The sequence below is a fragment of the Muntiacus reevesi genome, chromosome 2, assembly GCF_963930625.1.
Source record: "Muntiacus reevesi chromosome 2, mMunRee1.1, whole genome shotgun sequence".
Taxonomy (NCBI): domain Eukaryota; kingdom Metazoa; phylum Chordata; class Mammalia; order Artiodactyla; family Cervidae; genus Muntiacus; species Muntiacus reevesi.
Genome location: NC_089250.1, coordinates 135,478,617 through 135,622,795, shown reverse-complemented (window position 1 = coordinate 135,622,795; position 144,179 = coordinate 135,478,617). Strand labels below are relative to the sequence as shown.

General features: G+C 41.4%; 1 protein-coding gene across 5 annotated transcripts; it reads right to left on the bottom strand.

Annotated features, from left to right (window-relative positions):
* Positions 1–23,337: 23,337 nt before the first annotated feature.
* Positions 23,338–141,695, bottom strand: PCGF5 (polycomb group ring finger 5). 5 transcript variants are annotated; one of them, XM_065922900.1, is made up of 13 exons: positions 141,567–141,642; positions 91,896–92,043; positions 91,558–91,604; positions 91,375–91,408; positions 75,716–76,010; positions 56,108–56,204; positions 51,892–51,947; positions 51,719–51,778; positions 48,781–48,929; positions 43,840–43,938; positions 41,110–41,199; positions 34,018–34,077; positions 23,338–29,010 (listed from the first exon to the last, which is right to left on the bottom strand). In XM_065922900.1, exons 5-13 carry the CDS (start codon positions 75,825–75,827, stop codon positions 28,963–28,965), a joined length of 771 nt encoding a protein of 256 aa, XP_065778972.1. In that variant the 5' UTR covers positions 75,828–76,010; positions 91,375–91,408; positions 91,558–91,604; positions 91,896–92,043; positions 141,567–141,642; the 3' UTR covers positions 23,338–28,962. The 5 variants fall into 5 exon arrangements, with proteins under 5 accessions (XP_065778972.1, XP_065778971.1, XP_065778973.1 ...); XM_065922899.1 differs by lacking the exons at positions 91,375–91,408; positions 91,558–91,604; positions 91,896–92,043 and having other exon boundaries at positions 141,567–141,695; XM_065922901.1 differs by lacking the exons at positions 91,375–91,408; positions 91,558–91,604; positions 91,896–92,043; positions 141,567–141,642 and adding an exon at positions 78,308–78,451 and having other exon boundaries at positions 51,719–51,775.
* Between the last annotated feature and the right edge of the window lie 2,484 nt (positions 141,696–144,179).

Below are 144,179 nucleotides of genomic sequence, written 5' to 3'. Positions count from 1 at the left end.
TTTGTGAACAGTGCCAACCGACGGGCTTGACACAAGGAGCCTATGCCGGTCCTTTCTCACAGGTGTCCCCAGGTTCCCAGAGCATGCTTGGCACCCCGCTTCTGCTTTGCGAGCACACTCTCACATTGAAGCTGATCCCCTGGCAGTTTTGGAATCGTTGGCCTCATGTTCACCATGCTCACACGGAGCTCTTCTTCAGAGTAACTGTTCTTTTCTCAGAACGTTTCAAATGGAATAAACACACATCAGTCAGCGTGGAGCAGCGATCAGCAATCAGCTCCCTATTCATTCCAGCTGGTGACCCAGGGGCGCCTTGTGCCCTGAGAAAGCAGCCGTGGGACAGGGACACTGAGTGGGAGGGCTGGATGCATGATTACCTGCGGTAAACAGCCAGGATTAGAACTGTCAGAGTTCTTCCTTCTGAGGATGCAGATCCCGGAGAGATCGCTGGGATGAGGGTTCTCCTTTCCAAAGCGGAAGGCTGGCAGAGTTAAAGCAGGAAGGAGAGAGCCTCAGTGGTAGAAGGTGGAGGTGCTTCCTTATCTTGGGTGCGGTTAATGAGAAGGATTTTGGAATGCTCCTGTAAGCTGTAAACACCTCATTCTTGCACGCCCCACTGCTAAAGGTGGGGAGTTGCGTCTTCACTCTCAAGGTCCATTTACTTCCTCCCAACCTGCCCCCCATCCCCTAAAGGCAACAGAACTATTGCGGGATGATGGCACCCCCTGGAGGCCAGTATGGGGAACTGTGGTCTTGACAACCACCTGTGACCCTCATCTTCCGGGGATTAGTGCCCAGGTCAGATCCCTTGCCTGGTCTGTGTTTTCCTGAATATATCACGCTTACACGTACACACACTCATTTATATATGGGTGCACATCAGTCACTAAGCACCCAGAGGTATGCATACCTCTTCTTAATCCATTAAATCATCTAAACTCTCAACCAGTTATCTCAGGAGAAAATATAATTTCTTTTCCCTCTATCCATTCCATTTGTGTTGCCCAAATTTAAGTCTAATCACATCTGACAAGACTCTCAGCGATGTTAGTGAAATAGCTCTACTAAGAAAAAGAAATGCCACTGGCTTTGAAGTGAAACTGAATGTAAACGAGAAGATCCTACAGGGCTTGATCTGGGTGCTAGACTCCCAGGCAGACTGGATAACCATCTCAGTAGAGAGGATTGAGGATTTCCTTGGCCATGGGACCTTAAGGGGTGGAATGGAGATAGTATGGGGAAAACTAGGATAATTGATTTCCCTACTCTTGGCACTGGGGGTGGTCCAGGGCGGTTGTTCTCCTGGGGGCTTTCTCTTTCGTGTAATCAGGAGGATTAGAAGAGCTCTGAGAGACGAAAGGGCAGATAAGTAGCTCTTACTAGTTACTGGCATTTGGGAGGCGCTGCTCTCGCAGACATTTAGGAAGGAGAAGGATTGATGTTGAAGCTGAAACTCCAATACTTTGGCCACCTGATGCGAAGAGCTGACTCATTTGAAAAGACCCTGATGCTGGGAAAGATTGAGGGCAGGAGAAGGGGATGACAGAGGATAAGATGGTTGGATGGCATCACCGACTCAATGGACATGGGTTTGGGTGGACTCTCGGAGTTGGTGATGGACAGGGAGGCCTGGTATGCTGTGGTTCATGGTGTTGCAAAGAATCGGACACGATTTAGTGACTGAACTGAACTGAGACTGTTGTTTAGTAGCTCAGTCATGTCTGACTCTTTGTGACCGCATGGACTGCAGCACGTCAGACATTCCTGTCCTTCATCATCTCCCAGAGCTTGCTCAAACTCATGTCCATTGAGTCGGTGATGTCATCCAACCATCTCAGCCTCTGTCGTCCCCTTTTCCTCCTGACTAATTTTCCCAGCATCAGGGTCTTTTCTAAGGAGTCGGCTCTTTCACATCAGGTGGTCAAAGTATTGGAGCTTCAGTATCAGTCCTTCCAATGACTATTCAGGACTGATCTCCTTTAGGATGGACTGGTTGGATCTCCTTGCAGTCCAAGGGACTCTCAAGAGTCTTCTCCAGTACCACAGTTTGAAAGAATCAATTCTTCAGCACTCAGCTTTCTTTATAGTCCAATTCTCACATCCATACATGACTACTGGAAAAACCATAGCTTTGACTAGACAGACCTTTGTTGGCAAAGTGATGTCTCTGCTTTTTAATATGCTGTCTAGGTTTGTCATAGCTTTTCTTTCAAGGAGCAAGCATCTTTTAATTTCTGCAGTCACCATCTGGAGGGATTTTGGAGCCCAAGAAAATAAAGTCTGTCACTCTTTCCATTGCCATGAAGTGATGGGACCAGATGGCAGCCTTTTCGTTCTCCTCTTTCACCCTCATCAAGAGGTTCTTTAGTTCCTTTTCCCTTTCTGCCATAAGGGTGTTGTCATCTGCATATCTGATATTTCTCCCGGCAATCTTGATTCCAGCTTGTGCTTTTCCAGCCTGGCATTTCACCTGATGTACTCTGCATATATGTTAAATAAGCAGGGTGACAATATACAGCCTTGAAGTACTTTTCCAATTTGGACCAGTCCATTTTTTCATATCTGGTTCTGACTGTTGCCTCTTGACCTGCTTACAGGCTTCTCAGGAGACAGATAAAGTGGTCTGGCATTCCTGTCTCTTTAAGAATTGTCCTCAGTTAGTTGAGATCCACACAGTTAAAGGCTTTAGCATAGTCAATGAAGCAGTAGCAGATGTTTTTCTGGAATTCTCTTGCTTTTTCTATGATCCAATGGATGTTGGCAATTTGATCTCTGGTTCCTCTGCCTTTTCTAAATCCAGCTTGTACATCTGGAAGTTCTCAGTTCACATACTGTTGAAGCCTAGCTTGAAGGATTTTGAGAATTACCTTGCTAGCATGTGAAATGAATACAATTGTCTGGTAGTTTGAACTTGTTTGGCACTGCCCTACTTGGGGTTGGAATGAAAACTGACTTTTGTGGCCACAGCTGCGTTTTCCAAATTTGCTGGCATATTGAGCGCAGCACTTTCACAGCATCATCTTTTAGGAATTTGAAATAGCTCAGCTGGAATTCTATTACCTCCACTAACTTTGCTCATAGTAATGCTTCCTAAGGCCCAGTTGACTTCACACTCCAGGATGTCTGGCTCTAGTTGAGTTACCACACCATTTGGGCTATTAAGACCTTTTTTGTATAGTTCTGTGTATTTTTTGCCACCTCTTCTTAATGTCTTCTGCTTCTGTTAGGTCCTTGCCATTTCTGTCCTTTATTGAGCTCATCTTTGCATAAAATGTTCCCTTGGTATCTCTAATTTTCTTGAGATCTCTGATCTTTCCCATTCTATTATTTTCCTCTGTTTATTTGCATTGTTCATTTCACTTCTTATTTCTCCTTGCTATTCTTTGGAGCTCTGCATTCAGATGGGGATATTTTTTCCTTCCTCCTTTACCTTTCACTTTTCTTCTCTTCTCAGTTATTTGTGAGGCCTCCTCAGGCAACCATTTTGCCCTGTTGCATTTCTTTTTCTTGGTGATGGTTTTGGTCACTTCCAATGTACTGAGTTAGATTTCATGCTTGTCTAGTACTGATTCCACTTTTTAAAATTCCTTAAATAGCATAACAGCAATCTAGAATTTTTGCCAAAGAAACATCAGTTTTCATTTATATATGTTTCATGTAATTTCTTATTACCTGAAACAGCTGTGTTTCTCATAAGAGCTAAAAAGCAATGAAAAGTAATGGCTATCTTTTTTTAAAAGAGTGAGATATAGTTGACATAGAATATAATAGTTTCAAGTGTACAAGATAATGATTCCATATCTGTATGTATTCTGAAATGATCACTATAATAAATCTGATTAACATGCATCACCATACATTGTTATAAATTTTTTTCATAACAAAAAATTGTTATGAAATTTGATGGGATGAGAAAAGTAATGAGAACTTTTAAGATCTACACTCTTAGCAATTTTCAAATTGCTAAGATTTGAAATTTTCAAATACAACACAGTATTACTTACTAGTCATCGTGAATTTTAAATTTTATAAATGGAAGTTTGTACCTTTTGACCACTTTCACACAGTTTTCCCATTCCCAACTCCCCGCGTCTGGCAACAACCAATCTCTTCTCTGCATCTTGGAGTTCCAGGTTTTATTGGTTTTGTTTGTTTTTATAGTTTCCACATATAAGTTAAAGCATACAGTATTTGTTTTCTCTGTCTGGTGTATTTCATTAGCATAATGTCCTCAAGGTCAATGTATATTGCTGCAAATAGCAAGCTTTCCTTCATTTTATAAATAAATAACATTTCATTGTATGGGCTTCCAAGGTGGCATTAGTGGTTAAGAGTCCACCTGTCAGTGTAGGAGATGTAAGAGGCGGGGGTTTGATCAATGGGTTGGGAAGATCCCCTGGAGTAATGGCACCCCACTCTGGTCTTCTTGCCAGGAAAATTCAAGTTTTTTTGTGGTTCCATATAAATTTTAGGATTATTTGTTATAGTTCTGTGAAAAAAAGGGGGTATTTTTTATAGGAATTGTATGAAATCTATAGATTGTTTTGGGTACTATGGACATTTTAAAAGTAATGATTCTTCCATTCCAAGAACACAGAATATCTTCCCATTTCTTTGTATCATTTACAGATTCCTTCATCAGTGTTTTATAGATTTTGGAGAATAAGTCTTTCACCTCCTTGATTAAGTTTATTCCTAGGTATTTTATTCTTTTTGATGCAATTGTAAATGGGGTTGTTTCCACAATTTCTCTTTCTGATAGTTCATTGTCAGTGTATAGAAAGCCAACAGATTTCTGTATATTAATCTTTTATCCTGCAAATTTATAGGATTAACTTATTCAAATAGGTTTTTTTTTTTTGATGGAGTCTTTAGGATTTTCTATATATAGTATCATGTTATCTGCAAATAGTGACAATTTTACTTTTTCCCTTTCAACTTGGATGTCTTTTACTTCTTGTCTGATTGGCTTGGACTTCCAATACTCTTTTAAAGAGAAGTGGCAAGAGTGGGCATTTTTGTCTTGTTCCTGATCTTACAGGAAAAGCCTTCAACATTTCCCTTTATGTTAGCTCTGGGTTTGTCATAAATGGCCTTTGTTTTGTTGAGATATATTCCCTCTATACCCACTTTGATGAGAGTTTTTATTATGAATGAATGTTGAATTTTGTCTAATGCTTTTCCCATATCTATTAAGAGAATCTTTTGATTTTTTTTTTAATGGCTTCCTTGGTGGCTCTGATGGTTGAGAGTCTGCCTGCAATGCTAGAGACCCGGGTTTGATCCCAGGGTTGGAAATATCCCCTGGAGAAGGAAATGGCAACCCACTCCAGTATTCTTGTCTGGAGAATCTCATGGATGGAAGAGCCTGGTGGGGTCGCAAAGATTCAGACACAACTGAATGACTAATACTTTGGTTTTTATCCTTCCTCTTGTTAATGTGGTGTATCACATTGATTTGCAAAATCAAACCATCCTTGTGTCCCTGGAATAAATCCCACTTGATCATTGTGTATAATCCTTTTTATATATTATTGAATTTAGTTTGCTAATATTTTTTTGAGAATTGTTACACCTATAGCCATCAGAGATATTGGCTTATAATTTTCTCTTTTTTGTAGTGTCTTTGTCTGGTTTTGGTATTAAGGTAATTAAGGTGGCCTTGTAGAATGAATTTAGGAGTGTTTCAACCTCTTCAATTTTGGAATAGTTTGAGAAGGATAAGTATTGGCTCTTCTTTACATGTTTGGTAGAATTTCTCTGTAAAACTGTCTGGTTTTGGATATTTGTTTTTGCTGAAAACTTATTTTAAACTACAAATTCAATTTCACTACAAGCGTTCAATAGTTTCAGATTGTCTGTTTGCTCCTGATTCTGTTTTGGAAGGTTGTATATTTTGAATCATGTGGTAGTTCTATTTTTAATCTTTTTAGAATCCTCCATATTATTTTCCATAGTGGCTGCACCAATTTGTATTCTCACCAACATTGTACAAGGGTTCCCTTTTTTCCACATCCTAGTCAACAGTTGATATTTCCTGTCATTTTGATAATAGCCATTCTCATAGGTGTGAGGTGACATCTCACTGTGGTTTTGATTTGCATTTTCCTAATGATCAATGATGCTAAGTACTTTTCATATACCCATTTCCTATTTGCCATCTATGTGTCTTCTTTGGAAAACAGCTATTAAGATCCTCTGCCTGTTTTTTTTTTTTAAGTTTTTAAATTGGATTATTATTATTATTGCTTTTTTTCTGCTCTTGAGTTACACGAATTATTTGTATATTTTAGATATTATCAGGTACTGATTTGCAAGTATTTTCTCCCATTTAGTGGGCTGCCTTTGCATTCTAGTAATGATTTTCTTTGCTATGCAGAAGTTTTCTGTTTACTGTAGTCACATTGTTTATCTGTTGTTGCCTTTGTTCTTGCTGTCAAATCCAAACAATCATCACCAAGATTGATGTCAAGTTGTCTACTGTCTCTGTTGTCTTCTATGACTTTTATGGCTTCAGGTCTTACATACAAGTCTTTTATCCATTTCAAAATTTTCATCCATTTTGAGCTAATTTTTGTATATGGTGTAAGATAGTGGTCCATTTTCATTCTTCTGCATGAAGCTGTCTAATTTTCCCACCACCATTTATTGAAGAAACTGTCTCTTCACCATCCTTGGCTTATAATTGTCTCTTCTTGAATACACAATCCACATTGTGTACTCATTGTATATTCTTTATCTTAAATTAATTGACATGCAAGCTTGAGTTTATTTCTGTGCTTTCTATTCTGTTCAATTGATCTGTTTTGATGACTATATCTTTGTAATATAGTTTGAAGTCAGAAAGTGTGGTGCCTCCGACTTGTTCTTAAAATTTTTTGACTATTTGGGAACTTTTGTTTTTCCATGAACATTTCAGGATTGTCTGTTCTATTTCTGTAAAAGAAAAAAAATGTCACTGGAATTTTGATAGAAATCGCATCGAATATGTAGATTGGGTTAATTACTACCTTTTACTGAGCACTTTTATGTACTCCTCTGAGTAACACTTCTTTTTGTTTTATCCACCTGATTTTACAAAAAAAAAAAAAAAAGAGAGAGAGAAAGGAAAGTGAGCCTTAGAGAGGCAGATGCATTGCCCAATGGCATGTGGCAGAGAAAGATTTGTACCCAGGTCTCTGTGACCACAAAGCCTGTGTTCTTAACCACAAATACTGGGTTTGTTTTGCATATTATCTCCTAGCTTATCAAAATACATCACTCAACATTTTTATAAACATCTCCCTCCATTTCAATAATTTTCCAGTCTATAATTTATCCCTCTCCAGTTTCTTTCCTGTGACTTTGAATTTTTTTCTCTGATAAAGTTCAAATGTTCCCTTTAAATTTCCCAGTCTGCTGGGAGAGATCAGATTCAATCTGCCATCGTATCTTGAGCTGATTTTCATGGAGAACCATTGGAGAGGAGCCACAAATGCCCACCAGCCCTCATGGGGAGAGAAATGACTTCCTAAGAAAGATCTCAAGAGACCTGTGGGACAATGTTAGCCACAACACTTGGAGAAAACTATAGATTACATCTCTTCTGAATTCACTTTTTGGCCCTTTTTGTATTTCCTGATTCTTGAAAGAAACTCAAACAATACAGAACAGAATGAAGAAAAAAGTGAAAATTTCTCTCTCTGCACCTAAAATGATAGGCCTTATTTTATTAACCTGTAAATATTCCCCTTAAATTTAATCATATCTTTTTGTACTTCTAAGGTGTATTCTTATAAACTTATTTTTTCTAAAGAATATTTATCTTTCACCTACATTGGATGAGATCACATCCAGTGTGATCTCAAGCTACTGCCACAGAAAAAGACACTGGAAAGACAGCAGATTTCTACTTCCTGAGTAAAGATCACAGGTGTCAAATAATCAGATATTAAGTAGGAAGTTCCTTAGGCAATTAGCAATTTATTTGCATTAGCTTCCAGTAATCAAATTAGCAAATTATTCCCTCCCCCTACCTCTCAGTAGGGATCAAGTGTGTCTACATTCTTCAATTAAGAATTCATTCATTGAATATCTTTCTGGTTGACCATGGCCAGACTATGTACCTCTTCAATAGCTTATTTTATTTTTTTAAATTTTATTTACTGATTTCTTATTTTTGGCTGTGCTGGGTCCTTGTTGCTGCACATAGGCTTTGTCTAGTTGCGGTGCTTGGGCATCTCATTGTGGTGGCTTCTCTTGTTGCAGAGCATGGACTCCAGAGCATGCAGGCTTCAGAAACTGTGGTACATGGGCTTAGTTGCCCTGCAGTATGTGGAATCTTTCTGGACCAAAGATCAAACCTATGCTTCCTGCACTGACAGATTCTTAATTGCTAGAGGAGTCCTAACCTGTTGATATAAGAAGGAAAAAAATCAAAACCCAAAACTTGTAGATTATGTAAGGGCAATGTGCAAGAAATAAGCATTCCCAGAACTATTAAGTTTAGGTGATAAGGACAAACATACTCCCTTCTTCCCTTCCTCCATTGCTCAAAGGCAGAAAGCCCTAAGTTTGGGGTTCTTTGGCTTTGACTTGACTCTGCACCATGACTTCTCAATTTTAGGAGCATCGACATGAAAAGGAGAGACAGCTCATGTTTCCTTGGGATCATGGATCTCTTTTTCACTGGTGTGTGTTGATTCTGCAGTAAAGCAAGAGGGAAGTTTAAAAGAAACAGGGACCATAAAATATATTTAAGTATGTATTTTTGCAAATCTTTTCCTAAGCTATAATCTACTTTACTTTTGTGGTTTTAATTTTCTTAACCAGTTTAAACTATTTGGTGGTTAAACAGCTGTGACCTTTCTACTACTCAACATGTGATGTGACAGCACATTCTTCCGTTATTCATTGTGTTCCTTTTTAGCTCTGATTTTTTTGAATGAATGAACTTTATTTCATTTTCAAGGTTTCTCTGAAAATCACCAAGTTTTTGTCATTTGAAGCTTTATCACTTGAACACAGGGCTTCCTAGGTGGTGCTAGTGGTAAAGAACCCGCCTGCCAGTGCATGAGACCTAAGAAACTCTGGTTCATTTCCTGAGTTGGGAAGATCTCCTGGAGAAGGGCATGGCAACCAACTCCAGTATTCATGCCTGGACAATCCGCATAGACAGAGGAGCCTGGCAGGCTACGGTCCATAGGGTCGCAAAGAGTCTGACATGACTGAAGTGACTTAGCATAGCACCGCACTTGAACGCTGAGCCTGCCAGGCTCTTCTGCCCTCATGAGTAGGGGATTTTGTGGGTTTTCAACTTATTTGCCATGAGAACCAATGATGTGGTGTGTGTGTGCTCAGTCGCTAAGTCGTGTCTGACTCTTTGCAACCCCATGAACTGTGTAGCCTGCCAGGCTCCTCTGTCCATGGAATTTTCAGGCAAGAACACTGGAGTGGGTTGCCATTTCCTCCTCCAGGGGATCTTCCCAACACAGGGATCAAACCTGTGTCTCCGGCACTGGCAGGTGTGTTCTTTAGCACTGCGCCTCCCGGGAAGCCCCATGTGGAGAAGAGGCCGACTTTAATCCAGGGCCTGTGTGCTCGGTTGCTTCGGTCGTGTCCAACTCTCTGTGGCCCTGTGGACTGTGGCTCGCCTGGCTCGTCTGTCCATGGGATTCTCCAGGCAAGACTGACGTGATACAGAAAATTTCAGATTCCTCGGTACCCGACCTATTTCCAAGATAAGGACACACAGCAGCAGGAGATGTGGAATACTTCTTTTGTTAATTTTGTTAAAAATGTCACTTTCTTTTACAAATAGATTCATTAAAATATTAAATATTTTTATTATTAAAATATTAAAAATATGCGTTGAGTACTTACTGTATCAGGCACTGTTCTAGGCACAGGGGATCTGTCAACAAGAAAATATGGACTAAGTTCCTTACCATGTAAAATTCACGTCCTAGTGAGGGGGACAGATAGTAATCAAACAAGTAAATATGTTACCTATGTCATTAGAATTTTAAAGTTAGAAATATAGCAAGCTTTTTTCATAAGTTTAGATAATGTAGAGGAGTATAAAGCAAGAAAAGAGATTGCCTTCTCAAGGTCCCTCCAACTCTTTGCTCACGAGTTACCATTATTACAATTTAACGTGTGTTCTTTTCAGGTTTTTTTTTTTTTTTAACCATGGTTATACAAACATATGGGCTTCCCAGGTGGTGCTAGTGTGAAAGAACTCACCTGCCAATGCAGGAGACATAAGAGACTCAGGTTTGATCCCTGACTTGGGACGATCCCCTAGAGGAGGGCATGGCAACCCACTCCAGTATTCTTGCCTGGAGAATCCCGTGGACAGAGGAGCCTGGCAGGCTACAGTTCATAGGGTTGCAAAGAGGTGGACACGACTGAAGCGACTTAGCATGCATACACGTGTACAAACATATACTCATATATTTGTTGTAGAAAAAGGATCATACTGTACCTACTGTGCTTCAACTTTTCCCCTTTTAAATTAAGATATGCAAATCTTCTCATCAGAAAACGTAGCTCTACTATGTTCTTTTCAGTGTCATGCTTATGGGTTTATTAATCCATTTCTCTATTTGTAATCATTTATATTGCTTCTGTTTTCTCACCATTATAAAAGTGCTGCAGCAAATATTCTTTTGTATTATATCACTTGCAGTGATAATATTTCTGTGTGTCAGAATTCCTTCAGCTGGGCTGTCTGGAGCAAAGCACTTACATATTATTAGATTGATTTTTCTGACAGAAGTCACATAGGAGTGAAAAAAGGATTGGTGAAGAGTCATAAAAACAAAATAGCAGAAAAGTAACTCTTGGTGAAGAGTGCAAACAGAACAAGATGAGAGTATAATTGACCACAGAATGTAACTAACTCTCCAATCTCTTTGTCAGCCCTCTCATGAATTCCCTGTAAATTCCACAGTTGGCCAGCTTATCTGATCTGAGCACCATGAAGTGATTATCAGATGGTTCTCATTTGGTGCTTTAAACCTGTCAAACTATGTTTTATGGACACCCAATAGGCACTGTCAAATTCAAACCACCAAACATGTATTGAGTTCTTCCATACATTACATGGGATTTGTTGAATTCAGTCATTCAATAAATGTTCCTGGAGTGCCTGCAATGTGTCAAGCACTGTGCTGGGCCTCTTATGGGAGGGCTAACCCAGTCATAGAGGTCAGGAAAGATTTTCCTCAAGTCAGGGTTATTCCGTTAGGTAACGATGACTAAGTTGAGTGAAGGGTTTCTTGGAGTTACTTACCAGGAGGCATAAACAAAGGCTCAGTAATGGGGAGAAACCAGCAAGGAAAAGGGGCAGAAGAAAGCCAAGTGGGTCTGGATGGAATTTGCATATCATGACTGTGATATAGTGATTTATAATAAGAAACATGTATTTGGCCTTTATCTCCACAAAGCTCCTAAAACCCTTGGAATTTCCTAAGCGATAAATATGATAAAGGTGTTTTGTTGTTTATAACAACCCCTTTTCAGTCACACTTGAGTCTGTGTTAATGAGGTGACTTGGAAAGCATCTAAGGATGGGAATGGGTTGCCAGGGGAACCAACCATGGGATGAGGGGGTTGGAACTTTCAGTTCTCTCTGACCTCCAGGGAGAAGAGAAGGGCCAGAGGTTGAATTGATCACCAGTGGGCAACAGTTTAATCAATAATGCCTCTATGATGAAACCTCCATAAAACTGTAAGGTATGAGGTGCAGAGAGCTTCATGTTGGTGCCCTTCTCCTATACTTTGCCCTATACATCTCTTCTATCTGGTTGTTCCTGAGTTTTATCTTTTTGTAATAAACTGGCAGTCTAGTAAGTAAAATATTTCTCTGAGTCTTGTGTGTTACTCTGGCAAGTTAATCAAACTCAGAAAGGTGGACTGTGGAACCTCCAGTCTATAGCCAGTCAGTCAGAAGCACAGGTGATGAGTATCCCCAAATAGATAGTATCAGAGTTTAGTTGAATGATGGACACCCAGCTGGTGCCACAGACACCACCACCCACATTGCAATTGGGTGCATAATTATTAATGACCAAGCATCAGGCAAGGTGAGGCTGGAGAGCCCACAGAACCCAGAACATGAAACTCCTCATAGATCATGTTAAGGATTTTGATTTGTCGTAAGAACAATAGGAAGCCTTTAAAAGGCTCTGAGCAAGGGAGGGAAGCTGTGGAAGGCAAGAGGATGTGATGGCATAAGATTTGCAGTTTGAAAGTACTGTTCTGAAAACAGCATGGAGTATAGACACGGAGGTGGGAGTATGGTGAAAGCCTTTGCTGGGGACAAGATAAAAAGGTTTTGTAGGCTTCCTGTTAAGAGAACACAGTAGATTAGACTAGGGTGGTGGTAGATTAAATGTAAGGTTCATGAAAAGATATTGGGAGGGAGGGAGACAAGGATTAGGAAGAGGATTGTGTCCAGAATGAACCCTAGTTTTTAGATATGAACAACCGCGTAGATGGTGAACCACTCATTGAGGCTGGGAACACTGGGAAAGACTGGGGAGGGAGTGTCTTAAATTCTGCTTTGAGAATGTTTAGTTTGAGATGTCTTTGAAGCAGCCAAGAAGGGCTTCCAAGTGTGCAAGTGGCTATTTGACTCAGGAGCTCAGAGTGGTGTGGTTTGGAGAGATCAATCTGAACAGATGTGGTCTTTGAAGCCCATGTGAGATCTTCCAGGGAAGAGAGCATGGAGTGGGGAGAGGAGAGACCCCAGGGCCAAATCTGGAGGGCCGTCCACAGTAAGAGATGCAGCAGAAGAGGGAGGCATTTGCATGACCTTGACAGTAAATGCCTCCTTAAATTTGCACCCTAAACATTTCACTTGCCTCCACTTAGTCCCTTCCCTACTGGCCAGAGAGGAATAATGTGAATCTGGAGTCAAATCATGAAAGTCAGGGAATTTTTTTTTTTTTTTTTTTTTAAAGAAGTGATGGTCATCGTTGTTGAATTCTGCTAAGGTGGCAGACAAGTTGTGCATGACATAAGCTGTTTGGATTGATCTGTGTCCTGCGGGAGATAGAGTGATGGATATGCTGAAGTTCACCTCCTCTTGGTCTGTCACTGTTTTATGGACCCAGGCCTCATGCTCTGTTCTCTTTCCACTCTTCCAGACGGAGCAATCCCGATGGCCTACACCCCTCGTCCTAGAGCAGTCTCCAACCAGTCTCTCGCCTTGGTATTCTGTATTTCCTTTTGTGAGAAGGGTTCTTCACTTAATTTGTCACAAAACACCCCTACTGCTGTTGAAATTGCTCAATATTTCTTAATAGCTGAGAAGTCTGCACTGTGTGGAGTGCTCTCCTTTCCAGAATAACAAATACCGGGAAGATCCCTTTGCATGCATGACCCAGAACAATGCTAAGCACAGAAGGTGCACAATTGCTGCTTATTAGAAGTCATGGTGGTTAAAGGCATAGGTTCTGGAATCTAGCAGAACTGGGTTCAAATCCCAGCTCTGATAGTCACTAGCTATGTGACTTCAAGCAAATGACTTAACCTCTCTGAGCCCCATCTTTGAAATGAGGACCGTAGCCAGACCTCATAAGTTTATTATAAGGGAGATAATACATTATGAGGATTAATGAAATAAATGAGGTTCAGGACCCCAGATCATCTGAACTCACTTGGAACACACCTGAGCCCAGAATGGAGACTGACTTGTCAGGATCCTTAGGGAGATAGGGCCTCCCCAGATCACTGCACCTGAGCAGAGGCAAGGGGAGGGGTACAGCTGTCTGTTTGCCTGGACGCTCACTTGGGGATGATCTCGGGTGTGTGACTTTAACCAGGTAGCCCCCCCTTGTCTAGTTGTCCAGGACAGAGACCATGACCCTCCATGTGGCCTCTCCCTCCAGCATCCTGTGGCCTGAGAGCCCCAATTAGATGGTGTGTTCCTCTTTCCTAATTCCTGTTCACTCAACTGGGTATTGAATTTTTCAGAAAAAGTTTCTTAGAAAACCAGAAAAAGGGCAGGGGAGGGGAAGTCTTGTGTTTTGGAGGGTGTATGCAAACAGTCTTGTGTGTGCAGGGTCTCTTAAGTCAGGTCTAGGGCAGGGGCCCCTCTTGCATAAGTCTAGGGGTAGCAGTGGTCCTGCAGACATTTCCCCACTAAGGTCTGAACCCGAGGGTTCATAGGACAGAAGGTCACTGCCCATATCATTCACTGAGGTTTCTCTTTTCTCCTTGAGCACTGCCATGGGCCAGACCACACGGAGCTGAGCCACTCAGACAGCTTGTGTGCTCAGGGAGCTGGCCGCCTGGCTGGGAAGACAGATACTACGCACGTAGTCACAGTGGGGATGAGGGGCACAAGGAGGAGGAGGTCCAGGGTGAAGTAGCCAAGGCCAGAGAGAGAAAGCAACTTGCCCAAGGTCACACAGCTGGGGAGTAGCTGAGCTGGGAGTGAGGCGCTCCATGGTCGGACCTCTGGATGTCTGCTCTTTCCCCCATCATTCCCCACGCAACTGGGAGGGAGTTCCGGGGCTGTCTCAGATGGAAACCTCCAGTGGCAGCTCCAAGATGCTCTTCCATAGCACATGTCTAACAACCAGACACACTGTCCTTGGGCCGGTTCCCTCTCCCTTGTTGATCAGCCCCATTGGGAAAACTTCCCAGAATACTCCGCCCCCACCTGCCTCCCCGCTCCAGCAGCTGGTCGCCCAACTGCTTCCTGGTGGGGAATATGAGACACCAAGGCAATAGGATGCTGGGAGGGTGAACTGACCAGCCCAGAACAGCTGGGCACCAAGTGCATAGGTGGGCAGCGGAGCCCCGTGCATTGTAGGAGCTACAGTGTCTGATGCTCATTTCACTTACTCCTTTCCCGGCCCTGGCTGAGTCACCCTGTCCTTAGAGAATCAGTGGCTAAATTGGACTCTGGTGGTTCCGACAGGACTTCACTGGCCCTCCCTTCAGCCCAGTTCCCAGGGGCAGCTGTCTTGGAAACCTGGCCTGGGCTGGTGCCAGGGCCTCAGTCCCTCCACCTGGGTTGGATGCTGCAAGGCAGGGTGCAGGCAGGTCTCCATTACCTGGAATTGTCAGGAGCTGTGTTGTGGCTGAAGGCTGAGTGCCATCTTGCCTCTGGTGACCAGGGAGAGAGCCAAGGGGAGGGAAGGCACAGAGAGGAGTTCACACAGACTCAGTGATGAGAAACTTCCCAGGCTTCTGGTCACCTGGGGGGCTCTCCTTTCACATTTTCCAAGAAATGCTACAGGATTTAAGGAGGGAGCATTTATGGCTTGAGCTGAGCTATGCGCACCCTTCCTCAAGGCAGACAGGTGCAGGGTATTGACCCTTCCACCCAAGTCTAGTGGGAATGGGGCCCCAACAGCCTTCAGCAGGAAGGCTTGATATGAGAGCCTGTGGCTGTGAGCACACTTAACTGTAGTCGACACAACCAGAAGAATCTAGAGGGCCGAGGTTATGCCTCTCAGCCTGGAGACATCAGGCAGAGGGAGGAGAGAGGAACTTGGGCTGACAAGAATCACAGATGGGTCTTTGACTGTGGATCACTGTTGCATGACCTGCAGGGACCCTGTGAAGGATCTGCAGTAGGAAAAGCAGCTGGGAACGGAAGAGAAATCTCCTGTAGTAAGAGGCTGTGGGCTGTAGCACTGGCATAGAAGGTCAGGGGTACCAGGAATAGTCCACTGAAACAGGCATGGCTCCTGGTGAGGTGAGTGATGGTTGAAGGATTCAGAGGGGACCCTCTGAAGAACCCAGAAAGAGTTCTGGGAAAGGGGGATTTAAACATCAATCAGGTCCAGATTGCTTGGAGCCAGTGTGCAAGCTGCTCTTCTGTTCTCTGATTTCTCCTTCCCCACCAGGTACCCAAACCATCGAGAACCCATCAGGGCAGGAGGATGATTATCCTCCATTTTTGGAAAGTATGTAACTACCTACTGGGCCCTAGTTAGGAGCAGGGAAGAAATATAACCTTGCAATAAGTAGTTATTGATCAATATACTGAACTGGACTTTCTGAGTTTTGAATTGAGGCCATGATTTGTGATTTAGAGCGTGCTGAGAAAGTCCTGGGGTTGCTGATGTTCTCATCCAGGTGTGTTAATTACATCTCGTGAGTTCTGTTGGTTTAATGTCACATTCGCTGCTTCCCTGGTAGCTCAGTTGGTAAAGAATCCACCTGCAATGCAGGAGACCCCAGTTTGATTCCTGGGTTGGGAAGATCCACTGGAGAAGGGATAGGCTACCCACTACAGTATTCTTGGACTTCCCTTGTGGCTCAGCTGGTAAAGAATGTGCCTGCAATGTGGGAGGCCTGGGTTCGATCCCTGGGTTGGGAAGATTCCCTGGAGAAGGGAAAGGCTACCCACTCCAGTATTCTGACCTGGAGAATTCCATGGACTGTAGTCCATAGGGCTGCAAAGACTCAGACAGAACTGAGCGATGTTCAGTTTCTGGCTTCCCAAGTGGCGCTGTGGTACAGAGTCCATCTGCCACTGCAGGAGGCGCAAAAGACGTTGGTTTGATCCCTGGGTTGGGAAGATCCCCTGGGGTAGGAAATGGCCACCTGTTCCGGCATTCTTTTCTGGATAATCCCATGGACAGAGGAGCCTGGCTGACTACCGTCTATGGGGCTGCAAACTCACACTTTCAGTCTATCAGTGGGAGAGCCCTCCCTGGAGTCCAAGGCGGCATGGCTGCGCCGGTGCCAGGACAGGGCTGTGTGAAGGGTCATGGGGAAGAAGCAAGCAAGGACCACTCTGGGCGGGGGAGAAGGGCGTTTCCAGAGGATGATATCCCACGTCCTGAGCGGGTGCTGGGGCTGGGCCTCTGGTGGGGCACGCCGGCCTGGCCGGGCAAGGAGGGTGCTCGGCAGAGCAGCAGCTGGCTCCGTGCGAGCCCTGCTTACAGGTTCTCAGGATCCTTTCTCCCACCCAAACGTCCCCTCCCTGCTCCCACTCTCCTCCTGTTTTCGTTTTGGGTTTTCTAAGGCAGTGCTGGGAGTTTAGGTGTGGCTGCTGTCCTCAGTTTTGTGGCGTCTTCCTACCCTCTTGGTCTGAGTTCCCCACCCCCATCTAGAAGTTCACCCATCCTAAGAACATAGGTTTCATTAAAGGCAGGCTCACTGCAGCCAGGGTCGGGGTGATGCATGCGAAGAAACCCACTTCCTCCATCTTGAGGCCTGTCTCTCTGGTCTGGGACCCTGCCGCCTTTTTTCACCTGGACTGCTGTGCTAGGATTTTAGCCTGTTCCCTTGTCTATTCTAGCCCGCACCTCTTCTCTAGCTATTCTCCACAGAGCTTCCAGGGCGGTCATTTAAATGTGTAAACAAGATGATGTCACGCGCCTGTGTAAAACCCTCCCATCATGCTCAGAATTAAAATAGAAGCTTTTAAATACGACTTAAAAGCATCTTTGTGACCCAGCCCCTTACTGCCTTCTCCAGAACTCTCCCACCACTTGCCACCTCTTCAGGTGGCCGGGCCGCACGGGCTCTCCCTGGTTAGTGTTCTCAGGAATACTCTTTCCTGGCCACCCAGCTCCTGTCTCATCTCCACTTAATGCCATTTTCTTAGAAAGGTCTGGACCTTCTGTTCTCTGTCACAGAAGTTATTTTCTGCAGCCCACTTACCAGTCTGATTATCACGTATTTCTTGTCTTTGTTTAATGTGGGTCTCTTTCCCATACTGGCAGTTCAGTTAGCTGTTTGGCTCACCACTTGGATCCCCAGAGGCTTAGGCAGCACCTGGTATACAGTGGGTCCTCAAAATGATGTGTTGACCACAGTCATCTCAGGTACATACTGGCTGCCGAGTATTTATCCTCTATGTGATCCATCCTGGAGCAGCCAGGAGGGCCTGAGGGTAAGCTGCTCTATAGCTCTCAGCTCTCAGATGCAAAGAGTCAGGGGCCCTGAGAATAGACCCACCTTTGGAAATAGGTTCATGGTGAAGACCCAAATACATCTCTGGTGACTGTGAGTGATTTAGATCTTTCACATCATTAAAATTGGACTAATAATGCCTGTCTCACAGGTCTGTTCTTCTTCTTCTTTTTTTTAATTGACTTACAGTTGATTGGAAAATTCCATGGACAGAGAAGCCTGGCGGGCAGCTACAAGTCCATGGGTTCGCAAAGAGCTGGACATGACTGAGTGACTTTCACTTTTTTGATTTACAATGTTGTGTTCATTTCTGCATAGAGCAAAGTTATGCATATAAATACATATACGAACTGAGTTATATGTATATATTCATTTAAAAAATTATTTGTATTGAGGTATTAGTCAATATTGTTGTTGTTGTTTAGTTGCAAAGTTATGTCCAACTCTTTGTGACTCCCATGGACTATAGCCCATGAGGCTCCTCTGTTCATGGGATTTTCCCAGGCAAGAACCTACTGGAGTATGTTGCCATTTCCTTCTCCAGGGGATCTTCTCAACCCAAAGATCAAACCCATGTCTCCTGCTGGGCAGGCGGATTCTTTACCACTGAGCCACCTGGGAAGTCCCATATATTCATTTTTATATTCTTTTCCATGACGGTTTATCACAGGATATTAAATATAGTTCCCTGTGCTATACACCAGTGTTACAGAAAGGGGGATCGCTTCCAGGGCCCAAGAGTGGGCTCTTGTCTAACACTTGGAAATGAACTGTCTGAGGCAACACACGTGCTGACAAAGCAAGAGCCTTTATTGGGACGGGGTCCCCGGAAGAATAGCAGGGTAAGGAACCTACTCTGCCATATGGCTTGAAGTCTCGGGTTTTACAGTGATGGGATTTCTGGGTCGTTTCTGGCTAATCATTATGACTCTGGGTCCTTCCTGGTGGCACGTACATTGCTCAGTCAAGATAGATTCCAGTGAGAAGGATTCTGGGAGGTTGGTAGGACATATGGACTAGGGCCTCCTCTCCCCTTTTGACCTTTCCCAAATTCTTCAGTTGGTGGTAGATTGTTGGTTCCAAGTTCCTTGCTAGGCCGTCCATTGGAAGATAACTCATGCAAGGAGCTACTATCTTGCCTGGCCAGGATGGGCAGTTTTGGTCAGTTGTTCCCCTAATAGTAGGACCTTGTTGTTTATCCATCCCATATATATTAATAGTAGTTTGCATCTGCTAATCTCAAACTCCCAATCCTTCCCTCCCACACCGTCTTCCCCCTTGACAAACACAAGTCTGTTCTCTGAGTCTGTTTCTATTTTCGTTCATTTGTCTCATATTTTATTGGGGCTTCCGAGGTGGCACTAGTTGTAAAGAATCTGTCTGCCAATGCAAGAGATGATTAGAGATGCTGGTTTAATCCGTGGATTGGGAAGGTCTCCTGGAGGAGGAAAAGCCACCTACCCCAGTGTTCTTGCTTGGAGAATCCCATGGACTGAGGAGCCTGGCAGTTACAGCCCATGGAATTGCAAAGATTTGTGTCATATTACTAGATTCCACATATAAGTATTTTAACTTGGTATGATGATCTCTAGGTAGATCCATGTTGCTGTAAATGCCTTATTTCATTCTTTTTTATGACTGAGTAATATTTTGAGTGTGTGTGTCACATCTTCTTTATCCATTCATCTTTTGATGGACATTTAGGTTGTTACCATGTCTTGGTAAATATTGCTGCTATGAAAATAAGAGTGTATATATCTCTTTGAATTCTAGTTTTGTCTGGGTATATGATCAGGAGTGGTATTGCTGGATCATATGGCAACTCTATTTTTAGTTTTCTGAGGAGACTCCATACTGTTTTTCATAGTGGCTGTACTAACTCACATTCCTACAAAAAGTATAAGAGAGTTCCATTTTCTCCACACCCTCTCCAGGATTTAGTATTTGTAGATTTTAATGATGGCCATTCTGACTGGTGAAGTGATGTCTCACTGTCATTTTGATTTACATTTTGCTAATAATTAGCAACATTGAGCATCTTTGCATGTGCCTACTGGCCATCTGTGTATCTTCTTTGGAGAAATGTCTATTTAGGTCTTCTGCCCACTTTTCAACTGGGTTGGTATTTTGTTGTTGTTGTTATTGTATGAGCTGTTTCTATATTTTGGAAATTAAGACCTCATTGGTGGCATCATTTGCAAATATTTTCTACCCACCTGTAGGGTGTCTTTTCATTTTGTTTCTGGTTTCCTTTGCGGTGAAGAAGCTTGTACGTTTGATGAGGTCCCATGTGTTTGTTTTCCCTTTTATCTCACAGATTGTTCTGATGGTTAACTGGGTGAGAGTCAGAGAGGGGAGACCTTTGTAAAGCACCTACCACGTGGCAGACCCTCTGCTGCATCCTTTATGTACTAGTACATTCATTGGGAGTAAGTTTTATGAATGACCATGTGATTGGAATAGCTCTAGCTAAGCCAGTATTGAGTTACTTGTTGGCAATTTAGCTCCCGGCAAGTCAGAACACTTGGTAAACTGGGTCGCGATCCATGGATGATCAGAGGGAGATGGCAAATGGCTATGCTTTCTTGTTTCTTTGTTATTTCCATTTGCTTTGCTTTGTCACTTCCTGTGGTCTCTTGTTCCTCCACAAATCTGTGGGGTAGGGACCTTAGAACGTGGTGCCTTCAAAGAGGTGATTAAAGTTGATGAGGTCATAAGAGTGGTGTCCTAGTCCAATATGACTGTTACCTTTATAAGAAGAGAAATGATACCAGGAGACCTTTGGGGAGTGGCTGGAGGCTTGTCAGCTTTGCTTCTGCCTTCTGAAAGCTAAACTGTTTTACTTCATTGGTTTTATGAGTGGCAGTTACTATGCAAATGTGTTGTGAGGGTGAGGATATACCACAATGACTGTCAACATCCTTCTTGACACTCATAGTGTTAAGGGGGGGAGGACAATAAAACATAATTTCTGTGGTTGCAATCAAAGTGCTAAGTGGTACAGAAGTAGGAGAAAGTTCAGCTCTGCCTGCTGGAATTGAGATCTGAGTTGGGTTTGGTAAGAGCAGGGCTTTGGCAGTGGAAGGTGTGGGGTGATCATTCGCTATTTCTTCTTTAGGAGCATGCGTCTCCATTTGATGGTAATCCTGGCACCCAAATTGCACAGCAGGGACTTGAGTGTCAAGCAGAATTATTCATGGCTTCCAGCAAAATACTGTCTGCAAATCCCTCAGTTTCCAGGCAAACAGGTCTGGCTCCCTACCTTCTCAGGCCCAGCTGGGGTGCAGACTCCTCCATACCTTTTTAAACTGGTGAAAAGATCAGAGCTGAGCCTGTGTTGACAAAGCACTAGAAACCGGGTAAAGTGACCCTTTTCTCGAGTGGAGGCATGGCAGACTGGTTGGCAGGTCACAAAATAGTTTCCTCTTTGGGCACGTCTTGTCTTTTGGCCTTCCCTTCCCTGAGGCCTTCCCCTGTTCCGGCCCCTGACCTGGGATAAAAGTATCAGCGGCTACATTTTGAGCACTTCCTAGGCACAGTCGTCACAAATTCTTTCCTATTCTGCACCAGCTCCGAGGAGTGCGATGCTAAACATAGTGAAAGGAGTTTTGCTCAGAAGATGCTGCTTTCCTACCCCACTGAATGCCTGGGGTCTCCTGCCACCTCCATGGTATCACTAATCTAAGACAAAGCTTCAGGCACTTTTGTCTTAGGGCAGACATATGGGGCAGAGATATGTATCACTGCAACCTTCTGACTAACGTCTTACTTTAGCTCATCTAGAATTCCCCAGGCAAGGTATTTTAATAATAAAACAAGGCTTTATCTAATGAGCTGAAGAGAGCAGTCTGTTTTCCAAATCACTTGGACTTTTCTTTGATACTCAATTACTTTTTATCTGGAATTTTTTGAAAAATATAAACTCCCAGGTACTGTTTTATTTTCTCCAAAGCTCCAGATGTGTCTAGTGAGCAGCCTTGTTTAAAGACAACTGAACTGTGTAATGATCTTTTATCTGGTTTGTTTCACTTTTTTTCTATTTCATATTTAGAGCTCTCATTTCATTTGTTTTCCAATTTCTCCATCTTTTTTTTGTTGTACTTTCTCAGGCCTTTATCAAGTGCAGTAGAAAAGCTTTTGTATACATAAATACAAATAGGTGGCTCAGATGGTTAAGAATCTGCCTGCAGTGAGGGAGACCTGGGTTTGATCCCTGGGTCAGGAAATCCCCTGGAGAAGGAAATGGCCACCCACTCCAGGTTTCTTGTTTGGATAATTCCACGGACAGAGGAGCTTCCTGGGCTACAAAACGTGGGACACGACTGAGTGACTAACATTTTTTAATATAAGTAGTATGTATATTACATGTTTTAGAAAATGTATGATTTTTTTGCCTAACTAAAAAATTTAGACATTTTGATTACACTTGACTATGAATAGAATGCTAGATTTCTAATTTATCTTCACTCAAAACTTTAACATAGTTCCATTTATTTTAGTATTATTGCTAAACAGTAGTAATCTAATCTAGTATTACTAGTAATCTAGTATTACTGCTAAAAGTCTAGAAAGCTTATTATCTTTGTGATTAAAAAAATATTGAATGAGGCTTGAAACTTCTAATCCAATTCAGAGTATATAAAGAAACACTATGTTGTAAAACCAAACCAAACCAAACAAGACAGGAAATTAACATGTGATATGTTATTATAATAACAACAATATGTTCAAATTTCACAAAACTTGTATGCTAGCATCCATTATTTGTTTTCATACTTTATTCAAAATTCCACATTGTATTTAGTTGCATTGGGCAGCTTTAACTGCAACAAATTCTGATAAATTCTCTTTTCATTTTTATTGTTTACAAATATTTTCTAATTTACCTTGTACGGCTCCTGTAGTACTCTTAATTTCCAAATACACAGGCTTTTTTTAAGTATCTTTGATATTAACTTCTCATTTAAATGTTTTCTTCTCTGTAGTCACCCTCTGTTTTTTTCAGTCTTTTAACTTTACTGAGGCTTTCAATGGCTAAGTCAAAGATCTCTTGGTAAATGTCACACTGCACTTGAAAATATGTGGGTTGTTTTCAGATATCTTTTGGTACTGATTTCTAACATAATTCCACAGTGATAAGAGAACAGACTCTGTATGATTTCAATACCTTTAGACCATGAAAGTTTTGCACCTTGTTTTATGTTGCTGGGTATGTTCCAGTGTCTCCTGGTCTGTAGTTTATGGGAACTTGAATAGAATTTGCATACTACTGTTGTGTGAAAATTGTAGTATTATTTGAGGGCCAGTCTGCCATCTCTAAAGTAAACAGTTAATAAATATTTCCTAAAGATTTTTTATCTCAAATATTCAACAAATGTTCATAAAATTTGCTACAATAATACTTAATGGAAACTCTTAAATGAAGGTTATGATCTGCAAATACTGATATGAAGGATGACAGACAACAAATTATGCAATCAAGTTTTTAATAACAAAGATACTATTTTTAACATGGTCAAATATACTTGGCTAAGTCCAGATTTTAAAAAACAAAAGTATCTAGCCCAACAGTACAACCATACAGCTTTGTACAGAACATTCCATAGATCAACAGAAAATACATTTGAGCACAAAAATAAAAAATATTTAAAGAGAATCTCTAAGCAGCATTTTATTTCTGCAAAACAGACATATAGTACTGATTAAATATCTACAAGTGCTTTCCCTTTACAAAAATACATATATTCTTAATAGACTAAGTCATTAACAATGACCTGGTAATGTTTCACTTCAATTTGAATGATTTATAAGCTAAATCTTACAACCACAAAAAGGTTTTTATTTGTATTAAGATGTTACCACTTTTGACAAAAAGAAAGCTTAAAATATTTCATATTTCAAAGGAATATTAGCAACAGAACTGTACAATATAGTCTATGATGGTTTAATTTAACGTGAGGGCTACTCTGTTAAGAACTGGTGCTTGCTGTTGTGCTGCCAGAAGCAGGAAACGCAGCAGAACACTGGTGCTCCCCCCACAAGCTCTTGTCGCCGACCACAGCTTCATAAGGACACTTGGGCCCCATCCCCATCCAAAACAATATAGCAAAAGAAAACCGCCCGCAAACAATGTTAGGCTGATCCCATTCCATTTCTAATGTGCAGAACGCCTGCTATGCTGGACTAATGTGAAGTCCACATACACATAATCTGTTCACTATCTCTGCACTGCCCAGAAATATTTAATCTTCAGTTTGCACTAGATTGGTTTCTTATTCCATGAAGCTCTGAAAAATGGAAGAAAACTGGACCCAGTATTTAATGTTTCACTTGATTCTAAAGACAATTAAAATGCATTTCTGAATAATGTCTCAAGGTCTGAATCCTAGAAAAAGGGGCATAGCAAGTATACAGACACATTTTAAATTCTTTTTGTTTAATTCCATAACTTTCTAAAAAGGAAGTGCTCAAGCATTTTAATTGTATTTGAAAATATAGTCAGGATAGTAAATAAACACACTACTTGTGAAAACTATATTACATTAGGAAGGAAATCACTTTTAAATTATTGGGAAAATGCTACTGCTTTGAGAAAAAACTTATGAAAACCCTGTGATGTAATATTTAAGTATTCTTAATGAACTTTCAATCTGAACTTTTTTCAACAAAATACTACTGAACTAAGTGTATCAAGTAAATCCAGAATTAGTTGGTTATGCTGTGCTTTCAGAGGGTTTGAGTTTTAGCATGTTTTCCAATTTTTATAAACCAGATCTGTCAGACAGGTTATATTCCTTATTGTAGGGACAGGGGTATATCTTAAAATGATAGCATTTCATATTTTTATGTTTCCAACCCATAAAATGAAAGCTATGGCAAACTCTTTTTTGTAATGTAATGCCCACACCAGCATCTACATCTCGCTGGTATAAAGTAAAGCCTGCTGGAAAATCCCTGTGGTCCACCAGAGTATGTAATGAGCACATCCTTCTTTACCCTACCCCAGGAGGTTTACCTAGGGGCCTGTCAGGAAGACTTCATTAGTGTGAGCTTTACTTGAAGTGGCCCACAGCACGGGCTCCCCAAAATATCAGTGTGAGGACAGGGTTTAACCTGATGTACACGCTCTTCATCTGGGGCCCGTCTTGCCGAATTTGGCTGTACGGTTAAATTCTAAAAGCAAAGTAACTGCTGAGAAACAAGACAAAGAGTTACTTAAAAAAAAAAAAAAACAAAAAAAACCCCACAGGCCTTTAGGGAAATTTTTGCTTTTGGATACAGAAAAAGCATTTACTTATGTGAGTCCAAGAGAATGTACTGTTTTTACACAAGTAAGCATGTCAGCACTTCTACCAAAGTCTGTCTTTAATAAAATTTCTCATATTACTAAGAACCCAGGAACTAAATAAGTCTAATTTTAGTCCGTATCACCTCCATGGGATAAAAAGCTTCTCAAATTAGAATTTAAAATATCAATTTCAATTTTCTCTCCAAACTATGTATTTCTCCCATTTTTCATCCAGAGGGAGGCTACTGGTTGTGTTAATCTCTTTTTCACCTTTGAGAATCTCCTAAGATCTGTCAGATGGTGCTGGAAAAACAAGAAACATAGCTGAAAGGAAGTATGTTCTGATTATTGCAAGAAAAACCTGCATTTGATTGATCTTACCATGAAAATTAAGTTTAAAGTCTTTCTTTGGTGATATTTTAGCAACTACTCAAGGTTATTGCCTAATTATATAAAAGTAAATTGCAGTCTAAAAATTTCCAACCTCCAAACAGTTAAAACTGTCTCTCTAACATGGTTATTAACGCTAAAATGTCTTTGGTGATATCTATTTTCTTATGAAAATCTTTCAAAAAGAGATTACTCTAACTTACAAGAGCCTATTTAGATATAAAACCATTGATAAGAGACAGGGACAGAAAACTCAAAACTTATGCAGTAAATCTAAAACAGAAATGCACTTTGCAATGAGGCACTTTCTCTTAAATAGTTCAATAAAGCTAAACAGTTCACAATATTATATAACATACTTTTTTCCCCCTTAAAGAATCATTTTAATTTAGGTTACATATAGTTGAGCAAACTCATTACATTTATAAAATGTAGCATATTAATATGGGACAGACTTTTAATGAATAAAGAAATAATATACTTTTCTAAAAGCATCACCCAAGGTACCTGGACCCCAGACTGAATGACCTAATATCACCTCATCAGTGAACCTTTTTTTTTTTTTTAGAAATACTTAAAAGCATTTTGTTAACCTGGAGAAAGGACCATATTTGGATTTTTCTATTAACTAATGTGATTACTTCAGTTAAACTGATGTCTTATAACTCACAGGCCTTCTTTAGATCTATGGTCCCTTGACCCTTGGACATCTATGGTATCTAAAGCAGAGATAACCAATTACAAAATCTTTTATGGAAGTAAATTCTCTCAGTTTGTTGCTTAGGAAACAGGAGATTAAAGAAAAACTTTGTTTTATTCTCCAATTTTGCAGATTCTGATGATTATTCATATAGGCTATTTGTATAAAGAGTTAATTTTATTAGCACCCCAAGTGTGTAAAACTGACCACCTATCTATTTTTGCCTGTGTGTTTTTTCTATATCTGGTTTCTTACAAATTTCACAATCTGACTCGGGATAATTAGGGATTAGTGTATTACTAGACATGAAAGTAGTCCCATACTTAAAAACCATAGTTGAAAATATGAAGAAGTCTGTGGTTCAAACAGTAACACCACATTATTCAGGACCATCATAAAATGTGTACCTTTCCCCATATAACAGATGCCCTTCTTTATGCAAGGGTTTTCACATGTTTTGGCACATATTCCACCGCATTTCAATAAAAATGTTAATACAGTAACATTAAATAAAGTAATTCTATACAAAACTATTCTCAATTCCATAATTACTTCCTATATATTTCCTTGGAAAATAGAGACATTACATAAGATGAGGCAACAGGCCAAATTTAAAGAGATCACGTATATAAAACTCATTTAAGGCTGTAAGTTTCGGCTGGGGACCCAAAAACATCCAGGTCTCAGTTGTGGATTTTAAAATGCACTCTCAATTCATTTTGAGTTAATTAAAAATCAACTTCCATAAGTAATCACTGACCTAGATGTGACAAATTTATAAGAAATCTGAAAATGCCTTAGAGATGTCAGGGAACTGGATTTCACAGCACAGCAAAATAATTTCTGTAGCTGGAGAGTAAATTCAATTTTTGGTTTAGTGTAATGGTCTGTTCCAACCATTTTTAAAGAATTTTTAAAAATCTGCCTTTTAAATTCTGTTTGTGAGCCCTTCCAAGCACAAACATAATTTAACAAAATTAAATTTTTAAAAATATTGCCATGACCTTTTCCACAAAAGTCAGGCCAAAAACAACAGAAAACTTTAGACTTTTTGACTTGAAACCAAGATATATGGAAAAGATAACGACAACGTTTCAGCCTTTTATATTGTGAAATGCATCAAGATTTAGCTGTATTTTGTGTTTCTTAGAGTCACACTTTTATTTCTAAGAAGCATTTTGAGATTTAGAAGGCATTAGCTTATGATACATTTTACTGGAAAATACAGTATAAAAGCTATGTGTGTAACACACAGATTGTGCTCATATCAGATTTCTAAAACAAATATTTTTCCTAACTTTTAAGATTATTTCCTAAGTTTCAGAGATTAACTTTGTTTCAAAGCAATTAGTCAAACTTAATTTCCAAAAGTTTATGAGAAACAGTGTAGATTGTAAGAGGTTTAAAATGAAGTTCTTCATATAATTTAAGGTAACAAGACTTTCGTTGACTTGCAGACTCATCTCAAAAGGAATGGAAGACTTAACAAAACTGCAAAACCAAGGACAATATCATAGATCTGACCTTAAGAACTTATTTATAAAATAAGAATCCCAGTTACCACTAATTACTACAGGATCTAAAATGAAATATCCTCAAACCATTAATTCTGGTTAGCATATTTATCTATGACACAGTATTTGTTCTATTTTATGCATATGGTTTGGAAATGTGACAGGTTACTAACAGTTTTAATCTACAATTGCTTTGAGACTTTTGAAATCCATAGAATAGCTAATGTTACCTGCTCTAAAAACCCTAGTACTTAAAATCATCATAACTTTCTGCATGCCACACTGACACACACCTAAGGCCAACTGAAAGAAGGAAACAAAGTACTTGTTGGATCAAGAACCACAATATCATGATGCACACAGTAATGCGGGCTACACAATGGGCAATGATGTCTCATGAAGCAGCACCCGCTCATCATAAGGCATTATGAAAGATTAATGGGTTTAGTTAGAAGTGAATGTGATCAGCTGCCAACATTTCAAATGGTTATGAGTCTCACTTCACTCTCCAGGGAGTCATGTACATTTTCTGGAAGGCGAACAGGCCCTCCTTGTGTGACTGGTAGACTACACAGACAGATGACCCCAAATGCCTACAGTTAGAATGTGCTCTCATGTACAGAACAATCGGAATTCTTCCCAAAAGGACTTGCACACTCAAGAGTGAACTATTTTGCACACAAAAAGCTTACCGCAAACAGGACAGTGGCTCAAAGGCCATTTCTCTAAATATATTTCCCATACAAAATAATTTCAAGATATAATAATTATTAGTTCCTTGTACAGTACTCTATTTAAACAAGAATTAATCAAATAGTAAGTATGTGAAAACTGCAACACCACAAAGATTGAGCCATATTACTAGTGTAATCAAACATTAGAACAATCTTGGAACAGGCAAGCAAAATATTCAGAAGGCTAGGTCATGGCCGCACACCTACTGATTTCAACCATGACTTGTATTGTACACTGGGAGACGGCACAGATACCTTATGCAGATGGTTCAGTAGCAGAATGGCACTTGGTTTGCTCTTAATAGAAACAACATAAATGCAACTGACAATTTAGAAACAGACAATGGCCTTATTCGCATGCTGAAACTCTGGCTGTGTCCCTCGAGTCCACACGCCTTTCACTGTGCAATCTGTCGATGAGTAAACACATATTGTAGGATTCACTCAGTGGGATCGAGGCCCCCTGGTCTAACCGAAATCAATTCTTGGTCGATACTGCAATACCATGGGGTATGACTATAAAATAAAAACAGATGATGAGTAAGACTGTGTGGATATAAAAACAAAACAGATTATACATAAAAGACTTTAAAAAATGTGCAGTTATGGTTTACAATAGTTCTTGGGAATAGTGATTATGACAATTAAGACTAATTATCATTATATTTTTAAACTATTATGTTCTAGAGACAGTCAACTTTTCCATAATGTGCAACAAAGGTCAAGTTCGAAAGATTGTGGGTGTCATAGTGGTTGCATATGTGAATAGTGCTACTGTCAGTACCCAGGGCAAGGCAGGGTTTGTGAGGACAGAACGCTCTCGCTGCTGGGGGGCATTCACTCATTCACCTGTGGCACGGTACAAGGCCAGCCCACAGGCCGGGCTCCATCAGAGCTGTTCTCTGTGCGAGTCCACTGAATCACCAATTAACAGACCTTCTGCTAGGACGGTAAAGAATCTGCCAGCAATGCGGGAGATCTGGGAAGATCCCCTGGAGAAGGGAATGGCTACCCGCTCCAGTATTCTTGCCTGGAGAATCCCATGGACAGAGGAGCCTGGTGGGTGATAGTCCATGGGGTTGCAAAGAGTCGGACGTGACTGAGCGACTGACACACACACGTGCTATGAATCTAGGAAACTGGGGCACTGTTTACAAATCACACATTTTAAGTAAGTTTGACACTTTTTTATTTGTAGCATTTAAAATTTAATGGTCCTTTAAAAATGCTGAAAAACCAGTCACTAATTGTTAGAGGAAACATTTAGGTTACCGCCTCCTTTCAACAATTGATCCTACTAAATATTTGGACTTGACTATCATGAAATTGAGTGGTTCAGACTATCCTTCAGCTAGCCCCACAAAGGGAAGGTAACCACATGTAGCCCCGGAGAGGACACAGCTTTCTACAGGAAAAGCCACACCACCACTTTTGCGTCTTTTGCCCTCTGTTTTGCCATATCATGTAGAATTCAAACATCACAGTCAGAAAGGGTCTGAAGAACCAATGGTTTTGCCTATTCTGAAAGTCATGGACTCCCCTTTTTAAAATGAAATTTCCAGGAGATACTTTTATGGAACCAAGAAAGGCTGAGATGGCCACTGGCTTGTTTCCCCCTCGTCTCCTAGTAGGTAAATGCAAAAATCCTGTGAGAAAACTGTTTCCATTCCTATAGATGAAAGGGGTGGACTGAGATTCTATGGTCTAAATCTATTTTGGTTAAATTCTGCTTACTTGTTTTTATTTTACACTTTATTCTGTTCCCTCTGAATCAGAATATCTGTGAGTGGACACCGAAATCTATTTTAGAAAACTCCCTGGATGTTCTGAAGTTCAGCCAGATGTAAAGACTGCTACCTAGAATCTTACTACCCTAACCTGACTTCTTCCCATCCTACCCAACTCATCCCACAGCTTGTCTCTCATTACAATAACCTCTCTAGCTTTGCTTTCCATTCCTGACTCTGTTAAATCTGTACACTTTCTGCAAATAAGTCAGTCACTCATTCAAAAATCATGCGTAGAAGAATTCATCACCAGTTCTACTAAAATGGCGTGGTCTTCACTGGTTGGATTTTTTTCGGTTTTTATTTGTATATAATCAAATATTCCTTATTTATGGTATTTTTGCATGTACTTTTTAAAATGTGTGGGACATCTGCCATGTATTTTTCAGTATTAGTAATCAACTTGGTTTGTCTGGTTTTTTTTTTCCTTTTGCATGTAAACACATTGAGAAAGTTCATCTTTACTCTAAGATTAGTTATTTAGCTATGTTTTCTTCTTGATCTTTGATGATCTCATTTTTAATGTGCACCATTTTAGCCATGAGAAACACATATAATGTGAGGTATGGACTGAATTCCCCGCTACCCCCCCATCACTAATAGTCTCAGAACAGTTAACTGAAAGGAAACTCTACAAGATCACATCCCACCCCAACATCTACACTCCAGGTGTCCTAATTCCCTGGTCAACTGCTGTCTCTGTTCCAGGCCCCCTGGTCACCTTGCAGCCCTCAAACCACCAGACATGACCTTGCTGCCTCTAGATCTCTGTCCATCCTCAGCCTGGAAAGCTCTACCCTAGAGAGACGCACAGCTATTACTCCCACTTCTTTTTGGTCAAAAATCGCCACCTCAAAGTGGTCTTCTCTTAGCTATCTCATCTAAAATATTCTATTTATCTACTTCAATTTTTCTTCTAACACAATAAAATTTATTCATTTGATTTTCATCTGTTACCATCATTAGAATATAGGCTCCATGAGGGAAACAAATTTTTTTCATTTTTACTTCTGTGTTCCCAGGGCCTACAAGATTGCCCAGTGCATAATTAAGTGCTCAGTAAATATTTGTTAATGAAGCTTGGTACCTGCCATTAATTTGAAATACTCTTTATAGATTCATACATACTAGAGTGAGTTCCTGAGCTCTGCTTTTTATCCATGTGCCTGTTTAAGTTAGTACCCAATTTTAATTATTTCAGCTTTAAAAGACATTTTAGTATGTGGCCGTGCATATGCCCTGGGATTACTCACTTAAAAATGTGACTGACCAAAAGTGCCAAATTATATTTCCTGATGAACTTGAGAATGACTGACTTTGTCAAGTTAAACAAGAATCTTGTAAAAAAAATGTGTTTGAAATTATATTAAACTTCATAATCATAGGAAGAACTGACAGCTATAATATTTAAATTTGTTCTGTATGATGTACTGTGATTATATATGAGAATGTCTTTAATCTTAGGGAACATATGGTGAAGTACTTTGTGGTCAACTGTCATGATATGTACAATTTAATTTCAAATGGCTCCATAAAGAAACAAGAGATATATTTATTAAAAGATTAATAAGGAGAGGAAAAGAGGAAGAAAGGGAAAGAGGGGGCAAAAAATGTAGCAAAATGTTAACTGATAAATCTAAAAGTTAAGGATATTTCTTTGTGTTATGTCAACTTCTCTGTCTTGAAAAATTTTCAAAATAAGCTTGTAGGAAAAATGTGAATCTTACCAAGTGCCCTTTTAGTATCTATTGACGTTTATTTTACTTAATATATACAATTGCTCCCCCCAGCTTTAAGCTATTCTTTAATGTCTGATAAAAATACTATTTGGTCTTGGTTTATTCTTCTTCTGGTATATTATTTTAGTACACTTAGTATATTATTTATCATCTTTGTTATGTTCAAAATGAGACTTGATACCTGTGTGTTCTAATTGGAGGTTTTCTATCAGTTTTTGCCTTCATGATTATGTTACATCTGTAAAATGAATTCGGTAAAATTCCATCTTTTTCAATTACTTAAAATTAACAATTTAGGATGGGGATGATCTATTCCCTGAAAATCTGAGAGAATGTGACCAAAGTAGTTTCATATTTAGGCAGCCTTTGAAGAAGTAACTCTTTAATATTGTTCTATGTCTTTCATAACTTAGTGATTTACATTTTCTTTCTTCTTGGGTGAATGTTTGTTCACTAGAATTTTTCCTACAAAACGATTTCACCAAATTTTCACAAAATTAAAAGATTTAATCATATAAAGCTATACATATAATATTTTCTTATAATAAAACAGTGATAAGTTTTTCCTTGAAATTTTCTAGTTGATTTTTGGCTAAAGATGCATCCTATTAATTACAAGTTCAACTTTCTGACTGGACTATACTCCATAATGAAGTGCTGCAGAAAAAAAAGGAAACGTGTGTGGATTTTTGAAACCTTGGTCTTTAGTTTCCTAAAACTTTAGATCAGAGTTTAAGAATACCTTTATTTCTCAGGAAACAAACAGACATCAGTGCTGAGAATAAAAACAAAAAGCCACATTTGTACAAGTTATAACTAAAGGCCAGGAACACCACAATTCATCCCCAAATCAGCTGTGTAGTTAAAATCAGCTACAGTATCTACACACATTTCACCAGTTCAGTTAAATAATTCACTCGCCCCCCACCCTCATTACATAAGGATAAGGATGATTGCTTTTTTTTCTCTAAATGATTTTCTCTTGGCCTTTATAGTCGCTAAATTTGCTTACTCTATTACTAAACACACATACACCCAGGACTTAACCGGTGTGTATTAAGAAACACACATTTTAATGTGTGGGGATTTGCAATATCACATAATTGACAATGAGACTGAAGGAAATTCTAGATAAATTGCTAATTTAACACTTTTGATTTGAAATGGTTCTTTCAATACTTAACATATATTTATTTGTCCTAACCCTAAAATAGAAACATTAGAGGTAAACTTGCTAGTTAAGGTTGTATATAATTACAATTCTCCCTTCTTGGCTCCAAAAAAATAATGATGAAGACTAATTAAAAATCTATATTTTTAATAAATACTATGACTAAAACATGGATTAAGGGTGATCCTATATCATCTCTGTACTCAACAGTAATCTTTACTATATTACACACTTTGTCTCTTCTGTTTTTTCAAATTTTTAAGATGCAGTTTTATTAGATAAACTTTCCTCAGAGGCATGTTCTCAGTGCATTACTAAATCCACTCACTATCATTCTATGCTAAGAAGTAACTCAGTACAGTCCTTAGGGCAGGTCCAGTAAGCAAGCTCACAACTACATTTAGCTATTGCTGTTATTTAGCCTTTCCTAATCTGGCATTTTTTTCTTTCACTTGTGGGGGAATAAACAATGAAAAAAAAAACAAAAAACCACACACATAAGTGTTAAGTACAGAGCAGAGATTCAATATGGAGCAGAGATTTCTTGCAGGCTGAAGCTGGTAGTTATTAAAACTGAAGGATGCATAAATAATGGCTTTAACATTTATAACTTAATTTTTAGTTTGGTAAAATTAGATAATTCAAGAGAACTACAATAAGTGGAAACTTTGGGGACCTAGGTTGAAAAGATGAAGCTCTGTAGCTCAAACAGGTCTGAGTTCCGCCAAGTGACGTGTCCCGGGACCTTGCGTTTGGGGTGGAGCAGGCCCCTTTGCGGCGGGCGGGCGTCATTGGGGTCATATGTACAGTCGTGAGTGCCTCTTACCTGATACAAAGGGCCATCCTGAGGGCAGACGTGCGAAGCTGAGCAGTTCAGACACCGAAACTGCGGAGGAGATGAACTCATCAGATAAGAGGCATCCACAACTGGATACATATTTAAAATATTTTCATGTCAAACATGAGGCAACATGATTAATTTTAAGTAAACACTTTCCAAAATATGGCAGCTGTTTTTGGAAAAAGACTAATAACTTAAGTGACTGGTAAATTTTAACGTGAAATAATTTTAGTCTCTAAATATGAATTTTGTCAACATTCTGCAAATATTTACCAAAATGGTGACCTATCTTATCCATCTCTTCTTCAAATACTAAATTCATGAGAAAACCCTTGCGTTCTCAATCCAGGAGAGGCGCCTTCTCTCTTCCATCTTTTCCTGTGATTAATCTCTCCTAGATCTCTTCTTCAACCACTGTTTGAGAGTCTCAGAGCTCTGCAAGGGGGCAGGGAGCTTGTCTCAGCCTGTAGGGGATCCATTTTCTGCTTAAGATGAGGTCCTTTATGTTCCTCACATTAGACTCTTGGTCTCCGTAACTATTTTAATAGCATTTGACTGTGAGAGCCCTGAATCTGATCTTATTCATATTTGCAATCTTAACAGCTAAGGGGCAGAACTGGCACACAGCAGCCACTCAGAAAAAGGTTCATGAGTGAACCAATGTATGAACATGTTTTTAAACTAGTGAATAGATTCAATTCCAAATCCACTGTCTTTTAACAGTTTGTGTGTGTGTTAGTCGCTCAGTTGCGTCCGACTCTTTGTGACCCCATGGACTGTAGCTCAGCAGGCTCCTCTGTCCATGGGATTTTCCAGGCAAGGATACTGGAGAGTGGGTTGCCATTTCCTTCTCCAGGGGATCTTCCTGACCCAGGGATTGAACCTGGGTCTCCTGCAATGCAGGCAGATGCTTTAACCATCTGAGCAACTAGTCATTTATATTTAAAAAGTCATTGCCAAATCTTGATTTTTCAATATTATGTTGAACACTTATTAGGCATTAATATTTGAACTATAATGGAACTATGAAATATAAAAACATACACTTTAAAATTTTACATATATGAATTCAACATTCCATGACTCTTCAAAATGAAAATATAGATAGCAATATTTCCTCTAGAAGTTAGTCTCTGAATTTCTGGACAGGGTTCATCAACACTGTTAAGAGACACCTACACTGCTCTCCTTGACAACCTTCCTCCCCTACTCTGGCCTATCGGGCTTTGCCTAACTATGCAAACAAGTCCCAGACAGCATTTAACAAGGAAGGAGTTGGGTGGAAAGGGGTAAGATTCACTAAGTGGTATTTTTTTCTTATTAATCTATTTGATATCAGTTAAGCTAGATATTTGTTTTTCCTAAAATTGCTTGGTAATGCAAAGAAAGCACAGCAAGACAAACATGGTGGAATAACTTTAGGTAGGGACTGGCAGGGGTTGCTGGAAGCCATAAAAGCAACCAGGATTATCTGGGAATGGGGGAGTCCTGAGAGTAGGTACTCAACCTACCCAAGGAAAGGGAAGCAGGAAGAACATGAGTTCACGGGAAAAGCTGAGGCTGAAGAGACAGTACGAGTAAGCTCGCAGGCATGAGACCAAGTGTAGGAGTATAGAATTATAATAATAATGAAAGCAAACATATGTAAGTTATTAATAACACAATATTTATTATGTCAGGCACCCTGCTAAGTACCTTATTAAATAATATTTCATTAGTTCTTACTAAAATTTTTTTAAGATCGGTATTATTACTGCAAGTTTAAGGATCAAAAAACCGAGGCAAACTATGCAGCACAATAAAACTGGGAGGAAATAATTGCGACAAACATAACGAAGATGAATATCCAGACACAGAAGGAACTCCCAGAAGTCAGTAAGAAAGACACAAACTTCATAAGGGGAAAAAAAGCGGCAATGGATTTGGAGAGAAACTTCACACAAGAAACACAAAAGTGAAAATATGCAGTGCTGGTGAGGGTGTCAGAAAATGGGCACTCACACATTATTGGTATTATTATAAACTGTGAAAACCTTTTTAGAGGACAATTTATCAGTATCTATCAAAATTTAAAACATGCACATTCTGCTGTAAATCCACACCTGGAATTTAGCCAATGAATATGCTTCCACATGTGCAAAAAGATGTATGTACTGGAAAAGAGCATGTCTGTAATGTTAATTTGAAAAATGTCCACCAAATGAGTACTAATCAAATTATGCTATAGCTGCACAAATAGAATACTAACAATTTGTTACAAAGAATTAGTTTAAAATTTACTGATTCTCCACAAGGCATATCAACACATGAGAAAAATAAGTTGCAAAACAATACATCTGATCCCATTTATGTTTTAAAAAATGTGATGAAAACACTGCATGGACATTTTAAGCAGAATACATGTATTAGTACAGACGTGGAAACCACAGAGTAAACCAATGGTCATACATCATGCCTCCTAAAATCTTATTACTCAAGTGTTAGCTGCTCTCAGTTGTGTCTGACTCTATGCGACCCCATGGACTGTAGCCCACCAGGCTCCTCTGTCCATGGAATTTGCCAGGCAAGAATACTGGAGTGGGTAGCCAGTCCCTTCTTCAGGGGATCTTCCCAACCTAGGGTTCGAACCCAGATCTCCCACATCACAGGTAGATTTTTTACTGTCTGAGCCACCAGGAAGTCTAAAAGATGTGTCAGAAGTGGGACACGCTTCTGAAAGGATAGTCCAAAGATGAGATGTACAGGCATCCCCTGGGAGCTTTTAGAAATGCAGAATTTTTGTCTTCACTCTAGAACTACTGAATCAGAATCTATATTTTACCAAGATCCCCAGGTGTTTTGTGATTTGCATACAAGTTTGAGAAGCAACAGTTTTTAAAAAAGGTCCATTTTCTCCCACTAATAAGCAAAAGAGGAACACTGATCTTGAGGCACAAATATTGTTATGAACTGAAAAATTTCTAGGACTTAGCTAAGTCTGACCAGATAGGCAATTCCTAAAGATAAAAGTCTTTCAAAAACGCAACATGATGAAGACAGGGATCCAGAAAGAGCAGAGAGGACAGTAAACAGGCTGAGCCTGAAGTGGACCAGCCCCAGGATAAAGGTGGGGAGTGGCCCAGATGCTGTGTGGTACAGACAGAGATGTCATGCTCTTGAGGAGTGGAGGCAAATCGACTGCCAGAGATTCTCCCAGGAGTCTAGCAAGAGGACATGAGGAAGATGTGATGTGACTATGGGGTCACCTTGCCAAAGGCCAGGAGGTCAGAGGCGGTGTCCAACGTGAAACGGGAAGAAAACCACAGACTTTGCTCAGACAGGAGGGGAGTGTAGAGCTTTAGAGAGCACCCCACAGCACCAAACTGAACAAGACCGCAAACGCCAGCCCAGCCAGCCTGGAAGTTTAATGCTCTGCCAGTCAATCCCGTTCTCAAGCTCACCTAGATACATGGGGAAGACGAGCCAATACAACTAAGAAAATAATGATAAAGAGCTTTGACCTAACAAATACTGATAGACATCATACAGTAACATAGAAGGCCCAACTAGTTTCCTTATAAGTTAATTGGAACTTTATTTAAATATATCCCAAAGAAAATGGACAGCTGAGGAGTTTTAGGTAGAGATGTCATGTGGTCAGATTTTTATAAAAGCTATAATATGAAATGCTGGTGTAGGATAAGTCCTGCTCAGAAGGACAAAACAATGTCAAGAAACAAAAATGGATATCACATCTGCATGTGTACACATATGTCTAGATACATATGCAAAGACAATGGTGACATCTCGAAACAATGAGGCGCAAATTGTGAATCATTCAATAAATTGTATTTCTGCCAAAAAAATTTCTTAGAATAAATTGAGAGTCTTAGCCTCACTGTAGGTTTGTGTGTAAATGGACAAATCCTGGGTAGATTAAAATGTTTAATAGAAAGAAGTAGAAGAAGCGAAAGGACCATAAATTGGTCATTAGTTTAGAAAATAACACCAATCCCAGCCCAAGACAGAGCCAGTTAGCAATGCCAGAAGGTAGAGTAATGTGAGCTTTTCAGACAATCTGGTGTCTTGCTGGCAGTTAAGGGCAGAGATGGGAAGCGACATGACTGCAATAAACATGCTGGAAGGGGCTTAATCAAGAAAAAATTGTTTTATTGCTAATTTGTACCTTCACCCCAACTGTCAGAATTTATCAATTATAATACCTTGTAATTAACTGGAACATGAGCAAAATTTAAAAATGAACAGAAAACGAATGGGAAACAGAACAAAATGACCTTTAGGCTGTCTCGGCATAACTATTACCTTATAAAAGGCTTTCATTCAGTTTACTCTTCAAACAAACACCGAGTACCTGTACGAGGCACCGGTCTAGGTGCTGGAGACTCAGGGTGAACAAATCATCACCCTGCCCTCAGGCTACAGCTGACGTGGGGACAAACAAGAAACACACTAAGAGGCATGCTGTGGAAAACGGGAGGCAAAGAAGGGATTAAGTGTCAGACTGGGACCGCTGAAAAGGCGGCGCAGAAGCACAGTTCTCTGAGTGAAGGGGACAAGGGAACAAGGGAGGCAGACACATGGGGACCCAAGGGCAAGCCTGGCACACTAGAGGAAACAGAACACCGAGGCCACTGGGGCAGAGGGCAGGAGCAAAGGGCGAGATGAAGACAGGAAAGCCTGGGTGGGCCCGCCCCCGCCCTCTACAGGTCCTGGCAAGGGCTTCAGCTTGTATCTAAATGCCATTAGATGTTACTGGGGAATTTAGAGCACGGAAACATGATCTAATTTGCCACTTGCCAGGTGAAGATGGAGAAGGCGATGGCACCCCACTCCAGTGCTCTTGCCTGGAAAATCCCATGGACGGAGGAGCCTGGTGGGCTGCAGTCCATGGGGTCGCTAAGTGTCGGACACGACTGAACGACTTCACTTTCACTTTTCTCTTTCATGCATTGAGAAGGCAATGGCAACCCACTCCAGTGTTCTTGCCTGGAGAATCCCAGGGACGGGGGAGCCTGGTGGGCTGCTGCTGTCTATGGGGTCGCACAGAGTCGGACATGACTGAAGTGACTTAGTAGGTGAAGATGGAAGGAGGCACAGGTGGTAGCCAGAGGAGGCCTGGAGCCCAGGTAAGAGACTTTTACAGAAATTCTGGAGAAGAGTGATGGTGGCTTGGACCAGAATGAGGACCTGATAAGATGCAACTGGATTTTGATTACTGTATTTTGATGGCAGAGTTCAAAGAATTTGCTAAGGACGGAGAAACTAATCAGGACAGACTTCAGGGATTTTGATCTGAAAAACCAGAAAAATGAAAATCTTGCAGCTGCTGAGACTGTGAAGCTGAGGGAGAAATGGGTTTAGAGGAGAACAAACAAAAAACAGAGTTATCATGTTAAAAAAAAATGAAACGGGCTACTTACTGCTGCGCCAAATGTCAAGGGTGGTTTTTATTTCTATTTGTTGATTTAGTTTTTAACCTGAATAAAAACCTTAAGATGCTAAAACCATTTTTTGGAACAAATTTTTAATAAAATATGCCTTACACAAGCAGGGGGTTTAAACTATTCAGAAATGTGTAATCAGAAGCATACTTGTAGTAAAGACTGAATACACTTTATTAATGACAATTTCTGTGAACCAACTCTTTTGAGCTCTGCCATTAGAATAACTGGCAGCGTGGGTGACCTTTGGGAAGGGACCTCGAGAAGGGCAAGTGAGTGCCAGAAGAGGCCCTGCCATGGATGACTAGTCACATCTCTCTAACCTGAAGGCAAACCTATTTATAACGATGGTTTCAAGCACTAACACATACTGAAGTGTCCCATGATCAAAGAGAGCTAAAATTACACCAATATGGTATTACTATTATGTGTAGTATCACAATATTTAGGCCCCAGGAGGGCTGGTCAAGAGACAATTGACTACCCTTGCAATCTGCACTGGGTCCCTGGAACATTTTGGTTAGAAGGAATTAATGAGGGTGATATATATATATATATACACACAACCATTTTAAAATACATAAAATGTCATAGAAAGGCAAGCATTAATTTACCAAATACAAAGACAATTAGGAAAAAAATAAAAAGGAGCCCTAGAGAGGTTTCATGAGTTCCTCAAGGCACACAACCAGTTGGTGGCAGGACTAGAATATAATTTATTCCTCCTGGTCATGAATACTTAGCCTCACAAGGTAGGCATCATCATCCCAGTGGGATGCAAACTGAAAAAAGTTCTACTTAAGAAGTTACATGTTTCATTTATTATTGTGTCATATCAAGACAGTTCTTCTGGGGAAAAAACAGTTCCATAAATGTTTACAATCAATATAGGTATATTTTTGAACCACTGTAATTGTGTGAGGCTACAGTTCTTAATTTTGTGTTTTTATAATTACTACTGTATTTCTTACTGCTACAAATTAGCCTTGCAATCCCTACCCCTTCAGATTTCCCTAATATCGACTTTACATATAACTCAGGTAAGATACACTGGAACGTTCAAATTAACCCCAATCAAAGATACAGTTCAAAATACCAACTCCTTTGGGGTTTTAAAATAAATGTTCTTAGGTTTCTTTTAATCATTTCTCTCATATTTCCTGGGGCCTCAGGCACAATAATCTAAATCTGGTATCAGAAACCTCTGCAAACTCACTTACCCTTCGGTCCAATCTTATATTTTCAATGTAAAGGAGGTACCTGAAAAAAAGAGTATCTAGATTCTACCTGTCCTCTCTAGCACAAACAAAAATATCTTAACCATTAAACATACTAGTCAGGGCAGAACTTAGAAGTTTCCATATTTTATTGGGGTTTAAAAAAATTTAAGTACCATCTTGTCGACTCTAAGTAGAGCTCTGAACATATTCAGTTTTAAACTCACCTTAAACATAACAAAACCACATTTAACACAGACCTTGGTCTTATACTTGGGATCAGCTATCATGCAGTCACTGAGGAACCAGTTTCTTCTCTTTCCCTCATTTTTTTTTTTAAAGTGTCTCAGTAACTGTTAAATTTCATTAACATAATGACAAAGTAATTACACACACAGGTAAATATAAAAACAATTTACGTTTTCGCCTCTTAGTCGCCATCGTGTCATGTAGATGAACTCCATAGTGTGATCCTTCCCCATAATTTCACCATTGCACAGCACATCCAACTTTAAAAAGAACAGTTACAGATCCATTAACATAAGTAACTCTCAATTCATAAGAGTTTTACACATTTTTTTCAAAGTTCAAATAAGACTCAAATAGTTGTATCAAAATAGTAGTAGTATCCATTATTTGAAAAGAACACTGGATCTTTCTATGAAAAGCACTGGTTTGCCTCGTAGGTATTAACAATCATACATAAGTAACATGAACCACGGTCTGTCTTGTCCCACACACCTCTACCTCAAGTTCAGCACATAATTTGGAAATGCAGCATGAAGCTCCTCAGTCACTGTGCAGTCTCTGAGGCTTCAGACATGTTTCTGTGATTGCCTCTTACTGAATGAGAACAAGCTGGAAACCTCACGGCTCCTCCTATCACATTTACCTTGTGAATTCATCTCTCATTTGAAGGAGCCGCTTTCACTAGTTTGCATCTGCAGAGGGTAAATGAATGGCTGTGGGTATGTGATTTGGGGGGCCTTCCAGGCGTTCAAGTTGACAGAACAGTAGGGACCAGAGCACAGGCCTGAATCTCCCAGGGCTCTCCGTTTCTGCTTTGCTTGGTTTGTGACTTGCATAATATTGGGTTGGCTAAAAAAGTTCATTCAGGTTTTTCCTTACAGAAAAACCCAAAGGAACTTTTTAAGGGTTTTAAGTAATTCTTGTCTGGCTAGACAGAGAATAGAGTTTTTGAACTTTATGTATAAAATGAGTGTAATTCCAATTGTACTAGATAGATGCTAAATTATATTGATTTTTTGATGACTTATAGTGACATAAATGGACCCGCATAATGTTTTCCAGAAACTACTTTATTTTTAAAAGAACAAAGCAGATAATGCTGAGAGGAATTGGGGGCAGGAGGAGAAGGGGATGACAGAGGATGAGGTGGCAGGATGGCATCACCGACTCGATGGACATGAGTCTGAGTAAGCTCCGGGAGCTGATGATGGACAGGGAGGCCTGGCATACTGCGATTCATGGGGTCGCAGAGTCGGACACGACTGAGCAACTGAACTGAAAGTAGAGAATTCTACTTTCTTTATCTTGACTGTAAAATGCATAAGCAAAGAGGTAAAGGGGTTTACTTAGGATGCAATTACAATCAGGTACACTGTTCCTATTATTGTCATTTAAAAACCAAACAAACCATCCTGCCGAATAACCAATGCTGTTATAGAAGCTGCAGCTGTTAGGTATTTCATAAAATTACTGGCCTACTTGTAGGGCAGCAAAATAAGGGGGGGGGGGAAGGGTAAATATTAGTAAAATCATACAGAAAGTTCTTAGCATTGGGATAGAAAAAAAGCTGTCTGTGGAGTCAGTCTCTTCCCCTTCTATCCTTTTCTATAAAGAAATGTAGTAATAATGGCCAGCAATAGGACTGCAGGAGAGCAACAATTCTCTCAGTTCTAATAACTTCCTGAAAGTTAGAAAATAACTCAGTGAGTCACACCTGAAAGTAAGGAAATAAAACTGCAAGTGGTATTTTACAAAAAGAGAATAAAGAGCAAAACCAAATTATAAAGTTTCATTTTCTATTTCACTGTGGTTATAAGTCGTTTTTATCTTTTACTTTTTATCAAGTACATATGGGTTTGATTAATGTTCACAATTTTTTCCCCAATGTAAAAGCTGCTGTCTCTGGAAATTTTTTTTATATTTGTAGGACCAAACATATGAGAATTAATCCTTAATCCATAAATTAATTAGTCATTTGTAAGACATTTTAAAATAAGTTCAGGTTCAGAGGTTTCCTCAAAATACAGACTTAAGATTTAAACACAGGCATTGCCAGGTATTATTTTCTTTCTGCTATGATTGTTTATGTGAATACTATTGTATATAAGACTGAAAAAACTATGTTGCCTTTGATGCCTTTGTTTATATAGGAATCTAGCCTTGGTCTTAAAGGTTTTTTAGGTGCTACTAGTGGAACTCGGAAGGGAGGAAGAGGAAATTAATACAAGTTGTAAGACTGCCATTTGCATGGGTGAGAAGTGGTAGCCACATTCCCTCATTATGTTACAGCCATAGCCCTAGGATGATAAACATTCTTGAAACACTACACACATTACAAGCTGTGCTGTGTTCAACATCAAGGCAACTCACCTCTCCTGTAAAAAACTAGTATGCTACATTTATGTAGACACAGTATGCTGGTGTTACCTAGGGCTAAACAATATCACTTTTGCATACTGCAGAACTAAATGAGTATCAATTACAAAAATCCCTTTTCATAAAGCAACAATGTTTTACATTCTGAAAAAAAAAAAAAGTCTACAAAGAATGTTAAAATGGATTGAAAAGGTCTCAGACTGAAAACAAGAACATACCATAAAGCATGCAGGCATAAAAAAAAAGTATCCATTTTAGCTGGGATATTTATTTCAAGAATACTTAATGGTAAATATCTCCTCTAATTATAAAATGTTAAATTTGTTAAGTATCATGTTCTAGTCGGGACATTAAATTCAAAAATACAGATTACACAAATAGAATATTACATCTCAAAATTAAATTTTTAACATGAAAATAACCAAAGTTTCCACAAAATTAAATGTTTTCTTAATTTTTACTTTCGTTAGAATTCTCCTTCAGATTAGAACTATCAAAATAATTAGATTAGATTATTAACTTACCTCATAAGAACTTGGAAGTTTTAGTTTTAAACTTAGAAATTTTTTAATAGTTCCCACAGTTACACGTGTAGAACACCGAATGAATTTCTTCATTAAACCCTAAAGGAAATAATGATTATTAATGAAAATATTTTACTATGCCTTGGTTTTCTCATTTCCTTAGCAGTACTAATCCACTCATTAAGCTTAAACATCAATAAAATATAAGAACCAATCTAGAATGACCATCACAAATGAGGCTGTAGACATGATAAACATGAACCAATTTGTGAAAGAAAATTATATCCCCAAATCTTAACAATATTAAAACAAAAACAAAACCCAGCAATTGAATCTTTTAAAGATATAAATTGTTACTTCTATTTATGCTAGGAAATTAGGTCAACAATTTGGAAACGTTCCTTAATTCACAAAGTCAGAAAGTGGAACTATCCAGTCAAAATACATTCCTAGCAAAATATATTTCTAAGCAAAGACCAACAGAAACTAATCTATTTACAAATAACACCTGATCACAATTCAGATGGTAAAGTATCCATTAAGAAGAAAACAGAAGTTAAAAGTCACATCTAAATCAAAAGGCACTTGACCCATCTTGAATGAGAAGACTGACGTTCTAGACAGCGTGAAAACAAAAGTGCCAGACAACACACACGGACATCCTGTTGTCTGCTCACATCATCTCAGCCTCATCAAGGTTTCTAAACAGCTCTGAACAGCTTATGCAGACTTGTTAGCATGTGTCATAGGTCCCAGTTAAGTCATAGAATAATGTGAGGGTACCAGAAGACCCTTTAAGTGTATTTTCATCTGCAGGGAAGTCTAATGATAAAAGAACCTGTAGAAATGACCTGGTGTCACCACTCATAATCTTTTCAAAATTACTAGTAAGTATAGAGATCTCAGAAGAGTAAAGGTTTTAAAACTAGGCAAAAGCTTGTTTTTGGAATTTTTAATCCAATAAGGTCTGACATTAATTGCTAACAAAATTCCAGCTTGGATTATTTAATATTTGATGTGTAAGTACTTTGGAAATAAAAATATAATAATTATGCATTCTCTCCATAGAAATGTTATACTTCTATCAGATTTACTGCTTTTCCTATATATGGGCTATACTTTGTGTCCATTTTATCTCACAATTTTTTGTTGAAAACTGAACATTTTACTGTGGTAACACTGGAAATCAAATTCCTGCCTGCTCCTCAGGGAATCCTCTTGTGGCTTTTCCTTGTTTCTCATTATTTAATGACTTTTTAAAACTAATTCTGCAAAGTCTGTATTCTTTACAGCATGTATGTGGCCACTGAAGTTTCTACCTATTGGTCAGCTAACAACTGAACAGAGATTTCCTTGGAAGCAGTCAGATTCCCAGTCTTTGCTGAAGGACTCTGTATGAACTTTGGGGCCCACCTCTAACGCTTAACCACGCTGTTGACAACTCTACCCTGGCCTTCACTTCTGGCTTGTGCAGAACCTCCATGTCAGCCGAAGGTGAGGGTTTAGGGCCTATTAATGTCTTTTCTCAGCATCTACACAATCCTGTGTATATACGTGTCCTTCTAGATTCCTGTGAGTATTTTTGAGCTTCTCAAAGCTGCTATGTATTTCGATATCTGTAGACATCTCATTCTCTAGTTTTTCCTTTTAAGCCTTCTGGTTAAGTCTACTTTTTGCCCCAAATGTTATTTATGCTTCAGGCAGTCATGCAGTTACAACAACATTTATTTGTATTTAGTTCCCTCCTCCTGCTCCTCCCTAGTCCATGGAGAAGGTTTTATCCACTAGGCAAGCTTCAAGTCAGGTCTAATATAGACAACATTTTAAGTACAGTATTCTAGGACCCAATAGACAAATTATAATTATTTGGCAATTAGGCTTTGAAAGAGATCTACCTCCCTTCTGTCCTTTTGGTGCTTGAGAAGCTGCAGTAGGATAGTGGGCTGTGATTTTTACAAGGCTGTTTCAGAGCTGAGAGTAGAGGATGGGACTAAGGCAAGTTAAAATTATTCTTACCAAGAGTCAGCCATTTTTTCTTGCTCCATGGGTTTCTTTAAGGGTTTTAGCCTTTGGTTAACTATCAGATTTCAGAAAAAGTCGATTATGAAAACTTTTGCCAGCTTTTCCACTGATTTTATGCAGGAGCAAATTTTTGGAGCTCCTTATTCTAATAGTTTCACTGCGTTTTTGCTCCTGACTTCGACGTTTGAACTGCAGTAGGTATACCATATAAACAACACATTAACTACTCTACCACATTTGAGAATCTCATCCTACTACAGAGGAATGAGATGGTTTAGAAGGCTATAAAGAAACCTAGGAATAATTTTTATGCCTTTATGTAATATGTAATCCAGTCTCAAGGATAAGACACATACTAAAAAAGATAAAAGACAGTACCTGGTACCTTTAGAACACAAATACTGATTTAATAAATAGCAAAGTAAGCCCTAGTTGAGGAATAAATACAAGTCAATTTCAGGAGGGATTCACCAAGGTGGGAGGGGGGAAAAAAATCACAAAATATAGAAGTCTCTTGAATCTTGACAGAAGTCTTGGACAGTGGTGAGAAGAAGGAATAACATGCCAAAATGAAAGGATTGTTCAAAGTCTTAGGGGTTTTAAATATTCTTAATATAAACCTTTATATACTCTGGATGCAAATTCTTTGTCAGATACATGGGTGCCAAAATTTATGTTGGTGCTCACAGATAAATGACAATAATCATATTTTGATGATTCACTGCCAGGAATTATGAAAAATAAACTTACAAACATAGGGGTTTTAATGAAAGACCTTGAATGCTAACACAAGGAGTCAAGACTTGATTCTAGAAGGTGGCGAACTATGGTCATGGCCCTCAAGCCAAATTCAGCTGTCCATCTATTCTCATAAGGGACGTTTAACTGGAACGCAGGCAGGGCAGTTTGCTCACTATCATCTATGGCTGCTTTAGTGCTAAAGTAAGTCAGCTGAGAAGTTATATGCAACAAAGCCCATATAGCCCACAGAACCTAAAATACTTACTACTTGACCCTGATAGTGGCTATAACTGCTTGTACACACTCAGGCTGCAGCCTCAGCCCTGGATAATAAAAGAAATCAAGAATACAGGAAACACTTCAGACTACTTTAAAAAATCTAAATATAATGTGAGCAGCCCTTAGTAGACTGAGGGAAATTTTGCAGGACTTATGACTGGTTGAAGGGAGAGGAGGTCAAAAATGTCTTAAGAATTTGAATTTCTATGATTGGTCAAAAGATGGTAGTGATAAGGGAAACTGCATGTTTGGAATAAAGTTAGGTGAAAATACAGTATAGTGAATTTGTCTTTAAATAGGTGAAGTTTTATGTATTAGTGAAACTCCTAGTTAGGATACTAAAAGTAGTTAGAGATATAATACTTCAACTTGGGAGTGATGACAGGTGTGGAAAGGGGGATTTAAAAATTTCTTTGCATAGTTGGAAGTCACAAAAAATAGAAGTGACCTCCTAGGATGACTACAGAGAAAGAAGAACTGAGTTGGGGGCTAGATATTAGCCTATACTCACACATATCAAGCAGAAGACAGGAAGAAGTCAAGTCAGTAGGGACAGTATAGGAGTGGCCAGAGAGAAAAGGTGAGAATCAGGAAAGCAGAGTACAAGTCAGATAAGCTGTGAAAGTTGTTTTAAGAATGAAGGCACAAGAATGAAGAAACGTCTATAAAGGAAAGAGTGAAAAGGTACAAGCTCAATTGGAATGGTGAGGTGTCAAAGATGCCAAACAGTATCAAGGCAGGGGGTAGTTAATTTTTCAGATGAATCTGAAATTCAATGATTTAGAACTTTCATATTAGAAATCCTGCAGAGAAGTAGACTTCTCATTTATTTATGAAGAGATACTCCACTTTCTGACTGATTCAATTTTCACTACAAGATAATAACTGTATATATTAGCAAGCTAAAGGATGATCATCATCTCCATTAAGAAGAACCTCCCCCAAAGAGGATTACAGAAATGACTGAGAATCAGTGAGAAATGTAAGATCAATAAAAATTCTTATGCAAAGAAGGCTGACAAACAGGAAAGGCTGCTGCAGCAGAGCATGAGACGCCAACAGAGAGGCCTTGAAGGATAAACAGGAACGGAGGCCACTTCTCTAACTACTGCTGTACTCTTTTACATGTCTTGTCCAACCAATCTCTTAACTAAATCTATTATCTTATTTTATCATAACTGTTTGTATGAGTAAGACCTAACCAAAGATCCCTGAGTGAAAAAACTTACTATTTACATCTTTGCTCATGTCCATATAGTTGATAATAGTCACTGAATCACTATGCTAATGCGTATTTCTTTTTGCAAGATGCTGGGAAAGCTTAATCAGCATTAAGGAATTCAACTCACTGGCTTACAGATCACACAGAGGAAGTTAAGGAAAAGTTCACAGGTACTTTATAACATCCATCTAAACCAACTATATTGTTCATAAAATGTATTAGCCATGACGTGGATAGCTTTTTGAGTTGCAAATAAAAATAGAGAAACAAAAGAAAAAACTAGAAGAGGATGAATAAAAGGGTTGAAGATGCTGTGTGTCACGAAATGACCCAAGTCTGAGTCGGTGACCACACTTAAAAAGGGAAAAACAGTGTATGTAGGTGAACTCCCAACAAAGGTATAAAAGGAGATGGAAGGAGAAATGCAGGTGTGATTCTCCACATTGGCCACTAGGTGGTGGCATTGACCCGGGACGGTTCAGTCATGAGGGTTAGAAAACAGGAAGGAGCCTGAAGCAAGCAACTGCTTGGCAGCTTGCAGGCAAGGGAGTATCAGAAAGTGACGTTCTATTTGTTTACATTAATAAAAACTTTGAAAGCAAACATTCTGAGACATTGGGAAAATTTATCAACAAGTTATAAAAGATTATTTAAAAAAACTGTAGTCGTCCACTCACCTTTACTACATTGTCCCCTGATTGTCCATTATTTCGTAAACAATCTAGACATATAGCGATTTGTGGGTCACTTCTGTGATAGTCTTTATCATCTTGATTTTCATCACCTTCTTCATCTGCTTTAGGCTTGTCAACTTTTGAAGTATCATCTGTATAATTTAAACAAACGCAAGTTAGATATAACTCAAGGTTGATTTTATAGTTAAGCAGTAATACACTAACCATGAGAACAAAAATCAAATTCAAAAAACACTTTCTTAACAGTTCTTGATGAAGAATAACCAAAAATTTTAGTGCCTTTAAAATGTTCCAAGCAACTCAATAATGGAAATATTTTTAAAAAACCCTTAAGTGGCTCATGAGCATTGCTTACAAAGTCTAGGCTCACTGGCACATCCAAATGAAAAGATTTAGGACTAACTATATTTGGTCACAAAATGACTGCCATTAGTGATTAGACCACTTAGAAATTGACAGAATATAAAAATACTTCCACCCTGGAGAAGAAAATAGCAACCCACTCCAGTATTCCTGCCTGTAAATTCCATGGACAGAGGAGCCTGGCGGGCTATATTCCAGGCGGTCACAAAGAGTCAGACACAGCTTAGTGACTAAACAACACAATAATATATATTTGATAAACTAATAATTTTGAACATATGCTGTTTAAAGAAATGTATAAAATGTTCTTTTAAACTACATCATTTAAAAAGTTCAGTCAACATATGTAATTAGAATTTCAAGTTTGTATACACATAATAAAGTGTTTTTGATCAAAGAAAAAAATACTTCCAAATTCTACATTTATTCAAAGTTTAAAACCAAGTAAACTAAATATTTAGTAAAACTAAAATATTTAAGTTCAAAATTTCAAATTATTAGATATTCTTATATAAAATCAGCTAGTGAAATAACAAGTAGAATGAATTAGCTTTTTTAGCATGCATGTAACTAACATATTAAAACACCATCAAAGAAATCTGAGAATATTTCATATTATAATCAAACCTATTTAACCTATGGAATGCCAGTAGGTTACATATAATGCACATATATTTAATGATTCATTTGTTTACTGAGTGCAAACTCTGTTAGACTAAGCCTGAGGGAACAACACTGAAACTAGAGTGTGGTCATCCTCACTCTTATGGTGTCAGGCTATGAAAGGAGGTACAGGCAAGTAAAGAATACAGACGGAGAAGTTAATAAAGAGTCTGATGTAAGAGGTAAGATAGGCCAAGTGGGCACGTATAACAGAGGTGGAAATAAACCCAAATTCTGTGGTGAAGCAAAGATTCAGGGGAGATTTCCAGATAAAATATAAGCTGAAACTTGAAAGAATGAGCCAGTCAAGCATTACAGTACAGAAAAGCCCAGGAAAAAAAAAACAGACCAGTTAGATTAAAAAAAAAAGATGAGTTAGCTCCTCTGTAATGACTGTAGTAAAAAGCATTACAGATGTGTGGTCCAGGGGAGGAGGGAGTTCTCTTCTGCCTTTTTATACGGAAATCACCTAGAAAGGTAATTTGGCCTTCTATGAACCAAGCTCCAGCTCCAAGAAAAGGTCCAAACCTTTCACCCAAACTAAAGACCAAATATGATAAAACTATTTTAAAAAGACAGAAATATGGGGGAAAAGGAGAGAAACACAACTCGGGCTGCAGTCCTTCACTAGTCAGTCTGTAAGACACAGTCATGGACTAACCTGACCACACAGCTTCTGAGGACAAGCCCTGGCTCCTGTTGTCTTGAAAATGTAGTTAAAAACTGGAACATTCAGTCAATTTTACCTATATTTTCCACTATGGCACTACTGTATAAATTGCAGTTTACACCTGGGTAAAATAAGCCTTTAATTAAGTTATTTTTTGCCAGGCTTGGCTTCTTTGCCCATTGCAGTGTTTTAATTATAGATTAAACATAATCCCTTGCTACCTTACTCCAATCATTCAAAATTATTCTCAAACTTCCCCTGCTATAGGAAGCCAGTCCTGCACAGTTAAGCTGAACTAAAAAAAAAAAAAACTCTGATCCCCATTTTTCATATGAAAAGAGAAAGCCACTTCAATGATATGTATGTAATCAACAATCCTATGACTCTTCTGGGAAAACTAGGGGTGGAAGACTGAGCTCTATAGAAGAATGAGCCTATAAAAACACATACATCCTTGAAAACTTTCAGTGGTATTCAGGCCATCCTGAAACAAATCTCATGTTAAATGACCAAAGGACACTTCTTCCTTATAATTTCAGATATGCTGTATTTTCTTTCCTGTGAATTGTATACGTACTAAAAGCCTCTTCTCTACCAGTAATGTCTGCCACTTTCCTTAATTATTAAAAATGACTCACTGCTGAATCTCCTGGGACCTAAAAGGCAAATTTGAACACTTAATATAGGTGATGGGGAAAGTTCCCACAAGTACCTAGAAATATTTTTCAAATCTCAGAATATATAAATTTGTATTATTGGAAGTCTACCTATGAAAAGTTAATTCTAGATTATCAGAGCATAGCAAGATCCTCTGATCTGGCTTTCAGCTACATTCAAGTCCCTTCTCCTATTAAATATACAAAATAAAATAAATACAACCATAAACCCCTCACTATTCAGTTGCAGGCTATGGCCATTTCTTCAATTTCCTGTAGCTCTTTAGCTAATACTGCTATAAACAATGGTCATTTTTCTGTTTTATCTCCTTTTTCTCTTCCCAGTTTCCTCTATTTCCAATTTCCTTCAATTGGACCGATCCAGATTTTACATGCATTTACACAAAATCTCATGATTCTATATTAAAAGTTCGTAATCAGAGAAAAGTTCATAATATAAAGAGGTACATAATATTGTACAGAAGAAATTTGAGCTTGGAGAGAGAGATTAGCTCACCACAGCTACAAAAAGCTAAGAAATTCCAACAGATAGAAGTAAACAAGTCACCTTGTCCATTTTCTTGAGGCTTATTTTTCTTCCAAAATTCAGATTCACGCTCAAGTTCTTCTAATTTAAAAGAAAAACAGTATAAAAATAATAGAAACAATCACAAAATCTTTAACAGAAATGGTGATCTTACAAAACACAAACAACCTGCAAGAATTCAAAGAGTAACTTACGTTCTCGTAGTCCAGGAACCAACTTAAATATAATTTCCTCTAGTGTGTTATCCAACCTTCCAAAGAGGAAAAAAGAGAATATACTAACAATAAAGACATTAAAATCCAGTATGTAAATTGTTTAAGATTTGCATCTCACATGTATTACAAAATATAGAACATATGGTTTCAGCACAAGCACCACACCCAACTACTCTGTAGGTGGAACACATTTATTTCCAGCCTGTCCCAGTAGCGGACAGATTATACAAATGGTCCTGTCTCCAGTTCTCTCTATAATCTACCACTCTGAACAGGACTGTGATTAAGGGAGGGAGTTTTTTCCTCCACCCTGAGAATATGGGCTAGCCTTGAAACATGCTCAGGCCGAAGAATGTGGCACCAGTGACATGCTGAGCTCTGAGCCCAAGCCTTATGCCTTATGCGGCACATCACGGGCTTTGGTGTACTTTCTTGGAACCCTGCCACCATAAGAACAAGTCTGGAGGATGAGACACCATGTCCTGGAGAGCCAAGCTGCCCAGGTAAGGCCATCTCAGACCAGTTCCTGGGCAGCCCAACCAACAGGACAGAACCCAGCCAGGATCCGCAGAGCAGTGACCCACCAGCCTCTGACTGCAGTCACCTAAGTGGGCCCAGCCAAGACCAGCAGGCCCACCTGGATCTGTGAACCACACAGAACTGTGAGGAATCAAAACTGCTTTTAGTCTCGTTTTCAGCATGAAGTTTAGGTGTGGTCTATTATACACCAATAGCTGATCCAGCCACTTTCAATATCTCTATGACAACTCTGGTAGAGAAAGAAAATCTCCATTCCTATGAAAGAAAATCTTCATTCTGTGAAATTGAGACCATTTTTTCCTATATAAAAAACGTAATATTGGGGACTTCCCTTGTGGTCCAGTGGTTAAGACTCCATCCTTCCACTGCAGGGGGTGCACGTTCAATCCCTGGTTGGGGAAGCAAGATCCCACATACCAAACACCAGCATGGCCAAAAAAAACCTAGCACTATCTTGATACTGTTTTTATTTCCTTTCCCTCCTGTATCTGAGCATAACTCCTCTTTCCATGACTTTCATTTCCTCATCTTGCCGTCCTGCTCCTACAGCATCCTTTCCTCTCATCTCCTTCCTCCTGCTCAACTGCAGCACTCTGACAATAAACATGGACACTTTTCTCACGTCTAGAAAACCACCAAATCCTGGCTTAACCAATCGTCTTCTCAAGCTGTTAGCAGATTCTCAACCTCTTCTTCCAACTGGAAAACTTTGAAAGCATAACCAACATTATTTCTGTCGTGTATTTTTTGCTTCTCTTACTTGACAGACCTTCCCAAATCATCCATAACTTCCATCATTGAAAAGATTTTAAAAGAAATTTTAGAGTTAAAATTTTAAACTTTTTAATTACTTTTAAAGTCATTTTTCTCCTCATGCTCTGCAGCAGTTTGTCAATGCTGCCTAGCGATGCCTCTTTGAAAACTTCCTTTCTCGATTTTTCTTTTTTCCTATCGACTTTCTCTGTTCCCTAGATATTCTTCTTTTTTCAGCTACTTCTGCCTCTGAGTATTCTTCTTTGCTCTGCTCTCTGTACTCTCTGACCTTTTCTACATACTTCCTTTCCTGAGGATCTCATCCACTTTTGTTACTTCAAAACTAACATACAGGCAGATCACACACACACACCCCACCTCTCTCTGTGAAGCTCAAGTTCCATGTTTCCAACAGATGCCGAATATCTCGAGCCCCTCCTTTTGTTCATCTATGTCAAGACTTGGTCTTCTTCAACAGAACACCTCTGAAAACCTCTCTTTCTTTTTTAAAGTTAAATGCAGAAATGATACCATATCACTCCCAAACAGGCTCAAAACGCAAGCGTTTTCTTAACCTACCTGTCTCTCTTCTTTACAGGTTTACTCATCAAGCCCCAGATGGCCCCTTCTCAGTATTTCTCCCACCCAGTCTTTCCACACTTCCCATCCTTCTATTCAATTACCACCCTACTTAGAGGACAGCACAGTGACGTTCTGCCAGACCTTGACGTGTTCATGATGAATTTTCCTTAAGCACCAAGCTGATCATTACTTGCCTGCTCAAGAACTAATTTCTTCCCAACACCTGGCTTAAAGTGTTCTTATAACTTGAGTCCAACCTACAAATTGTATCTGGTGCTACTCTCTTGTCACTCTTCTCTGGCCAACTGGCTTAGTCAGTCATCCCTAATGATGCCTTGCCTTTTCCAACCTGTTTTTCTCCCTCCTGCTCTTCATCCTGGCTCAAATACCCTTTTCCCAGTCCTACTCTCCAGCCAAACCAATGTTACCTTATTCTTCAGGACACACATACTAACTCATTCACAAAGTTTTCCCAGTCTATTTAAAAGCTGCAGTATTTAAAAGAAGTATTATTTCTCTTCTTAATATTTGTTTTATCAATGTAATACATATATTAACACATAATTTACAAATCAAACTTCCCCTTAACCTTAAATGTTATATTAAAATATCACATTTTCTTGCCCCACCCTTCCTATTCCTAATTCCTACAACCCCAGGTACAACCACTTTCAAATCCAAGCTGTTTCTATTAGTATTTACTTTCATATTTCTATACATGTTACAGATAGAGAAAAAATGAAGCCATTCCTTTTTTGCTGTCTAGATTTTTCTCACCTCCTTCTGTGGCAGATAAGGTTTTAGCTCTCCTGATATCATCCCGCCAGGCCCCTGTCCTCCCAACATACATTCTCCTAACTCTCCTCTTCCTGGTGGTGTTACTGCCACTTTTGTGTTTAACAATGAATGTTTACAGGATTATGATTATATAAATATTCACAGTGTACCCTGATTAAAGATATCCCCTTGTTCAACTTTTTTCTTTCCCTAGAGTATAGTAACTATTTACTTTTCTTCAATTTCTACATACCCATTCGCCAATTCTCTAACATGATTTCTTCTTACTATGTACAAACAGAGACTTCCCTGATAGCTCAGTTGGTAAAGAATCTGCCTGCAATGCAGGAGACCCCGGAGATTCCTGGGTCGGGAAGATCCACTGGAGAAGGGATAGGCTCAGTTCAGTTCAGTTCACTCACTCAGTCATGTCTGACTCTTTGCAACCCCATGGACTGCAGCACACCAGGCCTCTCTGTCCATCACCAGAGTTTACTCAACTCCGGTGTTTACTTTTGGAGTTTACTCAAACTCATGTCCATTGAGTCCGTGACGCCATCCAACCATTTCATTCTCTGTCGTCCCCTTCTCCTCTTGCCTTCAATCTTTCCCAGCATCAGGGTCTTTTCAAATGAGTCAGCTCTTCGCATCAGGTGGCAAAAGTATTGGAGTTTCAGCTTCAACATCAGTCCCTCCAATGAACATTCAGGACTGATTTCCTTTAGGATGGACTGCTTGGATTCTACCCATTTCAGTATTCTTGGACTTCCCTTGTGGCTCAGCAAGTAAAGAATCAGCCTGCAATGCGGGGGACCTGGGTTTGATCCCTGGGTTGGAAAGATTCTCTGGAGAAGGGAGTGGCTACCCACTCCAGTATTCTGGCCTGGAGAATTCCATGGGCTGTGTAGTCCATGGGGTCACAAAGAGTCAGACAGGACTGAGTGACTTTCACCCACTCACTCACTCATGTACAAACAGATTAGGATCTTATACAGCACTTCTAACTTTAAAAATATACGACTACATTTCTTTATATTATTACTATTTATTTGGTATAATGATTATATCATTAAGAAAAGGGTAGTCATTTTAAAAATTCTTTTTGGTTTTACATAAATGTTTGTACACTTTTAGAATATACGATAAATTTTTAAAAATTAAGAGTCCCAAGATTAGTATCCCTATTAGGTCTGCCCTCTTCCCACTACCATGTAGCTCAACAAATATTGTGTAGAATACTATACTATTCTATACTGTGTAGAATAATAAAATACTGAAAATAACTACAACTAAAGTAACCCTGAGATCCTGAGATAAAATTGTAATTTTTAATTTGGAAATATATTTCTTAAATATTTAATACACACAGCCTTATTTTTCATTTCTTCTTAATAAAATAAATTGAAATAAAATGCTTTAAAATGAAAATCAAAGCCTACATTAACTGAGTCAAGGTGCCAACAAATATTATGATGCATAATAAAAATTATTAAGAGCTTATATAATTATTTAAGTTAGAGGAAATAAAAATATATTGACATACCTCAGCATTTCTAATGGGTTTGTCTCATGAACCTGGTTGCCACACCTTGGACAATCATTGCTATCTTCAAAGTGCTGGACAATACAAGTCTTGCAGACTGAGAAGAAACAAGATGTTAGATTATAATGTATCACTTGAACTTAATATAACTAGACATAGTCCCTAAAAATTATTTACTACACCTAAATACTATTCTTTAATCAAACTTTATAAAACCTTAAAATGATAACACTATTTAAAAAACACCTGAAATAAAGCCTACTGCCACAATTTAAAAATTAACTATTTTGATATTTGTTTTTCTTAAATGTATTCACAAACCAAACAATTTATTCACAGTATGTAAAAAAGTTGATGCATAAAAACAATAGATTTTCTCATTTAAAGAAGTAGAACAAGGAAAGGTAAAGGCTGGTAAATCTGAACTTATTTCTTTTGCTAAAATTTTACTTGAATGCAATATAAATAGTACTTAATAATACTTGAGAGTTCTCAACATGCCTGGATTCGTTTTTATGGGCACGGTGCTCCTGGGACAAACCAGGAGTTTCAACAGAACTTCTGGCCTGTACAGAGTATGATGTGTCCATGCTCACAGAACCATAATTCCAAGGGCCACGAACTATGGCCAGTGACATCAAGCTGGTACAAACACACAAGAGGTAAACCAAAAGAACCACTGAGGATTAATTAATTAATTAAGATGTTAAATAAAGCTTATTATAAACAAAGACAATGGAAATATGATTTGTGGCTTTTTGGGCACCAGTCTATAAGGTCAACCTCTCCTCCAAATAATACTGATCTTTCTGGTTATGCCTCTCTCCCACCTTTTCCCTAAGCTTCTTATTTACCAACTTTCTTGCCCCAAAACCTCAGACATAAACAGCAGCTGAACTGTAAAAAATTTTCAACCCAATTCCCTATCCCAATGCCCCCTCTTCCATTTTATTACCCTGTGTAATCTGAAATTTTCATCTGTACAGATCAGCTCCCCCTTTTACGACTTCATTACAAAATACTTTTCTCCCCTCTGCAAGCCCTGGACTATCTAAAAGCAGTGAAAGTTTATCTATACGACTGACCTTGAGTAAACACTAGGATTCCTACCACTGAGATTAGGTCTGAAAATTCAAACTTATCACACACACTGGTCAGAGAAACAATGGTTGGGGTAGACTTCTCCTAGGAAACTAATTTTCAAATTATCAGTACATACAGTATTTCCTTTCACTTATTTATTCATTGATTCAACAGCCAGCTTCCCTGGTGGCTGAGAAGGTAGAGTCTGCCTGTAATGCAGGAGACCTGGGTTTGATCCGAGTCAGGAAGATCCCCTGGAGAAGGAAATGGCAACCCACTGCAGTATTCTTGCTGGAAAATGCCATGGCCGGAGGAGCCTGGTGGGCTACAGTCCATGGGGTCGCTAAGAGACTAACACTTTCACTTTTCACTTGCAACAGCCAAGCATTATACTAGGAGTTGGGGGATGTAGGGATAAACAAAACAAAGTCCATACTCTTACGGAGCTTATATTCTATTTGGGAAGTCAAAGAATTTTAGTTAGTAATAAGTGATATGGCAACCCACTCCAGTATTCTTGCCTGGAGAATCCCATGGACGGAGGAGCCTGGTGGGCTACAGTCCACGGGGTCACAAAGAGTCGGATACAACTGAGCGACTTCACTAAGTGATATCTACAAAACAGACAAAAATGGTAGCGACAGAGTGCTGCAGGCTGGGAGCTATTTTCGGTAAGAGTGATCAGGGTAGGACTTCCTAAGAAGGTGACATCTGAGCATATTTTTATTGCTGGATGAGTACACCTGGGTGCCTTATTCTCTACATCTTTTTACCATTACATACAGCTATTAGGGTAATACTCCTTTACTATATTTCTCCCCAAATTTGTATGAAAATCAGTAGTACAAAACCCTAAAATAAAAAAAGCTTAGATGTGAATATTTCTGTTCTCCAAATTTCCTGGCCTCCAAAACATTCTGAATGTCTTTTTTAAAAGTTAATGTTTGGGAAGGAAAGGCTACCTTGCTAATCAATACTGAGGCAGAGGCGGGAAAAGCTGAATTCTTTAGCAGGTTGCTGGTATTTGTCCCTGGTTTTCCCAGAGACACTAGATAAATCTCTAAAATGTGGGAAAGAAGGCAAATAGGACAGATAAGAGGCAAGAATGAAGGGTATTAGGAAGCCTGATCCTGTCCTGAACTTCAGCTCCCGCCCTGGAGCTCGGATTGTGGTTCAAAAGGTTTATCATTCTCAGGAATTCCTGGTTGTCTCTGGCCCTTGGCCAAACAGAGAGGCACGTGACATGCCCAGAGCAAGTCCTCATGTGGGTCAGCTAGGAGGCTAAGGGCAGGAGCCTGTCCTCCCAGGGACAAAGATACTATCCAGGTTGATGCAGAAAGAAATGTCAGGCTCATCTGTCCAGAGGTGCGCACAGTTTCAAGAGTAAAGCTGCGTGAGGCCAAGGCAGCCTCCAGGTGCTCAGGGATGGGACCAGTAATCTGCATTCCAGATCTGGACTGATAGCCACTGGCAGCGTGTGGCTCCTGAGCACTTGAAATGTTGCTAGTTCAAGTTGAGATGTGCTGTATTACACACCAGATCTCAAAGACTGAGAATGAAAAGAATAATCTTATTAATGATTTTCATATTAAGTGATAACATTTTAGACAGATTAAATAAAATATATTAAAACTAATTTCATTTATTTAATGTGGCTACTAGAAAATTTAAAATTACAAAGGCGGCTCACATTTCATTCCTACTGTGCAGAACAGAGGGGGCAGAAAGCCCCATTAGGAGGCAACTTTACTTCTCACACAAACATGTGAGACACAGCATCTTATTCTACTTTTGCAGATACAGGAGAAGAGGTTCTTACAAGCCAGATAACCTGCCTTCCCTGCTGAATGGCAGCACAGAGACTTGAATCCAGGTTTTCTGGTAGGGAATCACAAATTTTGTCAGATTAAAAACTTTTTTTTAACTTAACAAAGGAAAAGAATGTAATGTAGAGATACAAACCCCCTCCCCGAAAAAACATCTTCAGCTTCTCTGCTAAATCCGACTACCAAGTAAACATGACAGGTAAGCCATCCCATAGGACACAGGAATTAACCTTACTACATAAAGTATTACATTAAAAGCATTACAATTTTTTTCATAGGCTAAGGCCCATAATTGTTTTTAATTCAAATTTTTTCTCAAATAGTTCATGAGAAAAGATGCTGAAATATTTCTATTCTAGTTTTCTTTTTTGTTTCAGATGATTTGGGTGGATGTCATCATTTTCATCAAAATCATCAAAACTTAAAAGGTTTATGCAATAGGCACCTTCTGATGCTTTTGAATTGTGCTGGAGAAGACTCTTGAGAATCCCCTGGACTGCAAGAAGAAAACCAGTCAATCCTAAAGGAAATCAGCCCTGAATATTCCTTGGAAGGACTGTTGTTGAAGCTGCAACACTGGCCACCTGATGTGAAGAGCCAACTCATTGGAAAAGGCTCTAATGCTGGGAAAGACTGAAGGTGAAAGGAGAAGGGGGTGGCAGAGGGTGAGTGGTCAGATAGCATCACTGACTCAGTGGACATAATTTGAGCAAACTCCAGGAGTCAGAGGAGGACAGAGGAGCCTGGCACGCTGCACAGTCCAGGGGTAGCAAAGAGACAGACACGACTTAGGGACGAACAGTAAAAACAGGCAACACTCTCAAGTGCTTCAAGATATAGTTGACGTAATTTAATGTTCATTACAACCCCATTAATTAGGTAATATTATCAGGCCTCTTATAGATGAAGAAATTGAATAGAGAACTTTAGAAATTTGCCAAAAATCATGGAGTCAATAAGCTGTGAAAGCCAGGACTTGAATCAAGAGCCCATTTTCTTACTCAATGCATGCCTATATGCTACATTTTCTTCTAATTTTATATCTACAGGTCTAAAGTATACAGAAAAAGAAAGCCTGACCCCTTAATTTGGGAGCCTTAAATATGTTCAAAAGGAGAATTCAAACTCCTTTAGTATCTTATACAATCCTTAAAATCCCAAGAAACTCTAGAAATACAACTCCCATACACTTTTAAAAGTTGTTAATAAAGCACAACCTTACACAAATTAGAACCTGAGAAAATCCAGGCCAGAAGTTCAGTGAAACTGAAAATAAAATGAGAATTTGTTTTCGCTCAGATGCTTTTAAAAAATCACTATAACACTAACCTTTGATTCCTAGTTTATTCCTTTGATTCCTAGTTTCCTTGCTGAAAAACATTTTAAAAATATCTTAAAGATTTAATACTAAGCTAATTGTCCAACAGCTATACTGGTTAACTCAGGTGGTTCAAGAATAATGTTTATAAAGGTCCCAGTCTGTTAAGACTGTGTGTGGAGATCAAATAAAGTCTTCACCCTCAGCAGCCACTCTAGAGAGACATGCTGGAGCAAGCAGAAACACCCGGTCAGAAAGGGACTTAGGCTCACCAAAGACATCCCCAGTTGGAAAAACACTTAAATGGCAACAAGTGCTAGCGCTTACTGAACACTAACCAAATAGCAGGTTCTGGACTCAGGGCTTTGTATGGGTTACACTGTGGAGCTACCATCCCCTCTGGCAAAGGAGGACTGCAGTACTGGAGAGCCTGAGCAGGCTGCCCGCGTGTGCCCGGCGGTGCAGCAGACATGGCGTCTACCCCAGCTGGACATCCAGCTCTAGGCCTAAAACCCAAACCACTCCGCTACGCATCTTAAAGCCAATACCATTTGGTCCCGGGCACCAAGATTTCATATTTTTAACTGATCTTTATATTTAGCTCATTACAACCCTCATTAAACTTCTGCCAAAGCTTACTACATGAAATTGTTTCTTTTGCTGCATCTTAGATTTGAAGTAGGCTGTTAAACAAATTTACAAACAGTCATGTGTCATCTGAAGCAGTGGTTTTCAAATTTTGATGGGCACCACAATCACCAGTGAGATATTTTTCTTTTAGAGAACAGATTCAGGGGCCTCATCCCAGACCAATTAAATCAAAATCCCTGTGGGATTGGTACCAGGACTCCAACTCTGCAAAGCTCCCTTACTGAGGTGGCCAGAAGACACCTGGGAAATCCTAGCCACCAAATACTTACTGGGGAATGCCTCAGTGAGGCTGCCCAGTCCAGGAGCTGGTCCTCTGCCAAGTCATAACCAGAAGGCACTTTGCTATTCACCATCAGGAAATCATTTTGACAGAGGACAAAACATAACCACAAGAATATGGGGTTAACGTGTTGTTTCCCTAGAGGGCAGGTTTACATGAGAAGCCCAGGTAGTACAGCACAGTGGTTCTAGCAGGTAAAAGACAATCTTGAGGCAGATAGCTCAATCTGAATCCTGGTTCTGCCATTAGGCAAATTACTCTGTGCCTCTCTGTATAGGGGGATAACAAGGATATCTATCTCACATGGCTCTTATGAAGATTAAATGAGCTAATACACATAAAATGTGTAAACGAGTAACTGGTAACTGCTACTTAATAAATGTGAGCTACCACTATAAATCAGCTTGCTGGATGAGCATAAAATCCTAACAAAAAGACATCAGCAATCGAATATTGAATGGCATCAGACCATGATTAGTTTGACATATCTATCTTAAGTAACAGATGATTTTGCTAATGGAACTTGAAATGTCTATCATATACTCGTATTAACTCTCTGCAGCCATATTCACCTTAGAGACAGTCTCTCAACCCAAGTATCAAATTGATGACACACTGCGTCACCTAAATGGGAACTGCCTATCTTTGCACATATGACGCTTCTTTTTCTGGGGTTGACGATCCAAGACTGATCAACACTTCTGCATTCTACACTCCTTCCTTAACTTAATATGTTTGATACAATTCCAGCATAGCCTCCTGGATATAGGAGACACCTTGTTGTGTCTCTTCCTGATCGCTTTCCATTTACCTGTTCAGAAGCACTATTTCTAAGTTGACTCCAATAGTTCAACTATTAAAAGGCTATTCCACATTTTAATTTTCAAATTCTTGAGGGGGGCAGGTTTGTCACAACAGGTACAAGGCCCATTAGTTTTTGCTATCTCACATGTATGGTCCACCCACATCTCTCACAGAAAACTAGCTTCCCAGCTTTGACGACACACAGTGAAAGTGAAAGTGGCTCAATCATGTCTGACTCTTTGTGACCCCATGGACTATACAGTCCCATGCAGTTCTCCAGGCCAGAATACTGGAGTGGTAGCCTTTCCCTTCTCCAGGGGATCTTCCCAACCCAGGGATTGAACCCAGGTCTCTCGCTTTGTGGGCAGATTCTTCACCAGCTGAGCCACAGGGAAGCCCTGATGACACAGTGATCCATAGCAATTTCTCTTTTACAGCACCAATTCTACTATCATGGATAACAAAACAGTAACAGTCTTTTCTCTCATGTCCTTGGTCATGTCATTCATTCGTAATCCTGTTTATTAAAAGTGATCAATTGCTGACTTTGTTAAAATCATCTGAATGTGTTGGTTTTCTCTCTCAACATAGAAGTATATTTTTTCTTACTTCCTGAAGCACATCACTATTTTTATGTGCCCGTCTTGATAACACTCATTTGACACAGTCTGCCTTCGAGAAATTTGTCTGTTATCTGCTAACAGTTTGTAAGTAAACTGTGGTCATCGGCAAAGAGAAGAGGCATCAGTTTGCTGCTTTTGATAAATATTTACATGTGAAACTGACATTATTTTTAAAGATTTCCAGAACAGCTGTAATTTGCTTCTATGAGGCAGGATCTCTTAGTTTTACTCATAAAAGGGACTAATGAACATCTTTATTTCTCTTACACGGCACAGTTCTTTCAAAGGCCTACATGAGTTAACAGTTTCATGGAGAACACAAAGGACAGCACTGCTTTCTATCCAGGAGACTGCTTTATTCTTGCTCTGCCATGACAGTGGGACAGACAGCAAGGCAGAGCCTGCTGAGCAAGGTTAGGAGAGTCCGAGACCAAGCAGGCCAGGAGAGCACCAAGTCCAGGGAGGCTTTCTACAGACAGGCTTAAGGAGTCAAGTGGGGCTCCAGGGGCGAGGACCACCATGCCCTCATTCCCTCCTTGTCGGCATGAATTCCATGGCCCACGAGAAGAATCACTTCCACACACAGACTCTGGATAGCCCCGCTACTACAACTCTTCTTTCGTCATACGTGATCAGGTAAACTGTCAACCTGGGCTATATCCAACTCTACACACTCTGCTCTACAAGATTACAGCAGAACACTGTGGGAGAAAAACATGCACCATGCTGACTGGTCTCTCACCTTAAATTCATGACCACGACCTTCAAAAGTGGGTCCTTCATCTGCCAGGTGGTCACACTCAACACCCTAATTCCATATGCTCTTCACCAATATTTATAGCTCAGCTGGTAAAGAAGTCCTCCTGCAATGCAGGAGACCCTGGTTCAATCCCTGGGTTGGGAAGATGCCCTGGGGAAGGGAAAGGCTACCCACTCCAGTATTCTGGCCGGGAGAATTCCGTGGACTGTATAGTCCATGGGGTCGCAAAGAGTCAGACACAACTGAGTGACTTTCACTTTCACTTTTCTCCTCTCTCCTTGAACTCCCATTTTTACTCCCCTATCACTACTCTACACTGATGACCTCACTTTCTGTTCAACTGAAAACAAAAGGAAAGAAGGAAAAAAAAGCGAAGTAGAATTTGTATCACCACACATACTCACTCACTAATATTTAACCTTTGTGGTCTTGCCTGTTTCCAGAACTTGAACGTGTCCACCTCTGCTCTGTTCCCTAGACCCTGTTCCCACGATCTGAGCACACTGCTCCCCTGCTTCTCCCTCTCACCTGCATCAGTCTTCTGCTATCCACTGAGGATTCCCATCAACATTCATACACGTTATTTCCCCATCTATAAAAAAAAAATCAAACTTCTCCTGACCCTACTTTCTGAGTCAACTAGCACTCCATTTCACAGCTACCTATACTTTAATTCCTCTTTTCCCATACTTTCTCCACCTTTTCTTTACCTTCATTAAGGCAAAAGACGTATATAATCATTGTATAATTATCCAAACATTTCCATCCTCTCACACCCACCCAGACTTCTGCTCCTGAGGACTGAACTGAAAGTGCTCAGGTTATCCATGTGTCTGCACTGTTCAGCGTGACCATCTCTCCTTAATTCATTCTACCCGACATGGCTGACTTGGCTGCTCTCTGCTCCTGGATGCTGTGTGTGCTTTGCCTCCTAGGATCCCACACTCTGTTTCCTCCTACCTCGCTGTCTCCTCTTTTTTGGTTCCAGGGTTAGTCTTTGGTCATCTGCCCTTCTCTACACTCATTCTCTTGGCACTCTCACTGATGAAATATGATCTAAATTCTGATCCTCTCCAGATTCATGTATCCAGCTCCCAGTGGGCTGGGATCAAATATCTGATAGGCTGACTCCTTTACCTCCTTAATTCTGTTCAACTACCACATTCTTAATGAGCCCTTCCCTCACAGACTTAAGTGGTCATACCATCTCACTGACCACCCAGTTAGTTACCTGTACTCAGCTTGGACTTCCCTGTTTCTGTAACATTTATCATCTGAGATCAAATTGCCAACATCCGCTGGATCATCAAAAAAGCAAGAGAGTTCCAGAAAAACATCTAGTTCTGCTTTACTGACTATGCCAAAGCCTTTGACTGTGTGGATCACAATAAACTGTGGAAAATTCTGAAAGAGATAGGAATACCAGACCACCTGACTGCCTCTTGAGAAACCTATATGCAAGTCAGGAAGCAACAGTTAGAACTGGACATGGAACAACAGACTGGTACCAAATAGGAAAAGGAGTACGTCAAGGCTGTATATTGTCACCCTGCTTATTTAATTTATACGCAGAGTACATCATGAGAAATGCTGAGCTGGAAGAAGCACAAGCTGGAATCAAGATTGCCAGGAGAAATATCAATAACCTCAGATATGCAGATGACACCACCCTCATGGCAGAAAGTGAAGAACTAAAAAGCCTCTAATGAAAGTGAAAGAGGAGAGTGAAAAAGTTGGCTTAAAGCTCAACATTCAGAAAACTAAGATCATGGCGTCTGGTCCCATCACTTCATGGCAAATAGATGGGGAAACAGTAGAAACAGTGTTAGACTTTATTTTTCTGGGCTCCAAAATCACTGCAGATGGTGACTGCAGCCATGAAATTAAAAGACACTTACTCCTTAGAAGGAAAGTTATGACCAACCTAGATAACATATTAAAAAGCAGAGACATTAGTTTGCCAACAAAGGTCCATCTAGTCAAGGCTATGGTTTTTCCAGTGGTCATGTATGGATGTGAGAGTTGGACTGTGAAGAAAGCTGAGTGCTGAAAAATTGCTGCTTTTGAACTGTGGTGTTGGAGAAGACTCTTGAGAGTCCTTTGGACTGCAAGGAGATCCAACCAGTCCATCCTAAAGGAGATCAGTCCTTAGTGTTCACTGGAAAGAGTGATGCTGAAGCTGAGACTCCAGTACTTTGGCCACCTCATGCGAAGAGTTGACTCATTGGAAAAGACCCTGATGCTGGGAGGGATTGGGGGCAGGAGGAGAAGGGGACGACAGAGGATGAGATGGCTGGATGGCATCACCGACTCGATGGGCATGAGTTTGATTAAAGTCTGGGAGTTGGTGATGGACAGGGAGGCCTGGCGTGCTGCGATTCATGGGGTCGCAAAGGGTAGGACAAGACTGAGTGACTGAACTGAACTGAATGTACACTCTGACTTACTGCCTACTATGTTGCTCATCACAGTAACTATGTTACTATCAGAGTAACTATGTTACTATGATGTGTCTCCTGTGCCCAGGCTAGTACTGTACCTGGAGGAGGAGGTACTCAGTAAATATCTGTGGAACAACTGAGGATACAAAAGTTAGGAATAGCAAAAGGAGTCATGATTTTAGTACCTACAAGTGTACTACAGAATCAAGTCAGAAATAAGCCTACATTTTCAACTAAAGCAAGGGAAGAGATTCTGAGTTCACTAGTTAATTTTTTTTTGACAATTAAAATGAGTTAAAGGCCTTCCCTAGTGGCTCAGTGACAAAGAATCTGCCTGCCAGTACAGGAGACACGGGTTTGATCCCTGGTCTGGGAAGATTCTACATACCGCAGAGCAACTAAGCCAGTGTGCTACAACTACTGAGTCTGTGCTCTAGAGCCCACGAGCTGCAGCTACTGGGCCCACGAGCCACAACTACTGAAGCCCGAGTGCCTAGAGCCCATGCTCCACAACAAGAGAAGCCAGTGCAAGGAGCAGCTCCCGTGCCTCAACTAGAGAGCAGCTCTTGCTCACCACAATGAGAGGAAAGCCTGTGCAGCAACAAAGACCCAATACTGCCAAAAATAAATAAATTAAAAACATTAAAATAAATGTGCTAACTCAATATAAGCTAAATAGTTTTCTAAAATAGAATGATTTTCTATTAACTGAGTAAAGATATGCCAGTGGTTGAGCATTCTGAGAGAATATAGCTTTGTTCACTGGTTCTTGAATTTCTGATATATAGTAATAGACTAGTCTGGTAAAAACTGATAAGCTATAAAACACCAGCAGTTAGGATACATCTCCAGAGTGTCCAAATGGAAATGGTCTTCGGTCTCTTCTACACTGGCTGCACTCTGCTGTTCATAATGTCTACATTCAACCTTTGTGCTACATGCTTAATCATACCTGCACACTGACCACAATTTCTCAGTCTGAATACTGCTGGCTTTTAGGTTACGTATTTTTTTCCTCAATCCATCATTGGTATCAATTCCAACTCATCCTGACCTATATATAATTTATTCTTACAAACCAATACAGAGGACAAGTTCATTTATTTGTTAACCCCTAGTTTTGTCTTTTAGTGTCCACTATCAATCTCTGCTCTACTGTTCATTCTTTACTATCTAAGACAGAGTTTCAACAGCAAAAAGAATCATACATCCGATATGATTCTTAACATTATTACTAATGATAGATGACACCTAGATTAAGACCTATAATTATTGTTTCCTATTTAAAAAGAACCATCAAAATGAACACTATAATCAACTTCATGAATGACTAGTTGCTGCCAAAATACTGTTTGAAACATGTAACATCAATGTTACTGGTGACTTCATCTCTACTACAACCCTAGACCACTGTATTTGCACTTACTTAAACTTTTAAGTACAACTTCTATTTAGGCCTTTGATTATTGCTCTAAAAACAAGTCTTGACTCAAAATCCAATTTTATAGAGAATACAGTATTGGAAAGTTCAATTTATATCTCTTCATTTTAAAGACTATCATTCAGAATTATTAATAAATTCAGATCCTGATTGGGTACATAATGATAGGTATACAGTCATGGAAATACAGTTAGACTTCCTATATACATTTTTAAAATTCACATGCTGCTTAAAGAAATTATAGAAAATGTAAACTACCAGAAAGAAGAAGAAAATCAGCAAATATCCTAATTTATTGTGAAGATGTGCCTGGAGTCAGATATTTGGATCTCAGAACCTAGCTCCAGCACTTATTAGCTGTGTTATTTAGCCCTTCTGAGTCTTGTCTCTGTGAAAAACCCTGGCATAAGAATCTGAAATACTCTTCCCTCAAACCTCTTCATAGCTCGCTCATCCCTATTATTTACAATCTCTGCTGAAATGGTAACTTCCAAGCAAGCCCTCACTCTGTCTTACTTTTCTTCACAGCATGTGTCATACATGGAATCTAAAATTTTATCATGTGCTTGCTTTTTGTCAGTCTCTTCTATTGAAACATAAATTCTAAGAGGACAGACTATATCTGTCTTGTTTACTGCTGTCTTTCCACCGTCCAGAGTAATGAATGGCACAATGTAGGTGCTAATAAACATTTGCTGACTGATTTAATACCACCTAACTAGAAGGGTTCTTGGGAAGATTACATAAGGTAATGCATGTAAAAGCCCATGACCCTCAATAAGACATTCAATAAATAACAGCTACTGTTTTAATTTTATTCGCATTCACTCCAATTACTATATGATTAAAAGTACAAAGTGCCTATGTCTAGAGATGCTTGTATTATTAACGTCTGGTCCAAAGTATGCTTTTCAGACTTCAGTGCACCACGGAATCACCTGAAGGGCTTGTTATTACAGTTTCCAGCCCTCTCCCCCAGAGACCCAGATCCAGCCACTCTCTGGGCGGGCCCTAGAGCGTGCACTCCTAACAAATTCCCCAGTGATGCTGCTGCTGGTTGGAGACTGCATTTTGAACAGCAAGTATATGTGGCATAAGATTTTTAAACACTGAGTATTAACATATCAAGAGTTCTCTGTACTTTAATAATTGTATATTTATGATACTTGTTCAGAAAACAATAAATGATGGTAGCACTTCAAGTTTACCATCTTATGATTAAATTATTTCTTCATTCTTACACATTACTATATAAAATTACCAAGTCCCTTAACTGTCACATCTATATTTAATTAACAATTAACCCTTCTTTACTTAAGTTAAAAACTAAGTACAACAACGTTTTTCCAAAGAATTCACCTTAGTTAAGGGATTACTGCCATAATCTCTGAAAGGACGGAAAGAAGAAAGCTTTCTTTTTCTGTACCACAGAATTCTATGTCTAAAACCTTCCCTTTTTTCGAAGGAAAGACTCGTCAGATGCTTAAAGAGGCCTCGAACCACAAAGGAGTTAAGAACCAATGCACTGTGTTATGCACATTTTAGCTGCTGGAACAAAGCTCCTTTGTTCTTAGTTTAAGTGAAAAGTCTTTCATTTTAAGTCAACAACCTATACAACCAGCAGCAAATACACTGTCAGCAGCCTCAAAAAATTTCTCAGGACCCTGGAGCAAGAGACTGAGTGTCTCTTAATTTAGAACCACCAGTCCTGACTCCCCAGTCTGGCCTCTCTCCCTCTCCCACGACCTAGCCCTACCCATGACCCACAAAGCTCCCACCTGTATTTTAGAAGACGGTTTTTCAAAATCCGTAATTCCTAACCTACACTCTCTACATGCCTTTCAAGCTACCTACCACTGCATTTGAATCTTTGAAAGGAAAAGCAGACAATAAAATGATCAACTGATTGACCATTTATTTATTCATTTAAGCTTCTCTTGAGCACTCAAGTACCAGGTGCTAAGGACACACTCAATCTAAACCTGCCTGTGGGAGAGAGAGATGGCATATCTTGGAGTAGATGGGCTTTAAAGGATGGGGAACTGCCAGCCAGGCATACAGGAGATGTTCCAAGCAGAGCAAGCAGCTGAACCACGTGTATGCATTATGTGTGTGTGTTCTGGTGGGGGAGGGCAGAAATCAGTCACAGCTAAATAGATCTAATTTATCCTGAGGGCAGTAGGGTACCTTAAGGAAATTTGGGGTTGGCTGAAGAGTGAGTGAGGAAGATAGCAAAGCCCTTATAAATGATCACCACTAACACAGGTGAGGAGTAGGCTGCAGGGACTCCAGTGAGAAGGAATGATGGCCTGAGCAAAAAGGTCGTGGGGGATCAGACCGAAGGGACAGACCTTTGAGAGATTACGGACCGAGAGCGGACAGAACTCTGCCCCTGAACTGCTGTGCTGTGCTTAGTCGGTTAGTCGTGTCCGACTCTTTGCGACCCTATGGACTGCAGCCCACCAGGCTCCTTGGTACATAGGGATACTTCAGGCAAGAATACTGGATTGGGTTGCCATACCCTCCTCCAGGGAATCTTCCCAACCCAGGGATGGAACCCAGGACTCCGTATTGCAGGCAGATTCTTTACCGTCTGAGCCACCAAGGAAGCCCAAGAATACTGGAGTGGGTAGCCTATCTCTTCTCCAGCGGCTGTTCCTGACCCAGGAATCGAACTGGGGTCTCCTGCATAGCAGGCGGATTCTTTACCAGCTGAGCTAGGTAAGGGTAAAGAGAGTTAAGCACGCAGTGTACTTCTTGCTTGGACAATTGAATGCTAGCATTCCATCCATTCACTTTCAGCATGCTAAGTTCTAGGCCACTTCAGGACATCCAAGCAGACATCCAGTGGGATTCTGAAGCTCAGGACTATGCCTGAAATAAAGATTTGGGAGACATCAGCATAGGTAGTTGAGTCTCAGAGGAGGTGAGTTTCCACAGAAAAGAAGTAGATAGATCCAAACACACCTGCAGAAATTTCTTTTTAGCTTATGAGTTTTGCTTAACAGAGTTTAAGTTCCACATTTATTTTATTCATCACTCTACCAGTTAGCAAGTGCCTGACATCTGATTATTTAAAGACTTCAATAATTATTTGTGTGAACAAGTTCATTTCCTTAGGTTTGTCAGGTTGTTAAAATCACTTCATGTGTGCATGCTCAGTTGCTCAGTCACGGCTGACTCGTTGTGACCCCATGGACTGCAGCCTGCCAGGCTCCTCTGTCCATGAGATTCTCCTGGCAGGAACGCTGGAGTGGGGTGCCATGTCCTACTCCAGTGGATCTTCCTGACCCAGGGATAGAACGTGCATCTCCTGCACTGCAGGTAGATTCTTTACCCACTGAACCACCTGGGAAGCCCCCAAATTACCCTATAGACATAGACATGTAACCATAGTTAATGTGGACTTAGTTCACTAGCATTAAGTGATCACATTTAAGGGAAAAACTCATCTGTATGTAAATTTTTTACCTCACTGTAAAATTTTATACCTTTTTATCACATGTCCTTGACCTGCTAAAGGGAGCTGGGTGTTAGTAGGTGAGGTAGGAGCCCACTTAAAGATGAGGCTTTTATAAGCCTCTTTTTTTTCCTCCTGCAACTCCTTGTCAGGAGCTCGGGACACCCTGTGCTGCCATCTCCCCCTCCCTCCTGACCGGCTCGCCCCTTTCCCCTGTCCTCCACAGAGCTGAGTGCTAAGGACACCATGGGGTGCCTCAGTCAGTCTGCTGTCATCGTGATCCAGGTTTCTACCTCCACAGGGCGGCCAGGCGCTGTTAGCTCTAGAACTGCTTACTGGTAGAATGGGGGGGGTGGGGGGTGGGGAGGAACAATAACCTGATTTGAGCAGGAGAGAGCATCAAGATGCATATGTAGAGTGATCGGAAAGAGTAAAGTAACTGTGTTTATCTGTATCAAGGATTTTCAAAAAATACTCTTTTTAGTTCTCTCTCTGGCTTTCCATTCTGCTGCAACATCCTGACACATATCTGCTATCACATCATTCTGTTTCACTACTGTCACTGCACTTACCAGCATCCACATTCATTTGATACATTCCTTAATTTGATTCCTGTTCCTTCACTTGACTAGAGAGTTCTGAAGGGACTGGGCCCAAAGTGTGACTTCGCTCACCAATAATAAAGCTTCATTTTCATATTTCAAACTTGAATAGTAAGAACAAAATCCTTCCATTTTATTATGAGTTTTCATAATAAGAATTATTGTTTATCCATTCGTAACTTACAGTATCATAAAATTATAGACTATGTACAAAGTTAATAAGATTTTTTTAAAGCACCATCAAGAAACTCAATGGGGTACTTCAATGTCACACTAGACTTCTCACTTTCCTCCGGTCCCACTGACCACCTCACTTCTCTGTTGTATAGTGATTCCAAATCACAACACCACTACACCTGTTCCACCTGTTCTAGACCTAAGAAAAACAGGGAACATCAAGACCCAACCAATGATTAAGAAACACTGCTTTGCATACTATTTATTTTATCAGTACAAACAGGGATATATTTTGCAAGTGAGAAAGGTTTTGCCTAAAAGCCCCAGTATAAATACAAACCAAAAAATACACAGAAATCCAAGGACCAGAAAGTGCATAAAGTTTAGCACTCTGTAGTATCCTCAGGTCTCCTAAGACACTGGGTTGAGTGCCTGACTCCTCCATCATTTACTGTTCTGTGCTTCTGCGGATGAAAAAGGCCACACTTGAGTCTTTAATCACAATTCTGCCACGTTCATTCTCTCTCAGTAAAGGGATTTGCTGACTGCCAAGCAACTTCAGGCTAGAAGGACATAAGCAGTTAAATGGTCATCTATCTCTTTAAACCTTAAATTGCTTCTGCAAACATAAACATAACCATTGCTTATAAACTTACTGTTTACACTTCTACAATCTTTTGTTTTCCTTTCAAAAAAGGAACATTTAAACCTGGATCTCATTATGTCTCAAAGAAAACGTTCTTTCAGAAGAACAGGTATAAAATCTGTAAGTAGAGACTGGAGAAGCTGCGCTTTCTCCTCTAAACACTAAATACTCCCAACATCCACTAAATCTCTGGCTAGAACTGGAAGGTTTTGCTGGAGACGTGCAAATATAAAAACAATGCACTCATAATGTCTAATAGTGTCAGAAGAAGCAAAACAAAACAGACTGTGGCCCGTGTCTAGGTGCCATACTTGGTACAGTGGGAAACTGTCAGACAGAGTCCCCATTCTAGAGGAGCCACACCCAGGATGTTCTTCCTCCAAAATACATCCACGGTAGATCACTCCTCACTGCCTCCATCTCACATCTATTACCCTAGTTGATGGCCTTATAAACTTTCAGTTGACCGGCAGTGATAGCCTCCTTACTGATTGGTTGTTCCTTGAACCTGCCAAGGGCATTCCCACTCCAAGGCTGTATATCTGCACAGACCTCAATCCCTTCAGGTATTCTGTTCAAATGTCATCATATCAAAGAGAAAAATCATGACAACACTAAATAAAAACAACCCCAACTTCATGGCATATATTTATTACTAGTTTTCCCCCTTTCTTGAGAGCAGAGATTTTTGATTACCTTGTTCACAGCTATATCCGCTGTGCTTAGAATGGTGCCTGGCACACAGTAGGTATTCAATAAGTATGTTTGATGATGTTTAACTGATAACTAACTATTCAAGTGAAATAATGATAAGGGCAACAGTAAGCGAACATTTCAAGACAGTTTACAGTTAACTGGTAATTGAATAGAATGGGCCAGTAATACTGACCAAAAGTATACACATGCCCAGACCCTAGTGAAAGAGTAGAGTGGGAAAAGATAGCTTAAAACTCAACATTCAGAAAACTAAGATCACGGCATCTGATCCCATCACTTTATGGCAAATAGATGGGGAAACAGTGGAAATAGGGACAGATTTTATTTTCTTGGGCTCCAAAATCACTGCAGATGGTGACTGAAGCCATGAAATTAAAAGACACTTGCTCCTTGGAAGAAAAGCTATGACAAACCTAGACTGCATATTAAAAAGCAGAGACATTACTTTGCCAACAAAGGTTCATCTAGTTAAGGCTATGTTTTCCAGTCATCATGTATGGATGTCAGAGTTGGACCATAAAGAAAGCTGAGTGCATAAGAATTGATGCTTTTGAACTGTGGTGTTGGAGAAGACTCTTGAGAGTCCCTTGGACTCTCAAGGGGTCAAACCAGTCAATCCTAAAGGAAATCAGTTCTGAATATTCACTGGAAGGACTGATGCTGAAGCTGAAACTCCAATACTTTGGCCACCTGATGCCAAGAACTGACTCACTGGAAAAGACCCTGATGCTGGGAAAGATTGAAGGCAGAAGGAGAAGGGGACGACGGAGGATGAGATGGTTGGATGGCATCACTGACTCAATGGACATGAATTTGAGCAAGCTCCGGGAGTTGGTGATGGACAGGGAAGCCTGGCGTGCTGCAGTCCATGGGGTTGCAAAGAGTGAGTGAATGAAGTGAAGTGAACTGAGACCTTATCACAGCACCCACTAAATCTCTTCAGGTGGCATTCTGAAAAAGTCTATGTTTAAACAGCTTCCTAGTTGATTTTATGGTTTTTTTTTTTTTACTGTGGTAAAATATTTATAACATAAAATTTGCCATTTTAACAATTAACAGGTGATTCTATCCTGCAACTCTGTTGAAAACTACTGGCATAATACTACAAAAGCAGAGGAAAGACCAGCTGAAGAGGGGGATTAAGAAATGTCCCAGGTTATCTCAGTAAGAGGATGGCCCTTGGAGCTGAATACAGGTCTACTACTTACTAGCTGCGAGACTGGGCAGGTGACTTAGCTCTTAAGCTTCCACACCCACAAATGAAGATAATTTCTAAACCCTCGCTCTCCCCATGTCCCTTGCAAACTGCTTCAAGGTTACTATAAGGTGAACAATGAAATCACGCACATAAAGTATCTACTTCAGTGTACATAACAGGCACCAAAGAACTTACTGGAATTACTAGAACCAGAACTTACTGGAATTACTTTCACTGAAATAGGGAAATAAACTTGTATTAGCAAAAACACAAAAAGCAGGTGAAACCCGGACCTACATGGCTATTAAAATGCCTCTTCTACTGACAGGACTGGTGAAAAACTTGGTAAGAGTTCCAAAGATATGATCATATTAGAACAGCGGGTCTCAAACTTGTGCATGGTTCAAAATTACCTGGAGGTTTGTTAAACACAGATAACTTTGTTTTGGTGATCCCGGGGTGAGGCCTGATAATATGCATTTCTAACAAGTTCCCAGGTAGTATTGAGGCTATTGATTATTAGTCAAAGGGTACGAAGTTTAAGTCACATAAGATGAGTAAGTCCTAGAGAGCTTCTGGACAGGGTCATGCCTGCAGTTAACAATACTATGTTGTACACTTAAAAATGTGCTAGGAGTGCAGATTTTATGTTGTGTTCTTATCACAATAATAGTAATAATAAACAAGAAGGTGAGAGAAAACTTCTGGAGGTAATGGATAAGGTTTGTGGCAGTGATTCGGTAATGGTTTCATGGGTGCATACTTATGTCTAACCCCATCAAAGTTATACACATTAAATATGTACAGCTTTTTAAAAAATTTTCCTAGTGGTCTTCCTGGGCTTCCCTGATAGCTCAGTTGGTAAAGAACCCACCTACAATGCAGGAGACCCTGATCCAATTCCTGGGTCAGGAAGATCCGCTGGAGAAGGGATAGGCTACCCCCTCCAGTATTCTTGGGCTTCCCTTGTGAATCAGCTGGTAAAGAATCCAACTGCAACGCAGGAGACCTGGGTTCAATCCCTGGGTTGAGAAGATACCCTGGAGAAGAGAAAGGCTACCCACTCCAGCATTCTGGCCTAGAGAATTCCATGGAATGTACAGTTCATGTGATTGCAAAGAGTCAGACACGACTGAGTGACCTTCACTTCACAACTTTTTTATGTCAACCATACCTCAATAAAGTGATTAAAAGAAACCCACAATGAATTAGAGTATGCATATCCTAAAAAAAAGCTCAGAACATATTAATTCAGTAAAATTTTAAAAAAGAAAAAAAACCCCAAAATAGTTCATTTAAAAAAAACTATAACCAGTAATTTCTTATGATTTTCAGGACATTTTAAAATCAGAAAATTCAACTATTACAATTTTAAAAAAGAAACAAGAAAAAATTCATACCACTGGTATCCCAATGAGAAGTTCAATTATGAAAATGAATTCAAAGTTAATTCTTAGAATATTGATTGTTTTAAAAGAAAAAAATCTAGAGAAAACAAAAAAACCCAAAATGTGGTGGTTTTAAAAGAACAAATGTAATCGAAAATGTCCAATAGGTAGATAACAAAAAAAGAACACTTACAGGTATGAAGGCATTCCGTCACTGTAGTTGGCTTGATGAGATACCCTTTACAGATATAGCAGGTGATGTAAGGATTGAAATCTTTCACCAAATGTTTCCTTTGGGTAGCCATTCGTGGTTAGCTAGGACTGGTTCTAGTAGTTCAGGCAAAAAAGGGTATTAAGTAGATGAAAGTCTGATCCCAGGAGCTGGTGTGGAGTTCCCAACTGGGTGTCCCGAGGCATGAGAACTAACATCCAGACTTCTCATGAGATCGCTGGTCATCACTCCTTTTGGTGGTTCTGCTTTCCCATATCTTCTTCCACAATAATTTTAGAAAGATGAGAGAAAGAGGTGTCAAATTCTTCATACTGAATTAATACCAGTATATTAGCAGCAAGCATTACATGTTCCAAGTTGGGTGAAGAGGTGAACAGAACATTTCCCTCACTATAATATTAATTTGTAAACCTGTTATGATTAATTCAGAATAATGACGAATTCATCTGATACTGAGGCCTCCCCTATCACCTCTAAACAAATGACACCTGAGGCTATTAACTCAGGTTTTGATATCTTTACTGCTCCAGTAATGCATTTTAACTGTCTGCTTGACTGCTCTATTAGGAGTTTCTGCCAACACAAGCTGAAGATTCAAAATTGAAGTCATTATCCTCCCTATCAAAATGCTCCCTATTTCCATTTTGTACTCCACATCTAGCCATAATCAAATCAAATGGATGCCCTTTTCCATTCTACCCGCAGCCATGCTACTCAAATATTATCTCTCCACCTGCAGTCCAACTTAGATTCTACCAAGTTTTATTCTATTACATTTGAAGCCCCTTATCAAAGAATGTCAGGGTCTCCTCTTTGCAACAGAGAAACGTTTCAATTTCTCAGCTTGTCATAAAAGACCCTCCACAGGCTGATCTTAACACACTGTTCAACAGTCAGGCAAACTGAAAGGACGGCTCTCTTCATAGTCCATTCTGCAGGTTCTGTGCCCTCCACCCAGAGTCCTGCTCCTCTGTTGCTGCTGCTGTTCAGCTGCTAAGTCAGGTCTGACTCTTCTGTGGTTTACAATTATCTTCATTCTTAATCTCCTCTATTAGACTGCAAAACCTTAAATAGATACCAGCCATATTTAGTAAGTGTACAACCTGGGCAGTATTACTTACCTAACCCTCAGGGTTTTTTAAACTGTAAAATGAAAACAAGAATGCCAGCCTCCTATGGGACTTCCCTAATTGTCCAGTGGCAAGACTCTGCACTACCAATGCAGGGGGGCCCAGGTTTTGATCCTCGGTCCCAGAATAAGATCCCACAAGCCACAAGTAAAAGTTCACACCCTGCAACTGAAGATCATGCATGATGCAGCTAAGGCCTGGTGTAGTCAAATACATAAGTAAAGAAATAAAGAATGCCAGCCTCCTCCAGCAGGGACGATGAAATGAGATAATATACATATAGCTAGCACAATATAAAAACTGAACGTCATTAACATCTTTAAAAACTTTTTTCCCTCCAGAAATGTCTAGCATGGCTCTTCCACATGGTTACTTTAAAAAGTTTTTTTTTTTCATTTTTGTTAGTTGGAAGCTAATTATTTGACAATTTTGTAGTGGTTTTTTGCCATACATTGACATGAATCAGCCATGGATTTACATGTGTTCCCCATCTCGATCCCCCCTCCCACCTCTCTCTCCAATCCCTCTGGGTCTTCCCAGTGCACCAGCCACGAGCACTTGTCTCATGCATCCAACCTGGGCTGGTGATCTGTTTCACCCTTGATAGTATACATGTTTCGATGTTGTTCTCTCGAAATATCCCACCCTCGCCTTCTCCCACAGAGTCCAAAAGTCTGTTCTGTACATCTGTGTCTCTTTTTCTGTATAAAGCAACGGGAGAGGTAAAAGACATAGCCCCATCCTTCCATCGACAGACACTGTACCACTGAGTATGTGCACAGAATAGGTTCTGCAAGTAATCATCGTATCTGCTCAATGATCTTCAGTAAGTCACTAACAACCGTGCCTGGGTCTCGACTTCCTCCTCTACACACCGCCCTGCCTTTCTCACAGGTTTGCCAGGAAACTCCAAAGTCTGAGAAAGTCCCCTGAAAGAGGACAGGCACAGTCCCGACCGAGGGAGGCTTTTAGGATCGTAAGCCATAGAACCCTGTCACCACGGCGGTTAAAGGAAGCCAGCGCGGGCAGGGACCCGGCAGGGGCAAGAGGGAACTTTTCCGCGTCCTCTGCAGAACCCGGTAGCCACTGCCCTGGGCGGTCCGAGCATGAGTCGCCCCGCCCGCCTGGCAGGTGCGCGGGCCCGGGCTCGGCGGACGCGCCGCTCGGGCCGGGCCGGGGCTGCGCCGAGGAGGACGCGCCGCCCTCTCCGCCCCCCGAGCGCACCGCGCGACCTCGAAGCTCCCAGACTCGGGCTGGCCACCCCCACCCCCGCCCCCGAGGGGCTCCCCCGGCTCCAGGAGGGGTCGGCCGCGGCAGGTGCCTGGGGGTGCCGCTCCAGCTCTTTGCGCAAACTTGGGCGTGCAGCGCGGGGGCGGCCGGAGTTCCGGCCCTTCAACCGCTCTCCAGCCCGCCCGGTACCTACCCCGCGGCCGCCGCCGCCGCTCCTCGCCTCCAGCGCGCCGGCCTCAGAGGGAAGGAAAGTGAAAGAGAAACAGCGCCCGCCGCGGCCTGGCCGGTCCCCGCGCCCCGTCCGCCCTCCCCCTGCAGGCGGGAGCGCGCCGGCTCCGCGGGGCCACTCGGCTCGGGCCCGATAGGGCGCGGCGGGCCTCCGGGCCCAGGGCCGGTGCCGCCTCCAAGGGCAACTCCACCCCCTTCCAACCGCCGGCGCCGCCGGCCGGCCCCGCCCCCGCCCCGCCCCCGCAGGCCACGCCCGCAGGCCCGGCTCCTTGCAGGTGCCGCGGCCGCCCCGCCCGCCCAGGTTCCCGGGAGCTTGGAGCAAATTCTATCTGTTCTCCTCACCAACAGCCCCTCCCAGTTGTTTTCATCATAACAATGTCTGGCATATTTCCCTGGCGGGTTTACAAGCAATGGTCAGTGCTGAGAATGAAGTCACCCTGCGAGAAACTGTCTCCCCAGTCTTTCCCAAACCAGCCCCACGCAGGCCACAGTGGGGACCAAGACCTATTGATTTGCACCTTATTTAAGAACCACTAAGGAACTTGGTGGACTTCTCAGGTGGCGCTAGTGGTGAAGAGCCCGCCTGCCAATGCAGGAGACAGGAGAGATGTGTATTCGATCCCTGGGTCAGGGAAGATCCCCTGGAGGAGGGCAGGGCGACCCATTTTAGTATTTAGAGGAGCCTGGTGGGCTACAGTCCACGGGGTCGCAAAGAGTGGGACATAGCTGAAACGACTTAGCACGCAAGGAACTTGGTACTTGGGGCGGGGTGGGTGTAGATCAGGATCACTTACAACTGTAAGCAAGCGGGAAAACCCTAGGGGTGGGGATATAACTGGAAAGGTAAAGAGTTTTGTTTGCAAGGTTCCAAACAAAAAGACCCAGTTCTCTTTCTAGCGGACTTGAGAACTACAAGAGGCCATTCATTGCACACACACACACACACGCAAAAAAAAAAAAAAAACAGATTCAAAAGCATACTCTAAAGGATTTCTCAAAGTCATTCAATCCTAATATTTTGCATTCCACAAACTTATAAATTTCTACTAAAACCAGTATTTTGCTAAACATAAATTAGACTTGGTTCCTCCTTGCTTAGAAGACTGCAATCCAGTAATCCTAAAATAGCAGGCAATCAGTGTTGTCTCCACCAGTAAAACAAAAGTTCAAAAGAACATCCCAAAGGTATCTGTCAAAGGCAACTTCCAATCTTGCATGTTAGAAAGAGGAAAAGGTACTGCCATAACATACATCATCTTTGCTTCTGGAGAAGTGAAAGCAGTGACGGCTAAGGAGTTGACAGTCGTGGGGGTGGGGAACTAATGCAGAGTATTTCCTTTACCTCCAATCAAGTCACCTTACTTACTACCTACCAGAGTGGAGATGGCTCTAGTGACAAACCAATAACCCAATGACCACTCGTCGTCTAGCAGCATACAAATGTTCAAAGATACGTTTCAAGTCAAAAATACACCAAGTGACAAGACAGCTTTTACAAAATATCCAATTTCTAATTAAACTAAGGTAGCGAGAACATAACCTTTAAAAATTACCATTTTAATATCATAGCAAGAGCAACAGATTTTCTGAAACAGTTTTCAGTGACCACATTTTCATAGTCCTCAGAAGAACCACTTTGGAAAAGTATACAAGCCAATTTCCAAGCTGGGATCAACTTCAGTAAGTCCTGGCAATCACAATGAGCAACGAAAACACGTCCTGTGAAATGACTTTACAGCTGCAGGACTACTCTGAAGATAGTTCATCCTGAAAACTAATTAAACATATGGATATGTGAAAAGTCATCCTATTTTTAGTGTATTTTTAAAGTAGAAATAGAAGATACTATTGTATATATTGAATACTACAACATATACACTATGACTTGCTATCTTCCTAATTTGTATCTGAAGCTATTTTAAATGTATTTTTAAGGAATAACACTTAATGAAGTCCTGGGAGTGTAAGTGTGATTGGTGATCAACAGTGTGTTGCTGTTGAGTCACTAAGTCGTGTCCAACTCTTTGCAACCCTATGAGCAGTACACCAGGTTCCCATGTCCTTCACTCTCTCCCAGAATTTGTCAAATTCATATCCATTGAGTCAGTGATGCTATCCACACTAAGTGGGGTCACTGGCATTCCCTGAGGAAATGCATGTGTGGCTGGATATTAGGGTTTACACTAGCAGTGGAGACAGAGGTCACAAATATGCTATAGAGCAGGACCTGGAGACAGACAGTCTCCAGTGGAGGTAGGGCTTTCATAATAAAGCTGCAAATGGTGGTCTTGGAAGCAGGAAGAGAATGATAGCTTTGTAAGAAAAGCTGTGCTTTGTGTCTTGAGGCAGTGTGGTTTGTAGTGAAATGTTCAGTAGTTTCTCCTTTCCCCTCTTCAGCTACCACCCCACCTTGTCCATTCAAAGGGAAAAAAATGCACACACACACAAAAAGCAAAAACAAAAACTCAAACATTTGTTGGGTCAAAAAAAAAAATAACAAAAGAAATGGCGAGAGGGAATGTTAAGAAGGGGCAAGTGTCCTGATTCATGTATAAGTTCTAAGGATTTAAACATAGACTTCTAGCTGCTGTGTTGCTTCTCCTCCCTTCGGACTGCTTTCCAGTAACTCATCTCTGAGTCCTTTGGTTCTGACTGTGGGGACTGCAACAAACCGTAGAAGCCTCAGTACGGCTCTGATAACAAATATCAAAAACCAGAGGGACGTTCAAGTAGACAAAGGCCTGGGAACAACTAAATATACAGGACCAAGAAAGAGAAAAGGCAGATAAGAGAATCATAGCTGAGGTCCCCTTATCACTGATCTACTTGAGATTTCTCACTTTAAAGATGCAGAAGCCAAGACCCTGAGAAGTGGCAAATTCATCATCACAGAGCTGATTTTGGTCAAGATCAAAATGAAGGCACATATTATTTACATGTCCTAAGAGAACTTCTTAAACCCAAGAATTTAAGAGGAGTTAGGTTAAAAAAAAAAAAAAAGATTAACTTTTTAAAAAAGAAATAAAGAAACTTTATAAATGAAAGGAGGAAGGGAAATAATACAGTGTACTTAGGAGTGAACTGGTCACTGGTGATTTCCCATCAAAGTAGCAAAATCACACAGCGATAACTTGTTTCACTTGATCACTGATCTAGATTCTTTCAGGAAACCACAAATAACAACTTGGTTCCTGACAACCATTGGAACTACCTGGGGCTATCTGTATACCTAAGAAACAGTTTCATTACTTTATATTTTTAAGTATAGACTTTTATTTCAGTTAAGGCTGGGCCATGGATGGGCAATTCTGTACTGAAAAGTTCACATTCCTTTCTTGCCTAATAAATATATCATCAGTGAACAGATGTTTAACAGCATATAACATTTTTAAAATAAAGTTACATTTTTATTTCCCTGAAATATTAAATAAGATGACTTTTCCATTATTGTAAATTATTTTATATACCTAAGTATGCTATTTAAACTTTGAACATAGGATATCTCTGACATAAAACTACCCTCTGTAATCTATAAGTCATCCCACAGAGATTTTAGAAAATATTAAAATTTAAAGTGTCCTATTGGGCCTAAATGTATTTATTTTATGGCCATGGATATTATAGCTCAAAATCTATGACTGCTTAAAATCAATGATGGAGGAATGGGAGGGAACACAGAACTGAAGGACTTCTCATTACCCTTCACCATCTATCTTTTTCTCTTAATGTACTCCTCCCTTGTAATCAATAACTCTCAAGGACTCTCTCTGCTAAACGTCTCTTGAATCCTTCCACTTAACCTACCTGGTTCAGATCACCATCATGTCTACCCGTCATTACTTCAATGAACTCTTAAGTGGTCTTCCTACAGCTCTTCTCTGCCAAACTATTCTCCGTAGCACAGCAGAGGACCCTTTCCAACTGAAAATTTGATCATGCTGCTCCCTGATTTTAAAAAAATCCCTTGTTCCTAAGATAAAACCCAAACACCTAATAAGCCCATCCCATAACCCTGTTACTTCTACAGCCTCTACATTGAACTCCATGCTGCAGTCACAATGAAACTTTTTACCCTCTTGCTAGGTCTGACAGAATGTGGTCCACTGGAGAAGCAAATGGCAAACCACTTCAGTATTCTTGCCTTGAGAACCCCATGAACAGTATGAGAAGGCAAAATGATAGGATACTGAAAGAGGAACTCCCCAGGTCAGTAGGTGCCCAATACACTACTGGAGATCAGTGGAGAAATAACTCCAGAAAGAATGAAGGGATGGAGCCAAAGCAAAAACAATACCCAGTTGTGGATGGGACTGGTGATAAAAGCCAGGTCCGATGCTGTAAAGAGCAATATTGCATAGGAACCTGGAATGTCAGGTCCATGAATCAAGGCAAATTGGAAGTGGTCAAACAGGAGATGGCAAGAGTGAATGTCGACATTCTAGGAATCAGCGAACTAAAATGGACTGGAATGGGTGAATTTAACTCAGATGACCATTATATCTACCACTGTGGGCAGGAATCCCTTAGAAGAAATGGAGTAGCCATCATGGTCAACAAAAGAGTCTGAAATGCAGTACGTGGATGCAACCTCGAAAATGACAGAATGATCTCTGCTTGTTTCCAAGGCAAACCATTCAATATCACAGTAATCCAAGCCTATGCCCCAACCAGCAACGCTGAAGAAGCTGAAGTTGAACGGTTCTATGAAGACCTACAAGACCTTTTAGAACTAACATCCAAAAAAGATGTCCTTTTCATTATAAAGGACTGGAATGCAAAAGTAGGAAGTCAAGAAACACCTGGAGTAACAGGCACATTTGGCCTTGGAGTACGGAATGAAGCAGGGCAAAGGCTAATAGAATTTTGCGAAGAGAACGCACTGGTCATAGCAAACACCTTCTTCAAACAACACAAGAGAAGACTCTACACATGGACATCACCAGATGGTCAACACTGAAATCAGACTGATTATATTCTTTGCAGCCAAAGATGGAGAAGCTCTATACAGTCAGCAAAAACATGACCAGGAGCTGATTGTGGCTCATACTATGAACTCCTTAATGCCAAATTCAGACTTAAACTGAAGAAAGTAGGGATAAGCACTAGACCATTCAGGTATGACCTAAATCAAATCCCTTATGATTATACAGTGGAAGTGACAAGTAGATTCAAGGGACTAGATTTGATAGACAGAGTGCCTGATAAACTATGGACGGAGGTTCATGACATTGTACAGGAGACAGGGATCAAGACCATCCCCATGGAAAAGAAATGCAAAAAGGCAAAATGGCTGTCTGAGGAGGCCTTACAAATATCTGGGAAAAGAAGAGAACTGAAAGGCAAAGGAGAAAAGGAAAGCTATTCCCATTTGACGAAGAGTTCCAAAGAATAGCCAGGAGAGGTAAGAAAGCCTTCCTCAGTGATCAGTGCAAAGAAATGGAGGAAAACAACAGAATGGGAAAGACTAGAGATCTCTTTAAGAAAATTAGAGATACCAAGGGAACATCTCATGCAAAGATGGGCACAATAAAGGACAGAAATGTATGACAAAAACCACTACAATATTGTAATTAGCCTCCAACTAATAAAAATAAATGGAAAAAAAAAGGACATAAATGGTATGGACCTAACAGAAGCAGAAGATATTAAGAAGAGGTGGCAAGAATACACAGAAGAGCTGTACAAAAAAGATCTTCACGACCCAGATAATCACAATGGTGTGATCACTCACCTAGAGCCAGACATTCTGGAATGTGAAGTCAAGTGGGCCTTAAAAAGCACACTACAAACAAAGTTAGTGGAGGTGATGGAATTCCAGTTGAGCTATTTCAAATTCTGAAAGATGATGCTGTGAAAGTGCTGGACTCAATATGCCAGCACATTTGGAAAACTCAGCAGTGGCCACAGGACTGAAAAAGGTCCGCTTTCATTCCAATCCCTAAGAAAGGCAATCCCAAAGAATGTTCAAACTACTGCACAATTGCACTCATCTCACACGCTAATAAAGTAATGCTCCAAATTCTCCAAGCCAGGCTTCAGCAAATACGTGAACTGAGAACTTCCAGATGTTCAAACTGGTTTTAGAAAAGGCAGAGGAACCAGAGATCAAATTGCCAATATCCGCTGGATCATCAAAAAAGCAAGAGAGTTCCAGAAAAACATCTATTTCTGCTTTATTGACTGTGCCAAAGCCTTTGACTGTGTGGATCACAATAAACTGTGGAAAATTCTGAAGGAGATGGGAATACCAGACCACCTGACCTGCCTCTTGAGAAACCTGTATGCAGGTCAGGAAGCAACAGTTAGAACTGGGCATGGAACAACAGACTGGTTCCAAATAGGAAAAGGAATATGTCAAGGCTGTATATTGTCACCCTGCTTATTTAACTTATATGCAGAGTACATCATGAGAAACGCTGGTCTGGATGAAGCACAAACTGGAATCAAGATTGCTGGGAGAAATATCAATAATCTCAGATATGCAGATAACACCACCCTTATGGCAGAAAGTGAAGAGGAACTAAAAAGCCTCTTGATGAAAGTGAAAGAGGACAGTGAAAAAGTTGGTTTAAAGCTTAACATTCAGAAAACTAAGACCATGGCATCTGCTCCCATCACCTCATGGGAAATAGATGGGGAGACAGTGGAAACAGTGTCAGACTTTTTTTTTGGGGGGGGGGGGCTCCAAAATCACTGCAGATGGTGACTGCAGCCATGAAATTAAAAGACACTTACTCCTTGGAAGGAAAGTTATGACCAACCTAGATAGCATATTAAAAAGCAGAGACATTACTTTGCCAACAAAGGTCCATCTGGTCAAGGCTATGGTTTCTCCAGTGGTCATGTATGGATGTGAAAGTTGGACTGTGAAGAAAGCTGAGCACCAAAAAATTGGTGCTTTTGAACTGTGGTGTTGGAGAAGACTCTTGAGAGTCCCTTGCACAAGGAGATCCAACAAGTCCATCCTGAAGGAGATCAGTCCTGGGTGTTCATTGGAAGGAGTGATGCTGAAGCTGAAACGCCAATACTTTGGCCACCTCATGAGAAGAGTTGACTCATTGGAAAAGACCCTGATGCTGGGAGGGACTGGGGGCAGGAGGAGAAGGGGACGACAGAGGATGAGATGGCTGGATGGCATCACCGACTCGATGGGCATGAGTTTGAGTAAACTCTAGGAGTTTGTGATGGACAGGGAGGCCTGGCGTGCTGTGATTCACGGGGTCGCAAAGAGTCGGATACGACTGAGCGACTGAACTGAACTGATTGAGGGATGAGCCTTATTCTTTCAAATAAGAATCCTGTCCCAATCCCATCTCAGTCCCCTCCCCACCCTTGCTAAATCTGCCCAACTCGTGTGTGTGTGTGTGTGTGTGTGTGTGTGTGTGTGTGTGTGTGTGTATGTGCAGGTCTCCCACATTGCAGGTGGATTCTTTACCAGGTGAGCCACAGAGAGAGAGAAAACACAACTCATTCTTATTCTCTCAAGCCCCACCCTACACTGAACTGTATTACCGGGTTAACTTGTCTGAATCTCCTGCTAGTGTAAGCCCAGTGGATCTGTCACTTGACTGTGCATCCCTAGCACAGTGGATGACAAACAGTAATCATTCAAATAAATATTGACTGAAAAACTGTGTATTTGTAGGGAGGGGGCTTTCTTCTTGAAGGGATCCTTACAAAGGATATGCTAATCACCGCCACCCAGAACTACTAATTAACGTCAAACCAAGGAGCAGAGAGAGATACTTATGCACAAGAAACAATTATAGAGTAATACATACACCCGATTTATTAATAAAGTGTTAAATGAAAGAGAATCAAATGACAAAATCTCCAGTTGAGAGAGGAAATACTATGGGTGGTCAAAAACTAGCCCTACATGCTTAAGATTCTGCCAGTTACAAAGACAGTGATAGTAAGGCAAAATACCAACAACTATGGATATTAAAAATAAATGAGAAAGCCAGAGACAAAAACAGAATTAAGTCAAAATACTAAAAGTGAGTACAGATAAATAGCATTAGGAATAGAGATAAGATCAGTCTGCTGAAGACTGTGCAACTAGCTAAATAAATATTTTAAAGTGCTTTAGATACACTATGCTAAAGAGACAAACCAACCAAATTTGCTTTTTTTCCCTTGAGAGGCAGATAAAACTGGCTGTATTTTCTTTACTGTGATGTCAACAGTTGGCTGAGGCAAGTTCTACTTCAACTGGAAGAACAGAGGATGGAACTAGAATAGGTACAGACTGTATGTGAAAACTGGATTTACTCCAATCGTCAGGGCTACCATATTTTAAAACATCAGTATAGAATCACAACTGTTACTTTGAAAGCTCAGATTAAATCTCCAAAGATCATAAATGGACAAGGGACCTAAATATAGAAACTTAGAATATGTCATCAAATCTGAATGTAGGTAATTCTAAAGTTAGGGATTATTATGGAAAAATTAGGGGAAAAATATTCCATCAAGAAAAAAAAAAGGATATGAAATTCAACTGGGGCAAATGCAATATATAAACTTAGTGACAGAACATTCACACCAGAGAAAAGTAGGCACATGAAAAAGTCCTAACTTTATAGGTAGCTGTGGTTTAGAAGAAAGGATACTGCACCCAGAGAGCCTGGTTTTTTAGTAAGGGCAAATCTCTTAACTTCCCTTGGCTTTACTTGCTTCCTATGAAAATTGGAACTAATATTACTTTAACCACTGGTGTATAGGGAAGATTTTCTTTATACCTGTGCATTGTTATAGTGAGCATATATAAGATTAAATAAGTGAGAAAATTTTTTATAAATTGTAAACTGTAAAGGACTACAAAAATGTAAAGTTTAAGTAGGAACTGTGTGGACCACCAGCAGATGAACAGTACCTAGTAATTCTGTCCCACCCAACAAAGGTCCTGATAGCAAGTGTACCCAAGAATGTTTGTAGAATGAATGAGACACTCCTGGCGGGGCAACAGAACCAGCACACAGACTAAACTAAGGCATGCAATGGTCAGAAAGCTCTCCCTCCTCTGAATTCAATACTCAACACACTCAATTTTTCAAAACAAGATTGGGAAACTTAAATATTTCACTGAGCAATTCAAAGTAGTACAAAGAAAACTAGTTCCACAAAAATGCTTAGCAATTTGGGTTAGTTCAACATTGTAGAACAGGTATGTTAAATCTTCATTCACTCCTCTGGAATGGAGGCGTAGCAAAAAAATGTTTTCCATTAAAGGGCAAATATTCCAGGCCAGGGTCATAATTAAGCCCTTATGAACCATTTTCAGCTATTTGTTCTCAGTTAATGAGGATTAGTACTCTCGGTCTGCAGGCAGGGAGAACACACAGGAAAGGCATGAATCTCTGGTTAAGAGCTAACACTTTAGCAGGGTAACTGTGGTGTTGAAGAATCTTGAGAGTCCCTTGGACTGCAAGGAGATCAAACCATTCAATCCGAAAGGAAATCAATCCTGAATATTCATTGGAATGACTGATGCTGAAGTTGAAGCTCGATTCCTTTGGCCACCTGATGTGAAGAACTGATTCACTGAAAAAGACCCTGAGGCTGGGAAAGATTGAAGGTAGAAGGGGACCACAGAGGATGAGATGGTTGGATGACATCACTAACTCAATGGACATGAGTTTGAGCAAGTCCTGTGAGATGGTGATGGACAGGGAAGCCTGGTGTGCTGTAGTCCATGGGGTCGCAAAGAGTCGGACACGACTGAGCAACTGAACTGAACTGAACTATAAAACTGTAACACCCTGCTGGCTGGGAGGCCGGAGAAGCAGCAGAAGTAGAAAAGTAGATCCGAAAGAAAAGTGAAAGTGAAGTCGCTCAGTTGTGTCTGACTCTTTGTGACCCCATGGACTGTAGCCCACCAGGCTCCTCCATCCATGGAATTTTCTAGGCAAGAGTACTGGAGTAGGTTGCCATTTCCTTCTCCAAGGGGATCTTCCCGACCCAGGGATCAAAACTGGGTCTCCCACATTGCGGGCAGACGCTTTACCGTCTGAGCCACCAAGGAATCCCTCTGAAAGAGGAGGATGTCAAAAAACCAAAGACAGTCTTCTTGCTTGAACTTCACAATTCCATCTTGGACCAAATACAAAAAAATCCCTTTGAAAACAAAACGAAAATTAGTCTTCATACTGTATTCGGCTACTCAAAGACTTAATGGCTAAGATACTGATTAATTTTTGGACAGGTTTGTGGAAATGCTAAAAGAAAACTGGCCTAAATTAAAGTGGGGTGAGCGGGGAGTGGATTAGCTATAATATTAGATAGGCATTCTTAACTCATGACCTTCAGGGTGATAAATCTATAACAGTCTCAGAGGCTGTGATAAGTTGTTCTTGATAGTTCGACAAGAGAGAGACACTATTTGTCTTCAATGAGTCCTTAGTTTGTCTGTTGAAAGGAGTTCTCCCAGATAACCGGAAAACCTTCTGCCAGTTATCAAACCTTCCTTTGATACCTTCTAAATGAGAAGCTGAAAAAGGCACCAGTATCAAAGCATCTTTGATCAGATGATAAATGAGAAGACAAGATGGCTGCATAGAAAACAGTTAACAGAGCATAACCCCATGAGGGCCAGCACTTTATCATTACTGCTGTATCCCTTAAATCAAGACTAAAACATAATATGGGACTTCCCTGGCAGTTCAGTGCTTAGACCAAGTTGGTTAAGATTCTTTGCTTCCACTGCCAGGGGCATGGTTCAATCCCTGGGCAGAGTTAAGATCCCCCATGCCATGCTGTGTGGCTAAAAAAAGAGTCTAAAACATAACAAACTCATTAAATATTTGTTGAACATGTTGAATGGAGGGAAAGGATGAAGGAATATACAAACAGATAAATGAATTCTGACTTCGCAACCAACTGCCTGTGCTGACATTCTGGCACAATCTCATACTAGCTCTATGGTTAGGGCAAAGAACTGTTTTTGGACTCAGTTTCCTCACCACTCAAATGAATATAATTGAAATATGTATCTCTGAGGAGTTTTTATGAGGATTAATGAGATGATATAAGTAATGTACATGGTAAGCTAACAAACACTGAATTAACTTTAAGAATTTCCTATCTGGATGCAACAATGAACCATGGGACATAATTTAAGGCCTGATGACAAATACTTCAAACAAATGCCTTCACATGATTTATTTGCTTTTAGGATGCACATGGAGGTAACAGTTAGTCATCTAACTTGCCTGCCCAGTGCCCTTCCTCCTCCTGCAAGAATTTCAAAGTAAGATTACTCTCTAAGTGGTAAATGTGTAAAATATGGAAATCATGGCTTAACTTATTCATCAAGATGAAATCAAGAAACAGGATGTACACAGCAGTCTAGAGTTTCATGTAAAACTTCAACAGAGTGACCTGGGTATACTCTCGGATATTAAGTTGATCGGGTTACCTTGGTCTAAGACAAGTGGCAGTGAATCAGTCAGGAAAAAGGCTAGGATTTTCCAGTTTCTGTAAAGCATAGTTCTTCCAGTTAAAAAGTTATGGATAAGCTAGTCACAAAGGACTTCACAGTGATAAACCCTTTAACAGTCTCAGAGGCTGTGATAAGTTGTTCTTGATGGTTCAAGAAGTAGTCAAATGTAAAGAGACAGAAAGTAGAATAGGGGTTGCCTAAGGTTTGGGGCTGGGGGAATGGGCAGCAACGGGAACAAAAGGTTATTTAATGGGTACAGAATTTCAGTTTGGGATCCCAAGATGGAAAAAGCTTCAGAGATGGACGGTGGTAATGGCAGTACAATAATATGAATGTTCTTAATGCCATGGAACTGTATACTTAAAAAAGACTGAATGGTAAAATTTGCATTATGCTTATTTTATCACAATGTTTTAAAAGTTCTGGGAAGAAAAATCTTCCTTTTTTAAAAAAGCAAAAAGAAGTCACCGGCAAACAGTAAGACCCTTGGCAACTCACTTCATGAGCCATAATCAATGGCTCACTTCATGACCCATCTATAAAACCACTTTAGACTTGGGATACATCATCTCTAATGGGCCTTGAAGATCTTCAGTAGTGGTTGTACAATTTGGGAGCATTACCTAGAGCGAAATGCATCTGTAATGGGTCAGGAGGGAACATTTTAGGCCTTGTGGGCCATGTGATTTCTGTCACAACCACATAACTCTGCCCATACAGGGCAAAGGCTGCCAAAGACAGTATGTAAACAAATGGATGTAGCTATCTTCCAATAAAACTTTATTTAAGAAACAGGCAGTTAGCCAGATGTAGCCCTTGGGCTACAGTTTGCCAGTTCCTGACCCAAAGAATATCTCTGTGAACATGCATTTTGCTCTTGTTGTTTAGTCACTACGTCGTGTCCAACTCTTTTGCAACGCTATGGACTGTAGTCCGCAAGGCTCCACACATAGATAATAGCAATTAAAAAGTTCCCTATATCCCAAGGTTGAAAACTTCTACAATTTCAATAAGCTTTTGATGACAATCTCAAACCAAAATGGTTTTAGTGCAACATCTTAAATCAAACTTTCAGCTTTCTGTTTTCCAGGAATGAGTAGGATACAGTGGCTAAACTACCAGAAGGGAGTCATCCTCATCACTATTATCATCATCAAACAGCCAGGAGAGTTAGAAACAATCTTTTATTCTTCTTTGTAAAGATTTGCATAATCTTCTGTTTCTCCTTAGTCATGATGGAGAAAGTTTACCAACAAAGAGAAGAAGAATATTAAACAAAAACATTCTCTCCTGTTTGCCAAAGAGCAGGGCTTAATCCCTCACCTCTGACTTCAAAGCGCCAAATAGTCACGATGGTATTTAAAGAGAAAGGATTTCCCCATTCTACCTGGGAGTCTAGGGTGCTGATCTAAGAGAAAACACAGGGCTTCGAGGGGTAAGCTTCCTGCTCTTATACTGATGGGCAGTGCTCCAAGCTGGCCTGACCTGGGGAAACCATGCTGGAGTGTGTGTACATGTCACCTCCAGCCTCAGTAGCCTGGACCCTGGTCTCAGAAGAAGCCCTGAATGACAGGATGGTGGGTACTCACCTTCCCATCTCCATAGACCTTTGAGGGACAACAACTGCAACGAGAGAGAGCACATTTGAAATCAGGATACTGTGTCTATGGGAACTAGATCTGGCCTCACAGCCTAAGGAGAGGAGAGATGCTTCCATTTCTACAGATGCTAAACAAAGAAATTTACACAGCCTGAGTACTGATGATACTCACCCCCCTGCAGCTTTTTGGACGAGTGTTGCACGTAAATCAAGAAGGATCTGTGAATGGGGGAAAGAGTTGCAAAGTACTTTTCACATAAGTCATCATGACTGAGCACCATTCACTACCTACAAGGTAGAATTACAAAAGGGGAGGTTTTGACACTAGAGCGTGTGAATGCTGGCATTTTAATTTACCAAATTAAGAACACTGCAAAAAGTCCAAGGAAGAGACATAATTACATGTATTTGCTTACGCTTTTAAAAGCTAAATTTTGTCAAGAATTGTTCTTGATTTGAACAACTTACAATGGTGTTTCACTTCTTAAAATTTCAGAGGATAGTACTCACCACAAATACTGACAAGGAAGTTAATTGGAACGTGATGATTATAAATTAGTAGATCACCATTTCCTTTACAGTGGAGTTCCTGAACAATTTGCTCTTTAACCCTCTTTACCAGTGAAGTCTGAAGTTTTAAGTGAAGTAGTCACTTCTACTAGCAAAAGAGAGAATTTCTGTAATTAGAAACTGAATTTATTAGCATAGGCATGAATACTTGTATGAAGTCTTTATATAAGTTAGGCCACTTCAGAAGTATCCAACAATAAACACTAATCATTAACAAAACTGGATAAATAAAATTTAATTTTTAAAAGTTGATATTTATAATATCCATGCTCAACAACAATGTGAATATTTCTCACTTTTATACTTTACTCATTTACCTCATTATTTAAATATTTCACATTAAGGGTTAAATATTACATGTTATATATCTGCACAGATTTCTTCCAAATGTCTGCTAAGGGTTGAATTGTATGCCCCCAAAAGATACACATAAAAAATAAAAATATAAAACTCTCAACTTTTATATTTTTCTGTGAATGTGACTTATTTGGAGAAAAGGTCTTTGAAGGTATCACCAAGTACAATGAGGTCATACTAGAGCAGCGGGGCTCTTAATTTAATACGACTCAGTTCAGTTCAATTACTCAGTCATGTCCAACTCTTTGTGACCCCATGGACGGTAGCATACCAGGCTTCCATGTTCATCACCAACTCCTGGAGCTTACTCAAACTCATGTCCATAGAGTTGGTGATGCCATCCAACTATCTCATCCTCTGTCGTCCCCTTCTCCTCCTGCCTTCAATCTTTCCCAGCATCAGGGTCTCTTCAAGTGAGTCAGTTCTTCCCATCAGGTGGCCAAAGTACTGGAGTCTCAGCTTCAGCATCAGTTCTTCCAATGGATATTCAGGACTGATTTCCTTTAGGATGGACTGGCTGCATCTCCTTGCATTCCAAAGGACTCTCAAGAGTCTCCTCCAACACCACAGTTCAAAAGCATCAATTCTTCGGTGCTCACCTTTCTTTATAGCTCAACTCTCACATCCATACCTGACTACTGGAAAAACCATAGCTTTGACTAGAGGAAACTGTCAGCAAAGTAATGTCTCTGCTTTTTAATATGTTTTCTAGGTTTGTCATAACTTTTCTTCCAAGGAGCAAGTGTCTTTTAATTTCAAGGCTGCAGTCACCATCTGCAGTGATTGTGGAGCCTAAGAAAATAAAGTCTGTCACTGTTTTCTGTTGTCTCCCCATCTATTTGCCATGAAGTGACTGGACCGTATGCTATGGTCTTAGTCTTCTGTATGTTGAGTTTTAAGCCAATGTTTTCATTCTCCTCATTCATTTTCATCAAGAGGCTCTTTAGTTCTTTGCTTTCTGCCACAAGGGCGGCATTATCTTCGTATGTAAGGTTGTTATTTCTCCCAGGAATCTTGATTCTAGCTTGTGCTTCATCCAACCTGGCATTTTGCATGATGCATTCTGAAAATGTTAAATTAGCAGATTGACAATATACAACCTTGACATACTCCTTTCCCAGTTTGGAACCAGTCTGTTGCTCCATGTCCAGTTCTAACTGTTGCTTCTTGACCTGTGTACAGATTTCTCAGGAGGCAGGTCAGGTGGTCTGGTATTCTCATTTCTTTAAGAATTTTCCACAGTTTGTTGTGATCCACACAGTCAAAGGCTCTGGCATAGTCAATAAAGCAGAAGTAGATATTTTTCTGGAACTCTCTTGCTTTTTCTATGATCCAACGGATGTTGGCAACATGATCTCTGGTTCCACTGCCTTTTCTAATCCAGCTTGAGCATCTGGAAGTTCACAGTTCATGTACTATTGAAGCCTCGCTTGGAGAAATTTGAGCATTACTTTGCTAGTGTGTGAGATGAGTGCAATTGTGTGGTAGTTTGAACATTCTTTGGCATTGCCTTTCTTTGGGATTGGAATGAAAACTGACATTTTCCAGTCAGAAAAGGTCTTTGAAGGTATCACCAAGTACAATGAGGTCATACTAGAATAGTGGGGTTCTTAATTTAATAGGACTAGTGTGTCCTTATAAGAAAAGGAGACAGACAGACAGGGAGAACATCATGTGAAGACACAGATGCACAGAGAGAAGATGGTCATGTGACGACAGATGCAGAGACTGGAGCAGTGGCACATGAATGGCATGTTTCAGGGGAGGGGAAATTCTCTCCAGGGATGTTTCCACCACAGGGGACTACAACTCAGCTACCACTGGGTTAAAGAAGTTAAGGACACTGATCACATTTAAGATGATGGCTACAGGAAATGAGAGAGAATTTGTTCAGGCACAGACACAAGGATTTTTAAAACAAAGAACCCAGCACTGAGAATCCAGTTGAACTGGATACTGTATTTCTAGTAGTACTAATTTGCAGACAGCCATGATAGACAAACAGATGAATGGACTCATCAAAAGGCTAACACGTGTGGAGAAACATGTGGTATATGAATGGAGCTGAGAGAAAGCTAAGGGAAGGGTAGTGAATCCCCATTCATATTATTATTAATGTAATTTCCCAAGTGTATAAGCCAAAATGGTTATTTTAAAACTGAGTTATATTGTACTTGTTAACTCGAGATATTCTTTTTGATCAGTTCAAAGAAGTCTGACATAGATTAATACTTACAATATCTGGCATAGAACTAATCTGTACTACATATAACCACACAGTTACAGGGGTTACTTAATACACATATACATTAACATACATGTATACATACATGCAGACTCCCCTGGTGGCTCAGACAGTAAAGAATTCGCCTGCAATGTGGGAGACCTGGGTTGGATCTCTGGGTTGGGAAGATCCCTTGGAGGAGGGCATGGCAACCCACTCCAGTATTCTTGCCTGGATAATCCCATGGACAGAGGAGCCTGGCGGGCTATAGTCCACAGGGTTGCAAAGAGGTGGACATGACTGAGTGACTAAGCGCAAATCACATAGATATATGCACTCACGCATATGCATGGTATATTTTAAGGACTGCATGGGCTAAGAACTAAGGAGATGTATTTCTTCGAACATTAGAGTCATGCTCACTTTTAACTGATTATCTCATGTTTTATCACACACAAATATCATCAAGACTGATTTGCAACTGGTGGTGTCAGTTAATGTCTTGCATTATATTTGGAGCACTATACCACAACTACTGCATTTGTAAACCCTTTGAATTGCACATAAGAACACTCTCTACCACATATGCTAATATCTATAATAATTAGAATCAAAAAACAGACAAGCAACACTTAGGAGGTAAAATATTGTGCTAAACAAGAATGTGAGTGTTTTGTAGTGTTCTACTCTGAAGATGCTGTTTCTTCATGAAGTGTATTGTTCATGCTGTAGGTTTTTTCATACAGTTTCTACCAGGAAGACAGGACTGAAGTGCAACTTTTTTTCATATTTTTACAAAGAAAAACCACATCAAGCTTAGTAAAAAAAAAAAACAAAACACCAAACTTCCTACTATATCAATGAATTCAGCTTACTTTCAGCTAAAATTTTTAGTTAAAAGAAAATCTTCAAGAAAAGGTATGAAACAGAATTGTTGACATTATATAGGGAGCTGCCTTCCATGATCTCACCCACCCAAAGCATAAAAACAAACAGAAGTAGCATGCATGAGTTGCTGCAGTTAGACACTACAGTTCTTGTAGGGATATTCATAGTCACTTTCCATTTTGATTATTCAGTTCTCTATCTCATCCCTGTCAGTACAGCAGCCTCTGGGTACACAGTATAAAGTATTAACCAAGAAGAAGCGGGGGGAGTAAACTTCCAGTTACTTCTGGTCCAATAATTCATTTCCTCTGACTAGCATAAGAGTGTTCTGTGCTGTTATGGGACACTGCCACTTACTCTAACCCAGTCATTCCTAAGTGACTGCCAAGCATGATCTTTCTTAAAAATCTGTGGAATGGAGATGGGGGTGAAAACAGAATGGCCTCACTTAACACGTCATCCTCCATACATTCACATGCCTTCTTGTACGCAAAGGCTAGAATTTGGGTAACACCTTTAAAATCCCATCTCAGACTCCATCTAGGCAAAAGGCAACTCCATGAACCATCCTCAAGTGTCACTCAACCTGAGTCAGCTTTCTAAAGCCACTACTTATCTCCTTGCTCAACAACGAATGATGTAATGAGTGCTCCCAAGTACTCAGCACGATGCTAAATGCTTTATGAGTCTCTTCTTTCTTAACAGCAACCCTGTGAGATAAATAAACTCCTGGTCCTCGTTGAACAGATGAAGCCATGGCACACACAGCTTGCATGCAATCAGGAGCACACAGCACACGATGGATGGAAGCAGGTGTGGAACCCACAGGGCAGTTCTAGGACAGCCCCTGTGCTACTGGACAACCTTCCAGAATAAGCACAGTGCGTCTGGGGCCCAGAACCAGACAAGCTTCATCACCCTAGCTCCACTCTCCAACACAGCGCCTCTCCTCCACAGCTGGAGCGGACTTCTCACCGTCCCACAAACACAATGAGAAAACCAGCCCCTAACCCTGGCTTATTTATAACACTGCCCACCACATGGAACGCTCTATTTCCTCCTTCTCACCCTCCAGGAAGGCCAACTGCAATTCTACATCTTCTCAAACTATTCCTTTTCCCAGCCTTTCCACCTCTTTTGAGTGCCTCTGTTCTGAGAACTGCTGGAAGTCTGTGTACCTGAATACTTAGGAGTTCAGGGTGAGTACTGATGTTTGGGATTCATCCGGTCTACCAGGTCAGGCAACAAACACCCTGGAGGCAGGGACACACAGGACCCAGCACATGTCTGTGAGCTGAGCAGATGCTCAATACCTGCTGGTGGAATGTACGACAATCTCACAGAATACAGTAGGTAAAATGAACGCAGCACACCGACCGTCATGAACACTGGGGACATCATCTCAAGACTTCTGGGGTAAAAGTAAAGGCGCACATAACATCCAGAGTATTCCTCAAGTGGACAACCTATTTCCCCAGCTCATCACACCAACTAAGCAGGCATGTCTGTGTTTGGATATCACCAGTCTATGCATATGTGAGTGTAAACAGTCAGGGACTGACACTCGAGCAGTGTTCAAACACAGCACTGGAAACAGAATGAGGCATCCCAATTTGTTGGAATCAAAATGATGTTCTGAAAAGGCTGATAAGATGGCAAATGAAAATAAAATGCACTCAGCTGCCATTCTTTTTGGCTCTGGTTCGTTTACGTAACAAACACTTCCTAGGACCTGCTCTTTAAACACTCTTCGTAGGCACTCTGAAGGATGCTGCCATGGTCCGGCAGAGGTTTTTGTGAAGTACCTCGTCTGTCTGAGAACTTTTCAGTGTCAGGATGAGCTACTTATTCTTTTACATTTGAATGAGGTAAAACCTGCTCTCTGACTACCATCGGAATTCAAATACAGTTTTGAGAAGTCAAAAAGATACACAGAGATCTGGGTCAGAATCTGAAGCATTTCTGACTTTCAGTGATTTTTTTTTTTTTTTTCAACAAGAGCAACTCACAGGAGAGAGAAAGGGAGGGACCAGATGCAGAGAGCAGGTGTGGTCTCATCAGTACAGGGGTCTAGCACGAGGCAGCGCGGCAGCCTTTCTGCTTTCCACAGGGCCCTGGCACCCAGCCACAGCCAGGCCCCTGAGCTCCCTCACCGTGGCCCGCACAGACCGCAGGCTCCGCTGGCCCTGTGCTTCTATGGCAACGAGGCACCTTTGTGGGACAATCATCTCTTACTGGGCTAAGCCAATTATACAGCTTGATAGCAGAAACCTTCAGGTGGCATCCTCTAATAAAGAACACTTTGAAGGGTATCTACTTGTTGATGTGGCTCCGCAGTGAAGAACCTGCCTGCCAATTCAGGAGACGCAGGCTCGATCCCTCGATCAGGAAGATCCCCTGGAGAAGGTAATGGCAACCCACTCCAGTATTCTTGCCTGGAAAATTCTATGGACAGAGGAGCCTGGTGGGATACAGTCCACCGGGCAGCAAAAGAGTCAGACACGACTTAGTGACTAAACAACAACAACTTGCTGATGTATCTTGCTAGGAGACTGCCAGATTAGCTTTTAGATATAGTGTAGCTATATTAAACCCCCTTCTGTAATACATACATTACTCAGAGGGGGAGAACGAAATCCCTGTGAACTTCATGCAGTTCAAGGAGTACATGAGCAAGTGCTGTGATCATGGGACGAATCGTAAGAAAAAGGGCACTTTCTGGCACTTACCTGCTGGAGCAGCAGGTAGATACTCTACAATAAGGGGAAGAGAACCAAGCACCTCTCCTCGGGGATAAGGAAGAGCCAGCCTTCTGGGATAAGGAAGGCAGCTAAGGGAGAGCCCTGGGACCCAGGAAGTCTTAAATCCTTCATAGGTCAGAAAGTGCCCAAGCTTTTCTGAAGTCCACTACTATCATCATCTGTCTCCAAACTTGTGAGAAACAGCAAAAGGTGCAAAGGCTAGAGATTCCACAAACAAAAACAAACACCCGTTTCGGAGATCTTCTGAACTCCCTTAGATGAACTGGCATGTGCGCACCGATTCCACACTCACTCACTCCCCCGAGGCTGACTGGGACCTGGCTAAACTAGGATGAGGATAACTTGACATCAGCAGGCATCTTAGTTCAGTCTGCTGGAACAAAAGAGTATCAGATGGATGGCTTATAAATGACAGAAACTTATTTCTCACTGCTGTGGAGGCTGGAAGTCCAAGGTCAGGGTGGCACCACGCCTGGGTGCTGGTGAGAACACAGCCATCTCTAGTTGGTGGGTGGCCCAGCACCACTGTAATCTCACACATGCCAAGAGCCAGACAGAGGCAACAGCTTACATGATTCTTATAAAGGCATAATCATAAGGGATCCAGGCTTCCCTGGTGGCTCAGATGGTAAGTCTGCCTGCAACATGGGAGACCCAGGTTTGATCCCTGGGCGGGGAAGATCCCCTGGAGAAGGAAACGGCAGCCCACTCCAGTACTCTTGCCTGGAAAATCCCATGGACAGAGGAGCCTGGCAGACTATAGTCCATGGGGTTGCAAACGGATGGACACGACTAAGCGACTTCATTTTCACTTTCATAAGGGATCCACCCTCAGCACTTTGTCTAACCTTGCGTGTGTGCGCGTTAGTCGCTCAGTCATGTTTGATGCTATGCGACCCATGGACTGTAGCCCGCCAGGCTCCTCTGTCCATGGAATTATCCAGGCAAGAATACTGGAGTGGGTAGCCATTCCCTTCTCCAGGGATCAAACCCAGGTCTCCGACATTACAGGCAGATTCTTTAGTGTAGGCGCCACCGGGAAGCCCCAAAGGGCCACCTTTTAACAGCATCACATTGGTGAGTGGAGATATGACTTCACCACAAGAATGCTGGAAGACACAAGCCTTCAGTGGATAAGACTACATGTCCTCTGATGTGTTATGTTCCTCTAAGACCACCACACAGGGATTCCCATGCTTGTAACGTTCACTTCTTCCATAGGGAAGATCCCATCAATTCTTTTTTTTTTTTTTTGCAACCCCCCACCCCCAAAAACAGTTCTTAATAGGATAAAGAAGGGGAAATATAAAACCCAGAGGACAGATGGGTAAATGAAATGACATCAGGAAAAAAACTTGCTGATAAAAATGTAAACAGAGTAAACAGGATGATTAAACAGTACAAAGCACCACAAACATTTGGAATTTTTATGAATGTAGTGGTCGCAAACTGCAGATGGCCAAGGTGCTGACAACCATCTGTCAAGAAATAGCTTTTAATGGGAAAAGGAAATTATTTGACTTAGAGCCACTAAAATCTACCAATGACAAGAAGCTCATAACTCCAACATAGGGAAAAAGAAAAGAAAAGAAAAAAAAAAAAGAACATTTACTTTTAGAGGAGGACAGTTTAAACTACCTATCTAAGTTCCATCTGTTCCATACAGAACACCAGCAGGGACACCCTCCACTAAGGCTGTCACTACTGCCATGGTCCCAAGAATCAGCTGAAGCCAGCACCCTAAAGTGGCAGGATTTCTAGCGAAATGCACAAATAAGATGAGTGGGTAGAACGGCACTTTCCTTATCATCCTGACTTCTGGGAATCAAGTAACAGGGGTTACTCTCCTCTCCTCTCCCCCTGCCTCGCAGACCTCATGTACTCTTCAGATCAGTCTCTTTCATGTTAATGAGGGGAATTTTTCATGGAAATACAGGAAGAGCAAGACAGTTTTAAGTCTTCCAGATCTGCCTACAGATTCCTACGCTTTTACTCCTTCAGCTTACAGTCCCAGAAGCCATCAGCATCAGTGCCATGAGGGAGCTTGTGAGGAATGCAGAGTCTGGGGCCTCAGGTGATTGGGACACAATTAAAATTTCAGAAGCACTGTGACTGGATGAGAAATATTTCTTACACCTGGGATTAGGCATTTTTCCCCACATGCCAGGGATCAGTATAGTTAGGCCAAGTCTAAGACAAGCTGAGCATCAGAATGAATGATAGTGGGGATTACAACACACCGAATTTAAAGAAAAGAAGCCATGAGTCTAAATTTATAACAAACAGATGAATGGGTAAGAGGAAGTTCTTCTTTAAAAAGAAGGCCATTTTACTTTTTTATTTTTTAATATGATTTTCTGTATTTTTTTGGCTGTGCTGGGCCTTTGCTGCAGAGAGCAGGGATCCACCTTTGCAATGTGTGGTGGCTTCTCCAGGTGCAGAGCACAGGGTCTAGGGCTCCTGCGCTCTAGGGCTCAGGCTCAACAGTGAGGCTCACAGGCTTCATTACTCTGCGGCACATGGAATCTTCCTGGGGATCGAACCTTTGTCTCCTGCACTGGCAGGCAGATTTTTTTTTTTTTTTCTTTTTTACTATTGAGGCAGCAGGGAAGCCCAAAAGAAGGCCATTTTATAACTATCTCAAGAATGAAAGAGTTAGAAAATTACCATTCTGCAACCACCAAAATTAGAGTGGATTCAGGCAAGAATCTCCAGGAAGCCATGAAGTAAACGTTTGTCAGGGCGCTAAGATATTTACACACTGATGCAGTATCCCTCCACATATTACTTATGAATTACAAGAGGAAAAAGGCACCTTTACAGAGGAGAACTCTATTGGACACTACATTAATCAAGTGATCAAATTTAACCTCATCAGTAACAGGACCACCTGACATGTGTATCTGCTGAGGTGGTGCATACAGAAGGACATACTAGCACTTATGTGATACTCCTGCCCCCTAAATGTATAACCTGACCCTAATTTATATAAAGAAATAAAAATAAGCCCACATTAAGGGACATTTTATGAATCAAATGGCCTGTACTTTTCAAAAATGTTAGTGTTATGAAAGACAAAGAAGAACTGAGAAAGATGAAAGGGGCTTGATAACTAAATGGAATGTGTGATCCCAGACTTTTTCCTGGATTGAGACTTCCTTTTTGCTCTTTTATGGATATTACTGTTGAAAAGGGCATTACTGAGACAGATCTGCATATTAGCTAATGATACTGTATCAATGTTACTTTTCCTGAATATGGTAACTATATCTCCTTTTTAGGGAATCTGCAACTTATTTTTTTCTTTTATTTTTTTTTTAATTTTTAATTTTTTATTAGTTGCAGGCTAATTACTTCACAATGCAACTTATTCTTAAATAGTTCTTTAATCCTATTTAAAAGAAGTCTCCAGTACAGACCTCTTAAACAGTGAGGTCTGCAATAGTGTGTGTGTGTGTGTGTGTGTGTGTGTATAAAACAAACAAACAAAAAAAAGATGTCCTTTTCTTCATAGGGGACTGGAATGCAAAAGTAGGAAGTCAAGAGATAACTGGAGTAAAAGGGAAGTTTGGCCTTGGAGTACAAAATGAAGCAGGGCAAAGGCTAACAGACTTTTGCCAAGAGAATGTGCTGGTCATAGCAAACATTCTCTTCCAACAACACTCTACACATGGACATCACCAGATGGTCAATACTGAAATCAGACTGATTATATTCTTTGCAGCCAAAGATGGAGAAGCTCTATACAGTCAGCAAAAACAATACCAGGAGCTGACTGTGGCTCAGATAATGAACTACTTATTACAAAATTCAGACTTAAATCGAAGAAAGTAGGGGAAACCACTAGACCACTCAGGTATGACCTAAATCAAATCCCTTATGATTATACAGTGGAAGTGACAAGTAGATTCAAAGGATTAGATCTGACAGAGTGCCTCAAGAAATATGGACAGAGGTTCGTAACACTGTACAGGAGGCAGTGATCAAAACCACCCCCAAGAGAAAGAAATGCAAAAAGGCAAAATGGGTGTCTGAGGAGGCCTTACAGATAGCTGAGAAAAGAAGAGAAGCTAAAGGCAAAGGAGAAAAGGAAAGATATACCCATTTGAATGCAGAGTTCCAAACAACAGCAAAGAGAGATAAGAAACCCTTCCTAAGTGATCAATGCAAAGAGATAGAGAAAAACAAGAATGGGAAAGACTAGAGATCTCTTCAAGAAAATCAGAGATACTGAGGGAATATTTCATGCAAAGATGGGTTCAATAAAGGAAAGGTATGGACCTAAGAAAAGCAGAAGATATTAAGAAGAGGTGGCAAGAATTTACAGAAGAACTATACAAAAAAATCTTAATGACCCATATAATCACTATGGTGTGATCACTCACCTAGAGCCAGACATCCTGGAGTGTGAAGTCAAGTGGGCCTTAGGAAACATCACTACAAACAAAGCTAGTGGAGGTGATGGAATTCCAGTTGAGTTATTTCAAATCCTGAAAGATTATGCTGTGAAAGTGCTGCACTCAATATGCCAGCAAATTTGGAAAACTCAGCAGTGGCCACAAGACTGGAAAAGGTCAATTATCATTCCATCCCAAAGAAAGGCAATGCCAAAGAATGCTCAAACTACCGCACAATTGCACTCACATCACATGCTAGCAGGTACTTTCCTGGTGGCTCAGATGGTAAAGCGTCTGTCTGCGATGCAAGAGATCTGGGTTCAATCCCTGGGTTGGGAAGATTTCCCTGGAGAAGGAAATGGCAACCCACTCCAGTACTTTTGCCTGGAAAATCCCATGGACGGAGGAGTCTGGTAGGCTATAGTCCATGGGATCACAAAGAGTCGGACACGAATAAGCAACTTCACTTTCAATTTTTCACATGCTAGCAAAGTAATTCTCAAAATTCTCCAAGCTAGGCAAAAGCAAGAGAATTCCAGAAAAACATCTACTTCCACTTCACTGATTATGCTAAAGCCTTTGACTGTGTGGATCACAATAAACTGTGAAAAATTTTTAGAGATGGGAATACCAGATCACCTTACCTGCCTCCTGAGAAATTTGTATGCAGGTCAAGAAGCAACAGTTAGAATCAGACATGGAAGAACAGACTGGTTCAAAATTGAGAAAGGAGTATGTCAAGGCTGTATATTGTCACCCTGCTTATTTAAATTATATGCAGAGTACATCATGTGAAATGCCTGGCTGGATAAATCACAAGTTGGAATCAAGACTGCCAGAAGTATCAATAACCTCAGATATGCAGATGACACCACCCTTATGGCAGAAAGTGAAGAGGAACTAAAGAGCCTCTTGATGAGAGTGAAAGAGGAGAGTGAAAAAGCTTAAAATTCAAAAAATGAAGACCACGGCATCCAGTCCATAACTTCATGGCAAATAGACGGGGAAACAGTGGAAACAGTGACAGACAACTTTCTTGGGCTCCAAAATCACTACAGATGATGACTGCAGCCATGAAATTAAAAGACACTTGCTCCTTGGAAGAAAAATTATGACAAACCTAAACAGCATATTAAAAAGCAGAGACATTACTTTAACTTCAAAGGTCCGTATAATCAAAAGTAAGGTCTTTCCAGTAGTCACGTATGGATGTGACAGTTGGACCATTAAAAAAAAGCTGAGTGCTGAAGAATTGATGCTTTTGAACTGTGGTGTTGGAGAAGACTTGAGAGTCCCTTGGACAGCAAGGTGATCAAACCAGTCAATCCTAAAGGAAATCAGTCCTGAATGTTTGTTTGAAGGACTGATGCTGAAACTGAAGCTCCAATACTTTGGCCACCTGATGCAAAGAACTGACTCATTAGAAAAGATCCTGATGCTGGGGAAGACTGAAGGCAGGAGAAGGGGACAACAGAGGATGAAATGGTTGGATGGCATCACCAACTCAATGGACAGGAGTTTGAGCAAGCTTCGGGAGTTGGTGATGGACAGGGAGGCCTGGTGTGCTGCAGTCCACGGGGTGGCAAAGAGTTGGACACAACTGAGTGACTGAATTGACTGAGGCAGTGAACTGAAAACTTCATGTGTTCAAGCTGGATTTAGAAAAGGCAGAGGAACCAGAGATCAAATTGCCAACATCCATCAGATCATTGAAAAAGCAAGAGAACTCCAGAAAAACATCTACTTCTGCTTTATTGACTACGCTAAGGAGAAGGAAATGGCAAACCACTCCAGTATTCTTGTCTGGAGAATCCCAAGGACAGGGGAGCCTGGTGGGCTGCTGTCTATGGGGTCGCACAGAGTCGGACACGACTGAGGTGACTCAGCAGCAGCAGCAGCAAAGCCTTTGTATTGATGACAACAAACTGTGGAAAATTCTTTAAGAGATGAGAATACCAGACCACCTGGCCTGCCTCCTGAGAAATCTGTATGCGGGTCAGGAAGCAACAGTTAGAACTGGTCATGGAGCAACAGACTGGTTCCAAACTGGGAAAGGAGTACGTCAAGGCTGTATATTGTCACCCTGCTTATTTAACTTACATGCAGAGTACATCATGAGAAATGCTGGACTGGATGAAGCACAAGCTGGAATCAAGATTGCCAGGAGAAATATCAATAACCTCAGATAGGCAGATGACACCACCCTTTTGGCAGAAAGAGAAGAAGAACTAAAGAGCCTCTTGATGAAAGTGAAAGAGGAAAGTAAAAAGCTGACTTAAAACTCAACATTCAAAAAACTACTATGGCATCTAGTCCCATCACTTCACAGCAAATAGATGGGGAAACAGTGGAAAGTAACAGACTATTTTCTTGGACTCCAAAATCACAGCAGATGGTGACTGCAACCATGAAATTAAAAGATGCTTGTTCCTTTGGAGGAAGGCTATGACCAACCTAGACAGCATATTAAAAAGCAGAGACATTACTTTGCCAACAAAGGTCCATATAGTCAAAGTTACACTGCACTGACTATATATATACAGAGAGAGATAAAGCAAGTGTGGCCCAGTGGTAGCAAGTGGCACATCTAAGTGAAAGTTATATGGGTGTTCACTGAACTATTCTGGAAACTTTTCTGCAGATTTTGAATTTGTAAAAATAAAAAGTTGGAAATAGAAAAAGAGCACAATGATCTGAAAGTAATGCAATTAAAAGTGACCCCCAGAACTGCCATATGACCCAGCAATCCCACTCCTGGGCATACACACCGAGGAAACCAGATCTGAAAGAGACACGTGCACCCCAATGTTCATCGCAGCACTGTTTATAATAGCCAGGACATGGAAGCAACCTAGATGCCCATCAGCAGACGAATGGATAATAAAGTTATGGTACATACACACAATGGAATATTACTCAGCCATTAAAAAGAATTCATTTGAGTCAGTTCTAATGAGATGGATGAAACTGGAGCCCATTATACAGAGTGAAGTAAGTCAGAAAGATAAAGACCAATACAGTATACTAACACATATATATGGAATTTAGAGAGATGGTAACGATAACCCTATATGCAAGACAGAAAAAGAGACACAGATGTATAGAACATACTTTTGGACTCTATGGGAGAAGGCGAGGGAGGGATGATCTGAGAGAACAGCATCGAAACATGTATATTATCAAGTGTGAAACAGATGGCCAGTCCAGGTTGGATGCATGAGACAAGTGCTTAGGGCTGGTGCACTGGGATGACCCAGAGGGATGGGATGGGATGGGGAGGGAGGCGGGAGGGGGATTCAGGATGGGGAACACATGTAAATCCATGGCTGATTCATGTCAATGTATGGCAAAAACCACTACAATATTGCAAAGTAATTAGCCTCCAACTAATAAAAATAAATGAAAAAAAAATTCAATCTTAAAAATAAATAAATAAATAAATATGACCCCCAATCCACAACTTTCTAGAAAAATTAGAATACCACTACCAACTGTACCCTCTCCCACCTAGAGTAGTCTTGAAAGTGAATACAAGCACATGACAGGCTGAAAATACTCCTCCTTAAGAGAGGTCTAGGAAAAAGTCTTTTCTAGGCTCAAAGCCTGTTCTTCGGAAGTGAACCTCCTAATTCCTTCTACTATGTGCAGAGGGTGTTCTGACACAGGAAATACGGGCTGTGGAGCAAGCAAAGAACTGCTCTCATGGAACACATTCTCATAGAAGGAGACAGAATAAATGTTACGTAATAGTTAAGTGCTATAAAGCTCAGAGGGACAGAGAGGGACTGCTATTTAAAACAGGTGGTTGTTACACTTCTGATATTTGCTTTATGTAACTTTGTTTCTTAGTTGTTAGGTGTCTAACAGTTTAGGATGTCTATCTTCTTTGTGAGTTGTACCTTTTATCTTTAAAAATATTTACATTTGTTTCATTTAACAAATTAATTAAAAAAAATAGGTGGTTGGATAAATGTCCATTGACAGAGGAATGGATAAAGAAGACATGGCACATATATACAATGAAATATTACTGAGACATTAAAAAGAATGAAACAATGCCATTTACAGCAACATGGATGGATGCAGAGATTGTCATACTGAATGAAGTAAGTCAGATAGAGAAGCAGAAACATTGTATTTCATCCTTTAAATGCAGAATCTAAAAAGATACAAATGAACTTATTTACAAAACAGAAACAGACTCACAGACTTAAAAAACAAACTAGGGTTGGGGGGGAGGAATGGGGAGAAGGATGGGGGAAAGGGATAGTTAAGGAGTTTGGGATGGGATATATATACACACTGCTATATTTAAAATGGATAATCAACCTATCGTATAGCACAGGAAACTCTGCTCAATGTTATGTGGCAGCACAGATGGGAGGGAAGTTTGGGGGAGAATGGATACATGCATATGTATGGTGAGTCACTTTGCTGTCCATTTGAAACTATCAGCTACACCCCAGTATAAAATAAAAAGCTTAAGATCATCTCAAAAAAAGGGGTGGGGGGTTCCCTGGTGGTCCAGTGGTTAAGAATCTGCCTTGCAAGCAGGGGACACTGGTTTGATTTCTGGTCCAGGAAGATCCCACATATTGTGGAGCAACAAAGTCTATTAACCACAACTACTAAGCCTGAACTATACAGCCTGAGAGCTACAACTACTGAGCCCACGGGCCAGAACTACAGAAGCCTGCAGGCCCAGAGCCTGTGCTCTGCAACAAGAGAAGCCACTGCAACTGGAGAGTAGCCTCAGCTCCCCAAAACTAGAGAAAGCCCCACAAAGCAATGAAGACCCAGCACAGCAATAAACGGTTAAGATGATACATTTAAAAATAACAATAATAATATAAAAAATAAAACAGGTGGTTGGAGGGACTTCCCTGGTGGTCCATTGTTAAGACTCCATGCTTCCAGTGCAGGGGGCCTAGGTTCAATCCCTGGTTGGGAAACTGAGATCCTACATGTTGCAGGATGTGACCCAAAAATAAAATAAATAAAAATAAAAAATAAAACAGGTGGTTGGAGAAGGACTCTAGTGAGGTGTCAGTGAACAGAGACCTGAATGAGGTGAGGGAATAAACTGTGCAAGTAACTAGGCAGAGGGCACAGTATGTGCAAAGGTCCTGAGGCAGGATGGTGCCCAAGCTGGCCCAAAAGGGAGACTGGAGGTGGTCAGGTCACGGAGTCCCTCCTAGGCCATCATCCAGACTTTCCTATTTACTCTGATAAGCCAGCTGCAACCTCCTACCTGTCCATCTTGTGCTGGACAGCCAACTACCCAGCCCTGTAACGAAGGGGCTACCAGGAGGGAGCAGCCAAGTGCGCTTGCCCAGTGCTGGGCCTGAGCATGCTTCCCCTTTCTACCAGTTTTCCATCTACGTCATTTCTTCCTCAGATGCCATACCTGGAAACACACTCTGCCTAACTCCTTTCTCCTTCCACTCCCGTTTAAACTTCATGCAAAGGTCTCCAGAAAGTTTTCTTTGGGTTTAGAGGTAAAAAAAAAAAAAAAAAAAAAAACAGAGCCACATCATAGCTGATAAGTTGAAGAGCCATATTTAAAACATCCAGTGTTGGTTCTCCCAGAAGACATCATTCCTTTCCAGAGGTTAAGTTCTGAAGGGGCTGAGTCACAATAAAGCATTAGCATAAAAAGTCTTCAAAAATGCCCAGAAAGTGCTCCAGAAAACATCGGCACCTGCCTCTCCATTCTCCTTTAATCAAGTTCGCTGTTAAGCAACTTAAAGGCAGGGGCCATCATGGTCAGTCTTTCATTGCTGGTGACAACCAAAGGGCGTGGCATATAGTAGTCCATCAATAAATAGTTGTGGGAATGTTTTAAAGGAAAAAGATTTAAAAGGCAGTCTCTTATTAAGCTGATCGAGGTTGTCATAATGTTAATACACTGTGCCTTTCATCTCTATTAACTGTAAACATATCATAACTGATTCAAATGCAGTCAGATGCAGGGTGCAGTGCTTGGTACATAGAAACTTAACTAGGTATTTGATGAATGGAGAAATGGTTAGACTGATAACTGACCAAACGCCAGACAGGAGCTATGTGGGCTGGCCTGTGAAGGCCATCGTTTATAATATTAACAGTATTTACAATATCTATTGACATTAATAATATTGCATCTATAGGCAAAAATGTTACCTTGAACTTGGTACAATTTTTATGAACTAATAACCTAAAACATTTTTATCAACTAATAACAATTACTAGAGAGTCCCTTGGACTGCAAGGAGATCAAACCAGTCAATCTTAAAGGAAATCAATCTTAAATACTCATTGGAAGGACTGATGTTGAAGCAAACCACCAGATGCAAACAGCCGACACGTTGGAAGAGACCATGACGCTGGGAAAGATTGAAGGCAGGAGAAGGGGGTGACAGAGGATGAGATGGTTGGATGGCATCACCAATGCAACAAACATGAACTTGGGCATCAAGTGTCACTTGTGACATGGATCTCTGGGATAGCTGGTATGTTTCCCCTCGCAGACTGTATTACATGGGATGTAGAGGACTATGACTGATCTGGGGATGAGTGGCACAGATTTCCTCCCTGTTAGCTGAGCTGAGCCAAGTGGACAGAGGTTACATTTTCCTAGTAATTTTGGTAATCTGGGGAAAAAAAGGAAATTAGTAACATCCTTTCAAAATATTTGGGAGCAACTGTGCTCAAACTTGGATGACGTGGAGAATCAAAGAAATCAAGAATCTGACCAATGCAGTGGCTCTAATGAGAGACAGAAATATATAGACGCTCTAAAAAACAATTATATTTCAGATGTGATCTCACGGAACTGGGAGGATTAGGGTCCTAAACTGGTATTACACACAATTTGACTCACCCATAAAAAATTTTAAAGTTGTTTATATAGATAAGAATTACAAATTTATTAGATAATTTAGATATATTCAGTATAAACACAGCTACATATTCTGAATTTTAAGAAATATCTTCATTTTTTGACATTATATGAAAAAGAAGCTAAAACTGGAACACCAAAAAACCCTCACACTGTGCCCAGATAAAGGCAGTTTATTACCTTTCTTGAACTTGGAGACCTACATAGTACCAAACTGACACCAAAAGGACTCATTTTCGGAAAAAGAAACTGAGGCAGTTAAAAGGGAAAGGGATTTAAGGATGAGAGAGAAAAAGCAGGGAGCAACAATGAACTGGGGGTGGTGGAGCTTTCGCTATGTACAAGCAGTTGGTTTTGTTCTCTGAGCTCTCTCAGCATCTTCTGGGTTCTCATGCATGTCATCTTCCAAGACTCCTGAGAGTCAAAGGTTTGCCTCGACAGAAACTGCTCCGCTATTTCATACCGATTTATTCTCCATTTTGGTAATTTACAAACAGGCCGGTTTAAAACAAAAACAAAACCCTGAAGGAAATAGAGTTTGACACAGATAGCTAAAAAAAGAAGGTCAAGGAGTATGCCATGTCTCTATGGTTCTCCTAGCTTGGTAAGGCCCTGGATGAAATGCAATCAGCATTTGCAGCATTTGAAATCATCTATTATCAAGGTCTAAACACGGTCCTTATTTTGTAATGGAGAGAAAGTGAGCATGTGGTCATTAAGTCACTCCATAAATACGTTGCTGCAGGCCTACCCTGTACCAGGCACAGGGTGCCAGGTGCCTAGAAAACACAGGTGAATTAGGCAGACATGACCTTGTCCTCATGGAGCTTACCTTCTAGAGGAACTGAATATTAATTATTCAATTTAAATTCAAATTAAATTTAATATAATAATTTTTAATTTTTAATATTAATATTTAATATTTAATAAAATAATAAAATTTAATAGTAAATTTAATATTAATTAAATATTAAGTACATATTAAGCAGAACTAAAACAGTTGAAAGCAAGCCTCTAACAAAAGGAGGAGGGATAATCTGAAAAATCTTTCATGAAAACCTCACGATCACATAACTTTAATGACTCAGGCGACCTTAAAGTCATGGCTGACTCTTTGTGATCCCATGGACTGTAGCCCGCCAGGCTCCTCTGTCCATGGGGATTCTCCAGGCAAGAATACTGGAGTGGGTTGCCATGCCCTTCCCCAGGCGATCTTCCTAACCAAGAGGTTGAACTCAGGTCTCCTGCATTACAGGCAGAGTCTTTACCATCTGAGCCACCAGGGAAGTCGTAAGTTCAATCTATTATCCAACTCTGGGATCCTGTCTAAGACATCCCATCCCTAACAAATAGCTTCTTTAACACAAGATTTGTCAGAATATTTTATGGGGAGTAAAGAATGGAGAGAAATATACTTCTAAAAATTTCTGTATAAAACCCAATAACTATTAAAAAACATGTTCTCTAAATTTTATCACAACCTAATTTGTAGTTCTAGTTACACTAAATGGAACATTTCTACAATTTTTTATGTCATGTTCCATAAACTCAAACAACTTCAAAAACAGCAACTAGTTGCACCATCACATTATGAAAACTGTTACAAAAGTGTTACATTAGCTTATACTGACATAACACATTTCAGAAATGTGGGTCTTACTGAAATCATTAGGTTCACAACTAAACAGCCTAAAAAAATCAGGTTTAAAGCTTTTGACTACCTACACTTGGTTTTGCTCTTCACAGAATGTTGACATCAAAAGAATAAAAGAGCTGTAAAACATGTATCAATTTTGAAATTATAACAAACAAAACTGTTAGAGAAAGCAGGAAAAAGTAAGAAAGGAAATTCCCATTAACAGCTAGTTTGTTAGGATATACTGTCAAGGAGTTAAAACATCATTCATAAAAATATAAATTGAGCAATGTGTCAAAAATTTATTTAAATCATTAATTTAAAACAGCAGGATGACACATCCATTTCAGTGGAGTATAGGAAAGCCTGAAGTATATATAGTCAATGAAAGAGAATACTGAAAGATTGTTTTTATATGTGTGTGTGTGTGTGTGTGTGTGTGTGTGTCTGTGTCTGTGTAACTGGTTAATATGCTATAGGTCAATAAAACTACAAAATTTCAGGTTTAACTTCATTATCAGACAAAAACTGTTTGCAAGTTATCAATCTACAATGGACGTCTAACTTCACAGAATCTGGGTATTATATTGTAAATTAATAAGTTCAATAAAGATACAGTTCCCTAGAGAATCATGTGATCTGTGACTGGGTATGTCCACCAATGCTTCAGCAGAACACTGAAAGGACATGCAATCATCACCCTTGTGCCTCATTCCCAAGTGTTGGGTAATTTTTTTCTTAACACTTTAATATGCAATAGAACCTTGGCTACACAAAATCCTCACGCATGGGTTAGTCTTGGTAGTGGCATGGTTGCGAGATCTAAGTGTCAGTTGCTCAGTCATGTCTGACTCTTTGCGACCCCATGGACTATAGCCCACCAGGCCCCTCTGTCCGTGGGATTCTCCAGATAAGAATACTGGAGTGGGAGGCCATTCTCTTCTCCAGGGCCTCTTCCCGACCCAGGGATCAAACTTGGGTTTCCTGCACTACAAGCAGACTCGTTATTGTCTAAGCCATCAGGGAAGCCCAGAAACCTAAATTAGCCCTTAAAATGCTTAGTACCAAGGCATATGCTGGTGCGTGGTAGGTGAACATCCCACCATCACCAGGGCTGCAAAATCACTCTTTATTGGTTTGCTGCTTTTCATATCGCTTCGCCTCTCTTCTTCTGTATCAGAAAATTTGCTGCCCAATGTTGAGTTGCTTCTAGTCATTTCCACCAACACGTTTCTTTACTGTTTCTCTTCCTTTAAAAATATCCCCTTTTATGAGTACTAATCATGTCAACCTTTTAACTAAACCAAACACAAACTCTTTCATCATAAATATGTCTAAAAGTAATGAGTCAGAGGCTTATTCATTAATAAGCATCATATTCTATAGCATAAATAGTTAATTCTTCCACTCATCCACCCCTTGTTCCAATATTAAGAAACACATTGAATGTTTATTACTTAAGATCCTTGTTACTTAACATAACAATTCTACTAACTGAAAAACAATTAAGTAACAAGAAGGAACTTTCTAAAGACTTCTTTCTAAGGGGCCAATATAGTAAAAACTTCTGGCTCTAGATTACATTACAGTTAGTATCCCTCATTTAGAGTCTTAATAATTCATAGTAATGATGACTATGCAACAATGTGCCATATACTGTGCTAAAGGCTTCCCCAATTTCATCCTGTTTAATATTCACAAAAATTCTGTGAATTAGTTTGTATTAGCCCCATTTTTCAGACGAATAAACTGAGTCACGAGAATTATTCCACTTCTGAGCCCTTACGTTAAACCACTCTGCTACATCAACAGAGAAGACAGAAGAATTAAAAAACAGATATATTAACAATAACAACATTTGTATGATAATTTTTATATGCAGGCACTATTCTAAGCAATGAACATACAGAACATGTATATTTCTCATGGTAACCCTCTGGAGTATGATTATTATTCCCAATTTACAGAAGAAGAAATTGAGGAAAAGAGACGTTAAGTACTTTGTCCAAGGTCACAAGGCTAAGCAGATGTAAGGTAGACATGCAAACTTGTACAGTCTAGCTTCCAAGTCCAGGACCTTCCCCTGATGCCATACTGCTGCTTTTAACAATTTGAAAAGCACAGCACAAGTAAACAATCCTAACTCTTTAGAACCTCTGAGGTTGGAAATCACCACATTAAAGCACAGACCCGTAACTAAATGTTCATTACTATAATCAGAAGTCATCAAGAACAGATTAAAAGGTTTTCATTCAGCCTTGTTAAGAAGGCAAAAAAGTAACACACTTAAGCAAAATTTCATCCAAGATGAATTTCTAAAAAAATGTTTTTCTGGAAAACAAACTCAATACAGAACAAATGAGGTGTTACAGTAGCTTTTAAAATTCTTTCTGTAGAAATTGTTTTTGTTCTTGCAGCTTTGGGGTTTCTGAGAATTCCCTCAGGGGCTGTGGGCAGAGGGAGAAGGGGAAGAGATAGGACCCCAGTTCCCCACTCCACCTTCAGACAAGCAGCTCTGTTTATATTTTTTACATATTGGGTTTCCCCTTAAACTTTTGCTTTGATGGGACTGAGGCTCCCATGAGAACTCGGTCTGAGTGGGCGGCCCTTCTCGACTTCAGAAAGCTTTCCCCATCACTTCCCCAGCATCCCAGAAGGTTCACTTCACAGCATTTCTCCTCTTGCTTCTAGAATCTTATGCCCTACTCATTCTCCCACACGACCTTGCCTTTCTACCCTCCTGTGTCAACTATCATTGAGACCACAGCTCAGGCTCACCAAATTCTTTCTATAGGGCCGGTTCTCGGTTAAATGTTCTCACATCAACTCCTTCACTGACTGTGCTCAACACCCGTGTGACTCGGATTCTACCATGGCTCTACTGTACAGAGCAGCCCACTGTCCAAAGGCCGCAGAGTGACGGAAGTAGGATGAAAATCTAGATGGCCCACCTCAAGGGCTCCCCGACTCTTAACCAGGGTGCTATTCGGCCTCTCAGTTCACGTTAATTCCTGTTCAAACCTTCCCTGAGACACTGTTCCAGACTCAACCTCCCCCAAACAAAACAGAACACAAAGCCCCCTTCAGAGGAGCGCCTCGCTTGGCGCTGACACATGCCGGGCACAGCTCTCAGGGCCCTGTCCTCTGCCCATCCTGGGGAGTCTGGTGAGGAGGGTGAGGCTGTGAAAAGTACAAGGGAGATGCTCCCGCTTGCAGGCACATGTGTGTGTTTAGCCCTTCTCAAAGAGAGGGACTATCTCCCGTGCACTTTTCACAGACTTCACCCTCCTCACCAGACTCCCCAGAATGTGGGCACAGTGGAGGAAGATGTTCCCTACTCAGTGTCAAGGGACTGGCTGGTAGGCGGGACCCCGAGTTCTGGTCACATCTGGGGTGAGGCCCTGTGGAGGCAGCATCGTTGTCCCCATCCTGCCTGGCCCGCGAGGCTCCCTTCTCCACTCCGCAGGCAGCCTTCTGGGAGCCTGTGCTGGGACCAGGGTTCTGGGTGCAGGCTGGGCCAGCTCAGGGGGTGAGCTGTGTATGCAGGGCAGCTAACGCCTCCAGGAAATGGCCTTTAGTCAAGGACGAATCTCTCTGCTCTCTTGCTCTTTAGGGAGGACAACTCCCCAAGTTCCCTCAAGGGACTGAGCTCCAGGTACCCACAGTAGTAATTCTCTCAAAACTCACCTTTATTGAAGGCTTCTTCTCTGCCCTGTCCCACTAGCCCACCTCCCTGCTGACATTCCTGGGAGAACCTCTCAGACAAACTGCTCACTCTCAAGTCCTTGTCTTGGGGCCTGTTTCTAGGAAAGCCAAACTGGCATTTCCTCTCCTTTGGGACTCCCCTTCTCTACCAGATAAAACACCAGGACTGGAGAGAGGACCTCGAGTGTCTCTTTAGGCTCTAGCATCCTTTGCTTTCAATGATGAAAGCATCCAACTGAAACTGATGATGAGGTTACCTCATCACTGAGCCACTGTATCTAATCTTGGCGCCTAGCTCCATAAAAGAGGAGGAAGAAGGCAGCACTGACTGGATGCCACCAGTGAGGTCCCTGTGGCTGCCGTGATGGTGACCTCAGCTACAGAGACCCTCGTACCCAAGGTGATGCACTTTCCCAAGGTCATCATTATGCACCGACTGAGGGATGCTTGAGCCAAAAAGGCCTGTTCATCTCAGCCCAAGTCAAGCCAGCTCTGAAGGGCCACTTTAGTCCCAGCGCTCCTCGGGGGGCTGCGGAGGCTGCCGCTGGGCCTGCCTTCTTGTTTCTTTCCCATCCTTCAAAGGGCTGATAAATATCCTGAGTGTTCAGCTCCACTTTGTGGTCGGCTTCCCAGAGGACCCCACCTGTGATGACTTCATTTTAAATTTTATTTATTATGTCATGAAAATCACAGACTCTGGAACTCTGCCTGTGGAAGCAGGCAAGTTCCTTTTAATGCTATAAGGCCAGGAAGTGGTGGAGACAGGAGGAAATAAAGCAAAGTTTTTAATAAGATGGGAATAAGGCAGATACAGCCCAGCTATGTATGAGATGCAGTTTCGGTTTCTGAACAAAAGCAAAAAATACATGAAAGGTCAGCAAAGTCAGTGAAACTGAAAGTTGAGAGAACTCAGATGAGGTAGTCTCAGAGGGCAATGAAAGAGAGAAATCTCTCCCAGAGAAAGAAAACAAGAATGGCCTTGCCAAGGAGAAGCAGACTAAACATACCATACATACCAAGTCAAAAATCATGGGGCAGAAATAATCCATCTGAAAGAGGGCCCTGGACCACATCCAACCCATAAGAGATACCATCCCCCGGTGTGACCAAGGCAAACGCCATCCTGGGAACTCCCACCAATGAAGCTCAGGTTAGATCATGCTCCTGAAGAGGCTGGGGAGATTTCCACGATGCTACCACAGGCAGGGCCTCTGCAGAGACTCTCCCAATGACACTGAAGGACCGAGACGGCTCTCCAATGAGAAAGCTGGTGATGCTGCTCTGCCAAAGGTTGTGCCCGACTGGTGGCAGCCGGTTACCTCCTCTGTTTGGCTCTGACCTCCTGGAGAGGAAAGGAGGCTAGCAGTGGATAACGACTGGAATTTAAAATAAGTGGTAAGTTGCAAAGGCACCACTGAGAAGGTGACATCTGGGCAAAGAGATAAGGACTTAGTCTCATGGTCACCAGGAGGAAGGTGGTGACACAGAGAGAAATGAATAAGCAAAGCTGATGCCAGAGGAAGAGCAAGAAGATGAGTGTGGCCGAGAACTGAGAGGGTCTGAGGTCAGGGAGATGAGGGGCAGGTCTGACAGAGCCTTCTGGGCCACTGTAAGGATGCTGGCCTCTACTTAGAGAAGGTGGGAAGTCCTGGAACACAGCTGTGTTGAGCGACATAATCTAACACTTTCATTTCCCTTCTCTGGATTGATTTTCCTCTGCAGCATTTCTTACCGTCTGACAAATTATGCATGTTCTGTATTTACTAACTGTCTCCACCCATTAGAAAGTAAGCCCCATGAGGGCTGATGATTTTTTGTCTGTTCTTTTCACTGCTGCAGGGTCCCCCAGTGTCTGGCACTTAGTAGATAATCAATATTTATTCAATGAATGAATGGGTCATCTTGAGAAGAACCTGAAGAACTTTTCTAAGTGGCAATATGAATTCAACAAAGAGTATGTTTCTACTCCCTCCAAAGATATTTAGATAGGCACTGTGAGGCCAAAACAACATATTACCTTCTCTTTCTTTTAGAGACCTAGGTGCCCAAAGATAGAAATATGTTTCTATTAATAACTTCTAAAAACTGGATGCTTAGATGCAGAAGAAAACCAGACTCATCGAATCAGCAGTTTGGGAGGTTTTACACATATGGAATTCATTCATGAAACACACACCGAGAGACAGTGTCTATGAGATGCTCATTAACGAGGTTTCAAGTGAACAGGATTCAGAGCCGCTGCCTTTCTGTGACAGGCCTCCATTCTCAGGGGCAGACGGGAGCAGGGGAAGGGAGGAGAGCATGTACAAAGGACACGAGTGCCCTCGCTAGCAGGACAGGGAATCCCCTTTGAAAATCACTGAACCTGGGGCAAAAAGAGCTTGAGATTCACCAGTATAAGGAAATGTGTCCTTTTTGTATACAGAAGTTTCCAACATACCAATAGTTTATGGTCTAGAAAGTTTTCTAAAATAAATTTAGGTGTCTTTTTGTAATATTTGTGTTTCCTGATCGATCCACAGACTCAAGGCATAACTGAAATGATCTCTGTGCACAATAGTGAAAAATGCTACAGGACAACATCAGTGAAATTTAATTGAATAAAATGGAAATATTCTGGAAATGTACTGGAGGGAAGAAGCGGGAGGGGACAAGAGTGGGGAAACTGCCAGGAGCTGCTGAAGGAGGAGTCAGAAGGGGCCCCGTGGTTCTGTTTCCCTCTGGAGGTAAGGCCCCCACCTCCTCACCACCATCAGCCCGTTCACCCCTGAATTCAGAACTCCTCTGTGAGCTTACACCAGTCATGTAACCTCACTCAGTCTTCGTCTCCTTGTAAAAAGGAGGCAAGGGACTTCCCTGGTGGTCCCGTGGTTAAGACTGCCTGCCAATGCGGGGGACACGGGTTCGGGAAGAATCCACATGCTGTGGAGTAACCAAGTCTGTGCACCACAAGTACTGAGCCTGTGCTCTAGAGCCCACGAGCCGCAGCTACCGAAGCCTGCTCGCCTAGAGCCTGTGCTCAGAAACAAGAGGAGCCACTGCAAGGAGAAGCCCGTGCGCCACAACTGGAGGGTCGTCCCCGCTACCCACAATTAGAGGAAGTCCGTGCACAGCAATGAAGACCAAAAATAAACAAAATTATAAAAAGCGGGGGTCGCCTTACAAATTCCACCTGCTAGAAGGTAAATAATGCAACACATCCAGCACTTAACACAATGCCTGGAGCACAGCGAGCCCTCAATAAACATCAGCAGTCATTGTGATGATAACACTGCCCATGAGATTTTATTTTCCAAACATGGCTACACTAACATATACCTCCCACCCGACAGGGCTCCTTCAGTGTGGTGCGGACATGCCTCCATCAAGCGTTATGCCTGTGAACCCTCCTCTTGAATCTGGGCAGGCCTGTGACCAGGTACAAGTGATTCTATGTGACTTCCAAGGCTGGTTATAAAAGGTGACACAGCTTTCCTCTGGACCCTCCTCTCTTGAACCATGCTCCCTGGGAGCCCCAGGGGGCCACGTAACAGGTCTGGGTCCTTTGATGCCTTCATGCTGGAGAATCCACATGGAGAGGTCACACAGAGAGAAGGACGCATCTGAGGAGCCCAGGTGTCTCAGACCAGGCACCAGTAAGCGAGCAAGCCTTAAGGCGATGCCACCCCAGCCTCTGAGCCTTCTGTCCTAATCCTGAATGGAATGGAGACAGGCCACACAGCCAACCAGAATCAAAATTCCTCACCCACAGAAACCACGAGAGGCCACAGATGATTATTTTATATCAAGTTTGGGTTGGGCCTGTCAGTCTATCAGACGGCCAGAGAACTGCCAATAATGACTCCCCGTTTGCTTCTAACAGAGAAACCACAGCACGTTACTCTTTTGTTTAAGAAGGATTCCAACGGACCGCAACATCTTGCTGAGAATAAAAAGAATTGGGGAAGCTCCTCGGAGAACTGGGAGACTCGAGGGAGGGGCCGCCTCTCCTCCATCAATGAACCCCCAAGGCCTCAGCAGCTCACTTAGTAAGTACCATAACTGCGTGAGATGAGCCACACAGCATGGAAAAAAGTGAACAAGATGCATTATGAAAACCATGTATTCAATAAGTATAGACTCCTTCCACCTGGTGCTGGGCATTCTGTTGTCAGGCTACCTTCCCATCACCTGCAGGAACCCACTGAGCTTTCTGACACACACGCAGTCCTGTGATGGACTTCAGACTCTATGAAGCAATCCATGATCAGCAGGGGATGGGAGCAAGTGGATGAAAAAATGAATGAATGACCCCTGCCCCCAGTCTGTCCTCCATCAGACAATTCTAAGGCATGTTCCTGGAGGGTCACCTATGGGATCAAGTCCCAGCTATCCATAGTGGTCACCAAGTTGCTAAACAAATCTTGGCTTCAGTTTCCTTTCTTTCCTATTAACTCTTTCGAGGAGCCAATCCTTTTCTTTGGTATTACTACTCAATATAAACTAATTGTCCCTTAAAGACTTGTTTTTGTTACTTAGAGGAACCCAGTTTAAGACTCACTTAAATTTGATTTAGTAAAATATGACTTATGTTCAACAATAACCCTATAAGGCAAGTTATCTTCTAGAAAGTGATAGAAATGATAAGAAAATAATATTGGGCTTTTCTTGCATAATTGTACTTTGTGTTGTCCTTTAATTTTTGGCTTTTTTTTCTTTTTTAAAGAGAGGAGGTATCTAGTGTTAGGTGACACTTTTCTCAAAGGTGTATGGAGTCATTTACTCCTTTCAATTCATGATCATAAATTTCTTATGGGCTTTTAATGCTTCCAAGTACTTGGAAGTACTTCCTACTACATATCCCTGGTTTGTTAAATCCCCCAAACCACCTTCCCCATCCTCATTCTCATCTGCTTTCCTATTCCACTAAGAAGATGGGAGCATCAGAAGAGAAGGGCCATACACTCCCACCACATTCACCCACCCTCTACTTGCAACTCACCAATCTCCTACCAAAGTAGGTATCAACTCATGCCCTATAAACATACCATCCTTACGGCCCACCCAAAGACATTTCCCCAGCAATTCTTAGCTCCCATCAGCATACAAACATGCCCCTAATGCTACCTCTAAAAAAATAAAAGCAAAGAAAGTTCTCTTGATGCCACTTTTCCTGAGAGCTGCCACCCCTTTTCTCTGCTCCCCTTTTCAGCACATCTTCATTAGCATCGCCTTGCTCTTCATCTTATGTAATCCATCAGTAGCATCTCTCACAAACAATCACTCCCTCTTCCTTGATATGCTTTCTTCACATGCCCTCCAGAACACCACCCTGTCTTTGTCTGCCCCCATCTCCTTGGCTGATCATTCTCCATGCGCTCTGCTGTTTCCTTCTTCCTCCCTGATCTCCAGATGGGGAATGCCAAGGGTTCAATGCTTTGAGCAGAGAGAGAGAAGAGAAGAGGACATTCTGTTGGTGATCTCCTTCAGCCCAGGGCTTTAAATACCACCTGTACACTTCGAGACCTCCCTCCCCTCCTCTCCAGATTCAGGCCCAAGCGCATCCTCTGTGTATTAGTTTTCTACGACTGTTGTAACTGTCACAAATCTAGCCTTAGGACAACACAAGTATTATCTGATGGGTCTGCAGGTCAGATATGAGTTTCACTGGGGTAAAAATCAGATGTCGGCAGGGCTGTGTTCCTTTCTCAAGACTCTTAGGGAAGATTCGTTTCTTTGCTTCTTCTGGTTTCTAGAGGCCACTACACTCCCTGGCCTACTGCCCCCTTCCTGTCTTCAAAGCCAGCCACACTGAGTTTCTCTGACCATCTGATCCTTCCAGAGTCACATCTCCCCCTGGCCACCAAAGGAAAGGTTCTCCACTTTTAAGGACTCATGTGATTAGGCTGGGCCCACTGGATAATCCAGGATAATCTCTCCACCTATACGTCCTTAATTTAATCACATCTGCACAGTCCCTCTTGCTACCCAAGGTGGCATGTTCACAGGATCCGGAGATTAGGATTTGGGCATGTTTGGGCGCCACTGCTCTGCCTCTCCAAATGGCTATCTAACAGACATAGTCGCTATGTTCAAACTGAATTCCAATTCTCCCCCATCACAAATCTCCTCCACCCACAGCTTTCTACATCTTGGTTGACTGCATCTTTTCAGTTGTTTAGGTCCCAGATGAGAGAATCATCCCTGACTTCTCTCTCTCATATCCCGCATCTAAAGCACAAAAACGCAGACTTTATCTTCAAAATGGATCTAGAATCTGGCCACCTCTCGTCACCTCCACTAACACCGGCTGAAGCCACCACCACCTTGCATCAGAACTGTTGCTGTCACTTCCTAATTGCTGTCCAGCTTCTCCCCCTACAGTTCATTTTTCAGAGCAGTCAACATGATCCTTCTAAAAATTAAGTTGACACATTACTTTCTGATCAAAATGCTCCAAGGACTCCCTAGGTTACTGGGAATAGAAGCCAAAGCCCCCGATAGTCTCCACCCCAGTTGCCTTTCTGACCCCCTCCTTGTCATCCCTTGCTTTCTCCACTCCAGCCACGCTGGCCACTTGCTGTCCTTCTAGCCCTCCAGATGGATTTCACTCGGGAGCTTGGCTCTCCTTGTTCTTCTCTCTGCTGTAGAGAGAGAGAACTCTCTCTTTCCCTGATTCCCTTAATACTCTTTCCCTGATACCTATGGCTGTCTTCCTCAGTCCATGTACTAGTCTTCTATTGCTGCTATGAGCAATTACTACAGAATCAGTGGCTTAAAACAACATCCATTTATAATCTCCTAGTTCTGTAGGTCTGAAGTCTGGGGACAGCAACGCTCTGCTGGTCCCCTGCTCACGGTCTCACAAGGCCAAAATCAAGGTATCAGCAGGGCTGCGTTCCTTTCTGAAGGCTCTAGGTATTAGTATAAGCTTCCCTGATAGCTCAGTTTGTAAAGGATTCACCTGCAATGCAGGAGACCCTGGTTCGATTCCTGGGTGAGGAAGATCCGCTGGAGAAGGGATAGGCTATCCACTCCAGTATTAGTATTAGTAGGCTTCCAGGCTCATTCAGGTTGCTGGCCAGACTCAGGTTCTTGCAGCTGTAGGACTGAGGTCCCATTGCCTCGCTAGTCACTGCTCCTCAAGGCTACCCTCCCTTTTTTTCACTCTCCACGTTATCCCTCTCCAGCACTGGCAGGCTGTACCTCCCTCACATCTGAATTGCTCCAAACTCAGCCACATCTCTGTGACCCAAACCACTCACTCTACTTTAAGGGCCACCCAGTTTATCCAGGATGATCTCTGTATTTTAAGGCCTGTAACTTTAATTAAAGCTGGAAAGTCCCTTTGCCATGGACCTTACCCTATTTACAGGTTCCAGGGATTAGAGCATGGACATCCTGGGAGGCATTCTGTCCGCCATGCCTCCTTTCCTGACCATGGCATTTATACTGCAACCCAGCTCTCCATTCCCCATCAGAGTTTATCTCCTTTTCTTGCTCCATTTTCTCATTTTTCTATAGCTCTGACCATCTTATAACAAATCATATAACAAATATGTACTATGCTTATTGATTATCATATGTATTCCCCTGGTAAAAAGTAAACTCCTTTGGGTCAAGGATCTTTCTTTCATTCAATGCCAATCTAAATACTAGCTAGAAGGCATGGAATAAGCACTTCTTGGATGAATAAATAAACTTATCCTGTCACTTTAACATCCTATAACCCCATTTCCACAGATTGCTTTTAGTTTCGACAGTTCAAAAACACTTTAACAAAGATCTTGACTGGTGATAAGGAATATGGATAAATATCAAAGGACTGATCTCTTAACATTGCCCCACTGCTGAGGTGAATAGTATCTACAGAGGATGAGATGGCTGGATGGCATCACCGACTCGATGGGCATGAGTTTGAGACAACTCCGGGAGTTGGTGATGGACAGGGAGGCCTGGCTGCTGCAATTCATGGGGTCGCAAAGAGTCGGACACGACTGAGCAACTGAACTGAACTCAGTTCTCACTAATAAAGACATCAATGTTTGCTGAATAAAAATGTTTGTTATTTCTACAAAAATAGCAATGCTTTATTTTTTATGCTATTATCCAAGTACATGAACAAAACAAATTGAGTTGTTGAGTTCATCTGGTCTCAATATGCATAGAAAAATAAATGACTAAAATTGTCATAAATGATTTGTAAAACCTCCAGAAATGCCTGTGTAGTGGGAAAAAGAAACATACTGGTTTGAGGAAGTACCATGAAGAAAGAAAGCACTGATACCCACTGATGTTGAAGACTGCCGACTGCCAGTCAGTCAGTTCAGGGTCAGAGGGATTATGACAAAGCAAGAGAGAAAAAATATTTCTTTTGAAGACCAAGTCATTTTAGAGATCAAATCCAAACTTCACAGAGAAGGCAACTGAGGCTCAGAGAGGGTAAGTGACTTGTCTTATCTCACACAGTGAGTCAGTGATCTGATACTTTGGACATACAGTCTTACAGAATAGGGAAAGCGAAAGTGAAATTTTTGCAACCTCTCCAGGCATTTAAAATGTTCATTTAATGAGCTGATTCTCTGCTTCAAAGGGCTGGATCCAGCACAGACGCTAACAGACGGGGAGACTCTCCCTACCAGCCCCACGCTCCGCCCGACCAGGTCAAGATGCTACAGAGAGCGGACAGGCCGAAGGGCATGGCGTGGCCGCAGGCCTTGCAATCTCAGAGCAACTTGAGGAGGGCCCCTTAAGACATCACCACACAGGGACAGGCTGATGGGGCCACACATCTGAGAAGTCAAGGGGCTGGGGAGGAAATGGAACGACACCTCACTAGATTAACTGTGTGTTAATAGAGGAAAATAATTGTTACCTAAGGATCTTGACAAAATCTGGAAGTATTTATAGATGTGAACTTGTTGCCAGCAGAAAGGCAAAAAATGAAGGAATGTATATTTTCAGAAAAGAAATAAGACATGTTTTGAATGGGGTTCTCACACAAACACAGAGGACAGCAGGAACTGATGCGAAATAGCTTCCAAATTTACCAAATCACCACCTTCTGCTTTCTGAATACCTACAACAGAAATGCAAAACAGCACAATAATTCAGTTCTATATTTAAAACAAGAGACAAGAACTATTTGTTTGGTGCTTCTTAAGACAGTTTCTCATTTACTTTTGAGTTTCTGGCAGTAAGAAAAAAAAAGTTGAGAAATTGGTTGATTAAGGCAATACACACAGAGTGATTTCCTCAATGAGTGTGCATCAATGTTATGAAGGAGGAGAAAATAAGTCTATTTTTGGAGTCACCAATCAACTTTTCTCACCATGGATACAGGATGTGTTTTATAACTTTCCAGAATCACAGATGATTCAAAATGACCTTGGTAATAATTCAGACTAAATCTCATATTTTATACATGAGGAAACTAAAGCTTAGAGAATTGAGGAGACTCTGACGCTACAGCGCTTTAATGACACATCACGACAGAACTAAGTCCCCTCACTCCTAAGGAAAAATGTAAAACTGTAACCTCCGAAAGAAAGTATCCCTCAATTTCTCTCTGGGTTTTATTCATTTGTAAATGACATGAAATTGTTTTGGCAGTTAAGATCTCCATATGCTTCTATGTGATTGGGAAAAACCTTTTCAAAACTAGAGTCTTATAACTTCAACATAACCTGAAAACATCCATGTGTTTAATACGGGCCCTTAAGGTTTCACCCTATTTCCTACCAGTCAAGCAGGCCCATCTGAAAGAGAACAGATAAACCACGTGCGCTGTGTGCAGCAGTCTATGACGTCCATTATCCTGGATATTTAATATTTATACTCTTTGATTTTTCTTTAACTTCCCTCCATTTTCATGTAGATAAGTATATATCGATATAGCGGTTTAATCATTAAGTTGTGTTCAACTCTTGTGACCCCACGGACTGTAGCCCACCAGGCTCCTCTATCCATGGGACTTTCCAGGCAAGAATACTGGAGTGGGTTGCCATTTCCTTCTCCAGGGAATCTTTCTGACCCAGGGATCAAACTTCGGTCTCCTGCACTGCAGGATTCTTTACTAACTAAACCACCAGGGAAGCCCAACACACATATATACACACCTGCACATATATGTGTATATTTGGAAAGATCTGTGAACTTGGATATGTGGTAGGGGTAGATCAGACTAAAACTTAAAGCAACACAATCGTTCATGTCATGTGCTACTAAGTGGAATTTACTTTCAAACCTCCAATCCAGCAAGAACAGTCTCGACACTTTACAGAGAAATCTCGTAAGGATTCATCCAGCATTTATTGTATGTGTCCACTATGTGCTGGGTCCTGTGGTATGAACTGGACATTCAAAGGTCACATCCTTGCCCTGACTAAGTCAACAGTCTAGTAGAGACATGTGTGAACAGATGCTCGCTGTGGTGTGGTGGTGCATATAGCGGCTGGATGATGGAATAGTGGCGATAGGATGGAGGAAGATGACCAACTATCTTGGGGGGTAAAGGGATAATGCCTGGAAAGGGGACAAAATTACCAGCAGGGCTTTTTAAGGGAACAGACGCTTTTTCCCAGGCAAAGACAAGGAATTGTTTTAGACGGAGGACTTACCATGTGCAAAAACAAAGAGACAAGAAGTGGAATGGCCTAGTCAGGATGCAAGATGCAAGGTTCCACCTTCCCCACACCCTATGCTCTGTAGCCTATGTCAGTGGGGCTCACTTTACATCTGTCATCACCTACCTCAGGGACCGCCATGCTGCCCAGAGATCACAGTTCCTGTCCTGGGGCCATCTACTCTTCCCCATCCTAGACCACTCTTCCATACCTATATCTTCCTTCAAACTCCGATATCTTCTCCCCTGTCCTTGAGCTCAGCTAAGGAATGAGAAAAAACTACTGTCCAGGGAAGCGACAGGTGATGAGGGTGGAGAAAAGGGAAGGCCAGGTCAGAGAGCTCTACAAGACACCCTGGAGATCTGGACTCCATCCTCAGACTCTGTCCTCAGCCATAGATTTACCTCCACAAACGAGGACTCTGGCAGAATGGCTGTGAGGAATAAGAGTGCAGAGAGTTCCAGTAAAGAAATTAACATGAATGAGAAGTAAGGAGGGTCTGACCCAAGTCAGAGTCTATGAAGCAGACAAGTTTATGTTAAGGAAATAAAATCAAAACCCTATTTTTGACTGAATGGTAGGGAGGTGGAAGAGAGGACTGCAATTTCTTAGCCACACAATTATATTTAATTTTAATCCACTGGTTTTAATGCTTATTGTTTCCCAAGACATTGTAATTTACATAATTTTAATATACAGAAAATTGTGTCATCTGCTTCTAGGATCATCATTGTAAGAATAACAAAACAAGTAACATCTGAACTGAACTAAGGCCTATGATTTTTGAGCAAATCAAGTCATCCATTGCCATCACCATTGGAAAACCCTAAGAATAACAACTGTTTCTTCACCAGGATGGTTAAGTCACTCAAGTTTTAGGACAAGTTAAGACAAAGTATAGGAGATACTGTAAATTTTCCTAAGTATTTGGCAAAGGATAAGGACTAGAATTCCGGCTATGTGGAAACTTTGCAAATACATATATTTACAGGTAAACATATACATGGGCTTCCCAGGTGGTTTTGTAGTAAAGAATCCACCTGCTAATGCAAGAGATGTGGCTTCAATCCCTAGGTCGGGAAGATCCCCTGGAATCAGAAATGGCAACCCACTCCGGTATTCTTACCTGGGAAATCACATGGACAGAGAACCTCGGCAGGCTACAGGCCATGGGGTTGCCAAGAGTTGGAATGATTTAATGACTAAATAACAACAAAACCTATACACAGGAAATAAATGTATAGCCTTTCCCAGAGAAAACAAAACATCAAAAAGTTTCTAATGTAATTTCCCCATGATCTCTTAGTCAAAGGATATAGAAGACAGAAGGATCCCTTGGGAAGAAAAACAAAAAAAAGAGAGACACTAACTTTGTATCTGTTCATCACTTCAAATATTTTTCCTGTTAGGTGACATATGGGTTTTAATGAAAAGGCTATTTTTTTCTTCTTAGGCATGTCCCCTCTGATAGCCACCTTTAGTCATCTCTGTGTGTGCACGTGCACTTAGTCATGTCTGACTCTTTGCAACCCCATGGACGGCAGCCCACCAGGCTCCGCTGTCCATAGGATTTTCCAGGCTAGAATACTGGGGGAGGTCGCCATTTCCTTCTCCAAGGGATCTTCCTGATCCAGGGATCAAACCCACATCTCTTGCATCTCAGACATTGGCAGGCAGATTCTTTAACCCTAGCGCCACCTGGGAAGCCCACAAAGTAGGTGCATTCAGGCATAAAGGCTATGGATACTTCCTAAATTGCTACAAAGACTACACATGAAGATCTTTACCTGTGAGTCACAGCAAGTGTGCAGAGCTTGAAACAGTGGCTCTTAATCCTATCTGCACGTTAGTGTTACTCAGGAAGTTTAAATTATATGTACACACACATATATATATATACATATATATATCATATCTGGGCCCCACCCTAGACCAATGGTATCAGAAACACTATAGAGATAAGCCCTAGAAGACCCTAGGTGATTCCACAAAGCAATCAGAATTGAGAACCGGTAACCAGAACCTTGTTTCTTTAAGTGCAGTCTGAGAACAACAGCATCCCCTGGGAGCTTAAAGGAAATGCAGAATCTTTGGTCCCACCTGAGAGCAAGTGAACTGGCATCTGCAATGAAATGCCATCCAGAGTAACATGTGTGTGCACGGTGAAGTGTGAGATGCACTGACCTAGAACAGGCTTGCACTAAGTGGGCAAGCTCTGAATAAGACTGATTGATGGGCTGAATCAATCCCTCACCTTAAAGGTCACACTCTGACCCCAGCGTACAAATGTATTAAATGTAAAGTACTTGCCCAGAAATCAGCTGGGACAGCTCCTTATAACCTGGACATGCTGCGAGAGGCAAGTCCTCCCCTGCATGGTGTGGGGCATGGCCTGATATGAAATGGTCACAAGCATATCTCTGACATCTGATTCACAAGAACAGCTGAATCTAGAGGCAGGGAATGGGGCTGGGGAAAGGTACAAAGGAAAGTAACTATGCCTGTAATTATTAATAATAAAAAAAAAAATCGAAAGTTACATTAAAAAGAAGTTCTTCCCTGAGGTCTAAACTTTCTCATCCACACAACAAACATTTCTCCTTTAAGGTATACAAAATCTCTTGTGATCAAAATCTAGTTCAACAAGACCTCTAACTTTGGGAAATTACATCATTCTGAAATTCCTTCATCTCTTGCTTGTTAGTCTCCTTCTAAGAATTTCCTCATAGAAAACTAGAGAGTTATAGAAACTGTTAGAGATCCCACGTGCCAGTGGCGAACATCTGGTCAACCACAGCTGGGACCATCAGGGGCCAAACCTATTGGAGATAAAAGAACTTGAAGGCAACCTGAGGATGCAGTGAATTTAGCCACCAGAGGCAATACCAAATGTAAAGAAATAACAAAATGTCATTAAGTTCAAATTTATTTGAGCTCTAAAATTACTCCACCAGAAATGCAAGATAAGACCATCAATTTAATTAGTTTCTGCAAAACAAAAGAACACAGTACTGGCTTCCTGTACAGCCATTCTCACTATTCTGCCATCCAAATGACCTCTCCCGTGTCTCTTCTTTCTGTTCTACTCTTCTGACCCCAAACAGACCACATTGGTTCAGAATTGAGAGACAGAGAAGATCAGACTGAAGCAGAAGCAGTGAGAGAGGATAGGAAGAAAAGAAGAAACATTTAAGAAGCAGAAGCAAGGGTGTTTAAACTACTTGGCTGGGAGTCAGCCCTCCCTATACATCAGACGCATCTGGGCTTCTTTGAAAAGTTACGGATCCCCTGGGGCCCACCCAAAGCCAAAGAAGCCAGAATCTCAGGAAGGCGGGAGTCATCTGAACTTTTTTAAAGCTCCCTCAAATGATTGTGAGACACAGTGATTCCAGAGGACTGGAGTCAGTCCTGAGGGAGGAGTCTAACTTTGAAACAATGTTTCTTAACTTTTAATGTATATTTTTAAAAGCTCCAGATTCCATGTAAATCATTCTCTAATGTACTTATTAGCACTGGATTACTGTTTTTTCTTACTAGTTTTATTTTTGTCAATATAACTCATGCAAATTACTACCAGGCTTAAAATGAAAAGACAGCAGTAACATCTCTTACATCTCCACTCACCCCCAAACTAACTTGCCAAAGGCAATCTACTCTAAAAATATTTAACTATTTCTCTTTTGATATTTAATTTTATATTCCTAAACAATATGCTTATACTGATATTTCTTGATTTACTTTTGACTTTCATTTAGTAATTAATAAAATTACCAATGTATTATTAGACACTAGCTTATCCTCTCCCAGACTCCTATGACAGAGTGAAGTCAATATTTTTCCCCAACCTCTCTGGTAGTATGTACAGTCAGGGTTAATAAGGTATGTGTCTCAGTATACTGCACCAGTCACTATTAAAATACTTCCACACCAGCTGGTAAATAACTGCTACCTGAGCTTCTCTTAGGTCCTTCCAGGGACCCTCTCCTGTCCCCACTATCCGGCAAACAAAATGCTAACGTCTGATACAGGAGGGAGCTTTTAGAGCAGTTCTCACTCCATATTAGAACCTATGTTCTGATGGGCTACCAGTTATGAAATATTTTGAATATTTTCCCTAGGTGTGGCCATGTGATTAAATTTTTGCCACGGGAATATGAGGGAAAGTGATCTCTGCCACTTGCAGACTTGAACTTTAAACCTTTGCCCGTCCTTGCTCTTTCCCATTCCTGTGAGCTGCAGCGCACACAGGCTGCAATTAGGCGCTAGCCACTCACACAGGTGAGAACAATGCCTTAGATCCTAAGGCTGAGAGGATGGCAGAGTCACAAGGCGGAAGGAACCCGGGTTCCTGAAGAGCTGCATGGAGCAGAGACATCGACCCGTGTGAAATGCTCATCCATGAACTGTCACCCAAAGTAAACATAAATCTCACTCTATGTGCTTTTTCTTGTAAGACCATTTGATTTTTCTGGAGTTTACAATTGCCCTTTACTTTCCCCACTTAATAGGTCTTATGAATCAATAATTTATACCAAATACTCCATAGGAAATGGAAAGTCCCACTGAGGAATATCCCACACTTGGTCAGATGTAGCAGAGCAACTGTTGGTTTTGTTTTTGTTTTCATTTGGACACTGACTGCTGTTCTGTGTCAACACTGACCTCCTGTTCTAAGCTGGATGGGCTCCTCTCCAGGCCTGCTGCACTACTGCCACCTTGAAATTTCACTATCATCCTAGAAGTCTCCTGTGTTTGACTCTGTTTCCAGAAGACTGGGTATTATTATTCCTTCATTGATACCCATATTTTTATATCAATCCATAACTTCCTATAAAAAGATGCATAGAAAATAAACTTTTGAGACACTGCACATGCACAAAATGTCCATACTCTATCTCCCACTTGATAGTTTGTTTGAAATTCTAGATTGAGGAAATCAGAATTCTGAAAGAATGAATCCATTGTTTCTTAGCTGTCACTCCAATTCCCAAATTTTTTGTATGTGATCTGTTCCCCCACTCCAGACAGGATTTAGCTTATTCCCATTTTCATTAGTATTCTAAAAATTTTCAGTGTTATGTCATTCAGTGTTCAATGTCTTATACACACTCACTGTGGGGATCTTCTTTCATTCATTCACCTGGCTATCTTGTGAACTCTTTCAATCTACAAATGTATGTTTTCCAGTTCTGGGAAAATAGCTTTAATATGTCTTTGTTAATTTCTTCTCCTTTACTTTTCCCTGTAATCTTTTTAAAAAAATTTTGCTTATTTTAATTAATTTTCATTTTATTTTTTATTTTTGTAGTCTCTGGAACTCATTAATATGATATAACATGTGATCAACTAACTATTTTTTCCTCCTTTTTCTATCTCTGCTTTTATTTCTACTTTTTCTTCTGGTCCTTCAAATAATTTTTGCCATCTTATTTTTAATTAAGACCTATCTCGTATTGTCTAATTATTACCTTATAGCCCTGTTTCTATTTCATTAGTTATGGGTAGGTTGGTTTTAATTATTTACGTTTTCTTATTTTTGCATTTCTGTTGCCTCCATGATTTTTTTTCCTCATTTGTTCTGGTTCCTGCCTTTTCATTGCTGAATGGTTTCTTCAAACGTCTCATATTCACTGACTTTAAATGGCAACCCAATCCAGTATTCTTGCCTGGAAAATTCCATTGACAGAGGAGCCTGGGAGGTTACAGTCCATGTGGTCGCAAAGAGCCAGACACAATTGAGTGTCTAGTTGTAAGTTCCATGTTCATAGAACAGAAGGAGTAGGGTGGTTGACTAGTAGTGGGTTCACCATAGGAAGACTGGGTAGTAAGTTTTCTCATTGTGGGAGAAACTATCAGTATATGGTAGGTCTTTTATTTTGGGGGGGGGGGTCGTTCATTTTGCCCAGAGAAGAGTCCTTCAATATCCTGCCCAGGTTGGTGATTACCTGGCTATCCTAGGATTGGGAATGACTTAAAAAGAACACCAGGTCTCACCATTTGGTACGCACAATTTCATTAAATTACTCTGTTTTCAGTTGAGCATTTCATCCTTACCGTCTTTTTTTCTCCCTGTTATCCTTAAATCCAGAGCTGCTAATTTACCTTGATTTCTCCAAAGACAAAATATTCAGGACTTCCTCTTGCTATATGGGGTGGGAGAAGCGAACTGTGAGTCTTGTTCCTTTTAGATTTTCAATCAAGCCCTTATTTCCAGTCCCATGCCCTGCTTCAGAGCCTCTAATTCCAAAGCACTTCTGGAATTCTGGGGGATAAATTGGCCATTTCTTCCTAGTTTCTATTCCCGACCTCCTTTAAGGGCACTTAGTAGCACTTTTCTCCACTACACTAAGTCAGCTACCACAGGTCTGTCTGATTTTCATCCTCCAAAAGTGTGCTGGTGTCTCCCATCCTTAGTTTACCATCACTGCAACCGTGCGTCAAGAGGGACAGATTAATGTATGTTCAACCCACCAAACTGCCGAATCCCAATAACTCAATCCTACAACCAGAAACTGCCCCCCAAAGATGAGCCTTTCTTTATCAATTTTTGAAACACCCATGGCTTTTCTGTTTTTATAGACACATCTGATTAGCTAAGATGCTTTCTCAATTATTGTCATGTTTACCATCATTTTCTGTCTTAATCATAAAAACATAAAAAATGAAACAGATAATCCTTTTCTGGATACCAAAAAAACTTCTGATTTATTGACTCATTAATTAAGCCTTAAAAGATGGCAGTATTTAGAACACTAGATTATAATGCAAGAAAATACAGTTTGTTTTCATGCAATAAAGCTGTTTTCACTGATTCTTGCTACTTCAGATCAAGCCTATGGTGCCTGAACTGAAAGGCATTTGCCTTAATAATGTTCAAGTATTTCCAAGAAGACCTTTGACCACTGTACAAGTCATCATCAATACTGGAGTCTTAGTTATTTCATTTCTAAAAACAGGCAAAGGAGGAATGACCAGAATATTTAACAGATAATTGGGCAAGTTAAGTTTTCTCATATCCAAAGGATTACAACTTTCTGTGTTCCATTCAAAGGACAAAAATCTGACCGTTCTAAACCTGAAGATTATGATCTTTAAGGCTGAAAACTCAGGACTTATCCAAAACACTAAATTCATAGTTATAAGAAATAACTACCAAGTAAAACACTAATATTACACTTTTGATCTAATTCCACTCAAAGAAGCACATATTTTGGACCTGTCAATGTTTATAACTGCCTCCTGCTACTACTCATAACTTCCCTGAAAAGAAAACCAAGCACCTAACAAAGAAAAAAGACTCTTGTGCAGGGGTGGGTGGGGAATGAAACTGTCCTATTTCTTGAGCTGGGAGGGAGTTCCATGTATGTTCACTTTTTAAATAATTCATTGAACTAGACATTTACATTTCAAAAGTTATATATATGTTATCTTTTGCATTAAAAAAAAAGAAAAAAAAACTTCTTAGCAGTTAAAAGAGAAATAGATAAAAAGGCAAATTTTTCATTTGTCATAAATGCAGTGCTTTAATCACACTTGGCCAGAACTGTTATACACACTGACATGGCTAAAGGTAGAAAGGTCACCATGATTCACCTTCAGTGCCTAAACCAGGGTCCCACCAAAATTCAATAGTCATTTCAGTTGTTTTATTTGAAACACTTTACTTTAAAAAAATTCTTAAACTTTGGAATGTACCTTTTATCCCACACGGTAATGTTGAGATCTTACATATGTATGACACTATTTATTTGCAAAGCACTTTCACATCAAATACCTGGGAGACAGGACAGGCATTGTGTTCTCCCATGCTGCAGATGAGGAAGCTGAGGCATGTAACAGTTAATGAGTAAGGTCACTAACAGTGATAGAATCAGGACAAACTCCAAGTGCCATATGTCCGATCAAAGGCTCCTTCAACATTTTATGAGGACAAAGAACTTTCCACTCTGAATTAAAAAACAGGTTATCAAAGGAGGTCTCTGGGATGGTACCAGTGAGTTTCTGGAGATTCCTGAGAGAGCGAGGAGAGAACAACTCGGCATGGCTATGAAATCAACTAACTAAGGACTATGCTCACACCTTCTGAGTTATTTCACTCACTCCTGGTCAACGTAAAAACGCACCTGCTGCCTCAGAAGCTAGTTTAACTCCAACATAAACATGAGAGCTATGAGTGGTCTATAACCTGGGTTTTAAGGGGAACAAATGCCTGTCTGATATTCACAGGGCTTCCCAAGGGGGGCGGGGCGGGGATACCCCCATCCACAGCCATCTTCTTCCCCTGCACCATGCGTTGTCCACAGAGGTGAAGCCACCTATTTGGTTGGTTTGTGACACTGTGGCTCTGTTTCTCACTCTGCAAATGGATGGAGTTTTCCTATCAGAGAGATCGGGCATGAGAGATTTGGCCTCGTCTCTGCCTAAACAGTGAAAGGCAGAAACGGGTGTTTCTGCTCTGCAGCCTCAAACTTTCCATCCAGTAGGCTGTTCCAAAGTCTAGCCTAGGGTGTACACAGTTTGTAAGACCATTTTGGGCTTCCCACTGAGTTGTGTCTTCCAGCCTAGTCTTCATCAACAATGAAGTAAATTTTTTGACGATCAGCTGCTTCTCATCCATTTTTTAATTGGTAGCAAAGAAGGGGTGCTTTCCATGGGTCCTCCTCAGAGATGCCATCGCCTGCCTTTCAGTGAGAAGTCAGAGACTGTGGACATGACTCCACAGCCCTCCTCGGTGGGTTTCTGGGCTCACAAACACAGGTGCCCTAGAAGCAGGAAGCAAGCTGTGTGGTGAGGAAGCATCCAAAGACTTTGTTCAGTGGATACTTTATTGCTCCTTCTACCCTGGAGGGCAACACTAATCTGAAATTCAGGGATTCTGATTCTTTCCAGAGAAACTCTGCCACACACACGCCTGTGATCTGGGGTGGGTCTTAGTTTTCCTAGAAAGCCTTTAAAAGATTTTAGCTTCCTCATCTTTTAAATGAAGGAATAAAATAACTTCTCTCTTTTAAGATGCTTCCAACTTTATGAACCAAAAGCTCAGAAAGGCTTTAATAAATGTATTCCAGAATTTTAAAAGTGTGTGTGTAGTGTATGTGTCATTTGACACCCTGTCCTCACAGTTCCTGAAGATCAGTGAAATTCTACGTCATGGTTGTGTCACTTCAGCATCCTCAGGTTGAGCCACACTCTGAATTCACATCATTGCTCATTACTGATCTCTCCATCACGATGAGCTACTGCAAAAGTCCCGCAGGCCCTTCACCACCCAGCGCCGGACACCCTCCCCCTACACGCTAATCCTCCCTTTCCTTCGCTTTTGCTGAGCCAGCCACTACACATTCTACTCTCTGATCTCCAGCTCTTTCTCCCAGTCCATCAACACTAGTTTCCCTCGCCTTCCTCCTCATCCCAGGACCCATATGGAGCTGGCAGTTTCAATGATACTCACACCATCTCCACTTCCAATTTTCTGAGTATTGCTGGAGAAAAATCATAAATACAGGGAAGACGCGTCATATCACAAGGCTAAGGTGAAGGTTTCTTAGCAACTTGTCAGGTCCTCCTCACCACCATGGGCTCTTGTCATGCTCAGATCCATTCCAAATCTTTTCCCCGCTCCTCCACCTCCCAGCTTTACCTCTCACTCTCAATATACTTCAGCCAAGAAACTGGCCTTCTCTGTGTTGTTTTTTTTTTCTTTTTTAAAAAAAGAGGAACCAACCCATTTCAGATGCAATCACACTCCAAGTTTCCAACTCTCTTCTTTCAATCTCAGTTTCTTCTTGCCTTCATTTAATCTTTCCCCTTCCACGTCACATGTTCTTCCATGAATAACCACCTTTGTCATGATCAAATGATTTACTATTCAAAAGGGGGCTTTGTTTTAGAATAAAAACAGGCATTACTTGTCCAACTAACTGTAATATTTGTCCAAACACTATCCTACAACTGAACTGGGGTGACAGATGTGAACTGAGACTGTCTTGGGTAATCCGATACGTGGGATACGTGGTCACCTTCTCCAGCTCCTTTCCCTCCTGCTCCAGGAGCACTAACCGCCTTCCTGCTCCTTCTCCTGAGCTTCAGTCTCTTCCTCTCTACTGACAGCCACTCAGTGCATAGCGCTCTTGGGCTTTTCTGACAGTTTTAAGAGTGCCCACTGGCCCCCTCATCACCTCAAGTCGTCATCCTCTCATGTTCACAGTCCAATCCCAGTTTACACTCACTCTGCATCCTTTCCACTCAGGCACCTCTCAGGTCCCTGGCTGACTTCCGTCTCCACTGCCCAAAGGACCCTGACCCTCGAAGGCCACTGACAACAGTCTCACTGACAATCCTAACAACCTTTCCCAAGTACTCAATCTCAGCGTCTCTACCCTATTGGCCCCTCCAAATTCTCCTTCCTCAGTTTTCTTTACCCTAGCTTTTCCTTCTTCTCTTCCAGCTTTTCCTCTTGGCACCCTGTTAGCCTCTTTCATCTCCCTCCAAGCCCACAAACATGGTTTTTCTGAGCTCCATCCTGGCCTTTTTCCCTTCTCACTCACACTTGGAAACATTCTCACAGCTTCAGCATCCCCTGTCATAAGGATGCTCGCAATTCCATCTCTGTTTTTAACGGCTGCCATCCATTTGGACAGTTCCATAGGCAGATGGAAATCAACATAGACAAATCCAAACTTCCATTAATTAGACACATCTTCACTGACTGCATGCACTCACAGGTGATTCACTAGTGCCCTTCTTGATGATTTTCCACCATCACCATCCAAAGTCATTTAGCTTCAGTCTGACTCCTCCCTCAATTCCTTCATCCAATCAGAAAACAGATCCCAATGCATTTACTATTTCTACAGTGTCTCACCCACCCAACTGCCCCTATTCTAACTTAGGTTCTCAGTGCTTTTCTTCTGGGAGCTATTTTAATAGCTTTCAAACTGGGACTAACCAGGACACCTCCAATACAGATTGATTTCATAGAGCACAGCTTTCATCACATCATTCCCCCACTCAAACTACTGTTGATAGTTATCTACAGCCTACTGACCAGACTCCTTAGCCCAGTGTTCAAGATGCTCACAACACGGTCCCACTCTCCTGCCTCAAGGCTCCTCCCCCACCAGCTTGACCACATTCCTCTCCAGTCTTGGGTATGCTCATCTATCCTTTCCTTCAAGTCTTAGTATAGGTTGAACCCTACATCTCTGCCAGTTGAAACTCTTACCAATTCTTTAAAGCCTAGCTCAAGATTCCTTAATTAAAATTTCCCCATTTTTCCCCAGCTAGAAACAGTGTTTTCCTTCTCTAAAATCACAAAGCATTTACTTTATGCCTCTGTAACAGTTCCTCCATGTAATAAAGTCTATGATTACCTACCTTATGGGCTTCTCAGGTGGCACTAGTGGTAAAGAGCCCGCCTGCCAATGCAGGAGATGTAAGAGACGCGGGTTCAATCGTGGGTTGGGAAGACCCACTGGAGGAGGGCGTGGTAACCCACCTCAGTATTTCTGCCTAGAGAATCTCATAGACAGAGGAGTCTGGAGGTTGACAGTCCATAGGGTCACAAAGAGCCAGACACAAATGAAGCGACTTAGCTTGCATCTGTCTTAAGCTCCCTACATGCTTCCTAAGCCTCTCAAAGGAAGGGTGCCTATGTCTGATTAACTCATACACATTCTTATACTGCCTTATACATAGTAAGGTGAATGAGAGGCTGAAAGTTAACTTTGTATCTAGCATATAGCACATAAAATAATGAAAACATAGCTAAGATCATCAAAGCTAATTACACCAAATTCTTAGGAAGGAATAGAAATTAACCATTTTTGCAGCTGCTCTTATTAGATCAAGGATATATGAATAATTTCAACTAAAACTGTAGGACGATTATACATTCTTTTTTTCCTCTTTTTATTTTTTAAATTATGACAGTATGATAACACATTTACAAGAGACTTAGAAAACACACAATGAAGTTACAAATAGTTCCACTATATATTACATTTTTTAAGTAGATAAACTAAGATTGTAATTGGAGTTTCATTATCAAACTCTCAAAAACAGAATGAATATTCCAAAAATCACTAGGATACAGTAGATCTGAAAAGCACTATGAACCAATTCAACATAATTAAGATTTATACAATTTTGATACAAGAGGAGGATACAAATTCTGTTCAAGTTCCCAAAGACTATAAACTAGGAAACACTAGAACATATCCAGGAACTGTGTATTTTTTATCAGTTCCTTAAACTATACAGTTAGAGAAGGCATTAGGGATGATTTAATTCCCCTCCTCCCAGGCCAATCACCAGTTCTGCAGTTGAGAAAATTGAAGCTTTAAGAAATTAAGTTGTTCTCTTGGTCATATAAATCAGAAGTCAAAATATAACTTTCCATTTATTAAGGGCCTAGTACACACAAGGTAATTTACATACATTATCCCAGTCTTACAACAGTCCTTCAAGGCAGGCGGTATTACCCCCACTCAGAAATGAGAACATTGAAAAAAGTTAAGTAACTTGCTACAGACAGCCCTGCTTGTCAGAGACAGAGCTGAGCTTCGGCCTCAACTCTGGCTCAGAAGTCTAGGCTTTTCCAATTTTTTTTTAATTGGAGGATAATTGTTTTACAATACTGTGTTAGTTTCTTTCGTACATCAACATGGACATACAAGGCATACATATGTCCCCTCCCTCTTGAACCTCCCTCACTGTGGCAAAGGCAAAACCTTTACCAAGTGTCCTGAAATAGCCTTCTACTGTTTCTTCAGTGAATAATTACGCCAACTAAGCAAGTGCATACACTTACAAGTTGTAAGCCATCTTACTTGAAATTTTGGAGGCATGAAAATTAAGCAACAGCTTCATTACCATAAAAGTTTTAAGGTTAATTACTGCCAACATCCTGACTTTCTTGTCAAAAACATTTTTAATCTGGAAAAGATACATGTTTTCCTGCTTTCTCAATTCTTAAACAAATTTTTTAACTTAAAATACACTTGTCTAACCACATTCAACAAGTATGTGTTGATCCCTTGGATGTCCAAGGCACAGGGGAGGGTACAAAGTTGAATATGACATCATTTCACTCTGAGAGTTCATCAGTAAGAGGCAGAGAATCCACTAACCACAACCACTCATCCCCAACTATGGGAGCTCTGGCTGATTCAAGGACTTCCAAACAATAAGTCAAGACACTTGAGTCTAATCCCAGTCCTGCTCCCCAGGCAAATCATCCCACTCTGCCTTAGTTTCCTCAGTAAAGGAACTGATAAAAAGGAATGAATTATGCCAACCAACTTTAAGGTTCCTTTTAGCTTTAAAATTCTATTATGTCTTAGCTCACTCTTGAGATTACACTACTACAGAAAGGGAACTGCTGGAAGCCCGTTCTTCTCTGGCAGTAAATTAAGAAGAACTGGGTTCTGAGAAGATTCCTACAATGTAAAGCTATGCCTCCAAAGTTTATCATTTATAATCAAAAAGTTTGCTAAAGTTTTTCCTGAGGGGAGGTAGTATGAAGCACGACATTCGAATCCTTCTTCCATTATATCACTGACATATTATAGTTTTAATTCTTTACAATCCATTTAAGGTATTCAAATTAAAAATATACTTTAAAGTAACTTCTTCTATCTACTCTCCTATGGAGTTAAGCTATGGACAGTAACAACAACAACAGAGCTGAGGCCCCTGCCAGAGACGGAAACCTTGTATTCATTTAGTTAAATTAATACACCATATTAAGTGCTACCTACTAAGGACCATCCCAAACTATGCTACATTTGAGGTTGGTGCGCAGGCAGTGGGGAGGGAGGAAATAGAAATATCAGTATTTCAAATACCACTGAAAACATATAGTACTGTGGGAACTGATTTTGCCAACTTCCTTTCAATATCCTCTACTTCTCAACTAGCACAGGTATTATTTTTAATCATCCGTTAACCTCTACAGTTATACTTTCTCTTGACAAGGCTCCACATGCCTTACCTTTCTTCATACTCGGCATTTTAGGATTACAGCTCAATCCACCTTGTGCTGTTAATTTACCACCACAGAGGAGGAAATGAATCAACCAAAAGAAAATTGGAAGGAAAAAAGTTAGAACTGTCCCATCTTAGTGCCTTGCCCACAAAAAGGTTACAGTAAAGTTCAACAGTCAAAGACAGACTCACCAAGAAATCAGGGAAAAGGAATTTATTCATTCACTAGTCAACAAATCCTGAGTGCCTACTATGCCAGGCACTGTTCCAGGTACTAGAGTTACAGCAGTAACAAACCAGGCGAAAACTCCTGCCACAGGAGAGCTTACGTTCTAGTGAAGAGGGACAGGACTTAAAGAACACCCAAAGAAAATCTTCTCAGATAGTGATTAAGTTCTATGAGGAAAATAAAATAGGCCTGGGGGTGGTCCCTGGGGTGAGGGGTGAGAGGCCACTTAAGTTAATCAAGAGGGCCTTGCTGAGTAAATGCCATTTGAGTTGAGTTCTAAATGATGAGAAAACTTTACTCAATCTTAAAAGCGTAGGGTGTGGTAGGAATGAATCAAGTTAGTCTTTAAGGGTGGTCACAGTGGTCAAAAGTTTTGAATTAATGGTAAACTAGGTTCTTGTAGGATTTGGCTTAAAAAAAAAAAAAAGCCCTAAACCTAAGCCTTTAAGTAGAACCCCTCTATTTAGGAACTACTTATTTTTAAGATCCACTAACTTTTAAACTTTCTGCTAATTACCCTGGCGGTACTTAAGCAGAGGCAATTACTAGAGGGATGCCTTCTAGTGAGTCCAAAACCTCACTTGACACCATGCAGATTCTAATGAGAGCGGACCCACACCTGCAGCGAACAGTGGTGTCCACCGACTCATCAACTCGGCCAGGTGGAATCTCGCAACTCTTCTAAGAACGGGAAACAAGCCTCGGGAAATCTGGGCAAACTGACACCCCTCCCCCCCTAAAGTTTCCCCAAACTGCGGGAGGAGGGGGGGAAATAAACCCCATCCTTTTGCACTCTCTCCCCACCCCGGCCCTCCAGGCGTCACCGCCGCCGAACGGCCGCGGTCCCCGGGGCAGAGGCACACGGCGAGTACGCGCGGGGTGTACCGCGCATGAATCATCGGCGCCCGGTCCGCGGGGCGATGATTCATTCACCGCCCCGGAGGTGGCCCACGGCCACACATTTCGGGCGTACGGGGACGGCCGCACACGCAGCTTCCTTAATATTAAACAAATGTTCCAAAGTACAAACGCCCGGAGCCAGAAACGTGTCGACCCAGGCCAGGCGGCGAGAAGGAAACTGCACGTTTCGGCCGCTGCCCGAGTGTTCCCGGGGTCGGGAGGGGCGCGCGGAGCACGTCCGTCCACCCGGCCGCCGACCCCCTTCCAGTCCCCGACCCCGCTGGCGCGCGGGCAGCACCCGCAGGGGGCGCGGCGGGCGCACAGGTGGGTCCCCGCCGGCCCGGCCTCCCGCCCCTCCCCGCCACTCGCGGAAGGCCGACGCGCCCTCGCCGACGCGCCGCCCGCTCGCCCCTTTCCTCTCCGTGACATCTTATATAATAACCCGAGCTAATCAAAACGGAAGCGACGCGCGCTGCCGGGGCCCGGTTCCCGGCTGCCACTGGATGCTCGCGCCCCGAGCCCCCGGCCCCCGAACTAGGCGCCAGAGCGCGCGGCTCCGGGGGAAGGGCCAGAGCGCCGCCTCGGCTCGTCCCTCCTCGGAGAAGGCGCTGCCGCTGCCGGTCCCCGTCAGGAAGCCGCGAGCGTCACAAACTGCGTCAGCTTCTTCAAACACGTTTCACGGGCTCCCTCCAGCCGGGGAGCCGGCCGCTGGGGCAGCGGGGCCGCGGCCCGGGCTGGCGGGAGCCCCTCCGGGGAGGAGAAAGTTCCTCGGGGCCCTCCCCTCGCCCGCGCTGCGCCCGGCCCCGCCGCGCCTCCAGCCCCTTTCCGCGCGACGCCCGCCCCGCCGCGCAGCCCGCCGGCCCGCCCCGAAGGCAGGTTGGGCAACTTGTGACCCCCGGGCGCCCGGCGGCCCCCTCCCGCCCGTCCCGGCCCCCAGCCGCTCGGGGGCCTCCCCCCAGCCCGGCGGAATACAGCGACGCCAGAAACTTCCCCGGGCCGCGCCGGGCGGGGGAGCCGCCCGGGTCCCGGCGCATCGCCCTTACCTTGCTCTCGGGAGGCCACGAGCCGGGCGGGCCGCGCGGGGCGCGTGGTGCGCGAGCGCGCGCGCGTGGGGAGGTAGATGAGGGCGCCCGCGCCGGCGGGGGCGGGGCGGGGCCGCAGGGTGCGGGCGGGGCGGCGGGGGGGCGGCCGGGCGGGCGGGCGCGAGGAGAGCGGAGCCGGCGGCGGCGGCGACGGCGGGCGCGGGGCGAGCGCGCCGAGGGGGCGGAGGAGTTGCCGTGGGTTTGTTTACGCATTGCTGCCCGGCTCGGGGCACAGCCCGCACTCCCTGATTGGACACAAACTGGGGCACAGCCTCTCGCCGCCGCCCGCCAGGCCTCCTCGAGCAGCCGCCGCGCAGCTCCCGGAGCGCCCGGCCCGGCACGGCCCGCGGCGGCGTCCGGGCCTGGAGGGGACGAGCCGCGGCGGCGGCCGGGCATGGGGCCCACACGTGGGGCCGGGGCTCGCAGGCGCCCACCTGTAGGGGCCCGACCTTGGCAAGGAGAAATTCGAAACTTCTGAGGCCGGAGTCATCGTATCATCCAGCCATAGAAGCGTAGAAGGGGCACTCCCCCCCCCCCCCCCCACTGCCCCCACCCTCATACACAGATGGAAGAAGGAGGACGCTTGCCCTTGATGGGGAGAAGAGCAGCTCAAAGGTTGATATGCCCCTTTGGCGATGGTCAAGCTGAGACTTCCTGTCTGGTCTGTCCCTGGGAGATCGCAGTTCCTTCGCCTGTCTTCAGCTTCTCTTGTAAATCTGTCCTCCAGGCAGCATTCAATTAGCCATCCCAGAAGTGACCTTGCCAAAAGACGCTCAAGATCCTCAGAGGGCTCTTGGAGCCTCAAGTCTCATTTCCTTACTCTCTGAGTCCTCTACAGCTGGGCCTCCGCCTTTCAGCCTCTTTTCCAGTGCCCAACCCTCACCCTCCAAACCCTTGTTACAAACCCTCAGATGCCCCTATCCTTTCACAATTGCTTTTGATCCTGCTCTATGTTCTGCTAGAAAACCCATAGCCTCCTCGACCTGTCCAGCTAGCATCCTCTCAGCTTGTCCACCGTCTTTCCCTCCTGACCTTCTGACCTCTCTGCAGCCTCCTGACCGCTGTGCAGAATCCTCCTGTGTGGCTGCCATCAGCCTGACTTGAGGGTCAGTCATATGCCCACTCTGTGCACCCCACTAGGCTGTGGATTCTGAAGAACAGGAGCTTGGTTTTTAATAACAGGACTCTGGGGATGGGAGAGATGATGCCTGGAGAAAAAAATTAAGCATCTGCAGCTCTGCCGGACAACAAAAACTCAAAGAGTCTCTGTCAGAAGGGGCTCTTGATAGACCATCCACAAGTCTTATCTTGCACAGAGCAAACACTTTCAAAAACCCAGAATGTCCTCCCAATTTGTCTCTGTGTCTCCACCTCACTACACCTGGCTAGGTGCCCTCTGTACCCGAAAGGGCACAGAGTAACCCTTGGAGGAATAAAACTGAGGTGTTCCTTAACCTGAGGCTCAAGGTGATCAAAGTGAGTACATTAATCATGGAGGAATAGATTTTAATGGTCACAAACCCAGTTGTTTTACAGATAATTCCAACTCTGGCAGCCACTGTGGATTTGTCCTCCAAGCAAACACTGGAGAAGTGGCCCCTGACTCTTCCTAACTCTTGGAATGGCTGGATTTCTTTCTCTCACTAGATGTGCTGTTTTCCCTGAGAAAGCTGTCTTTGAGCTCCAAGGGCCGATCCAAGTGAAAGTAAAGTCTTTGCCAGGAACTTCAGTCATGTTGGACTCTTTTCGACCCAGTGGGCTGTAGCCCACCAGGCTCCTCTGTCCATGGGATTTTCCAGGCAAGAATACCAAAGTGGGTTGCCATTTCCTCCTCCAGGGGGATGTTCCAGACCCAGGGATCAAACCTGTGTCTCTTACAGTCTTCTGTTGGCAGGTAGCTTCTTTACCACTAACCCCACCTGGGAACCCCAGGTACTTCAATAGTGATCTTTTAAAGCAGTGCATTAGTTACAAAGGGGCTTCCCAGGTGGCGCTAGTGGTAAAGAACCCATTTCCCAGTGCAAGAGAAGTACAGGATGTGGGTTTGATCCCTGGGTGGGGAAGATCCCCTGGAGGAGGGCATGGCAAACCACTCCAGTATTCTTGCCTGGAGAATCCCATGGACAGAGGAGCCTGGTGATTTATAGGCCATAGGGTGGCAAAGAGTCGGACACAACTGAAGTGACTTTGCTAGCAAGCATGCATGCACATTAGTTGCAAAGCTATTGAAAGAACTAGAATTACAAGCAGGAGAAGGTGAGGCAACCCCGATATCAGCAATTGCTAAGTGCATCTCCTCTCCTGGGGCTGGAGAGACTAAGGGGAGAAGCTGCCAGGACCATGAAAAGGCTTGTCCGGTGGGAGCTGGAGCCATGAAGGAAGTATAACTATTGCTGGAGATGAGTCCCAAGCAGGCAGAGGGGAAGAAATCCCTGAGGGCGGGACAGGACAGGGTCAGAACCTCTCCAATAACAGAGCATAACAGTGAAGTGAGAGTGGCTCTGAGAGTGCTCTGGACTTGGGTGCCTCAGTTGGTTACCTCTGAGACTCTTCCTGTGGGCATTGGGTTCTGAC

Bases quoted from the DNA above. Each gene is read 5' to 3' on its own strand.
- PCGF5 (XM_065922899.1), bottom strand. From the start codon at position 75,827: ATGGCTACCCAAAGGAAACATTTGGTGAAAGATTTCAATCCTTACATC. The intron at 43,939-48,780 runs GTGAGTGGACGA...TATTTCCTTTAG, and splicing joins CAGGGGACAATGTAGTAAAG to GGTTTAATGAAGAAATTCAT. The intron at 29,011-34,017 runs GTAAGAGGCACT...TTTATTTTATAG, and splicing joins AGGATGGCCCTTTGTATCAG to TCATACCCCATGGTATTGCA.